A 144,179-nucleotide genomic window follows, 5' to 3' on the forward strand; every position below is an offset into this window, starting at 1 on the left:
GGTCCATTCCTGGGGTGCCCAATGCCACAATATTTGTAGATAGTACTCAAGAACTGCTTTGTTTGCGGAGATAAAGTCAGTGTACTATTATAAACTGCTTAGCAAAACCATCTAGAGAAGGAGGGGGAGATGTATCCTGTTCTTTTCTTTTTATTCTCATTATAATAATAAAAATATTATTATTTATTGAAGACTTGCCATTTACCAGAGTAAAAAGAACTTTACTAAAACTGAGTTGCCTGAGTGATAAAGTCATGTTGATAAAGTTGTGGGCACAGCCTGTTTGTCAGGAAAAGATTAGAGATGGTTGTTAACAAACACTGAGTTATTAAGGCAGAAACATGGGGGACCTTGTGGAAAAATGAATTGTGAAAGCTTGGTGGCTGTTTTCTTTGGAGGGTTTGTGTGTGTGTACATGTTGATTTATCTTTCTCAGTAGAGTGTGTACTTACAACTCTAAAGATGTTTCAGGATATGTGATGCCTGTACTTTCTCACAATTCGCTATTGCAAGCTGCATGCTGTGTGGGTGGCCCTCAAGACATGGATCATTGTGCTTAGCAGTGCCCCAAAGGCCCCAAACAGAGCTGAAACTCCAGTAAGGCCCCATATCCACCACCACTAGCTTCTTGCTCAGAAGTTTAGTCCCAGAAGTTTACATCAGCTCTACCCCTTGGGCATGAACTTCATCTGTACAGAGCTTCCAGTCTTCTCAGCAATGGTAGTGACAAGTTGTGTGTGTCCCTTTCTCCACAGTGAGGCTTGTGCAGTGATTCCTTTGAGCTATGGCTGGTAAAAGGTGGAATTAATATATAAACTGTAGTCTTTTGACTCCAAAAACCACACCTTCCACTAAAATACATTAGCCATAATTTAAGTAGTACTGAGTATGTAAGTAGGGTAGAGTTGAGAGCCAGCCTTCTCTTCCTTGGGGACACTCCTTTAGGCAGAAATTAAATGACCTAAAATAAAATGTTGTTCTTGCCATGGAATCTTCACAGATGAAAGGCATCCTCTGACTTTGACTCATGAATTTGACCCTGACAGACCAAGCTGCCTGTCCTTAGGCGAGGGCTGGGCTGCAAATTACTCTCTAAATTCCCTCACAGCCACAGCCCTTGATCAGATTCAGAAGCACACTGCTTACCCAGAAATGAGGTCCAGCTGTGTGTCCTGCGTCTGGACTAATTAGCTCAATCATGTAACCTCATTGCTAAAAGAATCCCAGTGTAGAGATTCAATACCTGGGAAGGCCAATAATAGCCAAAAACTTTGGCCCTTCAACTTTAAAGCAGTGGTTCTCAAAGGGTGGTCCCTGGACCAGCAGCATCAACATTACCTGGGAATTTGTGAGAAATGTAGGCCCTGCACTCCAACTCAGAGCTGCTAACCATATGTTCTGGGGAATGGGGCTCAGCCAGGAATATGAGTGAGCCTGACATATTCCCAAGTTTGAGAACTGCTGGCTTTGAATATTTGTGATAGTATTTGATTACTCAACAGAGACAAGGAAGTGATATTGGTTATGTTCAGTCTTTATCATAGGCAAAATAGCCCACTGATGTCCCAAATATCCAGACTGCTCATGTAGTCTCATCCTTGAACACAAGTCAACACACTTCTTTCTGTTTTTAATGTTTACTTATTCAAAGGGAGACAAATCAACTTACACTGATTAGGAGGTCATTTAACCCAATGTGGGTTTCCTGAGAGAAGTTATATACTGATGTAAAGTCACCCCAAAATGGAGAGCAACTGACCCATCTTATTTCAGGAATTGCTGGAGGGTGCTGAGAGCTTGTCACCCATTGCTTTCTGGACCATAGATATAGACATAAGAATATGTGGTCGGAGGGAGCCTGGGGTCCATTTCAATAGGGATCGTGACCACATAAAACTAGCAAATTCAGCACTTTGTCCCCTATCTGGTTCATCATTTCCAGAGAGCCAGCCTCCGGGACACCCACACATTTCCCCCAAGGAAGACAAAACAAGAGCAGCCTGCCTGGCTCTTGTCAATAGTGGAGCTGACAGTTTTATATCTGCTGTGGAGGGGAGAATTGAAAGGAGGTGCCTTAAGAGTACATCTCTGTGTCAGGGAGGGAAGATGGATATTTTTATAGAGGAAGAAATACACTGAATAAGGGAAATTACATGGAAGAACCATAAAGGTCTCAGCTTGGCAAAACCAATTAGTAGATGTTTACAGAAGATAACCGCTGAGGTCAGAGAGGACTCGCTTTGATGTCAATATTTGTGAGTTTAAAAAATGGATTAGCATCCTCCACAGCATTGTGTAGTGGAAGGAGATTCGTGTCTCTCTGCTGGAGCCTCTAACCAGCTGTGCACCCTCAGGCAGGTGACTTAAAGTCTTGCACATCCCTTTCCTCACCCATTAAAGGAGCCGATTATGTGGCGTCGCCCTAAAGTTTTCTTCCAGCTCTGACACGCCAGATGATCCTCTTTGACTACTGGAAATTTGGGGGGAGGGCATTTCAGGGTTCTATCACCCATAATTTGGCTCCTTGGGATGTTCTGGGAGTCTATGACTTTACCAAATTTGAAGGGAAAGAGTTTTTCAGTTTTTCATCTCTTCTACCCCAATCACTTTGAAATAGGAATCATTTAAATCTAATTGAGACTAAATTACCCTCAGGGGTGTTACCAGATGCCTGATGCAGTTTGCCTTAAAGTGAGCCATTGGTTCAAAAGCCCAGCTCCAGAAGCTGTGGTGTCAGGTTCAGATAGGCCAAGTAAAGTTATAAGATGGCGTAGGGTAAGTGAATTGGTCAGGTTTTTATACCAATAATCTCTGTGGCTATCACTTGCGGCCTTGAATGCAGGAGGCACTTGGGAGTGTGGCCGCAGGGCACACTGGCCTGATGGTGGACACCGGGAGTCAGGTGTGAGCATGCGTATGTGGGCACACCTGAGCCTGGAGGCTGGGCTATAAGGGCGGCGTCACTCAGACAAGAGAACGGCTCTGGGGGAACAGAGACTACAGAGTGGCAAGACCACGAGATGACTCCAGAGCAAGCCCAGAGGAAAGAGCATATAGTCTAGAGATTCGCAGGGGGCCCATGTGGCTGTCTCCCTGCTGGCTGTTTCCCCCTTGAACTATTAAAAATCCTGTGGGGATGATGCCAAGGACTCCAAGCTTCCCTTTTAAGCTGCCTGAACCTTGGAGAAGTTTTGTGTGCATTCTCATGGAGACTCATGTTCAGAGTACAGTAAGGAGAGATTTCAGGATATCTGAAGAGACATACGGGATTCTGAATGAGACAGAGGACAAAGAATTGGTATCTCACATCCCTCCACAAAGTGGAGTCCAGGTAAATCAATATAGTAAGAAGTAGAGAGAGAAGTAAATGTACTTAAAATGACACAGAAGTGGAAGCAGGATCTGGCCCTAATTCTGTGTCAGAAGAAAGGAAGGAATGATTAATATTCTATTATTATTAAAGCCAGAAGCTCCCATTAATTGAATTCCTTCCATGTCTCAGCCACTATGGCAGTTAGTGATATAAAATTTTAATTAACATTGCCAACAATTATGGAAGGATTTATAGTGATTGTAAATATTTAAGAGTCAGCATCCCATATATATTTGTATATAAACATGTAAACTGAAAAAATCCCCACTCTAGCCTTGTAGGTTTTTCCAATTTCCGTAGTATAAATATTCTCCCACAGGGTCAGCTTCCAGCTACCAATATTATATCACTGAATGTTGAGTTGGGAAAAGATTGTCACGGGCAGTATAAGCTGATTCCAGCACATTCCTGGTTCTTATCCCCATTTCAAAGATAAAGACCAAGAGAGTAAGTTAGCCAAGACTCACAGCATCTAATGGTTAGGGTCAGACTTGCACCCCTCAGCCTTCCTCCAGAGCTTGTGCTCCTGCTCCAGAAACTTCACTGTCTATCTCTAAGGAGCTGCTGTCTGACATTCGGCCGGGAAAGTGCCTTAATGTAAATATGCCCCTCCACTGACTGAGTCTGAACACCCATTACAAGTTTGTTTGGCCCATTCACTATCATGTTTCTACAGACTCTGAGTACTTAGAAAGAACTCTCTCTCCCAGGACACCCCCTGCTGCTCTCGAAGTTCCACCAATACCTAATTACTCCATTGAACTAGGATTCTTCCTTCATCTTCCTTGAATCCCAAGAGTAATTAGGAAATATTCTCAACACTTTAAAACCATATCTGGCAAATTTTATAACAGGCATCTCCATAGAAAGGGGAGATTCCAGTTCTCTACCCCACATAAGGAGGAGCAGAGCTGGGCAGCTAAGTGAGATTGTAGCAGACTTGGAGAAGACACCAGAAGGGAGACATGTGGGACAGAGAGGCATGAGAAGGAGGGTGCACTTGCTTCTCAGCTTTGGACTAACACCAGGTACTTGGGGGGCATGGGAGAGACACCTGGAGTCCAGACTGGAAGAGATACATGGGTGAGACGTGGGGAGGCAGACAATGGCGGCTGTTACCTTGTACTTTGATTTTGTTTCTTTGGGCCCAGACTTTCCTGGTCCCTTCTTCCCCTTGCCTATGATTCCCCACCGAAGGTGCCTTAGACTTGGGGCAAACTTTGGGGTCTCAGTGCCCCTGCTTTGGGCCAAGCCTATTTGGCTGGGCATTTACCCACAAGGAGATGAGTAATTTTGGGTGTTTTATTGGGAAAATATCCCCCTCATACACTAATCCTATTAAATTTCTTTGACACTAAGTCTGCTTTGTCTTCGTATGCACAGATGGCCAGACCCCTTTAGAGCATGCAAGTTTGCAAACGCTGGAGTGCCACTCAGTCAGCCCACTAACACTTTCACCAAATTCCCAAGAAATAATTTTATTTAGTATTTTTTTTAACAGTGAGTCGAAAACCATTGGATTAATGTCCATCCATAATGGGGACAGTTACATCAAGCAAGCTGTGTAGCGAGGAAGTCGGTACTGCATTTCTATTCCTCACTCTTGACTGTTAAGAGCTGCTGAGCATCCTCAGCTGTCCCACGAGGTTGTGTTTCATGGAGTGTCAGGGAACTCTAGTGAGAACTGAGGAAGTGACAGTCCCAGTTCTAAAGATGGGAGTCAACTTTTTTAATTTTTTTTAATTCTCACATAACAAAAGGAACAGTGATACCATCACTGCTTATCTCCCAAGAGAGCTCAGCAGGTCTACATGAAAGAGTTTGAAGACAATGAGACACCAGACAAATACAAAGTGGTTTCAGCATCACAGAGGAATACTGAGCAAAGGGCACTACACTTACCCCAGAATTCAAAATCCTTTGGGAACAATCAAAGTAAGCTATTTATATACATAAAATTCTTCTCAGATCTCCAAAGAGATCAATCTCTTGATGCTTGGGAAGCATATCTCATACTTAAATATCTAGTGTACACTGAAGAGCTACAAAGAACACCATGTTGCTGGAAACCACAGAACATAACGTTTTAAACTTATGTCAATCTGGATATTATTTATATAAAATTTCAAACCATCTCATATTTTTTTTAAAAGAGGTACTTTTATTTAAATATCAGAATTTTTGAGGAGAATGACATCACCAAGATGGCGACAGGAGGTTCCTGGCTTTGCTCGTGAGAGGAACACCTAACAGTTAACCAGATGTGCCAGGCATCATCCAAAATGTTTGGCTCTGAATAAGAAAATCTCATTGAATTTTCGCAGTAGCTCTGTGAAGAGACCACTCTTCTTTCCCCGTTGACGAAGTGAAGAAACCACGGCAGAGAGAAGCTCAGCAAATAGCCAAGTTTACGCAGTGGAAAAGCAGCAACCTGGGGATTTGAATCCAGCTACTGAGTCCAACACTTATGCTCTTAACCACCACCCTCTGAGCCTTGTGTATTAGGTTAAACAACCTTGTCTACTTAAAATCCTGCTGCACACTAGATTTGCCTGGGACTGTAGTGTGCAGCCAAGACTGAGAGTAACTGTGCACATTGTCAAATGACCCACCATACTTGCTTTTCTGTGGAGGCAGTGGAGAGGACAATATCATGGAAGGTTGCACTATATACTCTGAGGAGGGGAGTACTAAAGATGGATGATGCTTTTTTACAGGGACGTTGCTCCAAGAAAAGCAGCATCAAGAAAGAAGCAGGAAGCAGGTGAATTCTATCAAAACATTGGCTTAACCTATGTGTGGCTTTGGGCTGTGGCTGACTACACTTTGTACCTGACAGCTGTACTCTTCTGAAGCTTTATTTGGTACTCTTGTGTCATTCACAAAGATCTAATTTATCACACACCCCTTGATTTTTGTTACCGCGGGACTTCTGACCTAAACCCTCCTGCCTAAACTCTGGGACCATGTATGTTACTTAGCCATTGAATGTGCAGGCAGTGGATTTCAGGGGAAACATCAGACATCAATGGCATGACCAGCCAAGCCTGGTAAGGTCTTGGGACTCACCTCCAGGACGAACTGTGGTTGATGCTCTCATGAGGAAATGCCTGGCCTCAGGGTTATATAATTTCCCTTTGGAAATCCTTTCCGTTTCTTGTCAGCGTGCAGTGGCACCAGATCAGCATTAAAACAAATGTAACCACAAGGCTTTAATACCAATTAAATGAGATTAAAGAGGAAATGATTACTAAGAATTAAGTAGCCAAGAAAAGATAGTAATACTAATAGTGTAGTCAAAGGAATATGGAAGCTAAGGAACTTTCTCTAGTACATGGCACTAGTGAGACATAGAGTGGGGATTTAAACTCAATTTGAAACATTTTAAATATAAAAGTTTAAATTTAAACTTAGTTTTGTTGCTGAGTCAGGACGAGATATCTAACTTTTAGCCCCCAATGAAAATGTGGGGCCTCTTGTTCAAAAAATGATATTTTGAAATTATTTTTTTACAGCACATGCACGTTCTTTCTGAGTAGAGCGTCAGTGTGACTGCACCAATCACAGGCTGGGAAAGCTCTTGCTACTCAAGGGCCGGTCAGCAAACTCTGGGAGCAGATGAGAAATACAGAATCTGGAGCTTCACCCCAAACCTGCTACCTCAGAGTCTGCATCTTGACAAGTCTCCCGGGGGGTGGGGGTTATTTGTGTATCCATTATGTTTGGAGAGACACATCTCTGAGGCCTGCATCCTGACATGCCATGCTTGCCCTCACCAGGTGGATGCTCAGAGCCAGGGATCTGGACTGTCATCACCCCCATCACCACCCTGGGCTGCAAATAGGGCTCAGATGTATCATCTGCACATATAAGCAGAGGGTCATATTGTAGCAGGGTAATCCCCAGGGAAAGGGGAGTTTCCAGGTTGCCTGTCCCACCCTAAGGAAGGATGGAGCTGGGCAGGGAGGAAAATCTAGAGACAATGAAAAGGAAGAAAGGAGATCAAGGAGAGGACACCTGGAGCAGGGACATGAGCAGAGAGACATGTGAAGAAGCTGTACTTGCTTCCTGGCCTTGAACTTGCACCAGGGACTTTGGAGACATGGACGGAGACACTTGAAATAGACGAGGGTGAGAGACCCATGGGGAGGCTGACAATGGCAGCCTTTATCTTGATTTTGCTCTTTTCCTTCCAGACTTACATGGCTCCTTCTTCCCCTTTCCTGTGGGTCCCCACCAGAAGGTGCCTTAGACTTGTAGCAATATTTTGGGCCTTAGCAGTCCTACTTTGGGCCAAGCCTGTTTGGCTGAGCATTTACCCATGAGGGGATGGGTAACACTGGGAACTTGATTTGGAAACTTTATTATTTCTTTTTCTCTTTCCCTATTGCACACTGATTGCATGAAAGTTCTTTTCTATTGAAGGTCTTATGTACTAGTGTTTTTGTCTTGATGTGGCAGATGGAGTATAAGGAACCCATATAAAGCAGGCAGGATTGGGGGGCCCAGGGTACCCCTCATCCTGCCAATACAATGTCTTTCTTCACCAGTCCTTCCTTCTCCCCTGTCGGAAAAACTTGACCAACCCTTGCAGAGACTCTTGGGCAGAAGGATCGTAAATCTGCTGGTAGATGCAGGTCCACAGCTGCAGGGAAGCTCTTGTTGGCATAGATCCCTAACAAACCCAGAGCTGGGCTCCACTAAATTGTTCTTTTTGTTCCTACTCATATCCCAGGACAGCCATTGTTCCCAAAGCATGACTGTGCCTGAGTGGTCAGGACTGCTGGCTCCCAACCCAGCTTCTGCCTAAGGAGAAGCACCAGGCCACCCACGCAGATGCCTCACTCTCCATGGGCGGTGCTCTGGGCAGAGCTCTTAAGCACCCAGGCTTCATTCATTGGCAGTGGGATTATATGGGGCATCACAATCCACTAGTGGGACTCGGGTAACATTAATATCAGACTGTGAAGTGTCTTGCTCAGCTTCCTCCCAGTAATTTCCCATGCTAGCAGAGCAATGCCTCCTCAAGACATCCTCATCCCACTCCCTAAAGCCATGACTGTGCTACCTCACACAGGAAAAATGACTTTTCACATGTGATTGAGGATCTCTAGACAGGGAGATCATCCAGGGAGATTATCCAGGCAAGTCTCGTGTCATCACAAGGGTCCTTGTAAGAGAGTGGCGGGGGGTGGGGTCAGAATCAGAGAAGGAGAGGTGACAATACAAGTAGAGGTTGGAATGATGTGCGGCTACAAACCAAGGAGCTTTGGCAGATTCTAGACGTTGAGAAAGACAAGGAAACAGATTCTTCCCTGGAGCCTCCAGAAGGAACGTGGAGCTGCCAACTCATTTTAGACTTCTGACCTAAGAAGAAAATTAATCTGTGTTGCTTAAAGTCACTGAGTTCATTGTAATTTAGAGCATTGGGCAATGAATACAGTTCCTAAGTAAATTGTTGCTCCTCCTGAAGTAACCAGCTTAGTGTACGAAGGGATCCTGGCAAGTATGGCCCTCAGTAGGCTGCCAGGTGCCCACCACCCACTCTCTGTACAACAGGTGCTCAGTACATACCCAAGAGAGGCTTCTTGTGGTTTTTCACCCCCTGATAATGGTTTCAAGGAGGGATTTATTGCCCTAGAACAATTTACTTCCAGTAACTCACATTCCTAGGAGCATTAGCAGAAAAGGCTGACATAATTTTAAATTTGTACCTCATCAGTCATGACATTACCCTACATGTTACAAAAGGAGTGGGGGGTCCCCATTCAATCACTCCTCAAATCACTCCAAGCTCTCTTCCCCTCCACTTCCCACCCATTCTACACCATGTGTCTTCTCATCCCACATATGCTCCCTGTCCATACAGCTTGTTCCATCCAGGGACACATGGAAGTTCCCACTTACTTCACAAATTTCCCTGAAACACTTTTTATTTTTTTATTTTTAATTTTTTAAAAGATGTATTTTATTTATACAAGAGCTGGGGTACAGTCCAGATGTGTGGGAGGGTGAGAGGATTCACCAGAGACAGAGTGGGGAACAGAACAGTCAGACTGACGAAATACACTGCTGAGGGGAGCAGCAGGCGCAACAGGAGAGGTCTGTTTACCATGTGGGTTGCTCTGAGGCCAGCAGGGATCAAACCAGCACTGCAGAGGCTGCGGACAACTTCACAGGTTGCGGACAGCTTCGCAGTTCTGAGCCTGCACCACCAGGGAGGCCCAGTAACTTTTTAGAAAAGATTTATTTATTTATGCATGTAAGTGGGGAGCAGAACAGGCAGATTGACTGAAATACACTGCTGAGGGGAGCAGCAGGAGAGACAGGAGAGGTCTGCCACGCCATTTGGGTAACTCCCTGTCCAGCCTGGGAGCTATGTGGGGAGCTATGTGGGGAGCTATGTTGGGAGCTATTTGGGGAGCTAAATGGGGAGCTATGTGGGGAGCTAAATGGGGAGCTATGTGGGTAGCCTGGGAGCCATGTGGGTAGCTCCCTGGCCAGTTGCTGTGGCTGTGGATTGCTTCATAGCACTGAGACTTAACACCTTATGCCACCAGGGAGGCCCCCTCTTTAGAGACTTATTTCTGGTCAAAGGGGTGCCGTGCACAGGTGGCAGGAAAGAGTGTAGGGTGACAGACGTGCCACCTGATGAGGGGGTGTGCTGCCAAACAAACAAGAAGCACTGAGATGCTAGCTGCATATTTGGATCCCCCAGAGGACTTAAAAAAAAAACAGTCTACCTTGAACCAATTCAGTGAGATTCTCTTGTGTGACCTGGACATCTGTATTTTAAATTAATCTTTCAAAGTGTAGTCAATTTCTGACTCAGATGATGATCCACTCAGATCACTGGTGAATCCTTCTGGTAAGCAATCCTCCATTACAGGTGATGGGCTAACCCTGCAGAATCCACCACAAACATTTCACACCAGAGACATATATAAAATTGAGGGTAACTCACCCATAGGACTTGTGACTTAGTAGATACTTAAAACCTGCAAGTGGGTACCTTTGATAGTCCTCCTCAGACTTTTTTTTTTTTTAATAAATGACAATGGTCAGGTTTTTGTTTGTTTGTTTGTTTGTTTAAAAAGATTTATTTATTTATTTATACAAGCACTGGGTACAGTCAGAACCGCAGGAGGGTGAGAGAATTCACCAGAGCCAGAGCTGAGAGCAGAACAGGCAGACTGACGAAATACACTGCTGAGGGGAGCAGGGGGCGGCAGGAGAGGTCTGCGCGCCATGTGGGACCCTTGCCCGGTGGCCGGGAATCGAACCGGCGCTGCAGAGGCTGCGGGCGCTTCGCAACCCAGCGCTCAACCACTGTGCCACTGGGGAGGCCCCTCCTCAGACTTTTATTAGATAAGTCATCTCACCTCACTTAGCCTCACTTTCCTCATCTGCAGAATGGAACAAGAGTCCTCCTTTGGGTGCGTGGAAGAGTCAAATCATATACTGGGGCCTATTGTGTGATTATACTAAGCAGCCAGTAATGAACTGATATGCCTCTGTGATTTGGGGGGAGCTTGGGGCTCAGGGACTATGTAGGAAAGCAGCACCCCACATCTCCACTGCTTGGCCATCCTGCCAGGGGCAGGGTGTCTGCTCAGTAGAACAAGAAGTGCTTCCCCTTATCTGCTCTGTCCCACTCTTGATACTATACCCCTGTGGTCCCTGGACATTGATGGGGTTCCTGGAGGCAGTGCAATAACCAGGTTTGAAGGCGCCAGGACCTAGTCTTTCATGGTGTGTGTGCTTAAGCTCTTTGCAGGGGCATCTGTTGCTCTGGGGTCTGTCTGCAGAGAAGACCAGTCACTCACACCTTCCGTACAAGGACAGTTGGAAATGCACCACGCTGTACCTGGATTTCATATTCGGTGGTTGAAATGGCTCTGGCATTTGGCTTCAGATCCAGTTCCAAAGACAGTAAAACTTACCTGGCAGGCAAGCAGCTTGTTATAAAACAGCCGTGGATAGCACCTCTTCACAACCACCTTCCCCAGTGGCTTAGGGCCATTTGTGAGTGGATAGGCACGTGGGCGTGTGAAAGGGCAGAGCACACATAAACGTCTGCTCTCCTCAGAGCCTAGCCTCCTCTCTCAGGTCTCCCAGCCTGCTCCTGTATCCACTCTGCTCTGAAAAAATGGCAAGTCACAGGGCAGTGTGAGTCCAGTGGCACTGGTCACCTTTGCACTCACAGCACCTCTGCAAGGATAGACCAGCTCCTGCACAGTCAGGCTCACACGAGGCAGGGGTGGGAGTCGGCAGCCTCCTCAGGACCCCAGCAGGGGGACCGCACCCTGTGGACCTCCTGTCCAGGAGACTCAGTGAGGAGATAGATTTAGGAGTGGAGTCAAGAGAGAGACTGGGGGCCAGACAGGAAGGGCAGGAGCATGTCATCTAGCTGCCAGTCTCCGCAAAGCTCAGCGAGATCCCACGGGACAGGTCATGACAGGCTGCCGGGAGCTCTGCTATTATTTCATTTCTCAGGCTTGTGTGCTGGGGGCAGGAAAAATGCCCAGAGAACAGCGAGCCGGCGTGAGCCTCTCCTGCAGGGGATGGTATTAAAATCTTCAGAGGCTGGAGAGCTCAGTAAGGAGTAGCCAAAAAAGAAAAGACAGAGCAGGGAACAGAACAGGCAGGCTAACTGAAATACACTGCTGAGGGAGCAGCCAGCGAGTCAGGAGAGGCCTGCTGTGCCATGTGGGTAGTTCCCTGGCCAAGGATCGAACTCGTGCTGCAGTGGCTGCAGAAAGCGTCATAGTGCTGCATCTTAACCTTATGCCACCAGTAGAAAACTTCTGCAAAAGTCTGGGAATTGAGACTGGGGAGTCTTGTGGCAGGACATGACTCCCTCATCATAAACAACTATGTGTGTATGGTGGGAAAAGCCCAGCTTTTAAAAAACACATGTTAATACAGGTGCTAGAAATTAGCAGAATCTGATTGTCCATACCTAAAGTCTTTTTCCTTTTTTTCAGATGATTTTGTCTTTAAAAAAAAAATTAATCTCCTATCTTGTTTAGTCTGCATGAAACTCAGATACTTCCTAATTTCACTAGTGTTCATTTTAGGGCTAAAAGGATGACTGCTTACATGGAGAGCTGAAGGAATGTTCTGAGAGACTCTTATTTCCTGGAGGAAATTTATTTTTTTTCATGCCTTGCTGGATCCTTTCTCTCTCTTTGCAGGAAAGATCACATTAGCAACCTATCAGTGACCATGCAATGCTCAGGGCAACAGGGTTAAAGACTTTGGAATGAAATACTTTGAGGATATTCTAGAATTGTTGAGAAATTAGGTCTTCACCACTTTGTTCATCTTCCTCCCTCCCCCTTCTCCCTGGACCCTTCCCGCTTTTCATGCCACAGGCAACACCCTCTTCTTATTATTGGGTATTGAGTACCAAGCAGAAAAACAGTCTAGTTATTATTTAGCTCATGCCTTGAATCTAATACACTGACCCTGCTTCCTTCCAAAAAGTGGTCACGCTTTCTGTGATAAACCTGGGATCCTTCCTCAAATTGGATGTGTCCCTGGTGCCTGGTCATTTTGTTTTAAAAAAAAATGTATCTTAAATTACTGTTTAAATGAACAGTTATTGTGTTTGCTAAACCACTCCTCTTCATTTTCTGGTATAATCCCATTTTTCCATCAGAAGTAAGTTACTCAATCAGTTCTTCCAGTGTCACCAGCCAATGTTCCCTGTGACAGGACGAAGGAGGCTGTTCCACACTCAGCAGCATCAATTGTCAGGAAAGGACAGGAGACCTTACAACTGATACCCAATGGTACTCTAATTTATTAACAATGTAAAGTCTATTTTTCATAGTTTTGACATCCTAATAAGGATAAACAAGTAATATATGATCGAAGCCTAGATATGTTTCTAGAAGTTGAGAACAAACTGCTAAGAAAGGCCTTTGTATTTTATTTATTTATTTATGTTTGCTTTTTTTCCTGATAACATGTTGTCCTGAATTTTTGTCTTCTCCCAGGAGATTCCAAAATAGAGATTCAGGGTAAGTCAGAAAGAAGCAGCATTCAGATCAACTCTAGATTTAAACATCAAGATTAGATGAAGTGTTGATAAATGTCAAATATGTAAATGATAAGAAGGTGCCTAACTCATTCCCCAGCATAACCATAAAGTGCATCTCTAATTAAAATTGACATTTACCAGTTGCTTTAAAAAAAAAAAAATCCCTAAGGAACCATGTGGAAAAGCTCATGGTTGTTGAGACTGGCACATGTTGACATGACTTCCTCAAATTTGAGGGGGGGGCAAGGCCTCAGAATAAAAAAAGGTCTTAAAAAGGGAACAAATAAGATTCAAAGTGACTAGATTGTCAGAGCTTTTGGTGGCTGTGTCAATAACCTGCACCATTCTTGACTTCTCTCTCCTGGAATTCCTGTCTTCTTGGTCCTTTGTCATCTGAGAGTATCCATTTCCCTGATTCCTATTGGCTTTCACCTTGATTCCCACACTTCAGATATTCTCAAAGTCTCAAGCCTTTGCTCACCTTTGTGCAGGTTTTCCTTGGGAAAACTCTTTTAATCCTTCAGCCATTTCCTTAATTTCCTTGGCTTAGAAATCCATCTTTCACCAAAATCTCATTTCTGTTTTCTATTCCAGATATCTTTAAGATGGTTCTCATTGGATATGGTCTGCTCTACCATCAGACATTACCCCCAACACGAACTTGGAAATTAGATTGGTTTCAATTAATGTTGTGAAATTGATACATAATGAATCCAATCGGTCAGAGAGCTGCTAAGAAAGAGAAGCAGAAGGACCCCAGGCATTTTCCTTTAACCCATTTGTCTAGGGCAAAATGTGTCACTCTGAAAGAGATGTGTGGTGGTTCCAGTGAAGTACAGAGAGGACTGGTGTCCCTAAAGACCTTTGGCACAGGCTCAGAGGGAGACAGGGTGGTAGCATGTGACTTCCATGCCCATTGGAAACCCATGTTATCATGGAGACATCTTGCATCAGGCATTCTTAGCCTGCTCATTAAAGAGTAACTTTAGCTACATCTTCTTTTGATTTCCTTCCCAAAGAGAAGATTTGTGATTATGAATTGGCTTCATGTGGAGGTTTGCCTATAAGGAAGGAATGTGTTGGTCCTGCTGAGAGGCGTATTCCAGGCAGGTGACATCTCTCATAAATTATTGTTAGACACTGGTTTTATAAGTTAGTCTTTTGAACTTGATTAATGCATTTGCTCCACAGTCCCAATGCTGAAAGAACATGTTTCTGAACCTGCAAGGCTGGAAGCCAAACTTTGAACATAGTAAAGTCACCAGGTAATGCCACCTGACAAAGCTTCATTGGAGATTGCCACTCTGCATGCCACAGACAATGCTTTGACCTCAACAAATATTTTCCCTTTGAACATCTATAGATGTCTTATGTTTGCTATGTGTCAGATGTCTTTCATTAGAGAAACACTCAGTAAATTCAGATTGACTTGAACTTGACTCAACCTGTTAGTGATGGAAGGTTTTTCCTATACCAGTTTCCCAATTTTCCCATTTCTATCAAGAGTACCAAGGACTTTTACCATAAACTGAGCTCAGAGGTTCAGCAACATTAATCTCAACTGCATCATTCCTTTTAGGTCAGAAAATGTGTCCTGCAGATTTTTTTAACTCCTTGACTATTCCATTTCTCTCTTTCCACCATCCTGTACCTAATGCTGGATCTCACTAGTTTCTGCTGGAGTAAATGCAGTGGCCTCCTAACCACCACTTTTGCCTCTAATGTCATTTCTTATCTCCTTCATCTGGCATATCTTTTATAGTTAACATTGCCAATTAGCTCACAATCCCCTCATAAGCATAGTCCAACATCACTTATACATTTTATCTTCATTGCTCAAATACTTACCTAACACTTACTGTCGTGTAGTCTATCAGTTATCTGTTGCTGAGTAACAAGCCATCCCAAATTTTCATGCTTAAAACAATAGTCATTTGTTTTACTTACGAAACTACAATTTGGGAAGAGCTATGTGGAGACAACTAGTACATCCTAAAAGTAGCATCCACTGGAAAAAGTTAACTAGGGGGTAGAGAATCTGAGTTCAAGATGGTGCAATCACATAATTGACAAGATGGTCTGGCCCAGGATTGTGGGATGAGGGTCTCTTTGGATCTACACACTGTTTGGACCACTTCAGAGCATGGCAGTTGGGTTGGGTTCTGCATCCCATGAGAACTGAGAGGAAAATGTATCGTATTGGATGACCTAACTTCAAAAGTCAAATAGTGTCACTTCTACTGTAGTCACAAGGTCACCTAGATTCAAGTAGCAGGAACATAGACACCATCAGTCAATGATGATACCAAGATGTGTTAAATCACACTGCAGAAAAATCATGTGGGACGGGAAATATTGCAGTCATATCTTTGCTTTTGAAAGTGCAATCCTGCCCATGTAGGGGTGACTGGGTTAGGAGAAGAGCCAAATGACACTTTAAGCAAGATACCATGTAATCACATTCTCAGATCTTGGACTTTTCCATCTCATCTTAGAGCTGAAAAAAAAAAAAAAACCAAGACAAAAGTAGTGACTTTCCCAAGTCATGGTTACTGGCAGAGCTGGGACTAACTGGCAGAATTTTATCCAGTAGGTGTTGATGAGGGCTAGTAAATGTATATGTTTAATAAGTAGCCAAGATAATGCTTACATACAGGCCACTTTAGGAAATAGCTTACTGCTCACCGGACTTGAAGTTACAGAACGACACATGGATGTTTGTTACCAGAAATTTAGAAGGGTGTGGTTGCATAGCCTGACTAGTTAAGGCCCTCTCCAAATGCAAGCCATTATTATTAGTCCATAGCCTGGGTGCACAAACTAATCTCCCTGGATAATTAGGAGAATGAGGAGTCAAGTTCCCCATCCTGCCCTCGAGAAACAAGAATCAGGCACTGACTTGTTGGGGATAATTTAATCCATGCTGGTGTACTGGCTTGCTGCCTTCCCCCTCAAATAATGCAAGATGAAACTAACCTGTTGCCACAAGCAGAAGGTGTTCAGGTACCAGCTGCAACTGTGAACTGGCAGAGGCAAGAGCGCCCTTCATTATGCAATTATCCATAATTAGGTGCTCATTACTACTTTATCATCGGGGAGCCAGCGCCCACCTGTGCAGGGCTGTCGTGGGGACTGGCAAACAAGTGGAACAGAGCCTTGCTTGTTCTCTAGGAACGTGACAGCTAAAATCGGTGGTTCCAACCTGCTCATGGGTGAGGCCACACTGACATGCAGACAGATGCAGACACACAGAAGCCAACTATGCAAATTATACAGATGTCACAATCCTGTGTTCCTTTCAGGCTTGGTTTGTGATAGAGGGATGATACCGAATGAGGCTGGAAGAGGGAATGGCTACTTTATCCTTATCCTCAGAGGGTGGAAAATAGTCTCTATTCAGAGCAAGTGTCCTTAAGTTAGAAGTGAAGATTGCAAGGATTTATAGGCAGAGATTCCATCCAGTAAATCAAGTGCCTTGAAAGTGCTTTTACCAAAGTAAAAATATTTTGGTTACTTGTGTCCCCCCAAATGATTAATGGTATGCAGAATAACCCATTCTTCCCTTCCAGAAAGAAAGATGTTTAAGAGTAAAAGTATTGACTTATCTATTAAAATATATTGGCAAATGCTAGTAGTTAAAGGACTCTGGTGCCAACACAAATAAACACAAGTACTTTTAATTGACAAGTTCAGAACTAGCCTCAAAATAAGCAGGGTTTCTGGAATTAGTGGTAATGGTTACACAACTCTGACTATACTAAAAGCCACTCAATTTTATGCTAGCTACACATATATAAATATGAATTAAGGCTATCATGAAAGTGTCACTTTTGAATAATTTCATTGATGATGTTGGTTGAAATAGATTGATACTGAGGGAAAAAATGTAACATACTTTACTTATTACACCAAATTGACTGAAAATCTAAATGCTGAAAAGAATCAACCCTTAAGTATGGAGACAACTTGAGCAAACAATTTTTTGATTGTCTTGCTGTGGAAGGGCCTTTTAAAACATGGAAATCCTCCAAACCAAAATTGACAAGTTTAACCACATATTTTAAAACTCACAGTGCATAGCAAAAACTTTTTGCAATGTCATGTACATCAAGACATATAGGAGAGAAAAAGTTGCAACATGTGAAGGACGCATTTTTGTGATACTCAGAATTCACAAAAATCAATTTTAAAATAATGCAATAGAAAAACAAAAAGGGGCATGAATGAGCTGTGTACAGAAATAAGTATCAATAGTGAGTGAATATATGTCTTCTCATTCATAATTAAAGAAATGCATATTAAATCAAAATTCAACACCAGTATTTACCTTACAGATGGGCAAATGTTAAGATTTATAGTGGATAAATACCATAGTCTCCCAATTCAGAATACCTGGGTTGAAATCCTGGTTTCACCACTACAGCAGCTGAACTTCAGGTAAATTACTCAATTTCTCTGTGTTTTTCCTCCTCTGTGAAACAGAAATAATAGTGCCCAACTCAAAAACTTACAAGAAAGATACCATGAGAACATATAAAAACTTCTAGAACAGAGTCTGGCATGTAAGATTGTAGGGTAAAGAAAATATCAGGCTTTTCTGCCCTTCTGCCATCAGGATAGATGATGGATCCTTGTCCTGAATGCATGCCTGATGGCGGGCACCTGGAATAGGATGTGGGCATAGGTAGATGGGATTCAGCTGAGCTAAGACTGTGCTTTTTTTAAAGGCGGCGTCACGGGGACCCCAGAAGCAGCAGCAGAAGCCGAAGCAGAAGCCGAAAGAGAAGCTGAGAAACAGCAGAACGAACGCCAGAGAGCCCAGATAGAGTAAAGACTTGCTGGGGGCTGGGAGGCCTGCCAGGCTCCCAGCCCCCCAGCCAGCACCCCTGCCTGCCATATGCCTGGTGAACCTCAATATAAGACCTGCAAAAAACCACTGAGGACTCTGACTCCTCCTTTATCTGGTCTGAATGGGATCAGAAAACCTGCTCTGTGTCCAGTCCTGCCTTTACAAAGATGCACTCTATAAATGTTAGACTTACCAATGGCTGTGGAGAAACAGATGCAATCTTGATGTGTTGGGAACACAAACCAGAACAATTTTTTTGGAGGTCAGTTTTAGAAATCTACCCATATTTAAAATTACATACCCTGAGCAATGACTCAGCCATTCCACTAGCAGCATTCAGATACATGGGTCTGTCACATGTGAGCCTCATTCACTGCAGCTTAGTCAGTAACCAGTCACAAAATGGGAAGCTATCATGTCTGTCAATCTGGAAGTGTTTATGGGACTATGATGTCTCTCTCAAAGAGAACAAGATGGTTATGCAAGAGCTGATAGAAAAAAGGTTTCAGATGGAGTTTGAGTGAGACCAAACAATGTGTAGGATTCACATATAGGATGAGGATGAAGCTGTTGATGAAATTTTAAAAGATGTATCTACCTAGATAAACCTTTTCTTTCTTCTTAAAATATTTCAATATGTTTCCCTTCATAATATATACATATGTAAATAACATATACATATTTATTACTAAAGAAAATGAGCCAAACGATATTTCCCTCCTTTCCCTCCCTCACCCAAATGCAAAGAATTAAAACTGTGTGTCTAAAGGTCTGTGCTTTCCTCATATTCTCCTCTGCAAGACAGTATATAACCTGTTTGATTGTCAGACTCATAGAGGATGATTTTACTAGGGAGTCCAAATGGATGGGAAAGAAACCCAGTGCAGAAATTTGAGGGCAGAAGTGGCCAGTCCTAGACATTGGGAAGTTTGCAGGACCCTCCACAGACAGAAACCTAGGCCGGTGAGGGTTTGCAGTTTTTGTGAGCAGTGAAGGGTCACTACTGCTCTCTTGTGCAGAATTCCTAGGGAAGGGCCCTTCTTGGGTGGGATTGGCTGTCACAGTGCCAGGAGCAGATGAGCCGAGGACCAGGGAGGCTACCAGGCTTGTATGGGGCCCGGGAGCCTGCAGTGAGACCAGTCCTCTTGCTTACAATATAAAACAAGGAAACTTGAGTTATGACAACATCAGAGTAAACACGGTGAACTGAAGACCAGAATCTTTTCTCAAAGATTCTGTCCTGTAGAGGGCTCTGAAGACTCCAACAAAGAAGGGGAGCAGGAAGGGCCCCCAAAACATGACTGAAATGTAATGTCCCTGCCACCAAGAAGATGGCTTCAGTTTACAAAAATCCAAGTTTTATAACCAAAGGTAAAGGTTATACTGGTAAACAAACGTGGTCACTGAGGTTTGAGTTTATTTCTGTTTTACATATCTTAAATGCAACATTGCAGAGGAACCGTCATGAGTTCATTCATGTGTGTAACTTTTCTGGAAAGATATACAATGTATAGTGCTTACTTCTGGAGAGACGAACCAAGTGTTAGGAAATGGGAATTTTATTTTATAGTCCCCTGTTCTTTAGGGCATTGATAAATCATCATCATCATAACAATGTGGAATATATCTAATCTGCATAAGTGCGTAGATGAATATATAGAATTTTTAAAGAGACAATCTTAGTTTGGAAAGAAGTGTTACAGGGCTATAAAGTGAAATCCTTGGGGCAGGTGATTTCTCTTCCATGAATTTTGGTGTCATGCGTGGTTGTGAGGTTAAATGAGATGTCTATTCCTGGCATGTGGAAGATGATAAAATGCTGCTAGTCATATTCTGTGAAGCCACAAACAATTGCTAATAGGGTGAGGTCCTACTAGAAGGAGTGGTGAATACTTCATGTGTCTTTTTTCTACTTTTCGGAAAATTGAACACATGGTCTTATCACTATGAGGAGGACAGAGGCAGTTGCATTTTAAGGAAAATTTTTATTATGTCAACATTTGCCCTGACTATTTATTCTGTTTGGGAAACTTGTCCCCTAAATATTCATTCAGGTAATTCCTTCACTTTTAAATATTTGCTATAATGTCGGTTCAACCCACCCTGATCACCTGAATCAAAACTGTAGTGCCTTTGGGATTCCTGATTCCTACCATCCTGTCTAACTTTCATGTCCCTCCAAATGTTTGCATTTCCTTATCACAAATTATCCAAGTTATATTCTATGCTAATTTTTTGTCTTGTCCTCTCTATACACACACACACACACACACACACACACACACACAAATGCTCCCATTGGTCTACAAGCTTCACACAGAAAGGGGATTTTCCTCTGCTCATTAATGAATTCTAAGCACTTATAAATGTATTTAAAATGGCTCATGCTCAAAAATTTGTGGAATAAAGAAAATGATTATTGCTCCCTATACACTCCTATCTGATATTTTTTAATGTTAGAATTTTTCTGCCTGTGTTGCCATTATACAAGAACAATTAGTGATTTCAAACTTATTGTGGCAAAGAGTTCAGATTGACCATAGTGATGGATAGAGCCTAATGTTTTGTCCACACTCCTGTGGACCATAAGTAGTCTGTGTGACTTTGGAAGTCAAAGTCACTTCACCCTGTGGGGTTGCAAGAGAAAACTAAGACCTTTATCTTTATTTTTTTTAAAGATTTTTTTATTTATGCTTACAAGAACAGGGGTACAGGCCAGAGGTGGGGAGGGGGGTGAGAGGACTCACCAGAGACAGAGTGGGAAACAGAACAGGCAGACTGAAATACACTGCTGAGGGGAGCAGCAGGCAAGTCAAGAGAGGTCTGCTGCACCATGTGGGTCACCTCCCTGGAGGGGATCGAACTCGTGCTGCAGTGGCTGCAGATTGCTTTGTAGTGCTGAGACTCAACCCCTTGCACCACCAGGGAGACCCAGACCTTTATCTTTAATATCTCCCACTCAATAGTTCATTATCGAAGTAGAGCTGTCAGGTGCTGGCTATGTTGTTTAGGTGTGTTTATTGAATGAATAAATTGAGATGAGTAGAACAATCATCTTTCCTTGGGAAAGAGAGACACTGGACACCAAAGAATTGATGAGAAGCAATATATGTGGACAGTGGGAACAAAGAGAATGGAGACAGTGAGAATGGGAAAGAGCAAACAATCACTGAAATGGTCAGGCCTTAAAACTCCAGGGTGTTCCATTTGCCCTTTGCCATAAAAATGACAGAGTTGGGTTAAGGATTCTGCACCCTTATTAACCATTAGCATTAACAACAAAGATGAAAGACCTCAAAGGCAATTTTTGTCACTGAGATCTGAATTTATTTCCCTTTGCTGAATCTTAAATTAGTAGTTAACTGATGGCAAGACCAGTATCAAGGAGGTCATGTTTCCAGCCCACATTTCCTAAAGTCATTAGATATCAGCATTTCCCCCCATAAATTTGGAAGTTGAAGTCTGACAAGACTAAGGAGGGAAATCTACACTCAATCACACTATCTTAAGTTTATCTTTTAGAAACAGATGTAGGCTCCTAGCTCATCTCTTGTAACTACCCAACAGAATGCAATATAAGAAGAGAACATATATGGGCGTTTTAGTGGAGACAATCCTTTTAGTTTTTGATCTTTTCCTTTTCCAGAAATACTGACAGTTACTGGAAACCATTATCTACTTACCAGGGTTTAAATGTTGCTTAGATCTCCCAGATTACTTTAAACTTAAGATCCAGTTGAAAAGAGAGAACAAAGGAAGTTTGTTTGTTTGTTCCAAAGAAATTGGGTGAAGTAGTCTTACAAGACCCTGTATTCCATTTCGGTCAAGGAAAGCCCTTTGATTCTACCTCCTGCTTCTAACAGTCTCAGTATAGATAATACTTTTCTAAACAGTCTGTTTATTTTTCTGTCTTTGATAGCATAGCAGTAGTTTCTGGAGGGCAATAGAGATGGGAGATGAATACTAACATTTGTTGAGTGCCAACTGTTTATGGGTACCCTGCTTTTTCATGTATTGCTGCACTTTAATTCTCTCACAACCCTGTTTGGCAGAAATTATTCCCATTTTACCGATTAAACTCTTGCCTACAAGCAGTGCAGTAAACTGATCTGGAGACTCTAATTTCAGAGTCACTGATTTAGACCTTGCCCAAGTCTTTGATATTTCTGCTTGGTATGCCATTATATCTGGCATGGTTTAGTCACTCAACAAATACTTGTTAAGTTTCAACTATATTTTAAGCATAAGCTGGGTTCCAACTGCAGAGGTCATCAACAAGTCCTTCCCTTGATGTGATAAGAGCATTTACTCTATCGAGTAAGACATGTATTAAACATATTTATATGAAAATGTAGGATTTTAAAGTTATGCTAAGTGCTATGAGGAATATTCCAGGGTGTAATGAGACTAAATTAAAAAGAAATTTAATTCAGACCCTCAAAATTAAGAAGTGGGTGTGAAGAGGGATGGCAGGGAGACAAAAGATCTGGCCCAAAGTACAGCTTCTATCGAGGCCCCGAGCAGAAAGGGCATGTGTGAGGAAAGAGAGGCTAGGGTGGCTGGAGACTATTATTAGATTGTTTGGGAGAAAAGGCTATAAAGGAGCAGAAGCCAAATCATGGAAATAATTTTGGACTTTTTCATTAAGTCATTGCAGAGTTATTGGGCAAGTTTAAGCAGAGGAGTATGATTTAACTGATTTGCATTATTTTAGATCATGTGGTTGTTAGAAAATACAGTGGAGAGGGCCTAGGGAGGGTGTGGGGAAACTAGTTATCCAGGTGAGAGATGAATTAAGTTTGGAGAGAACTAACTGTCTCTCCATCTCCCTGTGTGTGTGTGTAAGCATGTTTTGTGTGTACATGTATTCCCAGGCTTTGGATAAATGATGATGGAAAATGTCATCAATGAATCCAGGTTCGAGTGGAAGGATGGGGTGTTACCTGCTGAGATGAATAAGTCAAGGCTGAAGCAGATTTACAAGAGGTTTAAGGGATGATACAGCTCAGAGTTCAGCTCGCAACTTGTGAGGCAGACATGTTTCAGTGAAGCAGTTGGCATATTGGTAGTTGATTGTGTGATTTCTGAAATTCAGAGGAGGGACTGGGCCTGGAGATTTTAATTCGAATTTGACATGTGAACTTGGGAGCCTAGTAATACAGTGTAATGAAGAAAAGTAAGGTTTTGGAGTCAGGGAGACTGGGTTTGGACCCTAGATCCACACGTTGTTGTACAACCTTGAGCAAATTACCTTATTATCTGTGTCTTTCCTCTTTAACATAATGAAGAGTGTGTCAGTATAGGATTTTTACAAAAGGAGACGGATGAACTAATATGTACAAAGAGCTTGATTAGTCTTATTATTAGTTTTATTGTTGCTAGTAATATGAATAATAGTATTTTTTAAATAGAGTATATTTAAATGCAAAATACTGGTAAATTTGTGTACAGAGGGTCTGAAACAAGAAGTAAGACAAGGCCCAGTTTCTAAGGATTGAATAGAATCAAATGAGTCAGAAATATCCAGTAGACACCTAAAAATTTGAAGAAAATTAGGAGGTTGTGATGTCATGAAAACCAAGAGAGTAGAATGTTCTAAAAGTCACTAAGAGCACTAACAGAGATTGAAAAATATCTCCAGTATCAGACACAATACGTTGCTTACAGTGTCCAAGGCAACTTCAGTGGAATGGTGGGGTGCAGGGCTGAATGGAGGGGAAGTGGAGATGGTGTGAATATGTGACTCTAAGAAAAGTCAGGGAGCAGGTCACAATGAGTCATCCAAGTGGGAGAAATGGAAACACATTCGTTGAATGCAATAATTTAGAGGGCGAGAAAAAAGACAGCAGCCAGAAAGGAAGGCTCCACAAGCATGAGAATGAGAGAAATCGAGAGTCACTGAGCAGGGGAAGCAGCTAAAGCAGGTCTCAAATCAAAGGTGAGGAAGGGTTCCACTTTAACTGGAGAGAGAAAATGAGCAGGAGGCGGTTCTATCACGCAGTTCTGGTGATAGAAACTGGTGTTTGGTTGGGATGGAAGTTAAAAGTGTGAATAGCAAAGTTATGAAAACACAAATTGCCAAGAAATGTATAGTGATTCCTGGTCGATTTGTTACTTATGGATGTCAGGAATATCCTGAGCAGGTTTTATTAGGCTCTCTGGGGTCTGGGAATTTCCTGGTTAGGTGAGATGGAAGAACAAAGGCACAGGGATGCATGGAATTTGTAAGATTTCAAGGCCTCCTGGCCCATGTAACTCCTGTGCTGCCGCCAGGTAGGGAAGGCTAAGGAGCTATTCTATAAAAAGATAAGGAGTTTGTTTACTACGGGACAAAGGAGCATAGGGCACAGCACATATAAGTGGGAGGAAATGAAGCTGTGGGGGTTAAGAAGAGGTAACAGCCCAGAGCTGTTGGGAGAGAACAAATAAATGAGTGGGCATCTCACTTTTAGCAACGGGGCTGTGAGGGGTGCGGCATTAATCTCCTTCAGAGTTTCAAATGGATTTGGCTACAAAGTGTCATTTGTTTGGGGGCACTGAGGCCAGGGAAATTCAGAGTATGTGGGTGAAGTCGGAAGCCTAATTTGTAGCTACAGAGGCAGATGTAGAAAGAAGCCCTTGGTGATATGGACTCATACACTCAATTCAAAATATTTAGTACACGGGGTGGGGGGGCCTCTCTGGTGGCACAAGGGGTTAAGACTCAATTTATGAAGCTGTCCACAACCACTGCAGCACAAATTCAATCCCGGGCCAGGGAGCTGACCCACATGGCACAGCAGACCTCTCCTGACTCGCCCACTGCTCCCCTCAGCAGTGTATTTCAGTGGATCTGCCTGTTCTGTTCCCCACTGTGTCTCTGGTGAAACCTCTCACTGCCCCCCAGCTCTTGTATAAATAAATAAAATCTTTTTAAAAAAATTTAAAAAAGGGCCTCCCTGGTGGCGCAGCGGTTGAGCGCTGGGTTGCGAAGCTGCCCGCAGCCTCTGCAGCGCTGGTTCGATCCCCGGCTGCTCCCCAGCCACCAGAGGAGGGTCCCACATGGCGCGCAGACCTCTCCTGCCGCCCGCTGCTCCCCTCAGCATTGTCCTTCGGTCCTTCTGCCTGCTCTGCTCCCCACTCTGGCTCTGGTGAATTCTCTCCCCCTCCCGTGCTTCTGACTGTACCCAGTGCTTGTATTAATAAATAAATAAATCTTAAAAAAAAAAAAAAATTTAAAAAAAAGTTAGAATATTCTTCCATGAGAACAGGACCTCATTTGTACGACTCTTTCCCCAGAGTAAGCCCATTGCCTGCCACCAATAAGTACTCAGTTTTTAGGAAGAAGTGAGCTGCATCTCTACTTACCCATAGTCCCTCATCGCTGGTGCCTTCCTACTGCTGCAGATCCCATAGTCATGGCGCAGAGCCTGAGAGAATTTGTGGGGAATGTCTGTGGTAGCTATGACCCTTCCTGAAACACAGGCATCTTTTCTGACATGCATCCTCTGCAGGGAGGCTTGTAATGTGTTGAATACAAAACAGAAGAGCAGGGCATGAAAAACATTGCCCCCCATCCTAAGATGCCAGCCAGAGTCTCTTTTTCTGGAGAACAGACAGTTCTGATTCCAGTCATTGTGCTCCTCCTCATATACACCTGTCTGATTAACACCCTCGCTCCCAAACCCCCTCTCCTTTCTGCTCATCTACCTGGCCATAACTTAACAGTCAGGTGAGACTCATATCCCATTAATGGAGGTTTTCACATCATCCCTTACATGTAGGTCTCCACAGAAAGAACTTACAATCGCCCAGTGTTTGGAGAAATCAAATGAGCCTTTGATGGTTAAACATTCCTGCATCCTACAGCAGCTGCCCCCCTACCAGGAGCTGCCTGCACACCCAGCAAGTCCTGTGGTAACTGCCCTCACTGACTGAACACCTCCTGGTAGGTCACTGCATCTAGCACTTTGTGATGTGGTTTTTGGAATTAGTGTGGGGTCCTTGGGTTCACTCTGGGAAAGGTTTCACCAGAGCTTCCCTTTCAGCGCCACACGGCGAGTTTCCTGGCAAGTTCCTCCACGAGACAGACTTTGGTTATATTAAAAGGGCAGGTTTACTAGGAAAAGGGTCAGAAAAGTAAAGGACACTTGCATAGACACAAGCAGGCAGAAAGAGCTGCCCCAAAGGGACAGGGTTGCTGAGAGAGGCCTGCATGGTTGCAGGCGGGCGGCCTTGAGGAGAGCAGCCTCCGCTGAGAGATCAGCGAAGAGAAGCCCCGCCATGGGGCAGGTCAAGGGCAGGCAGGAAGCTGCTGCCTTGCAGAGGGAGGGAGTTGGTGAAAAGAAGCACCTGCACAGGCACAGGTGGGCAGTGGGAGTGCTGCCCTGAGCCTGTGCAGAGACTGCCCTGATACAGTCTTCTTCTGTATGGGAGGGGGCACTCCTTGTGAGCCTTCAGGTTAGTTGCTGATTTTGGATAACTAGGTAGAATCTGAAAGGGACCAGAGATTCCACAGTGGACTCAATCTCCATATCTTTCCCTTTGGATGAGCCCTGGGGTACCTGCTTGGATGTTATGCTTTGTAATCAAGGCCTCGGCACCTAAGGATCATAGTCTGCACCTAAGGAGTCTAGTTTCCGCAACTGTGACAACTGTGTGGTCTGTGCTTAAGGATCTTAGTTTAAGGATCTTAGCTTTAGGATCTCTTAGTATCCATAACTGTGTCATGTGCGCCTAAGGATCTTGGTTTCAATAGCGGTGTCAATGGCTATGCTAATCTCTTCTACCCCACCTCCTTGTATGAGCCAGGTTTCTGGTCTTCTGGCGCACCTCCTTTTCAGTTTTTTTCCTATTCTTGTCCTCCATCACTTTGCATATATTGTTTTTTTTTAATATTCACAATCTTGTAAGGAATGTATTATTGTTGTCCTAGATTTTTAAAATTTACAGAGCTTAAGACTTTGCCCAAGTCCACAAGAGGGGAAGTGGCACAACATGATTCTGAGCCAAGAAGTCTGACTTCAGTATCCACTCTCCTTTCCACTGTGTTGGGACAGTCCCTTGTCACAGAGTCACTGCCCATATAAATGGAGGCAGGTACCTGCTGCAGGGGAATGTTTGGGAATAAAAGTCCTTAATACTATTTCCAGGACAGCTTTATGCATAGCCCCATAGATGTGCTTTATTTTGAACACAGACCTAGTATACTATTTCACAGAAATTCTATATTTTATTTCAACTATCCCTTATTTATGTACATCTAGATATCCCTCTCCTTTTTTCCTATTAATTTGTGTTTCTAGTACCCCTTCTGGCTCATATATTTGAGGTGTGCACAGAGTTCTCTCAGCAAGATTACCCTGACGGGAGTCGCTGAGTCAAAAGATACATGCATTTTCCATTTGAGAAGTAGCCACAGTGCTGTCCAAAAATATGTACTCCTGCCGGAATTATAAGAACATATCCATTTCCTCATGGGAGCTTATAAATTTCTACCAGTCAGGCAGGAAAATGTGATCACTCATTGTTTAATATCATATTTAATTACCTGAGTGGCACCATTTCATTTCATTGACCACCTTTTTTTTTTTCTGTAAGCTGCTGCTTTAGACATCTTGCCCTTTTTCCCACAAGGTAATTATTCATCTTCTTACTGGACTCAAAGAATATTTTATGTATTGAGGAAATTCATTTTTTATGGTGTCTATTTCCCAGTTTGCTATTTGTCTAGCATAAAGAAACCCACAAACCAGTAGGTATGTGTTCCTTTGTAAAAGTTGACTCTATGCTGTATATGCCGAGAAATTTTCTTGAAGCACCTAGAGAAATTTAACAGTAGTTATCAACATATAAGAAGAGATGATAATTAACTTTCACTTCTCATCATTCTGTACTGCCATTTTTAAACATTATAACTGTATTGCTCTCGTAATTAAAAAGGCCAGGCCCCTCTCTCCCTCTCTTTGGATATTTTAAGCCAGTGAATGGAAAATACACAATTTTTAAACAGAAATATTCACTCTTGTTGCTTTAAGCTCCCAATTTGCGGGTTGAGAGCTCTTTTGAGGCTGGAGAACCATAGGCAAATTCTTCTGTGGGCCTTGCTGATGTTAATGGGTAACATTTGGGGCAAAGGTCTCCTCCAATTCCACATCTGCAGCTTTGTACAAGCCTCACCTCTGAGATGCCTGAAAGTGTGAAGCCAGCCAAGGCATAATGTGTATTAGCAAGACAAAGAGCGCACGAGGGGAGAAGCGGGGGATGAGCTTTAATTTACTGAAGATTTATTAGACCTCATGAAATCTGCCCGAACCACCCATTTTCTATCTCATCTGCCCGCGTCTAAATAGGATGGCTTTGTTAGTCGGCGATGGTCATTTAGAATTATCCAGCAACAAATCTCACTGGTTAAAAAGGCGTCTGGATGGGAGCAGAACATTTGAGAGAGTTCATGCTCTGAACACAGAACCCCAAATCTGGAAATATGGAAATGTGGGAACACTTCATCCTCTCTGGGGGCCTCCCCCTTGACTTTTGTTTGTGGCCTAAATCCTTTGGCGTGGCTTGTTTACTTGAGCATGTGAGTAGGGCTTGTGAGAAGGCAATGCTAAAGCACTTTCACAGGACAGCCTAGAGCTGGCAAGGGGAATTTTTGGAGAAATGTGTTAAATGTTCTGCCTTTCAGAAAAACACTGCCCAAACCTTCAGACTCAATGGAGCATGTCCAATAATAGTTTAAAGCTCAGCTCATGAGCACAAGATCTCTCCAGGGCTATACAAATGTCAAAATAGCTTCTCCCTAATTTGAATGAAAGGTGAAAGTTATTGGGCTTTGATTTTCCATTTGGCGTTAGGCTAGCAGCTCGTGAGTAGGTGTTGGAAAATTCTCCCGGACTTTATTACTGGAACGTCCCTTTGGGTTGCCTTGTGTTGCTGTTCTTACAAGTCTCTGTTTGCCCATCTATGCAATGGGCAGATGTTGAAAATTTCTTGACAGTGTAAGGCGCTGGGAAAATGACTGATTTCTCCCAGTGGAAAATGATCTCAACTCACGCAACTCAATTTCGGAACTTTAAGGAAGGAAAGGGAGGGCTTTGTCCACCCTCATAAAGTCCTCATCGTGCTATTGCTGACATAATGTGAAAAAAAAAAGTATGTTTCTAAAATTAACAAGAAGAAGGGTGAATTATTCCCTGTGCTGGTCATAAAAGTAGTAAGCAGGACGAATGGATTGCCGTCAAACGAGGGAGAACACAGAAAGAATATCCATAATTGTGCCCTTAAAATATATAACCAGGCAGTGGCTGAAGAGAAATATAGAGATATGGGGTAAGACCCTGGGGCCGACAGCGCCTCATGTCAAGGGTTCTGCATTCTTGGCCTTTGATAAAGGTTTAGAGAAAGCGGGAAGTCAGTGAGGCACTCTGCCTTAAGCCACGCTTGGTGATTCTGGTGACTATCTAGAGCCAAAAATGAATAACTACAAATCAACATTTAAGCTATTTGTTTTCCCATCGATGTAATAATCATCTGTTTGACTGTGGGTTATAGATGTACATCAGTCTTAATCTGTCATTGCTGAAATCTCCTTCTACACAATGGGATAGTCCTCAATTAATGCAAATTAAACCACAGTTGTCTTGTCTGTAATTGTCTAAACTAGCAAAGCGCCTTTCTTTGGTGAAAAGAGCCATCCAAAACTCCTTGCGCTGTCTACCCCTAAGGGCCCACTACATGCTCCATGCTTTATCTCTTTCTTGTGGCTTTTATCCACACAACATTAAAGAGACTCTCTTTCCTTTATGCAGGCAAATAAAAAGTAGATTTAGAGAACAAAGATGAAAAGAACACATTCCACTGATGGCGTATTTCAGAATCCAGTGGCCTGGCTTTCAGACATAGGCCAAGTTAAAAGTTGCACTGGGTTCCTTTACATCAGAAATTCAGAAGAAAAAATGAAATCAAGCATGTGCCCGTAAGGACTTGTAGCACATTAAAATGAAGTTGTGTCATTGGCAGCTCTTGAAAAAGGATTTCCAGGGCTGCCTTTCAGCCTTGGTTAATGCGGAAGAGGAGCCCAAGAGCTACAGGTTTGCCTCTCGCCCGCTCCATCTGTTCCCGTTTAAAGAGTATTTTTTCTAAAGCTCAAAGCAGGTAACAGGGCCTCCACTGCACCATTACTGCTAAAGGATCCGCTTCCCTACCAGCTCAGCAGCTCTCAGCAGGGATGTTCCATGGGAAACTTCAGGGGCCGGTGCTACTTTTCCCAAGCAGATAATCATCAAACAAATCACAATTAAAATTCACTTAGCTCTGCAAATGAGAAACATCAGAAGAGAGGAATTGAGTTATTTCCAGAACAAACCTAACTTCAGAAGAGGACAGACACAGAAAAGAGGTCATGGGTTTGTTTCAAGGTTGGCTCATGCGACAGGCTTTGGGTCTTCTGATGCACAGTCACTGTGTCCATCACACTCTGGACAGCATTGGCACTGCACCTTTAACTGTTATCGGGTACACAAACATGCCTGGGATCAGGTGATAACCCTACCCTAGTCCCACTTTAATCTTATTTTTTTTAAGATTTATTTATTTATTTATTTATTTATTTATTTATACAAGTACTGGGTACAGTCAGAAGCACCGGAGGGTGAGAGTCAGGGCAGAGAGCAGAACAGGCAGACTGATGAAGTACACTGTTGAGGGGAGCAGCGGGAGGCAGGAGAGGTCTGCATGACATGTGGGACCCTCACCCTGTGGCCGGGGATCGAACCGGCGTTGTGGAGGCTGCAGGCAGTTTCGCAACCCAATGCTCAATCGCTGCGCCACGGGGGAGGCCCCCCACTTTAATCTTAAACACAATCAGATTGAAACTACTTTCCTCATGACTGCCATCTATCCACCTATAGCCCTGTAACCACAGGTCCTACCTTCTAGTACAGTTACCCTAGACTGGCCAAGTGGACCATCTGGCTCTTTGCTCCAACACGTTTAATCATTTCTGCTTTACTCCCAGTCACTCTTTCCTGCCCACCAACACACAGCTCATTCCAAGTCATCTGCTCAGACAGCTCCTCTTCCTCCCTTCCTCTATGGTCTCAAGCCATAAACAGAAACTGACTAGCTTTGGTAGTAGACCCATTTATTAACCCTGAGAAGACAAAGTACATTGAACACTTTCTGTCTCATGCCATTTCTCCAAAGTCCCAGCTGATGTCGAGCAGCCACTTTCCCCAAAGCTCACTCTGTCATGGGCATGGCTTGGACTTTGATGCAGCTGTTCCTGAGTCTAAATCCTGACTCTGTTACTGGGCTTTATTTTTCCCACATATCCCCAGCTTCTGGACTTTGTTTTTCCCACTTATCCCCAGAAGGTAGGTGGCAATAAAAAGAAATACTGCAAAGGACGTGACTTGGTCTAGCCACAGGCTCCAAGATGGGATCCAATATTCTTTACCTAGAATTCAAGTTCTTGTATAATATCCTCCAACAATGAAGGATGTGATGGTCCATGACTTCTAAGGGTAGGTATTTGCATTGTCTGTCGTTTTCTCAGGAACTAACACTATGTCAAGAGTATACTCAAGTATCCTTGTGAGTATTCTTCCTAAGTAACCATAAGGAAAACAGAGCAGACCATGCAGACTTCCTATGTCCTTCCCAAAGGTCCAGCCATGTGAGTGAGTTAGCTTTGGAAAGGATTAATCCTCTGGCTCCATTAAAGTCATCACATGATGCAGCCCCAACTGATAACAAACTGTAATTTCAGGAGAGCTCCCAAGCCAGGACCACCCAGCCAAGCTGTTCCTGAACTCGTGATCCACGGAAACTGTGTGAGATGATAAATATTTATTGATGTGCTAAGCCTCAAGTTTTGGGGCCATTCATTATGCACTAATATATGACTAATCCACAACACAAGCAGTTGGAGCTCAGATGTTTGTGCTTCATTCCTCTTCTATTATGAGGCTGAAAGCTGTCCTTTACCACCCCAGGAGGCCTGTCTTACCCACCTCAGTGGCACAGCAATTATTCTGGGCTCTGTGTCCCATAAGCTCCCTTATATAACGAACCCTTCGAAGGGTTTCACCCTTGCAGCACTTTTTTTTTCTCTTCCTTCTCTGAGTTGTGCTTGGTTCAGAGGGACATAATATATTCTACTTCTCATTGTGAGACTATTCTAGAAAAGTGAAGCATTCTACAAGGAGTGGAAGGAAAGACCCAGGGCCTAGTTGTGCATCTAAGATGCATGCCAGCTCTTGCTAAACTTCAACTCTTCCTTAATTTTTGTCAAAAAAAAAAAAAAAAAAACCCAAACACAAAACAAACTATGAAGAACATCAAATTCTCCACAAAGGAGTCCTGAAGTTTCAACTGGTATTAATGACAGGACACAAAGATAGATTAAGAAAAGTCCCACTCAGCCTTCAGCTCCGGGTTCCAATCAGAGAAAAGAGTGAGGTGGATTTCTGCACAAGTAATCCAATAACACTAGATCATTTCAACAAGGTCTCTGAGTGTTCCTTTCATGCCCACACAAGCCCTCATTCATGCTAGATGTCCATCTATGTAAAGAATAGACTTGTCTACATTTCTATTATAAATGCTAATCAAATGGCATCATCAGAATGCAAGGTAAGTTCCAATGTGAGGAAATGATTATGACAATCGCTGCTATAGCCACAACGCAAGCCTCCATAGGACGGTCCTTCTGGACACTTCGCTGTTAACAATTGAGTAGCCCCCTGAGTGATTGCTAAGGGTCTCTGCCAATGGGTTCCATATTTGGCCGTCCAGAAAACTGTCACATAAACATTCATGAATCCTAGTGAGCAGTAAATCATACGAGATACGTTACTGCACCTACACTATCTGTCTGAAATTCTTTATAATTTACAATACAAAGTGAAAACTTCTCTTAGTAGAAATGTCTCCAGTCAGTAATGCCTTTCAATTTATCTTTAGAAATAAGATGGTTTGTGTTTAAAACCTACATCTGGATTAGGAAGAATGCTTTTAGCAATGATAGGAAAACACCACCATTTCACATTATTGAAATGGAATGTTTTGAGACAATTTTGAAAGCCATTCTGTCTCCCAGACATGCATGTATGTGCACAACCGCAAGCTCCTGATCAATTTCTGGCACATAATAAGGGGTCAATACATGTTGAATTGAGGGACTAGAGTGAAGCAGCAGCAGCTAACACTGCAAATTTATTTCACCCCCAAATCGAATACAGCATCTTCCCAAATCATTCTCCTTCCATGTCCACTTCCTTCCTCAAACATCCATAGCTCTCCACACAACTGTCCTCTTCCTGTTAACAAGTGAGTTGAAAAGATGGAAACAACCTTTTGTAGGATTTTAGAAAACATCTTTCTCACACACAGATGACCTAGACTAAGTCATTTACATTTGAAGCCTCAGGTGCGGTATCTGAAATAAAGAGAAAAGAAATCTGCCCTTTTATCTATACTATTGTGAAGATTTAAGAGAACACAAGTGAAATGCTTCGTGTTATAAATCCCAGAGAAGTCTGATGTTCTTGTTTACCCAATGAGATCTGTAGCCAACCCTGCCAATGTTTCTGTCTATAAAACTTCTGTCATCCTATTGCACAAAGCAAGGTTAGTCGTGACTGGTGGTGATACTCAATCTGCAAGGATTTTATATTTCACGTTTTATCAGGGTCTCCACCCAGTCTCCCTTAAACTCTTCCACCCCTTCCCTCCCTGCCTTTCCTTCGCAGCTGTCCTAGCTGTCGTTCAGAGGCAGACAATGACCCATCCATCATTCAGGAAGCCTCTCCCCATCTAGAGCTGGCACCTCCTCATTTTTGTTGGTTTAGATGCATTGTTCAGCGTTGATTCGGTTGCAGTCCAAACAATGGGCACCACAGTATAAAGCAACAGACTGAAGTCACTAAGCATTTGAGCAAGCAGAGAATTATCCAGTAGACTGCCTTTCCTATTTTCTGTTTGAGCTTGAAGGGCCACTCAGGAAGAGAATAAATAGTTCTCTTGACACAGTGAATAAAGTCCAAACCAAACAAATTCCTCCCTCAGTCAGGTCTGGCAACTGACACTTTCTTTTTTTTTTTTGGACTCGGATAGATTGTAGTGGATCCTTGGGATTGGCCCCTCAAAACCAGCTGCTTACTCTTCACCTGGTCCACCTTTGCCTAAATGACATTTCGTCCATTTTTATCTAATTTACAAATTTTTATTTTTTTGCATTTAAAAATAAACAGGAAAAAGGGCCTCCCTGGTGGCACAAGGAGTTAAATCTCAGCACTGTGAAGCTATCCACAGCCTCTGCAGCATGAGTTCAATCCCCTGCCAGGGAGCTACCCACATGGCCCAGCAGACCTCTCCTGTCTTGCCCACTGCTCCCCTCAGCAGTGTATTTCAGTAGATCCGCCTATTCTGCTCCCCACTCTGTCTTTGGTGAATCTTCTCATCCCCCCACACCTCTGGCCTGTACCCCAGCTCTTGTATGCATAAATAAATAAAGCTTTTTAAAAAATAAACAGGAAAAATATGTCACCAATGCTATGTTAACATTGCTGGGCATTCATATGCATGTGTGTATAAAGCAATGTTTTAAGATGGATTTTGAATTTATCACGGAACTCCTCTTTGAACAGCAAATATTCACCTGCCATCTCATAATGACTCCTTGATACTTATATGGGTGTTCCCTAACCTCTTAAGTCAGTTCATATTATTGGGAATGTAAATGGTTTCCAAATTTTCACTGCGCAAATCACACTACACTTGAGTGAGTGGACGTTGCTGTAACCAAACCTGCACTACATAGTGATGATTCCATTTACCAAAGTGGAATTACTGGGTGAGGGTAAGGGCATTTTAAAGACTTCTGGGATATAGCTCTCCTTCCCACCTGAGACTATGCAGGTGCCTCTTTTTCTTTCTCCTTTTCCTAATAACCCTGTCCTTTTAAAATGTAAAAAAAAAGAAAGAAAGAAAGACTTCTGAGATATTTGTCAAACTGCCCTCCAAGTAAGTTGTTTAAATTTTTCCTTCACCTGCCACATATATATATATATATATATATATATATATTTTTTTTTTTTTTTTTTAAATTACTTTTACAACTGGGTTGAAAGCCAGAGGCAAAGGTGTGTGTGGGGGGGGTAAGAGGACACAACAGAGACAGAGTGGGGAGCAGAACAGGCAGATCTACTGAAATACACTGCTGAGGAAAGCAGTGGGCGACACAGGAGAGGTCTGCTTCACCATGTGGGTAGCTCCCTGCCCAGGGATGGAACTCAGGCTGTAGGGGTGATAGCGCTAAGACTTAACCCCTAGGCTACCAGGGAGGCCCTGTCACATGTATGCTGTTTACAGTATTTTAATATTTAAATTATGTGCCAAATGACAGGCTAAAAGAATTTCCATGTTTACACTTAAATATCTTTGCTTACAAGTGAAGGACACTCTTTTCACATAGTGGTCCTTGTGTATATTGAATGTGTGTGTGTGTGTGTGTTTACTGCATAAAGATGTAGATAGCAATCTGCTTATATAAACCAACCCATTTTTTAAAAAGATTTATTTATTTATGCATACAAGAGCTGGGGTACAGGCCAGAGATGTGGGAGGTGAGAGGATTCACCAGAGACAGAGCAGGGAACAGAACAGGCAGACTGAATGGAATACAGTGCTGAGGGGAGCAGCGGGCGAGACAGGAGAGGTCTTCTGCGCTATGTGGGTTGTTCCCTTATTGGCCGGAGATCAAACTTGTGTGCAGAGGCTGCAGATTGCTTCATAGTGCAGTGCTTAACCCCTTGTGCCACCAGGGAGGCCCCTAAACCAACCCATTTTATAGAGATCTGCTTATGTAAACAGATACATTTTTACTGGATGATCTTTTAATTCATTTGCAAGGAGTCGTTGCCTATTAATATTGATAATATCAGCTCTACTTTAAATTGTGTTGTAAATATATTCAGCATGTCATTTATCATTTTGCTTATGGTTACTTTTTTATGTCTTCACATAAATGTCCTTTTCACTGTGAGTTCCATCTATGGAGGACCAAAACCTCTGTTTTAGAGAAAGTGCCAAATGCTCAAGGGAGTGATGGGTCACTTGGGGAGAGACCCACAGGGACATGTGGCCCCATCATCTTTGCTCTCAGGTCTGTGGGACAGCTGCTATCCCTGAAAATATTTATCTGCAGAGAAAATGGGGCTCTCTAGACAGAGGGGCCCCACTCTCTATTTGCTGCCAGGACTAGCATCTCCAAGTTAGAAGTTGTTAGTGGCCTTCCAGGATCTCCTCAGCTTATTTCCCAAACTATCATATACACTTCTCTCTAGAAAAGAAGACTTGTAACTCAGCTTTTGTAAATTCTCAAAATGTAGTCTGATCTGCTCTGTTGTATGGAAAATTCTGCCAAGACTGAGGCCTGTGTTTGACGTGTCTCTCAGCTTCGGTGCTGATAAAGGTTTTGTGTTATTTAACTTAGCTTGGACCATTTAGACAGGTATTAGTACCGGTACTCACATCTCCCTCTTTCACAGAATATTATTTTGTTTGTCATGTCACCCATTATAAATGCATTTGGTCATTGTTTTCTCCCTTTTTTATATGGTTAACATATGGAAGAAGTATTCTATTTTGTATTTGAAGAGGAGCTCTTACTCTGGCAGTTTCCCAGTTGACCCTTGGCTTATAGGGATAGATAATTAACATGTGAAAATTATACTTTTGTTTCCTTTTCCAATATTTACACATTCCTTTCATGTGTAATTGCATGTTTTGAGATTTTTCAGAACAATATTTAATAAGGGCTAGTGAAAATGATTTTAATAAAATGACTCTAGTGCTTTAGTGCTAAGTAAAATACTTAGATGTTTTCAGTATTGTAATGTGTATAATTATTATAAATGTAAATTTGACCAAATATCTCTTTATCATATATATTAAGATCTTTTTCCTTTTACTCATACAAATAAAAGATAATATTAGTAAAAAAAAAAAAGACAAAGCTAGTAAGTTTTCTTACTATTCTAGCATCCTGAGTCCTAGTGTATTATGCTTTTGAAACACTATTGTATCTGATTTTCTAGTGTAGGATATTGCTTATAATGTGGCTCATGTAAATTAGGTGGTTGTATTTTTTTTTTATTCATCCTCAAATATTCACCCTGTCAGTATCAGGCATGAGTCTGGATTGAGTTCATGCCATTTAAACTAATCTCAAAGAAACCCAATGGAACGACTGAGTTAAAAATTTCACAACACGTCTCAATAGACATAGAAAAAGCATTGACATAATGCTTCTTCTTGATAAAAATACTAAATGAACTAGGAATAGCAGGTAACTTCTTGAACTTAAGGTGAATATATGAAAAACTTACAGGTAACATCACACTTAAGGATGGAAGGCTGAGTCCTTCCCCCGAAATTAGGAATGTGTGACAATTTATACTCACCAATTTTATTTAACATTGTACCAGATATGCTAACCAAGACAATTTCATTCAAAAATGAAATAAAAAGCATCTAGATTGTCAAGAAGTAAGTAAAACATTATTCTCAGAGGAAATGATTTTGTAAATAGGAAGCCCTAAGCAATCCACTAAAAATCTATTATAAATTATAAAAAAAAACTTAACAAGGTTGCAGAATACAAGATGTATATATAATACAAGATATATATGTATATTTATATACTTTACTTAATTATATGCATACTTTTATTCATATGTAGATACCAAAGCAATCTATATAGTAGCAATGAATAAACTGAAAATAAAATTAAGAAAAACATTTCTATTTATAGTAAGCATTAAAATAAATAAAATACTTTGGAGTAAATTTAACAGAAAAAATACAAAAAAGTATCTTGCTAACTGCAAACTACAAAAGCATGGTTAAAAAAATGAAAGACCTCAATAAATAGAAAACCACCCATGTTTAGAAATCAGAGACTTGAAGTAGCATTACTTCCCAACTTGAACTATAAATTGATTGGATGCAATCCCTATCAAATTCCCATCTGACAGTGTTATAGAAATGGATAAACTAATCCTAAAATTCATTCATAAATTCAAAAAATGAAGAGGAGTAAGGTTGGAGTGCTCATATTTCTCAATTCTGAGTTTTACTTAAAAGCTAGTCAGGACACTGTTACTGCTGTAAGCACATAGATCAATGGAGTAAAATTGTAAGTCTATAAACTAACCCTCATACTTATGGTCAATTGATTTTTTTCAAGATTTGTTTATTTATGCATACAAGAACTGGGTATAGGCCAGAGGTGTTGGGGGTGGGGGTGGGGTGGAGGTGAGAGGATTCACCAGAGACAAAGTAGGGAGCAGAACAGGTGGATTTACTGAAATACACTGCTGAGGGGAGGAGCAGGAGAAACAGGAGAGGTCTGCTGCACCATGTGGGTAGCTCCCTGGCCAGGGATCGAACTCATGCTGCAGCTTCATAGGTTGCATCTTGACCCCTTGTGCCACCAGGGAGGCCCTCAATTGATTTTTGACAAGAGTGCCACAGCAATTAAATGGGAAGGGGGGAGTGGAAGAAGCAATTTCTGTTGGGACAGAGAGCCACTTCAAAAGTATGGAGTTGGGCCTTCACAAAACAGGACATATAAAAATGAATGCATAGTGGGCCAAAGACCTGTATATTAGAGCTAAAACTATAAAACTGTCAGAAGAGAGAGTCCAGCAACACTGGGCAAGAGTGAAGACACTGGACCTGCCTTCTTCATACACTCATGATTAAATTGCAGCAGAACAAAGTCAATGACTCCTGAGAGATAAGAGGACAACTAGAGCACACATCAGGAGCAAAGGCCCAACAAAAACAGGGAGGAAAAACTCTAAGTGAACTGTGTCTAAGTGGGGCTGGGCTGATCCAGGAGCAGGAGGAAAAGCTTCTATGTGGAGCACAACTACCAGTTGTGGGTGCGGGGGCACATACTCACATCGGGGACTTTGAAAATCCAGCACTGTGCTAGATAAGGGGTGCACAGACTTGAAGTTTAGGACTGAGAGTGTATTATTGGAGAATTATGAAAGCAGGGGTCAGAGTGATGATTAGTAGCCTGTACCAAAAGCTCTCAATATGGAACACTGGAGCCCAAATTAGTGGGGAAGAGCTGAGTTGAATCACCTGCATCTCCTCCCACAAGAGGTGACTACTTGCATCCTAAGACTGGGATAACCAAAGTACCTGGTACCACCCCACACCCAAGAGCACAATTGAACATCTTCACTAACTAGAGTTTTGGCAAACACCACAAAATAAAGACTCTATACTGGAAAACAAAAAGAAAAACTTTTTCCTCCACTTCTCCCTTTTTTTTTTCTTTCATTGTAGCTAACTACAATGAATTTAAACAGACTTTGGTCTAGATTCTAGATTCTTCACAATTTGGGTCACAGGCTACAATAATTCCCCAAACTTACCATATTCTATGCAGGTTTGCAACTATTCCTAAAGAATTGGGATCATTTTGCAGCAACATGGATGGAATTGGAAGGGATCAGTCTCAGTAAAATAAGCCAGAAAGAAAAAGAAAAATACTGGATGGTCTCACTCATAGCAGGAATCTAGAAAATATAAATAAAGGATCAGGAAAAAGACTAATTATAAAAAAGTAAAAATCAAAATCAACAGGCAACCAGAGACATACTACCGGGGCAAGAAGGGATTAGAATCAAAACAAGGGGAGGGGGGGGAATTTTACAGGGAATATAACCAAGATGAAAATACATACATTGCACAAAAAGGAAAAATGATGTAAAGGTATATAAAATTAAAAAAGTAAAATAAAAGAATGAACACCTGAAAAAAATTGACTATAAAAAAAAAGAATTGGCATCATTCCAGATAAATCTACAATGTAGATGATGAAATGGTTTATCCATTGGGGGGAGAATGAGTCATAGCTTACACAATGTCCTTTTAAATACGTTTCCCCTCTCCACCTTACCAACTGGCTTTCATAAAACTTAGAATAGAATTAATAAATAGGATTAAGTCCTATGCTTCTTTGCATGTAGGAAAATTAAAGTTAAATTTATAGCTGGAAAGTTTTTCTCATTAAACCTCTGTAAACATGTGTTTCCTAGGCATTAGATGAAAGCAAAAGATCTTAATGTAGTTCATAGAGCCTTACTCGACTGAAAACACCTTTCTTGTTTCATCTTGATCTTCCCTCCACTCTCACTCTGCAAGCCACTCATTTATTTCATTTGTCACCCCAACATGACATTTTCCTTCTAAACTCAGAATGTGCATGTGCCAGTCCCTCTGCCTGGACTTCTCCATGCTCCCCTCCTCAGCAACCCTCACCCTAGTAACCCGACTCCCTTAAGATCCCTATTTAAGTGGCACATCGCTTTAGACCAAATGTTTAAATGTTTATGTCCCAACTGAAGTCATTTGTCAAATCCTAACACCCAACGTGATGGTATTAGGTGGTAGGGTTTTTGAGAGGTGATAGGTCATGAGGCTGGAATCTTCCTGAATGGGGCTAGTGCTTAGCAAGAGACAGGAGGCTCCCTTCCCCCTCCTGCCATGTGAGGACACCATAAGAAGGCTGGGAAGACAGTAGGTTCTTACGAGGCACTGAATCTGCTGGCAATTTGATCTTGGGCCTCCCCGCCTCCAGAACTGTAAGAAACAAATGTCTGTTGTGCATAAGCCTCTCAGTTTATGGTGCTCTTTAAAGCAGCTTGCAAGAACTTGCATTTCTATGCAGGTCTTCTCTGACCTGCCTTCTAGGTTCCACTCCCCGCAAGCCCCCAGACCTCCATAATGCTTGTGCTGCTCTCACAGCTTGCTCATCACAACTATGACTATTTGTTCCTGTTTATTTGTGTGATTGGTTACTATCAAGATCATACCTGATTCTAGATCCCCAATATTTAGAAATTTCCTTGTCATAGAGATAATCAAATATTTTTTGAAAGAGAGAAAAACAAGTCATTTGACAATATTAGAAACAATCAATTCTTTGCATTTAGAATTTTGGGGTCTCTGGAATTGTGGAAAAACACAAATTTGACTATTTTCCAATAATAATTCAGCTGCTAGGGTTTTATTATTGCTTTTAATGTATATAAAGATAAATATCTGGCATGAATAATATTTCTTTGAATTTTCAAACACCTTTATGAGTTTTTAGTCCATGTTTTTTTTTTCACTCACCAGTTACTTTGATGTCTCAGTGACCTAAATCATTTATTTCCAAAGATTTATATCTTTTAAAGAGTTTCAGAAAGTAGTAAAACTTCCGATTTTTCATTTTGACTCTTGGAATTCTCAGAAATTTTTAGCCCTGTTCTAAATTTTGCATCTTTACAAATGCACATTTATCTATCAAGAAGAGATACACTCCCTTCAGAAACCAAACTACCTGTTTGTGGAACCCAAATGAAAAAGAAAGGAAAGGAAAATATTGCTGGAAAGGTCAGATGTTGTTGTAATATCTGTAAGTTAGAAACCAAAATTCTTACAGCTGATTCCTTAAAGTCTGATTCAACAGATCCCACTTAAAATGATGACATGAAGCATTTTTTTTTGTTGCTGTTTTTAAGCAGCCTATGGACACCTATAGTAGATACTTGTCATAGATTTTTATCAAGAGATAGATAAAGAAGGCCTGATCCTTCTTGAAAGCTCTACAGTACATGATAACATGCCAGCCAGAGCCAGCAGATGGGAGAAAACTCTGAGCCACCACTCTGGGTCCATAGACTGTAAGTGAGAAAGTGTAGCGTGGCTTGTGTCTGGTGTTGGCACAAGGGGTTATTCATTCACTTCTTCTTAAACATATTCACCCCCTTACATTGAGCTATAAATGAACTCCCTCTCAGGATGTATGTCTGCACACCCTCACCTCCCCTGTGTTCTGACCCATGCCTCATGCCTACATTCACATCACTGCCTGCTTTGCTTCCTCGTAATAACCACTGGATACATTCTGGTATAGTACTACCCTTGCATCCATCATCCCTAAGTCAGATATTAACCTTTCCCTTCAAGGGATGCATTGCCCAAAGGTAAACCTCTGAGAGAAGTGCTTTTCAAGAACTGTGTGTGCTCAATTGTCAGCATAAACCTTGACCTGGGTCACTAACTGTTCTGGCCAAATGGCAGGCAGGTCCTGAGATCTGACTATTTCAGTCCTCCCATAAAAAGGATAATAAAATGAATGTTTGGTGAGAAAAATGCTTTTATGGAAACTTGTGTAATTCAAACTTTTTGGTGGTGGTTTAACGTCAGATTTTACAACAAGGTAGTTAAAAGTTGGCTGAATTTTTTAAAGGTCTCAGGAATTTAAAGGCAGAAAGTATATCCTTTGTAGTTTTGTCAGTGCGGGGAACAAGATTGGAAGATATGATACTTGAGGTTCGGGTTGCCCACTGCAGAGCTTCTGGGTTTTTGTTTCTCTGGACAATGTCCTACTCTAATCAGTTGTGCCTTAAACAAAAGAGGAGGAAAGTAGCTCATGGTTGGGAGGTGCTGTTTGCTTTCCAAAGGAGAAACAAGTTAGTCCTGAGTCCTCCAAACCCTGGCAGTGTCAATTATAGTAATAAACTTGAGACAAAGCCTGAGCTATGGGTTGTGAACAAAATTGTTTACAGAGCAAAACTCATCCTTAAGGCTCAAATTCACAGTCCTCATTGTTCAATGTCAGAAACCACTGATCTTGCCAATGACCATTCCTTCATGAATGAGTAGTTCAGGCCACTTCCTTATTAAGAGCTACTCCATTAGGACACTCTGGACTATAGAAAAGAGAGAAGTGAGGGATGTTTACTGTTCTACTGTCTGAAACGGATGGGCATAAAGCATGTCAGATAAAAGTATCCATGAGAAAAATGGTCACATCTCTACCCCACACCATAGGGGAATGATGAGTTATCATTACCCAGAAAATCAATTCTGGATCAAACAAAAAAAATTAAGAAATGAAGCAATGGTCCTTAAAATAGAAGATATTTTTTGTTTCTGCTGTAGTATTCTACCTGACATTTTTCACTGTACTGTATTTCTGTGTTAGCTCTTGCTTGGTAAATTGTTACAACTCTAGGATTATTATTTGCAGCTCCATGGACTATATAATTCCAGTTTAGAACACACAAAAAATGGCACAACATCATTTCAGAGGTAATACCACTGTCCACTTTCAGAAAAACAAAGGATTTATGCTTTAAGTTAATCTTCTGGAAGTGGAAGGATAGATCCTTTCACATGGATGAGGTATGTGTTGGTGATATGCTTGGTTTGAGATGGGAGTAAAGCAGGAGCCTAGGGCCAGAGAAAAGTCGAGAGAAAGGGAAATGAAACATGGACCTCCCCCTGCCTGACCAAGTAAATAGCACATCCTAATCCGTCAAACACAAACTTGTCATCAATTGTGTGTTTAAGATAGAAATCTCTGGATGAAGAGAAAACTAAGAGTAGCATTCTATTATTCTTTTTACTAAACAACATGTGTTCTTTTCCATTTGTAGCAGTTATGTGGCCAAATCATAAAATTGTAATTGCGAGATCAAAGCATATGTAAATTTGTAAACTTTGTATTTCCAAAACAGCTGTACAGTGGGTTGTTCAGTTTATACTTTCCCCTGGCCAAATACAAAGTGCACTTGCTTCTCTAGCCTTCTACCTACACACACACACACACACACACACTTTTAAGAAACATATATATGTAATAAATTCACAAAGATTTCCAGTTAAGCAAATTCATCCATAGCTTCTATCACATTATCCAAATCTCTCCTCAGAAGATATATATATATATATATATATATATATATATATATATATATAGTTATACTCATGTATATTTTGATTTTCATGTCTTTGATAAGTAGTGAGAAATACCTTTATATTTTTCATAGTTTGGACCATTACAAATTGTCATTTTTCTAATGGAGAGTACATATTTTCTTATTTTTTCAATTGTACCCTTTTAAAAGAAAATTAATACTTTATATATCATAAGTAAAATCTATTTTCCCCAATTTGTGATTTAGTGCTTTTAACCAGGAAGAGATGTCTATGTTTTAATTAAAAATTTAGAGTGAAAAGAGTGTTGAGGAGCTGGGAATATGGCAGGGGCAGGATCATAATTTTTTTTTAAAGATTTATTTATTTGTTTATACAAGCACTGGGTACAGTCAGAAGCGCGGGAGGGGGAGAGAATTCACCAGAGCCAGAGCGGGGAGCAGAGCAGGCAGAAGGACCGAAGTACACTGCTGAGGGGAGCAGCGGGCGGCAGGAGAGGTCTGCGCGCCATGTGGGACCCTCCTCTGGTGGCCAGGGCGCGGCCAGGGATTGAACTGGCGCTGCAGAGGCTGCGGGCAGCTTCACAACCCAGCGCTCAACTGCTGCGCCACCAGGGGGGCCCCAGGATCATAATTTTGAATGTCTCTGAATACCTACATAAAAATTACTGAGCTGCCAAAGCAAAAACCTACGGACAACATTTTCATAAAACTAAGTGGCAAGGATTCCCCTCGGAGTCCCAAATACAAAGATCTGAGTACAAACAATAAGCAAATGCAAGATCTTTCCAGAATGGTGTATGTGCCCAAAGAAAGGGGCAGCAACAGACTTGGGTATGAAGGACTTGGGCTCAGAAGGACCTCAAGAACCCAGCAGAGACTGGACACATCCCAGGCTTCCACAACAGAGTACCATAGAGTATGACTTGAACAGTTGTATCTATCTCTTCTTAGAGCCAAAAAAAAAAAAAAAAAAAACCAAAAACAGAGCGTAATGCCTAGCAGACCTCTGGAGGCAATGTATTCCTCACGTGGGTGTGTTACTCTGGGTCACATAAGCTGCTAGTTCAGCTCACTGAAGACTGCTAGTTTTGAGTCACCCAGATCAAAAGAACACTCTGTAGTAAGTCTAGCAGGTGCCCAAGCTACTTTTCCATATGGTCCATGTGGTCCAACTGATCCTCTGTTGCTTGAAGTGTTAGTGACAGCTAGGAATACTGTTTGAGCCTTTGACAGGGCTCTAGAGGTGAATCCCAGTGTAGAACCTTAGGATTTTGGAGCAATCATATTGCACCAGCTTTATTAGATTGACAGATTTCACAGCATATCTTCTGTCTGCTTTTTCCTCTTATCTTACCCTTGTTTTTATATTTAAAATTTGCCTTTTGAGACATTCTAGTTAGGTTTTCCTTTTTCATTCATTTGTTCAATATCTGTCTTTTAATTGGGGAAATTTAATACATTTACACTTAATGTAGTTATTGGTGTGTGAATTTAAGTCTACCATCTTGCTATTTCCCTTCCACTTGTACTTTCTTCTTTTAATTCTTTTTGTTGTTTTTGTTTATTTGGTGTTTTCTTTTGCTTTTTTTCTTTTGGGTTAATTAAATAAATTTTAATGTTAAATTGTACTTCCTTTACTGCTATCTTTGGTACACTTCTTTTTGTATTTATTACTCTAGTGCTAACTATAGGCATTATCATCTTAGCTTCTATTTAGAATGACTATTGTACCTCTTCACACTTTATTCTTGACACTTCATGCCTCCTCCTTAATTCTTTTGTTTGTTCAGTTAACCTAAGACACTTCTGACTTTATGCTTTCAATTGTCACTTCACAAATGTAATATATTCATACAGCACAATTCCTTTACATTCCCCCATTTTGGTAAAATCATATAAATTTTATTTATATATAACCGTTAATATATGCACATAGTATATATGTGTATATATATATAATCACTTTATAGAATATTTTAATTTAACCAGTTATTTAAGGAAATTAAGAGGAAAATGGTATTTTATATTGCTATACTCATGTAATTTTCCAGTACTTTCCATCATTTTTTGTATAGTTTCCAATTTCAGTATATTTCCCTTCAGTTTGAAAGACATAGTTTAGCTTCTCATGAAGCATATTTACTTTAAGTAATGCTCTCAGATTTCACTTATCTAAAAATGTGTCCATTTTACTCATTTTAAAGAGTTTTTTTCTGGATATCTAATTCTAGGTTGATAATTACTTTTCTTCAGTGTGAAATATATGCTATACCATTGTCTTCCAATCTCCTTGCATTTGGTCAGAAGTCAATGGTTATATTTATCATTATTCCTTTGTGTGTAGAATGTTCCACACCTCCATTATCACTCTACTACTTCCAAAGTATTTCCTTTACCTTTGGTTTTTTGTAGAATAACCAAGATAAGGTATGTGCCAATACTTTTACATTTCTTGGACTTTGCTGAATTTCTTAGATCTATAAATTGGTGTTTTTCATCAATTTTTTAAAGTGTTTGTCCATTGTTTCTTAAAATTTTTCAATATTTTCCAGTACATTTGAAAGTATTTTTCAAACCCTACTCTCACTTTTTTTTTCCAGATGGCCCATTACTCTTGCATCAAATCATCCTATGTTCTCTAATTTGCTCAGGTTTGCCCATCGCTCGTAATTTTTTTTTCTTCAGATTGAATAATTTCTGTTGCTCTGCCTTCAGGTTTACTGTTTATTTTTCCATCTTTAATGTACTATTAAGTCCATCCAGTACGTTTAAAATTTCTTTTGTACTTTTCAATTCTAGAATTTCCAAGTGGTTTTTATGGTTTTTGTATTTTCCACCTTTTTTTTCTAGAATGCCCTATCTTTTCCATTCTTTGATACCATGTTTTCCTTTAATTCTTTGAACATATTTGACTCTATTATTTTAACAATATTTTCCTTTTGTAAAAAAATAATCAAAAATTTTTAATGAAATACTGGCTATCATGGATGATAAAGTACTCTGAAAAAAGTACTCTAAAAGATGTAACTTGGTAAGATCACTCATCAGATTCTGTTTGGATTTGATGGTAGGTTTTGTTAGGGTGGATCCAGAATAACTTTTGTTTTAAAACTTAATTTTTATGCTTGAAGCATAGTGTTTTTTGGCATTTCAGCTCCATGCCAAGATATTCATGAATTATTAAAGAAATCACTCTACTTTGTTAGAGCCACAACTCTCACATACGCTGGCACTGCTCTTCCCCCAGTATTACTTAACCTCCAGAATCTGTTCTAGCTCAGCCCCAAAGGATCCATTGAGCCCTGGAAGGACTCACTATCGTAAGTGTAGGATGACATTCAGCCACAAATTCAAGGGAAAGTCCTCTGCACAGACTTCTGGGACTGCTTCTCTATGAAGCTTCTTCCCTCTGTTGTCCTATCCCACAGACTCCAACCACTTCATCTGTTCTAAATGCTAATATCTTCCTGTTCAGCTCAGAATAATACTAGGTTCTGTTCAGAATCCAGCTCTCTGTGCTTTAGTCAGGAAATTGTCCAAAAGAAAAAAGTCAGGCAATTATAGGGTACATCCTACTGGTTTCCCTTTTCTTAGCAATTGCCTCTTTTCACTGCCTCAAAACAGTTGCCTCATGTATTTTGTAACAATTTTATAGTTGTTTAATTGTAGGGAGACTAGTCCAGTACTAGTTACTAAATTGTGTCTGGAAGCAGAAACCATCCCACAAAAATTTATTACAAGATGAAAGATAATAAGGACTCAAATAATATCCCTACAGACAATGAAATTGTGCCAAAAGACATGCCTTAAAACATATCAAAACTGTAATAGCTCCATTTCAAAAGAAAAAATGAAAGGTATTAAGCACATTGTATAAGACCATGAAAGAATAAGATAAACCAGAAATAGATGTATTCAGAATTGAGGTGCCAAAACTCAGACTAGATGTATAAACTTTAAAAAAATCAAAATTTAAGATAATAGGAACCCAGAGAGAACAAACGGATAAACAAAACATAGTGTTCAGATGATGAAACAGAAGGGGAAAGAAGGAGGTTTTTAAAAATCAAAAACTCAGTGAAAGAACAGAAAGAGTAAATATTTGTGCAAATATAATAGAGGATTTTTCTCTTCTTGTGTTCTTTAAAATATGTTTGACAGTTAAAAGCAAAAATCAAAGTATCACCTGATGGGGTTTTCAATGAATGGTGTAATGATGATGCAGAATGAATGATGTAGCAGATAGGTACACCATAAAGACGGGCAGAGAAAGAGACCTATGTAGTGATAAAATTTCTATATTATACTTGAAGTGATAAGATATTGATTTGAAATAGACTGTAAAATGCCCATTTAACTCATTTCTGACACTATATATCTAGAGGTGGCAGCATCACATTAACAGGTGAAGAGCTCACTCTCCCAAGCCCATGCTTCACTTCAGACACCAACCACAAGTCCAGGCTACCACCTGGGCTTTTAACCAACTAGATGCAGACTGGGTTTTCCCATGACATCCCCTCAGAATTCACGTGTCAGTCACAAGCCCAGGTTGTTACTTGTGCTTCTGACCGACTGGCTATTTATCAATGTTTCCCAGGAACCCTCCTCAAGTATGGTAAATTTACTAGAGAGGCTCACAGAACTCAGGGAACCCATTTACTTACCAGATCACTTATTTATTACAAAGGAACAACTTATTTATTACCTTCAGGAACAGCTAGATAGAAGAGATATACGAGGAAAGGTATGGGAGAAGGCGTGGCACTTCCATGTCCTCTCCAGGCACACCATTCTCCCCAAATCTCCACACATTCACCAACTCAGAAGCTTTCTGAAGCCCTCTTCTCTTGGGTTTTTATACAGACTTCATTGCACAGGCATAGTGATTAACTGATTGCCCGTTGGCTATTGATCTCAACCTCCAGCACCTCTCCCATCCCTCCAGGTCAAGGATGGGAGTGGGCAGTGGAACTGGAAATTCCAAACCTCTAATCACAAAGCTGGTTCCCCTGACAACCAGCCTCTATTCTTAGGTGCTTCCCAAAAAGTTGCCTCATTACATAACAAAAGGCACATTTAACACTCTTCACTCTTAGGAAATTCCAAGACTTTTGGGAGCTATGAGTCAGAAACTATGGATGAAGACCAAATATGTATGGGAAACATATTTTGGTCATCTGAATGACAATATATATAGTCATATACATCACAAGATTGCACAGAGCACTCTGGGAAGGTGAGTTTCAGTGGCCTGGAGATTTTAACAAGTGAATGATAAGGGAAAGAAAGGGATGAAAGGAAACCTCAAAAGGAGATTTAAGACATATCTTTTTTAATGGGAAAAATTAAGCTATTGTGTTTAAGATGCATACTTGGGTGATAAAACTATAAATTTACTCAAAGAAGGAACTTACATAAAAATCAGGAGAGCAGCTATATTATGTAGGAAGGAGGGACTTGGAGTGAATGGCAAAGTTCTGTTTCTATACCTAAATATGGTGGTTGTAAGTATGTTCACCTTATAGTAACTCAACAAGCTGTATATTTATTGGGTTTGAGTATTTATGGGTTTTTTGCAGAAAAAGAGAGGAAAATCTCTGTTACTTATTTCCCTTTGTGAACTTTGTCAAAAGTGGCTCATGGTGAAAGATCTTCCTGAGCACAAGATTGTATATATAAATATATACGTAATATATCATATATTATATATATATCTCTTCTTCTACACACTTTACAAGGTTCATTTTATACTTAAATTATTAATCTATCGAGGATTTCTGTTTAGTATATGGTGTGATACAGGGATTTCATTTACCATTCTTTCATTCTCCACAAATATTTTCAAACTTTTTTATTATGAAAAAGTAATGGAAAACAAAACTATAAATGGGATGTAAATAATAGTTTTAAGTTATTGTTATTTTGTATCTGCAGTGGACAATTATGTTTGCTACTCAACTTCTGTAATAATTTTGCTTTGCATAATATACTTTGATATTGACTTTGCATTTCTTTTATGTGAATTTAACTTCAGCCCTGAGCTGATGTATTTGCCTAGTCACATAAATTGCATCAGAAGGCTCAAGTGAGTCACACCCTATACACACACTCCAGTTTGCTCTGCTTTTTCCTTCCTTGCAAGGTGACATAGACCTGAACTGAGCTCATCAGTCATGGAAGGCTTGTTGAAATACCAGGGAAAGTCCATTCTCTTTCCAACTTAAACTGGCAACATTTAATTCAAAACTGCCCATGATCACCTTTGTGGATGCCCTGAAAGAATTTTAACAATGAAGACAACACAGAGCAGGATAGAGAAAGATGTGGTTCTATCATCACAATTGGAGCCTGGACACAGCCTCACCTAAAGCTCAATGCTCCTCTACATTTCCATTTTCCCAACCCAAAAAATTTCCTAATTACTTAAACCAACTTTGTCTGAAATTTCCCGTCAGCCCAGGAAATCTTAATTAAAATAGAAAACAACTTTGGTCTCTGCAAAAATGAATACTGGTCAAATATATACTCAGCCAAGTAGCTTAATGCTGATTACTTTGCTAAAAATACATGTAGCAGAGACAGAAGAAAAATTCACCACTGGAGTATTTTCTCTCTTAGTCGTTGAGGTTTTGTGGTCTGAACAGAGAAAATCTTGCAGATTTTTCTAATATGGCATAGGGTATTGCTAGAGGATACATTTTGACAAGACACATTGCAACATGAACCCAATTCACAGAAAAATCAATGGTGCCAAGGTTATCATTGTCCCAATATCACTGGATCTCAAAAATTTCACAGAGGCCCCAGTGCTTTCAGAGTAAAAACATCAATCATCCATGCAGTAATGCAAGATTAATTCACATGTTCAAAAGCATCTGGTCATGACAAAGTCTTTGCCTTCTGAGTACGACTGCTTGTTTGAAGCTCATCCTCCAGCAAGGCTTATTGACATCAGTAAATGTTCCAAAGCACCAAGGACTCACAAGTTTCTTTCATGTGTTCCTTTGCATAATGACAAAAACAAATCTGGGGACATTTGGAGCAGTTGTCTCTACATAAAAATAGCCTTTTGGGGGTCATATCAGTAAATGCTTTTAATAGGTCTGTTTTAAATGTCCAGAAGAGGAAATAACTTTCATTTTAAGGATCATATACTGAAAGTGTGAGCCAGAGAGAGAAAAATTCATTCATTTAAAGATAATTGAAAGAAAACCTTTGGAGGAAAAAAAATCTCAGACAATGGAAACACTATGCTTTTAGCAATTCAGCTTGAGTAGATCTTATTTTTCTCAAAATAATGCATCTAAACATTTTCATTAGCCAGTCAAAATACAAAATCAATCAAGTTTTTGTTTGAAATGATTTATTCTCTAAGTAAATTGATCAGATATGTACACACTCTATGGGTGTTTGTGTGTGTGTGTGTGTGTGTTCATGCAACAATGCTATGAAGGTAGTTTGTAAACCTTGCGTGGTTAACAAAATTTCTTTGAAACATCAAGTAAATATACAACTTTGGAATCATTTAGAGACATATTTCACTTCATCCACATCATAATTTTGCATTAGTAAATATAGATGGAGATTTTTATACCAAGAGAAATAGATTTTTTTTTAATGTTTGCTTTGTTGCTCACAGTGAATCACCAGAACCAAAAACAGAAAAGTGTGTTCCTAGAAGTAACTCTGTGCACAAGGCTTTAGAGAAACATTTCCTCTGTAACCTTCAGTCCTATGAGGTAAAATAAACTTTTTATAATGAGGTTAAAGGCTGAACACTTCATGGAAGTCCACAATAAAAGCCTACAGCTTCATGAAAGACTGAGTTGAACTGAGCCAAACCTTGGAATAGATGTATTCCTGCACCCACACTTCAGTTCTGCTAAAATTCCAGAGCCTTGCTATGATAATCTACAGTGTACGACTTCAGACAGTCCATATATATATAAAACATATGCCAAGGAAGAGGGAAAAAGTAGTTGATTCAGAAAGACAACAATGTTGAGAATGAATTAGTAATTGTACTTAATCTTTTGTGGATTTTATGTTTTCAAGCCAGTTTGAACTCATTCCTTTAAATTCTTCAAGGATTGTCTTTCTCACTCAAACTCATCTAATGTCATGCCTTTCATTATAGAGAATAAAGTATCTGAATTCTTACATAAGACACCTTACATTCTGTATGAGAACTAGAGACTTTGCAACTTTCTCTAAATTACAATAAAACTGGGAATATAGAAGAGAGTATGTTTTGGGATTATTATTTTAGTTTTGCTAGGTGTTGTTGTTTAGGTGTCTGAGTTTTGGGGAATTCCAACCCTGTGGCTGACCCGTGACTGGCAGTGGGCTCAGAGATTTGCTCATTACGCACCATGAATAACAACGTCCCTGGTTATTGCAATCAGTGTCCATCAGTTGGAGAACCAAGCAGATGTAATGGCTGATGAATTACATTTTATGATGCAAATGGCCCTGGGAGGAATTGTGCTCCATGTATCCCAGATTCTTTCTCCTTTTAAAAATCTCATTTTCAATGTCTTGCATGTAACATTTTAAAAGTTATTTTTATTGTTTTTTGTTTCTTTAGAGAAAAGCCTTATTGTAGGAGTAAAGAAGCTTGCATGACCAAACCACAAAAGAAATTTAGTTCTAAAAAGTAACAAAAGAAAATGAGGGAATCTTTCTTTTTTTTCAAATTTACCATTGGTTTGGAGGAGAAAGAAATACAAAAGATTTCATTAGGCTACATGATCCAAAAGGTCTTCAAAAAGGAAAAAAGTTCTTTGAACACTGTTCAAGAAACTAATTTAATATTTCAAAAACTTATAGTGCTTATAATTTATGAGAAGCAACTAATTATGAGACTGCAGATGTGAAGAGAAATTGACAAACTGACAACTTAGGGGAGGAAGACATAGTAGATTGACTTTTATTTTCACTTAAAATAATAGGGAAAAATTTCTTTTTTATTTTGTCTAATTATCCTGATGCTATTGATTTTTTGATAAGCTCTCTGGTTTGTTTATTTCATGAGAAAAATTCACAGAATAAAATGCAAGACTAGCTATATTGTCTTGATTAGGATTATCTCCTTACATTCTCCTATAACCTGTATATTTCAGTGCATGATATAGAGTGAGCATCATTGGGCACCAAGCATTTTACATTGTCCCCAAGTGCTGAGATACTCAACAGGTCCTTCAAGAATACTCTCATTTCTATATCTCTATCTCCATCTCTATTTTCCATCTCTATGACCCCAGTGGATGCGAAATTGTGTATAGAAGGTTTACTTCTCTATCTCCCCATTTTCCTGTCTTTAGGATCATTGTTATTAAGCTTCTCCATCATAGCCTCACTTTATTGTTTGAGAAACTACCCTCTCACCATTTTTAAGTACCTCTCTCTGTCATAAAATAAGCTACTATAAAACTGAAGAACTCGGTCATGGGTGTCCTGATTTTGAGCAGCAAAATCTCACTATCTGGCTCCTTCGCCTTTCCAGAATTTTTTTATACTATAGCTATTCCTGGCAATTCTTTCTTTAGCCCATAGCTAACAGAAATTAGTCAGCTTTGCACCATCTGAAATTTTCTGTGTAATTTACAGATATGCTGTTTGCCCCATACACTCTCCTGCCCCTTACCTCATGTAGATCTTCAATATTCAGCACCTTCCAGGAATAGCTGTGTATTTTCAGAAATTCTAACAACATAGTCAAAGTAGCAAGGAACTGGGCTTGGTAATGTCCATCACTTTAATAACTAAAACCTTCTTTCTCTGATTTCAATGTCAATACTATGAGCTCATCCAAGCCCAGATTCTCCATAATTTTGAGTGCTCATAGTCTAACCAGGAGTGAATTTTACCATTCCTCCTCCATTTATTAGGGAATGGAGGAGCAAATGCATGATAGCTAAGAACTGTGAAGATATTTGATGCAGTTATATCTTGGCATCATGAGTTTGAGGCTTAGCATGCATGTTTGGTTTCCCAATTGAAGCTGACTCCAGCTGCCCTCACTAGCTGCATTCATGAGCTCAGAGCCTGTGTCTCTTCTGTCTTGATTCCTAATCACTCTGCATCCAAGTTATCGATGTTTTATTTTATTTTTGTGTTTAAGGATTTAACAATTTACATTTTCCTGGGGCTACTTCCATTATTCCAAAAAGCAGACTATACCTTTTTAGTCCTACAAATTCCAAACACGAGATAAACATAATCCGGGATTGAATGTCTGAAATTTTATTCCATAAATAATTCCTAATTTACACATTCTTATCCTAAAGAGAGATATTAGGCTCTTCCTAGGTTTTTATATGCCTTTAGTCCCTAGCACAGTGTTTTATACAGAGTAGACAATAATATGTTGGACTTATTTTTAACTGGGGGCCCTGGTTTCCCTTCATTACTGGTTTCTTCTATATGCAGTCCAAAAATCTAGGGCTTATTTTATATGAACAAAAGTAGCCACCATCATTTCCTGAAGGCCGAGTCAGAACAGTTCTGCATATAAGAGATGGAGAATGCCTCTTACATCATATAATGAGACAAGTTTTTGAAGTCCACTCCTCCATTCTTCACTCTGCTTTCCTCCTCCACTCTACTTTTCACCATTATCCTTCTGTTGTTTGGTTTCCTACAAGATCTACTTTCATGGATCCCTCTAGAAATGCATGTGTGAACTGGAAAGGGGAGGAAAGGCTGGCTACCAGCCTTCTACCATTTACATTCCAACCATCATCAAAACCTGCATAGTCTGGGCACTATTGTGGGTTAACAGAGAAAGTTACATTGTTTGAAATATAAATTTATATTAGCTAATGCTATAGTTGGAAAAGTAACATGTTAAGTAGGAATGGATACTCTATATTAGCACCAGGGCAAAAGTAGATGGGGGATAATAGAGAAGAAACAGGCAATAGTAGCACATGGTGGGAAACGAAGACCAATGAGGAGAGATAAGTCTGTAGAACGGTGGAAAAGGAGGACCCAGTGAATGAGATGGGTTTGTAAAATCAAAGTCTGGAAGGAAGAAGACAGAAAAAGAAAAGAGCTCAAGACAAGAAGTGATATGGTCTGTATAGAAAAGCTCAATGGGGACACAGATATTCAAGGGCCCAGATAGTCAAAATGAGAAAACCTGGAAGGATGAACAGTCACTTTGGCTACTGAGATGGCTTCAGGGAAACCATTTTCAAATAAAACCCTGTCTACATGAGTCCAGTCACACAGTTTCTCTTATTCCCTTTCAAGGACCAAGAGCTAGCAGAAAAGAACAGACCGGCCAGGGATAAAGTTATGAATCAAATGCTGACTGAGAAAAAAATCGTAGGTATTTAGTTGAGCAAATAAAAAATTTTTAAAAGATTATCACGTGGCATAGTATCTATAATTTTCCACCTGGATATGAATTATAACCTGATTTGAGACATAATAGGTGTAATAAAATAGTCTGTGCACTCTAAATGGTGAATGAATTGTGAAAAGCATGAATAAACAGATTTTCTAAGAGTGTGAAAAGCTAGGCCATTATGTCATCATCTTAAAAATTCTCCTTTTTATGACCTGGGTTGACAACAAAAACTGGAGATCTTGTGAGACAACATGGACTCACTAGTCAGGTTAGGAATTTATTGCTTGAAAAACCTATAACAAGTCACAGGTGTATCTTGATGAGTTGGGATGGGGATATAAATGTGAGACACATAAATGAGCTCAAGCAAGTAGACCATACAGGGCCCCTTTGGGCAGTAGACCGAAGACTTGGGGTTAATGTGAGGACAGAGTTCAGAGGAAGATGACCCCATGAGGAAGTTTCCTGAAGTCACTGTCACAAGAACTATGTGAAATTCTGGTCATGAATATATAGACTCACTCACTGACTTTATTTTATAAGGACAAATGCTTTTCATCTGTGGCACATTTTTAAGAAGACAAATTCTAATTTCTGCCAAACACAGAGCAAAAGGAAAGTAGGAAGAGATTCACCAAAGGCATTTCTTTAACAAATAGCATATCTATTGTATGTGATTTCTTAAATTGGCTATGAACTGAATTTCACCTTTGGCATTAAATAGAAATATTTATTTTCACTATCCCCATTGCTTTAATGTGTGCAGAAAATATAAATAATGAGGCAATATCTATTACAAAACCAGTAAAACAACAACTTAGATTGATCCAGAGAAACCAATTACAGATTGGTGGGAGTTACAAGTTTCAGGAGTTCACTACATATATGAATCTAAGGATCTAATTATTGATGGATGAGAATATGTAAGTAGGTGCTTCCTTGGAAAGCTGATATAATTTAGTTGATCTGACATCTTCAATGCTGCCCTCACTTAAGGATTGTTCATGTAGATTGTTTCAACTTCTGTCACCAGAAATAAGAAAGAAAAAAAAAACTACACAGGTGGCTATATATATATATATATATACATCCTGTCCAAACAGAAGCTACCATGACAGAGAACCTTGGAAGAAAGTCTACCTTGAGAGATGGGAGGATTAATTAATAAAAGCAAAAATGATTCAGTGATCCTTATGAGAACAGAACAGTCACAAGTGATATAAATCAGCCCCCTTGAAATTTATTACTGATCAACTTTTATAGTTAAAACAAACAGGAAGCCTATTAAGAGTCAACGAGTCATGGAACAGACTTTTGGAAAATATGCTAGCTGAGTATACATATTTAATTCCTCTCCATACCAACCTCTTGTTTAAATGACCAAATGGAATATTATACTGCCATGAAAATGATTGTGGAAGATCTATACATAGCAACATGGAAAAAATGTACAAAATATAGCTAAATTAATAAAGCAAGTTATAGATTGACATCCCATTTTTTATAAAATAAATGCAATTATGGAATTGTAATAAACATGAAAGTTAATAAGTATATGAACATTTTATATAGTTAATGCATCAGTTAATAAATAAGTAATTTAATATATAGAAGACATAACTATAGAAGTCACACTGAAATTTGACACTTTAATTAAAAATTCTTTTATGTATATTTATTTTCAGTTTCAAAAGTAAATTTGGAGAAATTTTTATAAAACTTAGGCACTGTAAGTTCATAAAAGGAAACATATTTGTCTTTCTACCTACCTTTCCATACTAACATTCACTTTCTAGATCACACTTTAGGAAATGTTTGCATTATTTGCACTTTACTCTTTAAACCAAAGAAAATAGAAGTTAAAAACAGTAAACAAAAATATATAATTAAAGTTCTATCAGAATCAGGAACTATGGAAAAGTTCTATCCAAAAGCAGAAATCTAAAGGAGTGTGGCCAAATGAAAATTCACTGCATGTTAAGACAAAACTATAAAACTATCCTGGAAACTAAGTGGGAAAAAACTGGACAAGTCCCACTACAATCCCTAAGGCAACAGTAGTGGGTAGTGGGGAGGTCCTGTGGAGCAGGCTGCCGTGAGTGATGCATGGTTATGTAGGCTACATCCTGCTGGGTGAACTTCCTTCTGATTTTCAGTTCAAACAGTCCAGCTGGACAAAATATCCAGTCAGAGGGAAGGAATCACTTTGATGACAGTAAGGTGAAAAGATTTTTTGATCTGATTATTGATCATTTGCATTTCTTTTGTGAATTGTCTGGAGAGAATTAAATATCCCTGTGGCAATTAGCTTGGATATTGGCATCATCCCTATTTGGGCCAGCTATTTCCCCACTCCTTGAAAACTGTGGATCTCTGAGTTAGTTGAAAGAAACTGTAATCAACCTAAATGGTTCACTTGTCACCTCATCAAGTCCTGAAAAACTCAAAAGGGATCCATCCATATGATGATCCACAGTAGAATCCACCTCAATTTCCAATATTGAACAAGTAAAGATTTCTCTCTCCAAATCTCAGGAGATAGCATTAAACTTCTAGACACTGGAACCAAGTGAAACGAGCACAAATCTGATATATCAGATTCCTGTTGAGAGAAATCTTTAATTTATCAAAGTGATATTCTGTCTCCAAACTAAAACAAATCATCTCGATGTGGGGAATGCCTCACATGGTGCTAATCAAATATTCTGCATGCTTTCCAGGTTGAAACAAATAATTGGTTTGGGCCAGTGAGCAGAAGTGATGTGTAAAAGATTGATATAATCTTTGTATTCTCACTTTACCCTCTATAGTCATTCCAGAAATAACAATTGTGGCGGAACCACAAAATGAAAGCTGCTTGGAATATCTGAATATTTGCTGTGAAGCAACCATCCTGGAGAAGCTCCCGAAGATACCAGGCTTCATGTGAGCAACAAGTAAATCTTAAGTCATTGAAATTTTGAAGTTTATATAGTTGTAGCATAGCTTGGCTATGACTATATAACAGACCTCAGACTTTTAAAATATTTTTATAATATATTTTTTATAATTGTATATATATACACATAGAATTACTAAACTAAAGAATACAATAGGAGTAATTGGGGAAACAAATGGAGAAAATTTATTTGCAGTCAGAGCAGTCACTAATTCTCAGGTAGGAGTAACAGATCCAAATTTAGTCATATTTGCACTCAAGTTTTTTTCTAATTTTGAGATAAAACAAACAAGGTTAAGGATGGCAACAATAAAACTTAACTATAAACACAGTGCCCAGAGGAAAAATCAGTTTGGCATAAGAGTTCTCTTCTGTAATACTAAGTAGTACGATGTACAAGGTTTTGAAGAAAAGAAGAAAGTATGAGAACAATATCTGTAATTAGTGTAAGAGGAACAGAAACATAGTCTTAGACACATAACATAGAACATATAACTCATAGCTCTAATCTTTCTTGAAATTTTTGACATATAAGAATGTTAAGTTTCATCAAATATTATACACTTTTCCAAACCCATAGAATGTATAACACCAAGAGTGAACTATAAACTATGAATGTTGGGTAATTGTGATGTGTTGATGGAGTTTCATTTGTTTTAACAAAGATATCACACTGGCAGGAAGTACTGACTTTGGGGGAGAATATTCATATATGGAGGCAGGGGTTATATAGAAAATCTTTATACCTTTTCTTCAATTTTACTGTGAACCCAAAAGTTCTCTGAAAAAAAAATCAAGTATAGAAATACTAATATCAGATAAAATAGAAAATATTCTCATTGAGTGGTTAACAGTTATGGTGTCCCAGGGAGAGAAGAGAGTTATGAAAGGGAGGGCAAAGAGTGATGGTCAAAAGCACTGCAAATTTGATGAAATATATGAACCTATACAACAAAAGTTATAATAAACTTCAAGTTGGATAAATCAAAAAGATCTACACCAAGACACATTATAATCAAACTGTCAAAGTCATCTATAGAGGTTGCTCAATAAGATCAGCAGCCAATATCACATCAGGAATCACTTCCAGAAGGTGGTAAGATGCCATATTGAAAGTATTAAAAGAAAATATCAACCAAGAATCTATATCCAACAAAACTATCTTTTTTAAAAAATGAAGGAGAAATTAAGACATTCTCAGATAAATAAAAGCTAAAGGAGTTTATCACTGGTTGGCCTGCCTTACAAAAAAATGCCTCAGGCTGAAAGGAAGAGGACATTTAAAGTTATTTGAAATCATATGAAGAAATAAAGAACTCCAGTTCTAGTTTGCAATTAAAAGGTTTATATACCATGACCAAGAGGGATTTATGCCAGGAATTCAAGGATATTTCAACACAATTTCCACTGAAGATTAATCAGTGTGACATACCACATAAGTAGAACAAAAAAAAAGAAAACACAAACGAGTGTCTCAATTGACATAACAAGAGCATTTAATAAAATGCCTTTCATGATAAAACACTCAGAAAACCAAGAATAAAAGATAATGTCCTCAATACAATTAGAATAATTTATCTTAAAAAATACAAACTCAGAGTTAACATACTCGATGATGAAAGGATGAAAGCTCTTCTCTAAGATCAGAAACAAGACAGGAATGCCTAAAAGGTTTCCCGTTTTAACTAGTGCTATTCAACTTTGTACTAGAAGTTCTAGCCGCAACAATTAAGCCAGAGAAAAAAGTAACAGTATCCAAATTAGCAAGTAAGAAGTGAAACTATTTCTATTTTCAGAAGACATGGTCATGTATAAGCAGGTTCCAAAAAATACATGCACACACATTTAAATAACTGCAGAAACTAATGAAGAAATTCAGCAAAGTTTCAGGGTACCAGATTAATACACAAAAGTATATTTGAAAGGAATATACTTCAACAAAAAGAAAGTAAAATAACGTATAAAAGAATAAAATTCCTATGAAGAAATTCAACCACAGATAAAAGACTTAAACAGCAAAAACTGCAAATGTTGCTGATGGAAATTAAAGAAATAGAATGTCATTCCAAGTCCATAGGTTGGAAGACCATGAACCCATGATCAAAAGCAGTCTACATGCAGATTTGATCTAATCTCTTTCAAAATGTCAATTGTCTTCTTTTGCATGAATGGAAAAACCAATCCTTAAATTCATTTGTCTTCGTTTGCATGAATGGAAAAACCAATCCTTGAATTCATTTGTAATTTGCAAAGAAGACTGATAGCTAAGACAGTACTGAAAGAAAACGAACAAAGCTGGAAAATTCATACTTGCTGAATTTAAAACTTAATACAAAGTTATGACAATTAAAACAGTTGGCACTAACATAAGGATAGACATGTAAAACAATAGAATGGAATCAAAGGTGCAGAAATATTTATCTATGGTTCACTGATTTTCAGCAAAGGTGCCAAGACAGAGCAACAAAAGAAAAAATAGGTAAATTGTACTTTATCAAAGTTAAAAACTTTTTGTGCACAAGAAAAAATTTTTATCAAAAATGTGAAAAAAAAACCCTGCAGAATGAAATACTTCAAAATAAGACAAAAGATGCCTGAAAGAGTCTAATATCCAGAACTCATAAAGAATTCTTAGAACTCAACAGCAAAATGACAAATAACTCTATGAAAAAATGAACAATGACATAAATAGACATGTCTTAAAAAAAGACATACAAATGGTCAATGAACACATGAAAAGATTCTCAACACTGCTGCTCACTAGGAAGATGTACATCAAAATTACGAGTTACTCCTTACCGCCACAAGGATGTCATTTGGGGGAAAAAAAAAAGGAAAATGAGGAAAATGACAATGGAAGATGCAGGAAAATAGGATTCCCCTACATTGTTAGTGGGAATATACAGTAGTTCAACCTTGTGGACGCCAGTTTGGCAGGTCTTCAAAAAGTTAAACATAGAATCACACTATGATGCAGCAATTCCACTCTTAGGTATGTATCCTACATCCCAAAATAGATACTCGAACAAATGTTCATACAGAAATGTTCATAGTATCACAATATATGCTATTCACAATTGTGTAAAACAAAAGTCAAAGGGAGAAACAACCCAAACGTCTATTAATAGATGAATAAATACACAAATTATGGAATATTATTTGGCTATAAAAAGGAATAAAATATAGATATATTCTCCAATATGAATACATCTCAAAAACATGATGTTAACTGAAAGAAACCAGACACAAAAGGTCATACATTTTATAAATGATCATATATATATATATGAAATATTCAGATTTGATGAAGCCATAGAAATAGTAATCAGATTCATGATTGCCAGAATCTCAGGGGGCTTTTGTGAGATTTTATTTTGGCATGATGATAATATTTTGGAACTAGATAGAAGTGGTGAGTGTACACTAACGGAAATGTGCTATATGTCACTGAATGGTTGTTTTTAAAATGGTTAAGTTTGTCATGTGAATTTACACTGGATTAAACATACAAACAAAACATCTCTGTTAACCAAGCAGTCTTCAACCTATAACTCATATCTTCTGCAAATGCACCAGAATGTCACAAATCCTCACTATTGCAGTAACTGTTAGGGGGAAAAGGCTGTCCTAAAGCTAATTCCATACAGGCTTTGTGGACTCCACCCCCACCCCAGGCCAAAGCCAAAGACACTGGGAACTCCAAATCCCATCACCACCAAAGGGAAGGTGGCTGGGACCCGAGGGTGGGGTTAAGCAGCCAAGTTGGTATAAAGGCAGACACGTGGGCTTTGGGGGGTCCCCCATTTTGTCTCTCCACCAGCTCACAGCGTCTGGCCAGCTCTGAGAGGGACTTTGGGTTTCCAGGTCGGCGGATCGGGTAGGACGCATTAAAGACTTTATTTCCCTATTTTCTCTCTGAGTTGTACATTTTCCTTATTTCCCTTTCCCTTGTAAATAAACCTTTTATTAACCTTTTATGTGAGTCTGTAGTGGAGTATTAATAAGTCCCTTTTAAGCGTGCGGGTGAGGACCCACAGCCAGGCAGCCCATTTTCTCCATTAATGTCCGTCCCTCGTCTGGCGCGGCTTAGGCCCGGCCCAGGAGAGCACGACATCACCACATCGATCAGCAGTAGGCAGCCCATTTTATATCGGGGCTGCTCCGTAACATTACTATGATGGCTCCAGAAGTGATCAGTAGGTTGAAGGACTATTGAGATTAATGCATGATGGGAGATTAAAGTGAACCCACCTAGGTTCACTTATGAATGTTAATGAGGTAAAGCATTTATTGAGCTAATTTTTTTCCTCACTGAAACATGTGGAAACACACAAATGTGCCTTCAGAGGTCTTTATTTGCTTTTTCTCTACTCAGGGGAGAGTTCTTGTTACATCAGATTTGAGGAGATAAAGCTAATAACAGAAAGGAAAATAAGAGGCTGACTAGAGTAAACTTTTTTTTTTTTTTTTGCAATAAGTCAATTCATCCCAAACTCGTAGGCATTTCCATTTCTGTTGGGCGAACAGCGGAGAACGTAAAAGATGAGGAAAAACATATATTTGTTTCATAGCCAGTGATCCCATTCTGGCTTGCAATGTTGCCTCAGCGGATCAAAGATAAACAACCAGGGAAGGAGAAGGAACGTGGAGAGACAGAATAAAACACGCTCTTCAAAGCTAGAGGCATCCTTCCCCCACCCTCTGAAGGCCAGGGTCTTCCATTTGGAATATCAATGTTTTTAAAACTTTTGATAATTACGAATGTAAAGAAGAGAAAAGAACTTTCTTCACAGTAGGATTTCTTATCTATGCTGACCTATCAGCTCCTTCATGTGGGGATGTGGGCCCCAATTCTCAGGATTTTAGAAAAGAATGTGTTAAAATGGGGCTGGGGTGGATGAGAGGAAGCTGAGATGTGTGCGGATGGTTTAACATGCAAATGTCTCCATTTCTTTTAGGTGGAGGATCAAGGTTTGGCTATTTTCAACTTTTTTCCACCCCCCCTCCCTTCCCATCCCAGTTTAGTTTCAAGAGGACTGTAGATGTGACAAGGGCTTTGTGTAGGGAATTCAGCCGAATGAAAGGGCCAAGGAGACCCAGTTGAGGGAACAAACTTTTGGGGGTCAGTGGGGTCAGCACAGAATAAATGTGTGGTATTGTTGTTATTAAGGACATGCTCTCAGCAGGGTGTCCTGAGCCGGGCACACAACGTGCAGGCCTGTTTATTCAACACTGAAATACCTATAGAGGGGTGTTGGGGAGAAAAGGGAAACTTCAGCAGCAAAGGCCTGCACCTTCCAGTATCAGAACATTCTCCCAGAGCACAAAGACCTGCTTTTTTCTAATTACAGAGATGCAAGTCCTTGTGCATAACCCAAAATTAATTGATTAATTAACCAATGGATTAAAAGAAGAGCTTCTCTTGGCATTTTTTTCCCTTCCTTTTTTACTCCCTCGCTCTCTCGTTCTCTCACTTTCTTTTTCCCCCTTCCACACATTGGCAATCCAGGTTATTGAAAGCCTAAGATAGAAACAGTTTCTTAACAGTGTTTGAAAACAGCTTTTGTTTTCATAGAAGTGGCTCAGGCCCTCTGTGGTTTCCTTCCAGAAAACATTTACCTACCTCAGAGGGGTATTTTTGTGAGGATTAAATGAGAGAAAGTGCTTAACACTGTCTGAGCACACAGTGAGAGCTAAATAAATATTAGTAGTTGTTATATGTTTGTTGTTATGTTACTCAGTCATCAAGAGGTCAAGGAGAAAGATCAGAGGGTGCAAACAGAGGCCATCCCAGCCCAAGTAGAAATCAGGGGTTAGGTTGGCTGAGATCACCTGTGAGAATACAATCCTTCAGGTAATAGAAACACAGAGAGGCAGCATTTCCAAAACCAGAGTTAGAGAGTATCTTCAAAGATTAAAATAAGGAATGAATTTACCCATAAGGTCCTCTGTTCTGAATTTTTAAAAAGTCATATGAATTTGCCTAGATCTGTCTCAAAGCAATAAAACTAAGATATGTGAAATATTGACAAACTCCAATGTTAGATTATGTTTTACAAACTGCTGGAATATTAGGGCACCAGGCAGGTGATGGGCAAGATGAACATGTGAACACCGTACCCAAACCAGTAAGAGCAAGATAGAGACATAATGTCAATAGGATTTCAATGAAAGGAGCAGTTACCAATGGCACCCTGGTCTTGAAATAGAACCACAAGGAGGAGGTTCTTGATAGAGGCAATCAGGTAGGCAAGAAAGAATTGGGTAATACCTTAGGAGATTTAGTGCTGAATATAAATTTAAGAAAGCAAGGTTTGGGGAAATTAAATTTGGGGGGTAGAATACATAATGGTTTGGCACATTAAGAATGTTATGGCCATACAGGCAGATGCCCACATGGCACAGCACAACTCTCCTGTCTCGCCCACTGCTCCCCTCAGCAATGTATTTCGTCAGTCTGCCTGTTCTGCTCCCTGCTCTGTTTCTGGTAAATCCTCTCACCCTCCTGCGACTCTGGCCTGTAATATTGTATAAATAAAAAAATAAATTAAAAAAAAAAAGAATGTTATGGCCATAGCGGAGGTATAAGGCTGTTGTTATGGAGTGATGGCAGTGGTGTGATGTGTGGATATGTGTGTTTATGAGGTAGAGAGATTAGTGTTGGAGAAAGAAGTCAAACCCAGTGAAATATGTGACAGAGGAAATATATGACAGAGAAGGTGAATGGTTGGAACTGGGGGGTGGAGGAAAAGAAAGATTAGACAACTCTAAGTTTACTATCAAAAGAAACTGTAGAGTATTAGTATTGGAAAAAAAGTGGAATTTGGGGACATTTCCCATATTGAAGATGAAGAAAAAATTAATTTAACTCATGGAATTAAATGTTAAATGGTTGATATTGTGTAGAAGAGAATTGTATATTAGAGGAAGGAAAACTATCAAGATTTGGGTAATGGAAGTAAAATAACTGTTGGTAAATTAGGAGGAACAGTATAGGTTATTAATTACCTTCATAGACTTGTCAAAATAGAGGAGAAATCTGCCAAAAAAAATTCCATTCTTGTGATGTTGAGTGCAAGAATATTGGAAACAATTGGAGTACAAACATTTGACCCTGTGCTTCTTGCAACAGCCCCTCCTCTTGTGCCACTCTGGGGTACCCTTTCAATATGGCGCCACTATCTGTGATGAGAAGAGCCACAGCAAACGCAGTAAATGTGATGAGACCCGTGACAGTCCAACTTGTTCTACCGGAGGGGGAGCGGGGTAGTGATAGAAAAAAATTGCACCACATACTAAAGATGAGATTGTTAGGAGGAAGATTTGAATTTTCTAACCAGAAAGGGAAAAGTGGGTCTAACTTATCAGACTTAAGATAGATTTATATTGAGTTGCTATATTTCCTGTTAACTTTAATTATGGCTACTCTAGACAATAAACTCATATAATTTTGTATCTGTTAGGCCTCATTTGATGCTATCTCTTCATGGGAAAAAACCCTAGAATGGGGGGTGAACAGATTAAGTTGAAGGGCCATGTTTGGAGGAACTATAGGGGAGCTAAGTCAGAAGCTCAGTTTGATGCCCTTGATGACCGAAAGCAAGTCCATCATTATATCTCTAGAGACAAGCAAAGAACACTGCACATAGAAGGAGGTGAACAAGTAAGGGCTGGAAATTCAAAATTGGGCCATTGGCTCCAAAATGAGCTCTACCAAGGGGAAGCATTTGCCAGGCTGCCTTTTCTAGGACAACATGTGCAGTCAGTTGCGCAAAGGAATGATTTTAGCATATTCATATGGCTGAATCAGAACCCAGAGTTCTCTACAAACTGTTTCCAGGCCATAGGAAGCCTGCTCCTATGTTCTTCCCTTGGCTAGTGGGGGTTGAATAGGTGAGCAGGGTGGAGGAAGTATAAGAGTACAAGATAGATGGTGAGTTAGGATCAGAGGAGGTATTCATTGCAACCACCATCTCTGTCCAGAATACTGGGTCAAACAAACAAGGAACCAGCATCAATTAAAAAAAAAAAAAAAAAAAAAACGCACACTGTGACTTAAGTTGCTTACCCTCATGTATTCCCCTATAATTCCCTTACCTTGCATCAATTTGTTCATTTATTTAGCAAAAATGAGTTGCACTCCTATGTGCTAGGAATATGGTGTTAGTGTTGCAATACAAGTTAAATGTGGAATGTTGCTGATTAAGAGACACCAACAATTAGACAGGCTATGTGGCAAAGGCTCTGACTAAAAATTATAAGGTGCTATGAGAGCTCATCGTACAGGCAGACATCAGTCACTCACTCTTGTGTTCTTCCCATTTTTATCGCTGCATCTTAAAAACGCTGCTGCGAGGTGGTGATGTCTGTTCGCCTGTCAGTGGGATAGGAGAACCAGGGAATGACAGATCTGCTATCGGTCCTCTTCTGAGAAAAAGTGAAGGCAAAGGATCGTGGCATGAAAAATTCCTCATTCTGAATGATCTCCCTTGGCTAAAAACCCAGAAAGAAAAGCAGCATCACTATTTGCAGGGTAACCTTCTGCTAACAATACAGCTGCTGGGCTTCCGCCAAGTCCTGGCAAGACTGTCCAGCCAAGTCCATGATTAATGATGTCATTGCAAGCAAGATGAGACCTCTATTGAATGAGCCTTGGCTTTAACAAAAGCCTCAACTGAGTATAAACTGACCAGAGGGATGACCAACTGCAGAGTGTCCCAAATATCACTCACATGAAGTATGAACAGAGAATCCAAAAAGAACACTACTGCAGAGTAGCAGGAGGGAGCAGAATCTGGTGGAAGAGAAGCAGCACTATCATGCGGCGAAGTTTAAGGGTATTTCTTCACTGTACACAGAAAGCCTATAGCTGAGGGGAAAGGGGAGGCATTTTTCTGCATCATTTTTCAGATGCATAAAGTAAGACCCAGACATGAAGCAACTCACTCTTGGACACAAGTAAATTAAGGCTAGGACCAGAATGGGATCCAAGGCACTCTCCCGCCATTATGCGGAACAATTTTCATAAAACTCAGATGGTCTCATATCCAGGCAACGACAATCATTTCCTAAATCTGGAAACTCGGCAGAGACATGGTAGCGTTCAGCATCTCCATTTGTCATCAGTTGCTGAACTTCATCAAGAAAGATTTGTTTTTTCAAGGGGAACTCATGGGCACAACTAGCCTAAGTTCTCTCATTCGGAGAAAGACTGCTTGATGACTTTTGTTTTACTTATATATATATATTTTTAAGATTTATTTAAGCATACAAGAACTGGGGTACAGGCCAGAGGTGTGGGGGGGATGTGAGAGGATTCACCAGAGACAGAGTGGGGAACAGAACAGGCAGACTGACGAAATACACTGCTGAGGGGAGCAGCAGGCAAGACAGGAGAGGTCTGCTGCACCATGTGGGTATCTCCCTGGTTGGGAATCAAACTTGCGCTGCAGTAGCTGTGGATAGCTTCATAGGTTACATCTTAACCCCTTGTGCCACCAGGGAGGCCCTTATTTATCTTTTCCTGCTCATCATTGGTTACATCATCACTACCTTTACTCTTAACAACTTAGTAAGATAGAGTATAGCTGGATGACACCCTTCTCATAGACTTGTAGAACACTTCTTTTCTTACACTGTCAAATGTTATTTGTGGAGATCCTTGAGGCCAGCAAGATAATAAGCTGCTTTACAGATGGTACAATATTTTTCCTAGATACATTTTACTTCTAGATAGTTTTATTTTTCCTTTAGCATTAGTTTCATTAGCATAACCTGAGCATATAGTGTTGACTGTTTATGTCCATTTTGTCCTTACAGTGATTTCCACAACAGCAGACTAAATTATTTAGGTAACTGTCCATCCTCTACTCGCACTCCAGTCTTTCTCCCTGACCTCTTCTTAACTGAGGATTTGCATATATTTTTGCTTCTGTTGCTCGGGCTGTGTCCTTCAGGAGCAGTAGTGATCCCCTTTCAATCCATGTGAGAGAGAGAGGTACTTCACAATTTTCAAGTTTTTGCAGATATCAAGGACCTCACTCACAGCAAGTCAATAATTAGAAGGATCTCTCTTAAGAACTCTTACAGAATCTTACAGAAAGTGCAGGGGGTGATTAACTCTGTCTTGAGGAGCTCAGGGGGCTGACTTGTGCTCTATAGAAAGTGCATTTAGCATTATCTAGTAATGGAAGAAACAACATTATGAAGGAGCAAATTTTTATCAGTGGGAATATTCGAGAATAGACAGGCTTACTACCGTCCTGTGACCTTACAATTGAACTAAGTGGTCACAAGGTTCCCCTCCAGTTTTGAAGCCCTAAGAGGAATTGCATATTGGGAGGGAAGGGAGGGGAAAGCCATGATTGTCTTTGTAAAGTGTGGACGGCAGGGCTGGTGTGTAAGTAATCCATTTGCCTTCCTCTCTGTCAGAGGCTGCCCCACAGTGGAACATTTTATTCTGAATCTGGATCTCATGATTGATACCAGAAACAAGTCAAAGAACAGAAGGGCCATGGCCAGTCTGACAGCAAAAGCCATTTTTTTTAGTTGTTTTTGCTAAGGATGAGATCGTTTTCCAGCAACTCAAAAAAAAAAAAAAAATGCAGGCGATGGAAATTATGGAATACTTTCTCTTTATTTCTTTTTCTCCAGTGAGGATTCTAAGCTGTAAATTCCCTAAAAGAACAAAGCAGTACTGATCTTATCTATTACTTATCACCAGCATCCAGCATTTGATTTGGCTCCCAATCTCAACAGCTGTTATTTGCTAAATAACTAAACAAATAAAAGGAGTGAAAAAGTTGAACTGATGAGTTTTCAAGCTAGATTTTTCTTTTTTACATGTCTCCTATCACCACGAAGCCTGTGTCACCAAACTTCTGAGCAGCATGGAAACTTTAGTCTGGATGACTTAAGTGTTTTTGTTTGTTTTGCACTAGTAGCCCTCTAAGATGAGATTCCTTGGCTTTATGGAAACCCCTAAAGACACAGTGTGTAGAAAGTCTGGTGGCCACAATGGTGCAACATGGGAAGAGACTGGACTATTGGATGGAGTGCGCACATCAGGTCCAAGTTTGAATTGTGGCTTTACCATCTAAGTGGAGTGTAATATGTACCTTAAATTTCTCTGAGGTTTAGTGTTACCTGCAAAATGGTAAACTAATATTTCATAGCATTGTTGGGACAGTTAGGTAAAATCAGATATTGGAAGCATTTAGGATGGCATAAAACTGAACAGGTTATTGGGGAACTTGACCTGCCCATTGCCCTTATCCTCCTCTTACCTAGAACCTCCAGTTCTATCTCCCCTAAGTGAGGGATGGGGTGGGAGAGGGCAGTGATCTTGACAACTAGAGATGTGCAATAGAATTTCTTCTTCCAAAACTGCTCCCTGACACCTAGTTTAGCCATGATTTATTAAAGCTTCTCTCCCAAAGAAGCTAATTTATTTTTTTTAATAGAGGCATGTTTTATTTATTTATTTATTTGTTTGTTTGTTTGTCTTGTTTATACATGCACTGGGTACAGTCAGAAGCATGGGAGGGTGAGAGAATTCACCAGAGCCAGAGCGGGGAGCAGAGCAGGCAGAAGGACCGGAGTACACTGCTGAGGGGAGCAGCGGGCGGCAGGAGAGGTCTGCGCACCATGTGGGACCCTCCTCCGGTGGCTGGGGAGCAGCCGGGGATCGAACCGGCGCCGCAGAGGCTGCGGGCAGCTTCTCAACCCAGCGCTCAACCTCTGCGCCCCCGGGGAGGCCCAAAGAAGCTAATTTAGATCCTGGTTGCCTGGGTCTTAACGAAGCGGCAGACCTCCTCACATACCTTGGGTGTCCCATTAGACTAATGTTTAAGTTGCTTTTGCTTAAAATCAATTTCCAGAATCCAAAGTCTCTGAAGTCCAGTATCCAGCACATTACCCACAACTTGTCTGTGCCCTCAGTGTGATTTCCTGATCAATGTATTAATGGGTGGGCTCGGGGTATGGTTAGCAGGCGGATTTTGATACTTGTTCCTCTCTTAGCTAATTGAAGCAACTCAGTCAAAGCCTTTGCATCTTCAAGCATTGATCTTCTCATCTGTACGCTAACCACCATATACTAAATGATCTCCAAATTCCCTGCTAATAGTCTGAGGGTGTATGATTCCATGACATCTGGTGTAAGCTCATATGGACAAGTTAAAGAAAATGAAATACATTTGATCTCTTCATATACAAGGCCTTATAAATAGCTGAGAAAGCCACATGACAGTGGCTTAATTGTTAGAGATGAATGAGCTAAACACCATGTCAGGATTAACAACATCCTGCGTATAATTCATTCCAATACTTGATGTACAGGGAAAGCCCTGTTTTCTTCTGTCATACATCACCCCCCCCTAAGTTCCACCACCACCCCTAAGTCTTACAGGGAGGCATTCTCATTTCCACAATATAAGACACATGTAAAATAAAGAGAAAATGGGTTTGCACATTCTGCTACTAATTGACAACTCAAAAGTGAAGGATAATAAAATGCCTGGACCCGTTAGAGAAGTTTCTGAGACTATTGGTGATGGTTAGGCGCCCTCTACTGGTAGATGCAACTGGAACAGGACAGTAACATTTTTTATTCTGGGACGCTACTTCCTTAGAGGACCAAGAAGGCAGGTGTTTGTCTTCAGGGATTTCCAAATGGAAAATGAGTTTAAACCAGGCCATACCTCATTCAAGAGAAATCCTTTATTGCCTTTACAGATCCTAGAGGTTGTCTTACAAAATTTCTAATTGCAAGTGAACACAGACCACCCTAGGTTCAGAGACTGGAAATACCGTTTATAGAAGTGTTTTCAGATGGAATGTGAATATCTATTAAAAACTAATGCCTATTACAATTTAATAATGTTCATTTTTAAGTTATGGACTTTGGGGTTGTATGGAAGAACAGAGGGCTGGCATTCTATGATAGAAATGGAAAGCATCCTTGACTTAAGGAACAGTTAAGCAATTACTACCTGATTTATGGTTTTGAACTGAGCCTGAAATGTGGTACTGCATGGTAGATATGGGCACAGAATTCAGTCACACCTAGATTTACACCCCATTTTCTGACCCTTTTTGGAGAAGTGACTTAAAACCCCTGACTTTTTTTTATATGATACTCTCAAGTGTTTGAACACAGTATTCAGATCCACTAAATTCAGTCTCACTCTATCAGAATCATGGTACCCATTCAACAGAGACAAAGGTGAAATGTCAAGACTACGATGTGGATTAGTTAATTTATTCATTCCATTATTTGTATTTATTGGTGGTCTCTCACTAGGCACTATACTGAGTACCTAGACAAGACAAAAAAGATGTATTTACAAATAACTATGATAAGGTAGAAATGTGTGAGTAATATATAAAATCATGGGGCTTCTAAAAAGAGAAAGCACTTCCAATTCTGAGGAATCAGAAAAGGCTTTTTATTCAGTACCCAAGCACCAATCCTAGATTGTGTGGAAAAATAAGATGCAGAGTATTTTAGTAATCCTGTTAGAGAGTTTGGGAAGTATTAGTAGTAACTATATATTTAAAAATACAAGGACAAATAAGACAATGATGAACTCGTACTACAAAAAAAATCCTATTGTACAAGAAGGAAAATATATTCATTGTATACTACTTGGCTCAGCAATGTCTAATAATTACATTTTTATATTAACATAAATTCAAAATAGTGCATTAACCAAAAAGTATGATTTATCTATACTGGGGATAGAAGAAAGCCATAAGAGAATTGGGTACATAAGAGAACTGAATGTTCATTTTCAACAAAAAAGATTAATCGAAAGTGTCTACAACTATGATATGAAGATATCGAGCAGTATAAATTCAATATTTGGTAACTAGAGGTACAGGTGAGAAGCAATTAGGAATTTAAGGTGGTTTTCTTGATTATAAGGCCAAGGAAAGGGTGGGAATGAGGACTGCTGATTTTTATTATGACCTCTGCTACAATTTACCTCTTTAAACCGTGTATGTATATGTAATTGAATGAATTTTTAATTTAGGAGAGATCATTTGGGGGGTGCACACTTGCTTGGTTTTTGGTGTTTTGTCTGTCCATCTTTGCACACTTATTCTGGGAATGCAGTCTTTGTTTTTTCAAAGTGTTTTTACTCAGCTAATTTTGAACCATGGTTCCTATGGAAGATTACATTTTCTCACATATCACATTTTACACATCTCCTGGCTGCAAATGATTGGTTCAGATTTGGGAGAAGATTTGGGAGAAGATTTGGGAGAAGAAAGAGGTGAAGAGAGAAAGAGAGAGTGAGAGAAACAAAATGGCACACGGGACAGAGAATGAAGGAAGTTAGAGCAGTGCTGGTCCATTGATTCCTGAGGACTGACTCCATTCTTGCCTTTCTAGAAATTTGGTTATAAATTTTATTGCAAATTAATAAAATGTATACATTTTTCTGCATAATGTGAGGTTGCTTTCTTTTCTGCAAGAGACAGTGACTGTATGCCTCATCTAACATGACGTGTGAGTGACAGTGCCTGTGAGGTGTCTCCACAGTTTTCAGAGGACGCCTCTGGTAGCACAGTGGGGCTTTCCTGTGACTGGCAGCAACCTCATGTGCCAGACTGGGAGCAATCCTTGAATTACAAGGCAGGTGAAGATGAGCTGAGAAAAAGCTTCCTATGGTGAGAAGGAAACACTGGAAGGCAGAGAACAATGCCGTTAGCGGGCCCGGATCATTGTAAACCAGACCTGCTCTGCTGTGTGGCTTACCTGAGAGGTAATTTTTGCAGCAATGAGTACTGCTATCCATACCTCCTCTCCACCTGACCAACGGTCTTTCTGAAGTCTAGTTGGAGATTACATCACCACAAGTGTTGGGCTAAAGTGATAGGGATGACTGGTTATGGTGTGAAGTATTCAAAAAGAAAGAATCTGGCTAAGAAAAGGAGTGGTTGGCAGGGCATAGAGATGGTAAGAGCCAGGTATTATTATTGCAAATTCTATTACTTTGTGAGGCTCCAATATTGTGGCAGAGGGAAAAGATGTCAAATTTGTAGAATAAAACTCCAGTGGATGAGAACTTGCTAGAAATGACATTTTGAGGAACAAAAGCCAAATAAAGAAGAGATACATAATTAATGCTGCCAAAGAAATTAAACCCATGGATAGAATGCAGAGGGCAAGTTCCAAATGGAAATGATGAGAAAACAAATCATAGATATGGAATATCATGAGTGAAGAGCAAAGGAAGAGAAGCATAAGCAATTCTCAAAGTACAAATCAACACACAATTCTCTAGTGTTACAAAATCATCTCTAGAAAGATTACAAATTCACATGTTACCCTAGACAAAACAACATGAGTGTCTTCATTTAATTGTGGAAGAATACTTAAATTTAAAGGATTAATAGGCCTTAACTTCAGCAAAAGAAAACATGATATATGAAAGAGAAAAAAATTTAGTGTAGCCTGTAACTTCTCATCTACAGCATTAATGCAACAAGACCTGGGCAAAACCTACAGAGCCTGAGGAAAAGCTATTGAGATACAAGTCGTCTTTTTATAAATGGAGGCAATAGAAAGATGTTTTTATTACACAAATGCATGAATAAAGATCATTGCAAAACAATTATTGGGAAGTTATCTCCAACCAACTGGGAATACTAAAGTATCACAAGTTCAGAAATGGAAACACAACTCAGTAAATGTGATGGAGGTCAGCATTAAAAATAAGGAAACATGGCCCATATTTACCCAGTTCTCTCCAGGATAAACATAAATGTAGTTGTAAAAATTAATCTAAAATCAAAACATCTGTTCCCCTTAAAATAATGTAAAATTCATGATTTCATGAAAAAAGATCTGAATTTAACCTGTCAGCTTGTCTTAACAAAGACTGAGAAATGTGAGGGGAAGGGAACATTGAGAATTGTGTACTCAAAAGATTGTTTCCTTTTGACTCTGAGAATTAGTTCATGTAAAGCAAAAGAGGGTTTTTGAAATATTAAAAGATAAACATCAAAGAAAGTAAAAGCAAAGAAAACATGGTCTGCAGAGCAAATAGTGGTAACAAGTGAAACAGCATAAAACAATATTTAAAAAGTATAAAACACTATGTCAGAACATGAAATAGGCCTTTTGTACCAGCGAAGGTTGATATGAAACACTGCTCTTAAAAGGCAAAGACTCTCAACGTGTTCTCAAATCCAACCAATTTTTGTCTATAAGAGAACACTCAAAACAAAGCTATGCAGAATGTTAAGAGAAAATATTGGACAAAGATACACTGGGCAAAATCAAAGAAAAGGGAGGAAACATCTTTATGTGTGAACATAAATATCAGACATTAACTTTCAGCCCAAAATGCTGGAGGTAGCGAAAGTTCACTTCTTTTGATGAATGGTACAAACATTTACACGATTAATAAAATAGCAAGACAAATTCAACAAAACCTCTAAGAAATGGTTACACAGGTATTGGAAATATTAATATATTTCTCTATTTATGACAAATCAAATGAGCAGAAATGAACAGAGACAAGATTCATTCACTAAGATACCACAACCACCTCTTCCAAATGAACAATTAAACTGAATATTCAACATCCATAGGCTACTTTTTTAATCAAACATTTTAGGTCACAAAAAGAATCTCAAATTCTAAAATGTGTATCTTCTATAGGAAAAATTATTGGTAGGAAAGATACCTTTGCGGTAAGATACACATCAAAGTTGCCATAACTTTAGAGTCAGCAGCAACAGAATGAAGCTAAATGGTGGCAGGAGAAGGAGGATGGAGACAATCACAAGTGTGAACCACTAGCCACAAGAACTTGCAGCAGCTGAGAGATGGGTTCACATGAAAGAAAAGGGAACTGTGCTATGAGTAAGACCATCTGGTATTTTTCTTTTTCTTTCTGGCTTATTTTGCTGAGCATGATCCCTTCCAACTCCATGCAAATTGCATGAGTTTATCTTTTTTGATTGCTGAGTAAGATTCCATTGTGTATATGGACCACACCTTCTTGATCCAGTCATCTATTTTTGGGCTTTTCGGTTGTTTCCATAGCTTAGCTATTGTAAATAGTGCTGCTATAAACTTAGGGGTGCAGGTGCCCTTTTGAATTAATGTTTCTGTGTCCTTTGGGTAAATACCTAGCAGTGGAATTGCTGGATCCTATGGAAGCTCCATCTTTAGCAGGTTGAGCAATCTCCACACAGTGCAAAAATGAAAATGATGTAAAAACATACAAAAATTTAAAAAATAAATAAATAAAATGGATGAAATGTGGAAGACTTTACCAAAAAAAAAAAAAAAAAGTAAAGGGAACCTAGACTAGCACCAATAGCAACCCCTACAGTCCACCCCTTTCAACTCTCAACTCCATTTGTTTCTGACTCTAACTTCTCTCCATCTGGATACAGCTTCTCCAGGACCGTGGTGAGTCTGGGTAATGTTTAAGAATAGCATGAATTATACCCTCTGCTCCTGTACTGGATCTCAAGGCCTCAGCTGATATTATCCTCTTTTCTACTTCCAATGTATAGGTATAAATAAGAATAGGGGATAATTCATCTCCCTGATCACCTCCTTGATTGTCTTATTTAGTAGCAATTTTGTCTCCTCATGGTGATTAGTACACATCAATATGCATGACAGCTACAGGTCTACTGGCATGTGGAATCCCAAGTGACTTTGTGGCAGCTGTAGCTTTAAACTTAGTGGGACTTGTAGTGTATTCTTTGATGGAAGTGCAAGGCTTCCAGGAGCCAGGAACTTGAGACTCACAGACTCAGGAGCAAGAAGCAAAAATTCTCCCAAAAGGTCACTGGGAATGATAATGACAGATATTGCTCCTCCTTCCACTACTTGTTTCCTGGACCCACATCTTATATCTATTGGAGACCCAGCACCAACAGCAATATCCTGCCCTTAAAGGGTGTGATCCCAAATCTGAAGCCTCAGCTATAATTTCAAAAAGCCATACTACTATTGTCAGGCTGACAGCTTCTGAATAGTATAGCATATGTTAAACCCAGAATATCTCATGCTATATGCCCACTGGCATGCCTCCTCTGACTATCTTTGTACTGAAGAGATGTTACACAAGATTCCACACTAGAAGATCAAGCCTTCTGTGAGCCAATAAAGTAATCATATTGACTGAGGGACTATAGACAAGAAATGTAGATTGTTAGCTAGAATACATGCCATTCCTGGTTAAGATGAATTGCTCAGAGTATAAAGACTTCAATATAATTGAATGGCCAATAATAGCTTGCTGTTTTTAATCAATGGGGCAGGACCATACAGATACTTAGCTTTGGTGTCTTCTCCTGGCAGGTTGCAGTTAGCAATAGAAGTCCAACGTGATATGTCTTAATAATAGTGAGAGGGCCGGTGTTGTGTCCATGCATAGCCTCCACTTACATTATCATGGCAACCCCAATCTAGGCTGATGATTATCTAAACAATGACCATCATTAACTGGCTGAGTCAACATATCCAGTTAGGTGTCCACTGCCTCTTCTTCAGTGGGTGTTCTGTGATGGGAATGAAATACAATATAAAATCATCACACTTGATACTCACACATATCCTTCCACATGCCTCTTCCCCAGATTTCCTTATCTCCTCTTCCAACTTTGCTTCTTCCCAGGCCATTGACCAACTGCTATACCACTAGTCATTGACCATGAGTCTGTGTCTGTTCTAACCTCAGAACAATGATCTTTCCATACAAAGTGAATGGCCATGAGTACTACCTGAAACTCTGCCCACTGGGAAATTTCTTCTCATTTCCATTTTCCAGGGACATCCCTGATCAAGGTTATAGTGCAGAACTTCATTTCCAATTCACACAAACCTACTGAGGTGATCTCATTTATATATCAAGCATAGAAGTTGATCTCCTCTGCCAATAAACATAGAGATTGATCCATGAGACTAAAGGTGCAAGCTGAGAGAGGTATCATTATAACGGAGGAAGATTACATGAGATTCTGGTTCCTAGGTCACCTGCGCTCTCTGAACCACCTCAATTTAGAATGCATCATTTCTATCTTGCAATAACCTCCTAAACCTTAGGACTTGAGGGATCTGACAAGACTTAGCTCAGAGTTTGAAGCCCTGGCTTTGTGGTCATTTGATGTACCATGGTTAGATGTTCTGTTTCAATATCAGATGTTCCTGGATCATGGGTATACATGTGTGTACATCCATGTGTGTGTGCGTGTGTGTACATGTATGTGTGTGTTCAATGGTATATAGTTCTATGTTGCAGAAGCCATGACTTCACTCCAGTGCTCACAGGAAGTCCTATGAGTTTATTCATGGAGCTTGTTAAAAATTTCACAAATCATCCCAAGTGGAAGGACTGCTTACACGGCTGCTTAAATTTTTTTCAGAGCCTCTTCTTGCTCTGGACCCTCTTGAGACTGTCAGTGTTGAGCATTACCAAATAAATGGGTCAGGGAAGTCTTCCCAAGTTTGCAATTTGAGTCTTCTAAAACCTGAAGATGCCAACTGAGCTCTGTGTTGCTTTCTTAGACATAGAGGGGCAATGACTTGTCCTTTACTTCAGAAGAGATAACTCCTTTGCCCCAGCACACTGAACTTCTAAATATTTAACTAATGTATCATGCTTTAAAACTTGGTAGAATATAACTCCCTCTTTCTAGAGGCCTTCCCACTTCTTACTGACCAGGTCCAGCTTATGTAATGTCAGCAGTATGGGTGATTATGGTGTTCTACAGAATGTCCAGATGGCCCAGATCCTTTAAACAATATAGTGACAGAGAGAAAGAGAATTAACATATCTCTGGGGCAAGACCATGAATGTATACTGCTATTCATCCCATATGAATGCAAATTGCTTCTGTCTTCCTAGTTGATGGGTATTGAAAAGAATGCATTTGCCAAATCAATAGCTTCATGCCACTTACCAGGGTCTCTAATAAAGATACCACTTCTAGCACAGCAGCTGCAGTTGGTTGTACTATTGGTACAGTTGATACTATTAGTTAAGTTTAAAGTGCTAAACCATTTCCATGAGCCCTCTGGTTTTAGTAGAGCCACCACTCCTGCATTATTTAAATCATTGAGGATAACACAATTTGCCATTTTCCCCAATGATATGACAACTATCTTCCAGGTACCATGGTGGCTGTGGTGGGAGTGGTGCAGGGACATCTATCTGGCCTGTTTCAGTATAATAATTCTGAGTTTACAGGACAAGAAACAAAGGTAAGGATTTTGCCAACATCTTAATATGTCAATTTCTATTACATGTTCAAGAACAGGGAAAATGACCATTGGATCTACCTGAATCCAGCAATCATCAGGAAATGCCCGTTTATTACACAAGTCATTTATTCCCTTGTTCTTTGAGGCAGCGGGATGGTACCTTGGTTTTCATGCCAACTTGGAAATTGTATCCAGCCACCCTCAAACAGTGTGGGTATTCCTTTTTCCCCAGTATGTTATAACTTGAGCAATGCCAATGATCCCTTTCGTGAAGAACTAGGGGAATCAATACCATGTATTATTTTTACAATGATATTAGACAGTTTTAGCTTATTGGAGTTTGACTTCTTCATTCAATGGATCCTGTTACTGAGAACTAACTTAGTTCTGGAAACCAGGGAAGAGAGAATGACTTTCCTTTGGGGCAACTGACACAAGTATTCTGTTTATTTATTCTTGATGTCTTTTGCTTATATTTATTACATGATACCCTTATCTTGCTTATCTTTCTTGCCCTTAGGAATACCATGATCTGTGAACTATCTCCTGAATTGATGTTCTTTCCTGGCTGCCTTTTTGGTGATTGGGTCCTAGTTGATTCTGATGATTAAGAGCTCATTTCTGGTCTTTGCTATTTTTGAAGCCTGTCATCTCCACAGCTACAGGGAGCCAGAAGACAGCCACTGAGCTCTTCAACAATCCCAGTTCTGTGGAGCAGGGCATTCCTTATTACCTCAATAAGTAGATTGTTCTCCAGGCCTTCTTAAGTAGCATAGTCAGAGCTGCCAATGTATTTTCTGGGCTAATTTAGCAGGCCCATTCTAACATACCCACTTCTCTAAGCCTTTGATCCCTTCCTCTACAGTCAGCTGTGGCAGACTATTTTATTTAAAGTAAGCCATCATTTTTTCCAAGCTTACAAGAGTCATCCATCCAAGCAGTATATTAAAACTTGCCCCCAGTGCCTGACAAATTCTCCTTTATTTAGCTTTATATCCTACCTCTCTTAATCCAACACTCTCAAGATTTACTACCAGGCGTATCTCCCAGTTCCTGCCAGTAACGCATAGCTAGGTCCCAAAGCAACTTTGGCATCTATGCCCTTTACTACTTTAGAAGGCTAGCACTTCCTCAATTAGGTCATAGTGAGATTACATCTTAGTTATTGGTCTGGTTGGCAGAATGGGCTATAGAGGCACATTCTGAGGTGCCAGCATTATCTATTGTCTCACTGAAGTGAGGTGTCTGCTGAGTCTTCAGGAAAAGGGGCTGGGGGCTGGGGAAGGGGGCACAGTCTTTTAACATGAAGGAGAAACCCCTTCCACAAGCCCGAGGATGCTAGACTCTCCAGTGCCTCCACCCAGAGATGCCCTCTCAACCTCAGTGTGCCACTCCATTACCATCAAAAGCAAAGGCTTACTGGGGCTGAGACTTCCAACATTTTCCTCAGTTCTGCCACCCTGATAAATACACCCTGGATGTGATTCTCAGGATAAGCCTCCAAACACAGGAAGCCAGAGTCTCTTTAGATGATGTCATAAAGTACACTGCTTTGAATTGGTGACTTAACACCTCAGGTCTCTCATTTTCTCTCTTCAAAGTATCAGTGACACCAGTATTATATCAAATCTCCCCCAGGTGATTTGGCCCAGGTAATCCAGATGCTTGGGGAAGGTTAAAAACCACTGACTGGATAATCTCTATGTATGGACATTTTGTACTCCAACATGGCAGATATCTGGGGACTTTGACATATATACTGTGGGCCTCATCCCCAAATTAAGGACAAAAAAATTCACCATCTAAAGTTGTCTTATCCTTTCAATGGTAAGTTTACAGCTTGAGTGCACAGCTGAGTGAAAGAACAAAATCTAATCTGTGCAATCAGTTGAAAAATAAAACTACTTTGTTCTGAGCTGGAGGCTGGTGGGACCAATGGAATGTCTTATATTCTTAGCCATGTGGTACTTTATTCAAAGGTGCTCTGTTAACATCAAGGCTGAAATGTGATGTTGAAATCCTATTTCAGAATGATGAAATGCTTGTTCCCTGGGATGATGGAATTTATGATTATTTTTTAGTTCTCTGATAAAATTCTCCTCAAAAAATACTGTGATTTGTCGATAGAAATTAGAGCCATGTGCTCTTTAGACATCACCCTGATTACCCACCAGTCCAGAGTTTGAGTGTTTCTTGGGTGAGAAGGGAATCTTCATCCCTACACACCTCCTGACTTCCTGTGCAATAGCTTTCCTATCTGGGTTAGCTGAAGAGATTGGGTTTTTAAGCTAACAACATGAGTTGTCACGGTCATTTAAGGCAAAGCACTACTAATAACAACAGAATTAGAAATCTTAACTGATTCATTTTCTGGTAACATCTACTTTATGGCAAAATCATGTGAGTACCAAGGCTATTTTCATTAACAAAATTATTTCAAACTGTTCTCTTTTATTTTTATCAAAATATAGAGATATAGGTTTAAAACTCTATTGTCAGCAGTCATCATTTGTATAGATGTGCCAAGTGTTTGTATAGAAGTTTGTATAGAATTACTTCGATAATTCTATTATTTTTCTTTGGACCAATCAAGTTGCATAAATACCATGGTTTTGTATCCAGGTAGCTCAGTCTGTACTGACTTGGCCTCTATCTGGGGAAAAAAAAAAGTCTTATAAAGGACCAGAGAGCAGACAAAGAGCTTTAGGAAGAGAAAGCATAAGCAGAACACAAAACTAAAGATAACCCAATTTAATTAATATTTAACACTTGGGCATTTTCATGCAGTGGGTTAAAAATTTAAAATCCATCAGTGGTCAAGAACGTCAACAATATTTCTTTACTATTTTAGAACTTGAAACCACTTAGCAGTAAATGAAAGTTCACCTGTTATGAAATGCTTCTCACTGAGGAGAATAAGGCCAAATTTCCCCTGTAGGAAAACAGGAATCCTTTGGCTATAAACAGGTCAAAATAGCAGACTCAGAGTAAAGCTTGAAGGAATAATGAGTCTCTTTACCTCTACTTTCCTGGTCTTATTTTCATCCTAGGAGCTTCTTAATTCTTGAAGACTGAACTTATGTAGTTAAAATATCACTTCTGGGGCCACAATCACTGCTAATAGATATTCAGGATTTGTACGAGGGGCCCTCCTCTCCCTGTATAAGTGGGTTCCCATCTGCTGTCCCCTCTGCTCCATCACAACCCACCTTTCTGGCACCTGTTCTGCTCCCTCCCAAACTGCTACCTAACCCTAAATTCCATGTCTAGCTATACTTAGATCCTTGATGGATCTGAATTATTTAACTCTTAACCCCTCCAAAATGGTTAAGACTAACAAGACTGTAGAACTCCATATCCATTCTACATTGTGCTTCATCCTGTTTTTCCCTGAGTTTTTAACACTTGAACCATAGCAAACAGATAGATAGATAGACAGAATGGATGGATGGCTAGATAGATGGATAGATAGATAGATAGATAGATAGATAGATAGATAGATAGACAGATAGACAGATAGATAGAATCTTTTAGAATGTTCCTGGCACAGGTCACCTAGAACTCTTGAAACTTCCTGAGTGATAGCAGCATCTTTTACTATTCATAACAAACCCCTTTTGACCATACCTAAGTTTATATTAATGGGGTGAGTCAAGGTGGCCCCCTAGATAGCTTCAGAATGGAGACTGGTCTCTCCAGAGAGACCAATCATGTGATTAGAGGATTAGAATTATGAGTCCCTACATCAAGGGTAGGGTAATGATCAGCGATGGGTAATTATCTTATCAATCATGTCAATGTAATGAAAGTGCCATGAAAAGTTCAGAATGACAAGGTTTTGATAGCTTCCAGGTTGGTAAACATAGGTGTCATGGGGAGGGGGGGGGAATGGCATGTCTAGAGAAGGCTTGGAAGCTCTGTAGCACCAATCTGCCTGTACCATGCCTTTTGTATCTCTTCCATCTGTCTGCTCTTGAGTTGTATGCTTTATAATCAACGGGTAATCCTAAATAAAGCACTTTTCTGATTCTGTGAGTCATTCTAGTAAATTGTCAAACCTAGGGACAGTCATAGAATCCCTGAGCTGTAATCATCTGGACAGAGTATAGGTAACCTGGAGATCCCTTTTATGGAGGGCATCTGAACTAGGGGGCAGTTTTGTGGCATTACACCCTTAATCTTGAGAGTCTGTGTTATTTCAGTGTCTGCATTGAATTGAACTCTAGGATACCCAGTTGGTGTGGGGATTGGAGAACTGGTAGTGGAATAAAGTATTTGAATCATTGGAAAACACCACACATCAGTTGAGAAAAGACCCTTGTCCTTGTCTAAGAAGTAGGAGAATCGGAAGATTTCCCCTGCCTAGAATAGTTGTCATTTCAGAAAACAAGAAAAGAGGATGGGGAACAAGGGAGGAGAGGTTGGTGGCACTGCTGAGTTAGAGGAGGGAACTTGAGCTCTTTAGCCATCTAAGGAAAAGCGCACATACCATGTGCTACTTGACCAAGTCTTTACCTTAATATATCTGTTTTGTGGGAAACCAACATAAGTACCAAGTCACTGCCACAATGCCCACATTCTTGGCTTTGTTACAAAGAAAAATTATGCCTTAGAACAATGTCTGGCATGTTCAGGCTGAGGTTAAGGGAGACTTGGTTATGCCTCGAGGGCCTTGTCACTGCTTTGATGCTGATTCATTCATTGATCTTAGTCAGTTCAACTATTTATATGCTAGTGTCAAAGTCTCACCCAGAATAACCACAAGAGGCTTCTGGCCTCCATCTATAAAACAGACATTGAAGGATCAAGCTGCGCTTTGGGGGGAGAAAGATAGAGACATGAAGAGAACTTCTTGGTATGGTCCCTACTGATAGGCCCCTATCCTGCAGACAGAGGGTGTGTTCAGCTTGGAGTGCTGCAGTCTGTGGTTTACAAAAACTACAATGCTTTCCATTTTCTCTAGTTCCCAAAGTCTTACATATTCACTTACATATTTGTGATGCTCTTGGCTTCTAGCTCCTAACACATTCTTTATTTTATTCTGCCCTTCTAGACCCAGAACTCTGCCTTAGCCGAGAGAGAGAGAAAGAGAGAGAGAGAGAGAGAAGTTTGTATTGTTAATGCTGAAAATGATATGTTATGGGATACAGCCACTGCATAATTTTGGGTGTCATTGAGGATTGAGAGTATCAGTGTGGTTGAAAGAATATGCTTATGGAAGATGAACAAGGTTTAAAAATCCTGTAGTTTTTAATTTAGATTGGAAATATTACTCTGAACTTGGGATATGTTTTAAAGAATTCATATTTTCTGCCTCTGTCCATAACAAGGCCTAGAAACAATGGCCAATCCTTTAACTATGAACACCCAGCATGAGAGCTTTGCACACCATTGCCCACTAACAGATACTTAGAGAAATGGCTGATTTCAGGACTGAGACAGAAAAAAAATACAAGACCAGCAAGAGCAGCCTGGAGTAGTTGTCATTTCAGAAAGCAAAGAAGTTACCAAAGTCAACTCAGCTTGTGTCAGAAGGTCTTAGTCTAGAGCCTCGGTTCCCAATGGCTAAAGAAGATCAGCTTGCACGACTATAAGGACAGTCACAAGTATGATGTTTTGAAACACACCAAGTTTATTTAAGTTCATGAGTTTATAATAATTTTCAAACAAAACAAAAATAAACAAAAGACAGCCTTACTGGGCACCTTGGAGGAAGCTAGGAAACAACATTATTTTTTTAAAAAACAAGAAAAGGGAAAGAATCAAATGTAATATATCCTGTCTTTCCTACATAATCTGTCATAGCCAACAGAACTTCTTTTATACAAGCATTGAAACTAATAAGTGAAAAATATCAAAATTTGAATGTCACTATTTTATATTTCTTAATAATATAAGCGAACGAAATCAGGGGTTAGCAAACATTTTCTGTAAAGATTTTAGGCTTTGTGGGACATATGGTCTCTGTCACAACAGCTCAGCTTTGCTGTTTTAGTGCAAAAGCAGCCAAAGACAATAAGTCAACTGATGGGTGTGGCCGTGTTCCAATAAAACTTGACTTGCAAAAACCCGCAGCAGATTGAATTTGCCCCTTGGATTTGCCAAGACTTGATCTGTGTAATGATTATCACTGACTGTTAGCATCACCCATAGAGGGACAGTACTGCATGCACCTCCTGATGGAAGCAGGCACCACCACCTTCCAGGTAGGCTTGAAAGGGAGGAAATCAAACCTGAATCTTACGAAGCCTCCGTATCTAACTACTAAGCTTCAAGGAATTCAGGAGCTATCATCCAACATCAGAAAGAGGTGAAGAGAGAAATCTAGACTGTGGGAAGTCCTATAGGACAAAGAACACAGTGTCCTCGACCTCTAACTGCAAGGGAAAAAGGCATGGAATGATAATTTATAGATTAAGAGAGATTTAAGGGACAGAGCAGCCAATCAAAATACAAATAAAAAAGAACTGCCCTCAAACACTCCAAATCCTTTCCAAACTCATGTAGAGCAGTTTAACTCACATAAATCTTCTCCTGGTCTTGAATTCCCAAGCCCATCAAGGGAAACAGGCTTCCATGTTCTGTAGAGGCAACCGAAAGCAATATTTTATTTAGTTTCTACAAGAAATAAAAATTACCCGGGAGATAGCAAAGAGGTAATCCAATGAGATAGGGTCAGACTCTGACCCCGTTTTCTAAGTAACATTCTACTGTTTGTCTTATATAACACACAGGTCTCTACTAGAACACATACCAAAAAATAACTTTAGAGGAAAGACGCACGTTTGAACAAACTCTCACTTAACTATTGAGAACACTGAAAATCATCTGAAGAGGCCTTATGTTGTGTATAGCATTTGGTAAATTGACTACTTAACTATAATTTTCTCTTTGGCTCTATTTTCCCATAAAACAATCATTGCCATCTAGAATTCACAATCATTTTTATGTAGGATGCACAATTCGGAGAGCTGTTAACTCCTTGGGGAAAAAAATGGCTACTAATATACACTTTTTTTCTTGTTTAGATTTATTTCCCACCAGAGAACCATAAAATATCCCAATTAACTATGAATCTTAGTCTGTGGTAAAAGGAATATCCACAGTCCCCTTCAAGCTTGAAACATATTTTAGTCCTCTGCCAGTTAGAACTAAATTACTGTGTCAGTAATGAAAATAAATTTGCTAATTAGTTCACTTAATCAAATTTGACTGAACTCTGTTCCTAGCAGCTTCCACCTGAGAGCTCTTACACATCTGTTTCTTAGAGCTCATCACCTACAGACGACTTTTTCCATTTTTTGTCAGAAAACAATTATTGAGCTTCCTCCTGAAAACTTCAAAGTGAGTCTCTATGTAGTTAATAGTAACAAATAGTTTATGGTGCTAGAAATTAAGAATAATCACTGTAAATCCCAATTGGATGGAGGCTAGGTTAGGTCAGCAACTAGTTAAGTTTGAAAAATAAAAATCAGGGAGAAGAAATAGATTGACATGAACTTACATTCCTCAGTCTCAATCAATGAAAATTAGAAAGACGAAGAGTTGTTTGACTTTGGCCAAAATGTGATGACTTGATTCAGTCATTTTTCCCAGTAATGCTTTCTATTGTAAATTAAGCCTCAGAAACTAATACATTGGAGTTCTGGTGCTAAATTGGTACCTGCTAAAGATATGTAGATTTTATTATAATGCACAAAAGTTGCAAGGACCATGTAGATATTCCCTGCTGACTCTCTTCAGGACAACTCTTTGACAATAATTCCAGCAAAAGGATTATGGTAAAGTGGATAAACAGATGAGCGATTGAATCCAACAGATGAGTATTAAAAGTCTGCCTTTTATGCTTTGCAATGTATCAGCTTAACTACTGGGTTAGGTTCCATAACCTCTCTGATCCTTAGTTTCTTTATCTGTAAAATGAAAATAGAATTAGTACCATCAGTGGTATCATAGTGGTTGCTGACAGAGCTCCTAAAACCCTTGGTACTTGCTGAGTGAGAAGAGTGATAGGAAGATATTTGCTCTAATGAAGTGACTTTTGTTGGACCTTTAGTAAGCTTCAGGATTGGGAACGGTCTCTAGAAAGACCAAGGCTTGTTTAGAAACTTGGAACTTTAAGCCCCACTCCCCAACCTCCCAGGAGGCGAGAGGGTCAGGAGATTGAGTCATTCACCCATGCTCAGTGTTTGGATCCATCATGCCTATGTGGTAAAACTTCCATGCAAATCCCCAAACAGTGGGGTGTGGAGAGTTTCTGGGTTGGTGACTATGTGGAAGGGCTGGGAGAGTGCTCAATAAGGGCATGGAAGCTGCATGACCCTTCCCCACAGTTCTTGTCCTCGGTATCTCTTCCATTTGCTTGTTCCTATGTTGTATCCTTTACAATAAACTAGTAACAGTAAGGCACTTTCCTTAGTTCTGCGTGTTTTTCTGGAGAATTATTAAACCTCAGGAGAGGATTGTGAATGTATGACTCATTGATCAGAAGTGCCCGTGACAACTTGGACTTGGGGCTGGCATCCGAAGTGGGGGCAGTCTTGAGGCCTGAGCCATTTACTTGTGGTTACTGATACGAACGCCAGGTAGTGTCAGAATTAAATGAACCATAGGACTCCCAGCTGGTGTCAGAGAGGTGAAGAAGCGGTGTTGGAAAGTCACTGTCTGATGTCAGAAGTGTTGTGAATCCTACAGTTCATTTCCACCTCATAGAATTACTATGGAAATGCAATTAATTAATGTACATAAAATGCTTAGAGCAGTACCTAGGACTTGGTAATTATTCTATAAATGGAAATAATTGTTTATTATGATTATTATGATGATGATTATTACTGTTTTTATTATTATTGTTTAAGGTTGACATTGTTTTGTATAGATCAGAGAACCTGACCTGATACAGATGTGAATGTTTAGTCACCCTTACCACTAAGATTTTTTGTAGAATTTTGGGTTCTGTTTGGTCATTTGTTCATATATTAAAATTAGATTATTTCTAAATCATATGCTTGCTATTTATTAAAAATACAAGTAAGTTTAAGGCAATAGTAAATAAAAGTAAAATTTTTTTAAGCTGGAACCCTGAGAAAATATATTTTTGTTTACAGATTACGTATATGTACCATGTCAATCACAAGAGCAAATAGTAGCAATTCCTGTATAAATTATTTAGTTGCAAAATTCAAAAGTTCTACTAGCTTCTTCTTTCATCAAAATGGATTGTCTATTCCCTTGAGAGGGAGTACATCCCATTTGGAGACCACTACTAGAAGGGCTCTCCAGTCGGTGCTGTCGGGGATGTCCCAGATGAGCCTGAACTGGGCTCAGAGGCCAACACTGTTCAATGGCCTGGGCCACTGACAATTATCAGTTGTTTGATTAAATTAGAGTTTACTTACATAAGCAGTGGCCCACAAGGAGGAAATGTATGTCTGGTTCCTTGGAGAGTAGATAGGAAAATAGAGAAGATAGTGTGAATTCTATTGACTGATATGACCCCACAAAGTAGATCTCATGCCCAAGATAGAGGGGTACAGGGGGAAACTAAGGGGGATTTCCATGAGAGCTTGGAAGGCAGAAGACACTGCTAAATGTTGGGACCTTCTTTCTGTTTGGGCAGCATGGAAGACTACGGGGAATTCTTTATTTCCTCAAAGGTTGGAGGTTTTCGGAAACTTGGGGGACAATCCCCAAACAGACTTGGGATTATTGCAAAGAGTGCCAGGGGGCCCACCAAGTGGCTCCAGGGGAAATTTACTTCTATAAGTGGACTGGATTGGGAGGACTGCTGGTGAATAAATTCCCCAGGTGTACCTAGAGCATTCTTAAACTAACTTGGTTGGGGATTTAGAATTCCCATCTTGGGTAAATGGAGCACAGTAAGCCAGTTAGATTTACACAGTCACTGGGGACCCCACACCTTCTTCACTAAATGTCTCTCTTCCCTCACATGGACCCTAGGGCAGGGTTCTCAGGAAATATGGCACATCTATGTCCTTGATGAACATGAAAGGAAGCATCTGGAGACATAATGTCATGGAGATATTAACTGCTCTCAAAGCCTCTGGTTTCCAAAGGGCAAGGTCAAGTGATAAAAGGTACAGACTCTGTAAAAGCACCATTTCCTTTACTAAGAAAATCAACACTGAGTTTCTGATGTGATCATACCACAGCTCACACACTGGCCATATGTGCCCTGCCTGGATGTTTTGTGTGAAACATAATGTTTCAAAACTTTGAATGGGAATATCTTTATTTATTTTTTTTAAATAATAAATTTTATTTTTATATTCCCCATACAATTGCAACCCCCCCATTCTGACCCCAATCCCTCCCCTCCCACCCCCCAAAAAGTGTCTCTGGTTCATAGTTTTTTGTTGATTTTGATTTTCACTTTCTTATAGTTATCATTTTCCTGGTCCCTAATTTAAGTTTTCTAGATTCCTGCTATGAGTGAGACCATCCGGTATTTTTCTTTTTCTTTCTGGCTTATTTCGCTGAGCATGATCCCTTCCAGCACCATCCATGTTGCTGCAAATTGCATGTGTTTATCTTTTTTGAATGCTGAGTAATATTCCATGGTATATATGTACCACATCTTCTTGATCCAGTCATCTATTTTTGGGCATTTGGGCTGTTTCCATAGCTTAGCTATTGTAAATAGTGCTGCTATAAACATAGGGGTGCAGGTGTTCTTTGGAATTGATGTTTCTGTGTCCTTTGGGTAAATACCTAGGAGTGGAATTGCTGGATCATATGGAAGCTCTATGTTTGGATCATATGGAAGCTCTAGTAGGTCAAGAAATCTTCACACAGCTCTCCATAGTGGTTGGACCAGTTTGCACTCCCACCAACAGTGCAGAAGAGTTCCTTTTTCTCCACACCCTCGCCAACATTTGTTGTTGCTAGTTTTTTTAATATGTGCCATTCTCACTGGTGTAAGATGGTATCTCATGGTAGTTTTGATTTGCATTTCCCTGATGACAAGTGATGTTGAACATTTTTTCATATGCCTGTTGGCCATTTGCATTTCCTCTTCAGAGAAGTTTCTTTTTAGCTCTTCTGCCCATTTTTTGACTGGATTATTTTCTTTGTTGTTGTTGAGTCTCATCAGCTCTTTGTAGATTTTTGTGATCAGTCCTTTATCATTAGTGTTGTGTGCAAAAATGTTCTCCTAGTCGGTGGGGTTTCTCTTTGTTTTTGTTATTGTCTCTTTTGCTGTGCAGAAGCTCTTTAATTTGATGTAGTCCCAGCTGTTTATCTTTGCCTTCACTATCACTGCTTTGGGTAATGTGTCTGTAAAGATGTCTTTGATGTGAATATCACATAGTGTTTTGCCTATATTTCCTTCTATGTATTTTATGGTTTCAGGTCTTATGTCTAGTTCTTTAATCCATTTTGAGTTGATTTTTTTTGTATGGTGTGAGGTAATGGTCAAGCTTCATTCTTTTGCATGTAGCGATGCAGTTTTCCAGCACCATTTATTGAACACACTTTCTTTGCTCCAATGCATAGTCTTTGCTCCTTTGTCAAAGATTAGTTGATCATAAATCTGTGGGTTTATTTCTGGATTTTCTATTCAATTCCATTGGTCTGTATGTCTGTTCTTGTTCCAATACCATGCAGTTTTGATGATTATGGCTTTGTAGTAGAGTTTGAAGTCTGGGAGTGTGATGCCTCCATTCCCTTCTTTTTTTTTCAGGAGAGCTTTGGCTATTCGGGGTTTTTTGTGATTCCATATGAACTTCATCAATAATTGTTCTATTTCTTTGAAGAATGACATTGAAATTTTGATTGGAATAGCATTGAATCTGTATATTGCTTTTGGAAGGATTGCCATTTTAATAATGTTTATTCTTCCAATCCATGAGCAGGGGATGTCTTTCCATTTCTTTGTGTCTTCTTCTATTTCTTTTAACAGTGTTTTATAGTTTTCTTTGTATAGGTCCTTTACCTCTTTTGTTAGATTTATTTGAATGGGAATATCTTTAGATGAGGCACGGGACTTGTTCTCCACCAAAACCCAAACTACACCTCTTAAATTCAATTTGTCTCCCTTCAGTGGTTTACCTGGTTCCTAAAGTCATTGGAACTTTCAGAACTGCTTCTTTCTTGTCCCCATTTCACCATCATAGGAATGCAAACTGGTTGGTCAAGAAGGACAGTTCAATGGCCGGTGAAGAGAGAGAATACCAGACTGTGGCTGTGAAAATGTCCAAGTGTTAGTTCTCTTACCTGAAACAAGTTGTTCTGAATCTTTGTGTCCAGGTTTATGGAAGTGTGTGGTGGGAGAATCAGACCAACTGTTCTTCCGACCTCCCCGCCCCACCAACCTTTTATCCCTACTGTGCTGAAACCTCAGAGTTCTTCAATCAGTGGACTGATGGGCAAAATGAGACTATATTGGAGCAGGAGTGAGGACCCCTCGCTCCATTTTATACTTTATAAATAGTTCACATTATTACCCTGGATGCAACGCTTTCCCTCTTCAAATCATAAAGAAAGTGAGAGGGGTTGTGTTGAATGATCTTCAAAGACCCTTCCAGTTCTTTCCTTCAGTGATTCCATTTCCCTACATATGAAGGAGAACACATTTTGCTAGTGAAGACAGTAGCATCTGAGGAGAATTACTCTACCATGACCCTGGTCTGGAATTTATTCTGCTTACAGATTTTGAAATTCTTCAGCTGGACTTATGCTCTTTTTCTGTCCTGAGATTGTCTATGAAAAGCGATCACCTGGTGGGATCTTACACAATCTACCCAGCATGTCTGGAGAAACTTTGGAATCTGGGATCCTCCACAAAGTTAGCTTCCTTGAACCAGGAGCCATAATAGATCAATAAAATCAGGACAGCAGCAACTTGTATGCCCTCTAGAAGGACCACGGCAGGAAGCTTGTGGCGGGGCAAGCTATCAGTTTTCTCAATGAGCTACCGCCAGAAAAACTCTGCTGCCAGGTGGTTAGCAGGCAGGATGCTGACCACCACCCCTCTGCAGATGGCGTCTCAGCCTGAACACAGAAAATATTGATCTTTCTCTCCCATCAAAATATCTGGTCCCAAAGGAAGCACAATGCAATTTATAAAGCCCTATTATGACAACACGATGTATAAAAAGTATGTGATACCATGAGCCCGGAATCCTGATTCCATAGTGAAAGTAATAAAAGAAAATAGATTTCCCCATCACATGGGAAATGAAGGTTGGATTAGAGGTTTATTGTAAGGACAAAGAGTAGCTATTACCGAGGTTACAGCTCACACACTCACACGCAGGCCTCCAGCTCTGCTCTCATAAAAGGATGCTGAATCCCCAAGAGCACACTTCTCTGTGTTTTAGGAGGGGGGAGAGCCAGAATGTCTGGGGTCCTCTCCCTGGGGGTCCTAATGCAGTAGGACATGTCACCCCTTCTGACTTACAAAAGCTGTGTGGAAAAAGTTGAGCCATCCAGTAAATAAAGCAACATATGTAAATAAAGCAACATATGTAAATGAAGCTTAAAGGACACTGTGTGTGTGTGTGTGTGTGTGTCTATAAATACTAAACCTTTTTCAACAGGTTTTTCTAAAAGAAGATAGTGGGAGTGGGGACATTTAATTTTCTGTTAGCCAGGAAATTCCATTGCCAACACTAAATAGTTCAACTGGCTCATTCAAGCGTCCCTGGGTGAGGAAGGAAGGCTTGGTTTCAAAGACTTCTTGGGACATAAGCACCGCTATTGCTTCAACTTGATAATCACATGGGAGATGGACTCAGAATAGGAGACAGAGAAAGAAAGGAGAAAAAGAAAACAGAGATGGATTCTGAATTTTGAATTCTGAACGATCACTGTTAGGTTTGGGGAAAGCCACTTGTCATCCCACGGGATTTAATATAACATATCCTCAGTAAAGCAAAGTCACACCAGTGAAGCTGGAAACTTGACATAGAGGGAAATGCGACTTCCTAGGCAAGGGTAAGCAACTGAAAGTCACACACAGAAAGGTTTAGGATGTGAAAAGGGACTTGCCCAAGAGTCAGAGGCCAGGCATAACCTTGGGAAAGGTAGGGCAGCTTCCAAGGTCAGGAGTTGTCACAGGAGGGACCCCCCTCCATCCTATGCCACCTGACAGTCGTTCTATTGGTCAAAATGGAGAACAGACACAACCTGTGTGTTTCATTTAATAATTATTTACTGAATACGTGCACTATATGACTCTGTTCTAGATTTTAGGAAATCAAGATTTTAAACAAGATGAGTAATGTCTCTATTCTCAAGGATTTTGCTTTCTACCAGAAAACAGAGACAAATGTCTCCAAAGACAAACGTCAAAGACTGTTTGGAACATCAGCAAGTGCTATGATGATGTCAAAATGCAGTCATGTGATGGAGAGAGACTAAGGGAGGGAAGAGGCCACCATCTTGACCAATGACACCATTTACCAGCTACACGGCATTGATAAGCTCCATAACTCTGTGACTCCACATCCCTGCCTAAAATCATATTAGCAAATAGTGTATATCTCAAAGAAATGATATGAGATTAACTGAGCTCATTTGTATGCATGGCATGTTACCTTCAGTTCTGTGTTACGAGGCTCCAGCAAGCCTGACAGTGACTATGTCATCTGAGGCCAGGACTTCCCATCTGAATCCTGCTTGGCTTCCTGACCCACAAAAACCACAGGATATTAAATAAGCATTGTTGTTTTAATACCCTAGTACTTAGGGTAATTTTATCTGGGCCAATAGATAACTAGAATAAATTCATTCTTATAGAAAGAGCTTTCCTTTAATTGTTTTTCCCTGGGAGAAAAAACTCCACCAGACGGGTTTGTTGCCCACAGAACCTGTTCTAAAATATTGTGTATTCATAGGAAATTTGAGGTTCAGGAAAGCTAACATGTCAGGAAACATTTGCATTGAAAAAAATGATTTGTTGCTCACAATTTCCAAGAGGAAGCGGGCACCATGCAGGGAGGGCCGCGGGGGTGCACCAGGGGCCAGGGGGAGATGAGGGAGCTATGGGCAGGAGTCCTGATTGTGGTTTCTGTGGGAAGAACAGATAAGGCAGGGCAAGCAACTTTTGGGATTGGCTAATTTGAAATATTTCATACTCTGGAGTACAGAGTCCGTCCCAAACTGTCTGGGATCTGGCCTTAGGTGATTAGGGCAGGGAAATAGTGGCGAGAGTGTGAAAGTTTCATCAAAGATATGGCTGCTATGGGGGGGTCTGGATTGGTTGGCTGGCAGTGGAAAGGTAAGTGAATTGTTTGGTGTTTCTAGGAGTTGGTTAACCTGGAAGGGCTGTTCTTCCAGGGTCAGTTAGATCCCAGATGTCAGAATTCAGAAAATAAAACACATAGCTAAGACAGAGCATACCCCTGATACAGAAGAAGACAATATCTGAATTTCTCATTTATGAGCTCCTTTGTGGCTGGGGTGTGGATTTATGATTCCAATTGTGGCTTCTGAAGGCCGAGAGGTCTGCGAGGAGAAAGAGGGGGCTTCGGTTCTAAGAAAGATTTTCTGCCTTCATAAAAGAGAGAGACTTGCACAAAGAGAAGCCCCTCCCCCTTCCCACTCTGAACATTGTCAGATGAGGATTCCAAGCTTGGAGCTGCCACCTCATTTTGTGATGACCGACAGAGAAGCCCAAGGAATCCCAGAGAAAGGGACCCAGCGCTCAGAGTTGTAAACCCCCAAGCAACCCTGATTGTTTAAGCACCATTTCTCCTGGTGTTTTGTTACCTGTAATCAGAGCATAACTGACAAGCTCTGTTGTACCAACAATGCTGGGCATCACAACAAAATCACTTGCTTCTAATTCCTAGACTCGACTATCCACCATGCTTGGAAGATAGAAATTTCTTTACCTTGCTCTCATAGTCAAAAACTACTTACAATGTCATGGTTGAGAATTGCCAATTTGCAAAGTATGAGGTAGAGCTTGCTTAAGTGGGGGTTTATTGAAGTGGGGAGAAGACAGATGGGGAACAAAAGTAAGTGCCAGGAATCCTGAAGATAGGATACCACTTCAGCATGCTGCCTCGGGCCGGGCGGCTGGTGCTCAGGCCTGGTGTTCTCTGTATTCAGACATATGGAAGCCGTGAGGAGGTGTTTCATGTGGTCCATGATGCATTTCACACAGCCCAGAGGGAGCATATAAGATGCATGGGGGCATGCTTCTGACGGGCCCAACTGCATCCGCCGGAAAAATGGGGAGGAGTCGGAATAACATGAAATAAGAACAAAAAGAAATAAGATGATTAATGTGTCCTTTTAATTGGTGAAATAAGGATGTGCAATGCTTGATTTCAGTCTACTGAAAAAAGGTGGGATATGTGTTGTCTAAACTCTCTAGACTTTGCTGAGTGCTGTTGTTTTTCTTTTTAAATACATCTCTAATCTCATGGATTTATTTAAAGCTGGTGTTTTATGTTAAGTGAAATGCCTTTATCTTGAAGCTGCTGTGTGTTGGCTAGTGGGAAAAATTGTTATAAAAGGAAAAATAAAATCAGAATTGGTAAGGATCCTGGATCATTAGGACTCTCAAGTCTAGACCATGGTCAGAATTCTTCCTGAATCAAGGTAAAATTACCTAACATGGAGGCAGTTGGGATGGTGGGTTTGTCTAACCCTCACGCTGGAGGACTTCCTTCCCTTCCCTTCCCTTGTAATGTTACGACTGTTTTGTTATTACACTCATTCCTGTATCTGTCCTGTGCTTTCTCTTTCTCCATGTTAGCCTCATTCATGCCTATACTCCACGCATGTATGGCTAATATGTGCCAGGCACAGGTACTAGGGATATAGCAGTGACTAAAACAGGTATTATGCCAATATGAAAGTGTTTTTTTGGTCCCAAGTGTCCTGTTGTTCATTGATGCTGCGAAGATAAACACAAACTCCAAAAGACTCCCCCAGTCACTATTTCCATTTCCAGCTGCTTTGGAGGTGGCCCTGCAGCCCCAGGCCCCTGGTGGGCTATTTGGTTGTTATTCTATTTGGTAGTTACTCTTGGGAGGAAGAGGAAATGTCCCCCCACTCCTCTGGGTTAGCTGGTTGAATGATCAAATTAATACCAGACTGATTAGTAGCAGAAAATGACCATGTTTAATGGCACACATCATGGGTGTGGATTTTGCTTGCAGCGGGGGAAATGAAGACGTATACATATATTTGAGCTAAGGAAAGGGAGGGGCTTGGGGGTTCAAGGAGGGAGGAGGAGACTCACATGATGAGGAGAGGCCGACCCCTACAATGAATTACAGATGTTCTGTTTGCTCTGCTATAAAGATATATTTTTCCAAAAGAAATGTTATTTTGGATAAAACCTAGTCCTGGGTGATACCCTCATTTTCATTCTTCTAGGCAATTGAAGGAGTGGTCAAAGTTTATCCTGAGCCTGCAAGGTCTTGATTGACATCAACGTAGAGTTATCCACCTGCCAGGAGACATGTCTTGGGAAGGCCTGTCTGAGCATCTTGGAGAGGCCACATCTTCGGTACCATATCATTCATTTCCACTTTGACAAGGAAGTCCTGGGAGCAGGGACGCTCAGAGAAACTGGAACCTCAACATACCCTGCACCTGTAAGCAAATACCATCAAGATTTTGAATTCTTTTCAGTACCCTCATCCCACCATACCTTTTGTCCCCCTACATTCATTTTGCCCCGTGGCCTAGGAATTTAGTTGGATAACAGCTAGCTCAAGAATGTGTCACAGGCCTCCCACAGGAGAGGTGAAGGAAGTCCTTGGTAAGGGGTAGGGGCATGGGTCACAGTGAGAGGGATGAAGACATAAAATGCCAGTGCTCTTGCTATCCTTCCTAAGAGGGTGGGCAGGTAATGTGGAGGAAATATCTAGATAAGCAGTGTAAGTATTTTGGCATAGCCGGGGCACTGTCACAGGTCCCCAGGGGACCACATGGGCTCCTCCTGCCAGCAGAGCATGGCCATGACAGTCACAAAGACAAGGCTGAACATGTGTGCTGGAAGAGAAAGGTGGGAGCAGAAAATCTGGGGTGGAGCTGTCACAAGACCAGAAACTGGGAGTGTACCTTGTTTCGTTGTGATTTCACTTACTGTGGTGGTCTAGAGCCAAACCTGCAATATCTCTGAGGTACCTGTATTTCTGAGTGTATTTATGAGAGTGTTTCCAGAAGTAATTAGAACATGAGTCAGTATATCAAGTAAACATTGAGCTCACCAATGTGATATTATTCAATTCCTTGAGAGCCTGAATAGAACAAAAATGTACAAGGAGGGTGAATTTGCTCTCTGTTTGGAATGGAACGTCCTTGTTCTTCTTCCTTGAAATACTGGTTTTCAAGCCTTCAGACTCAGAGTAAATTGTATCTTCAGCTTTCATGGTTCTCCAGCATGCAGACGGCAGATAGCGGGACTTCCCTATCTTCATAATTTCATGAGCCATTTCCTAGAATAAATTTCCTTTTAAATCTTTCCACTTCTCTGTTTGTCTATCTATCTATCTATGTATCTATCTATGTATCTATCTATCTATCTATCTATCTAGCCATCCATCCATTCATCTGTCCATCCATTCTTTTGGTTTTGTTCCTCTGGAGAACCTGGCTAATACAAAAAGTGTCTTGAGGGTTTTTTCACTAACAACTTCCCAAGCACACATATTAAACTTGAGGTGGGGGTAGAGGGTAATGGTGAAGAATCACACATTACATTTGTCTGGACCTTAAATTGGCCATATCTCTACTTAAATTGAAGAATAACTAAGTCATTTAACAGAATTAATGAGGAGATAAGACCTTTGGGAATCAGATGATAAAGATGCACCTCACTTTCTGTATACAAAGATGGTGTGATTTACTCTGGAAGGATCAAATAATTGGAAAAGGCTGTGCTAATTTCAGGCTTCCTTAGAAACACTAGGGGGTGAATTGCCTCAGTAGGTAGAATCTGTAGAATATGAACACTTTGGTGAAGGGAATGAGTGATACAGGGAAATTTAGTTGATATTATCTACAGGCAGGTGGGAAGGGGAACGTTTTAAATATGAGGCAATTAGTCAGAAAGTGAAGCTGACCATGATGGATGATTTTTTCTCTCTTATAAGTAAACTATTGTTTAAGACAAACACTATTTTCCCCTGGAGATACAAATTGAGGTGGGATTCACTTTAAAGATGATATACTGATGGTTTAAAAAATATGCAAAGCATCAAGAGCTGCACTGGATCTGTCAAAGTGGATCTAGCATCCAAATAAATAAAAATAGGTTGTACATATACAATGGGAAGAGTGAATTGGCCATTCACATAACTTTGATTATTTGTTTTGCTTTAAATGATATTGTAGTTAAATTTGAAGGTAATGGAGCAAATCGTTGATCAGTTGACTTGGTCTCATCAATTAGGATATTTGAAATAACAAATTGGTCATTAGCTATTTAGTATGCTCATCAACTTAATATCCAATTGGATCAATGTTCATTAACCCAATTCATTGTTCAGAACTCTAAAAATAAATAGCTAAATGGGTACCCCATCTTCCATTACGCTCCAATTTTTCCATTTCCACAAGGAAATGTGGGTCTAATGAAATCCATAGAGTTGTACAATGTGTGTGAGGACTATTTGGTAGAGATGTTTACCTCATTTACCAGGATTATAGTGTCAAATATCTAGTCATAATTGTTATCATTAGCCCACAAAATTAATTTCAAGGTTAAGCTCATCCATTAGACTAAGAAATAATTTATCTAATGAGCCCTTACTTACAAGAAAGAGAAAAAGACAGTCCCTGGTATCCAGGAGTAGCCTGGACTCCTTAGGTCTTGAGGGAGTTAGAAACTTGCCTGGCAACCAGAAATAACCCAACCTATTCATCTGTAGATGTGTGTCTAGTGCTCAATGTTATAGAAAATGGTCAGATAGAAAATAAGGAAAAAATGCATCCCAAGTGCCAAATATTTCTAAATAAGTGCTTAAGACCTTAGAAGAAAAAAGTCTGACTTTGTAGGAGGATGTTTACTGTGGTATTAATGAGGAATGATTGTCCTAGCTCACTCTTTCAGACTTTATAGTCATCTTTATAGCAGTCTCTACTTTTGATTAGATTTTCATGGCCATTCCAAATGGAATTTTTGTATGACTATTCAAAAGCACTCTAAAGGTCAAGATAGATGTGTGGCTCTATCCTAAAGTTGACTCAGGTCACATCCTACTGAAGTAATTTATTAATCTGTTCATCTGTCTGTCTGTCTGTCTGTCTGTCTGTCTGTCTATCTATCCATCCATACATACATACATTCACCATCCATCTGTCCTATCAGTTTTGTTCCTCTGGAGAACCTTACTAATACAAAAAGTATATTAGCAAATTCTTAAAGTTCTTTAAGGAAACTCAAATGTCATTTCATCCAACCAACTTATTCTATTCAAGATAGAAGGTCAAATATATCATCTGAAGTTGCCCACCTAGTTAATAGCATATCAGGATCTAAACCCATTTCTCTTGAGCTATTAATTCTCTCCGCTGAAATAGTCATTCAGCTGGTCAAATTTAGGTTACAAAGTAGCACTTTTTATGGAACAAGTCCTTAGAGCAGCATTATTTGATACATGACACTAATTTTCATAAAGCCATATGTTGAGAAATTTCATTCATTAATATTCTAATCAGGGCCTCCCTGGTGGTGCAAGGGGTTAAGACGCAACCTATGAGTCTATACGCAGCCACTGCAGCACAAGTTCAATCCCTAGCCAGGGAGCTAACCACATGGTGCAGCAGACCTCTCCTGCCTCACCTGCTGCTCCCCTCAGCAGTGTATTTCAGTCAGTCTGCCTGTTCTGTTCTCCATTCTGTCGCTGGTGAATCCTCTCACCCCCCACACACACACCTCTGGCCTGTACCTCTGTTCTTACATGCATAAATAAATAAATAAATCTTTTTTTTTTTTTAAAAAAAGGATTCCAGAATCTTGTTTAAAAAATATATATTTTAATGACATTATTTGTGTGGTCAACAGATTTTTTTTTAAATTTTCTTCTACATTTTTATGTCTTCCTAAGGTTTTTGACTTCCTATATATTTTTCAATATATAATCCTCTTTTAAAGAGATAACAGTCTAGAAGGAAACTCAGATGTACATAAATAATGATTCTAAATAAGAATGTTAAGAAATACCTTTAAATGGTACAGAACAAGCAGGGTGGGAGTCAGGGCAGTTGGGAAAGGAAAGGTCATCTCTACCTGTGAAGATAAGAGACCCCTCAAATGACAGAGAGGACATTTGCCCTGAAGTGACAGGGATTTTGATACTAAAAGGACGAAAGAGCTATTATTGAGCTGGAGAAAAGAGTGCCAGTAGAGGCAAATCACTCTAAAAGTATATTAGCTGCACTATAAACACTGGGAGCTGGAAAGTTCAGGCCTCACCCCCATCTTTTTACTACTTTGCTCAGCGAACTTTGCAGGATTTTAGTTTTGCAAATATTCCTAGTCGACACCTTGCCCTTTCTTAAACTCTTGGGAATCATTGAAATACCGCAGGATTGTTATGAATTTAAATTTACATAAAGTGTCAAAATACTTGGGCGATTCAGTTACAGAAATGCTGAGACTTCAATTACAGAATTCTGGTCAACCTCAAGCCCAAGAAAAAATGAAAGGAAAGGAACCCCGTTCACCTCACTTAGGACCACTGGTACGTTATCACTTCCCTTGAAAGGGCTGGCTGAGGGGCCCTGAGAACAAGAGGCACCCTAGTTCTTTGTTCAAACATGAATCTTTTACAGGCTGCTGACAGGATACTTTCGGGGCTTCCTCTAGTTCCAGATACCTCTGCCCACCTCCCGACAGCTGACCCACCCCAGGGAGCACCAAGGCAAGAAAGAATCAAGCGTTGATTACCTGAACTGTCCCCAGCATGCATATCTCAGATGTCTATCTGGCCCCTGTCTTCGGGGTTTGTTTCCTTACCCTACTACATGTTGCTGGAGCCCTCTCCAGTCTCACTGGCAGAGAAACAAGACTAGCAATTGCCATCTTGTTTCTCCTGCACCCTTGACTTGTTTTCTCTCTGAATCACATCTGCTGTGGGTCACCATCATCTTCTTTGGTTGACCTTAGTCTTTCCCAGGCTGGAGGCTTTCTCATCAGTGGGCCCTCTATTTTGTTGCCACTGCAATGGTCTGATTCCCTCTGCTGACCTGCTATGATTATCAGTATGTAGTAGCTTCCTTTTCTAATTCTTCTCAGTTTGCCTCTCCTTCTCCAAGCCTCTTCCCACCTTGGAAGGTGAATGTAAAGGGTGGGCATTTCATATATAAATAGAAATGTTCAGGAAGCATTGTGCTAGGCCTGCCCAGTGGTCTTATCTGGGATCTGTGAATGTTCTATGATCATCAAAAAAAGGACCCTGCCCTGAGCTTCTCTTTCTGTAGGTTCATTCCACTTTTCTGAACTAGCTTAACAGTTACAAATGAATCCTCTTACTTTTTCAGTTTTGACCATATTATTAAATCAAAAGAAATTTGTGATCCTTTACAGAGATGTAGGACTGCACAAATCCAGCATGGGGATGGAGGGGGAAAGATTTTACAAACTTTGAAGATTCAAAAAAACAATTCTCCCCCTTCACTGGAGTTCCTTGCCCAGTGGCACAGAGATTGAGGAAACAGCTGAGGAAAGGACTGAGATGATTTCTCTTAAACCATTTCTGTGTTAGCATTTAAACTCTGCAGTCATGTCGAGATTTTTGCATCTTATGCCTTCTTTCCCTTTTTGGTTTTATAAGATAAAGCATAAAAGCATCTAAAATAGTTGGAGGAAGCAATACATGCAATACATGTTAGCTGCTAATGAATTCTGCACTGCTGTTTAGATGGAGATGCAAGACTTAGAAATGGTTCCCTTCTTGTGTTGACATTATTCCTGGAAGAAATTAAACATCATCTACACAAGGATAAGGAAGTGTCATAGGGAGAGCGGTGCTCATTGGTTTTTATTTTTCAGCAGCTTCATGTTCAGGCAGCAAGATGAGTGAGAGGAGTCCTCTCCCCTGGCTTGGTGTCTTCTCTCAGAAATATGAAAGACCCCATGATTCAGATCTACTACCCTCCAAGGTCACCGAACAAGAACTGGGACAAAGGTCAGAAATATCAACACCAGCATTTAAGGAGCTTTTCAAATCAATGCTTGTCACTTGAATCCCTGCCCAGCAGTCTTCTAGTTATAAGAGAAGTCCCTCAAAGGGACCACTTTTTTGGATCTGTGTAAGGGCAGAACTGCCCACAATGCAGGTTTTCTGATCCAGTAGACTGGGTAAAGGAGGAGTCAGAGTCCTCAGTGGTTTTTTGCAGGTCTTTTATTGGGGTTCAGTGGGAACATGGCAGGCAGGGGTGCTGGAGGACTGCCAGCCTCCCAGCCCCCAGCAAATCTTCACTCTATCTGGGCTCTCTGGCCTTCTCTGGTTCTGCTTCGGGCTTCTTTTCTTTCGGCTTCTGCTGCTGCTGGCGTCCCCGTGATACCGCCCCCAAAAGGACAGTCTTAACCCAGGTGAATCCCATCTACCTAGGCCCACACCCTATTCCAGGTGCCCACCATCAGGCATGCATTCAGGACTGCAAGGATCCATCATCTATCCTGATGGCGGGAGGGCAGAAAAGCCTGACATTTTTCCTTACCCTACAATCTGACACTGCCCACCCGTTCAACGGTGAGTATGTGCCTCATGGACTAAGTCAGACTAAACAGTAACTTAATTTGGGGTCTAATTTTTGGTCAATGGGGCCTAATTTTCGGTCAATGGGGCTGTTTGCACCTGGATGTTGCAAAGGAATTGGCCACTTGATTTCATTTCTTTTTTTTTTAAAGATTTATTTATTTATGCACACAAGAGCTGGGGTACAGGCCAGACGTGCGGGAGGGTGAGAGGATTCACTAGAGACAGAGTGGGAAACAGAACAGGCAGACTGAGTGAAACACACTGCTGAGGGGAGCAGCGGGCGAGACAGGAGCGGTCTACTGTGCCATGTGGGTTGCTCTCTGGCCAGCCAGGAATCAAACCCATGCTGCAGAGGCTGTGGATTGCTTCGTAGTGCTGTGCTTAACCCCTTGCACCACCAGGGATGCCCTTGATTGCATTTCTTAACTTAAAACACCTGTTGTTCCCACTGCCCCTTATGCTCCCTGCCCTTAGTAAAAGGGCGGGCAATGAACATGTGACCTAGAGGTGGATGAGAGGCACCTCATACAGGCAGAGGCCATGTGGAAGCATTCAGTCAGTTTGCATGGTTTAAATATATTAAACCAGTGGTAATATACTAGATATTTAGTATCACACCAGTTTCCATTTTCTGTGTGATTATAACAATGGAGTACTATGCACTGAAGACTGAGGAGGCACAGTTCTTTAATTGCTCTAGTGCAGAATGGCATGACTCTGGACAGTGCCAGGGGCCCAGGTGCCAACCTCGGTCCTCCCCTGAGTACCTCATCACCCTAGACCACAGAGCATGCAGCTCCCTCCCCCCCACACACACACAATGACAAGTATTTCCCTAAGTATTGGTGTTACAGGAGATGCCACCAGAAGCAGGCAGGAGTTTTCCATTCACACCTAAGGGGTCTCCAGAAATAAGGTTCAGGCAGCCAGTGTTCCCTGAAATTCTAGCAACAGCAAACGACACAATCAAGGGGGAGGATTGCCAGTCACCTCTGCTTTTTGTCCAGCTGTTTTGGTGCTTTGCCACCATCCCTTTTGCAAAAGCTACATTTCAAACCAGGGCCCAGAGCATTTTTAGCTCAGTTTCACAATTTCTTTAAAAAAAAAAAAAAAAAAAAACATTATTATTATACCCCCACTCCCTCTTCCCTTTAGACTCAAGACTCTTTCCCCACCCACCCCACCCCCTTGGCTGCTGCTGCACTGAGATAAGGCAGTGGTATTTTCCCATCATCCCCCAATCATACATTATCATAAGAAAGTGCCAGGCATCCATCAGTCCACAGCCCCTGATTTATGCTCAAAGTTCGGATTATCTATTCTGCTCCAAATCCCTTCAAACGGCCAACCTGATCAAAGAGAATCACATCCACCAGATAAAATTCGAATATCGCTCCCTGCAATAGAATGACAGGAAGGGCTTTTTACTTCTTCTCTCTCTCTCTTTTTTTTTTTTTTTTTTTTTTTGTTAATCTCCAAACTGCTTCAACCTCCTCATTTTGTCAGGAATTGTTCTTTCTCCATAGCTCAGGACCTGCCAAGTAACCTTATTGTCATTCTTGCATCTTTCCTGCTGGGTTCTGCATGGGGAGCCATTTGTGGAGTTTGCTCCTGGGTAAGGTGTCTTTGTCCCACAGCAATTCTCTGTTCGCACATGCAGTAGTAACCAGGCCTAGTTCAGCCTTGAGTCAGGAAGATGTGAAGCATTACAGGACATAAATTAGTCTTACTTAACAACCAGTTTCTAACTTTGTGAGTAACCAGGAGAAAGCCAAGATTGAAAAGCTGTGTCTTCAATGTGGGGGCCATCTCTGTGTTGACAGTCAATTAAATACTCTTTAAATCCAATCATTCAGTTCATTCCCTCAGCAAATATTTATCAACTGCCTTACGTGCAAGACTCTGATGAATCAGAGAAGTATATAATCAAGGAACGTAATATTTAAAAAGAACAGATGCACCTGGGAATTAAAAATGTAGCAGAGAGCTCAATCCATGAGGGGAATCTGAGTCCACTAATTTCACTGGAGTGCACTCTCCTCCCACCTCTTATTCCAAATTCCAAGTGAATTGACCAAAGATTCTAGCACAGATTCTAAGGGGAAATCCACATCTCTGCTGGAAACTAAGAAAGGATTCTATCTACTGCTAGAAACTGGGGCTCTGGAAAATATGAAGCAGGTAGGGTTAAATGGAAATAAGACCTTCTTAACCAGCGGGACGCCACCCTTGATGAGTATCTGGAGAGAGTAAAGAGAAAAGGAAACCCAAAATGTTGAAGCAGCAGGGACATTGGCAAACATAAGCCACAATAACTTGACTGGAGGTAGAGAGGAATGCAAATGCAGAAGGCTGAGGACACCACTGCCAACATGCTGAGATCAGATATCTGTGTGCAACTGGGACCCACCTCAGAGACCTTGGCTGCCGTGGGCGTGGTGACATAATAAGTAAAGACAATACAGTGAGTCTGGCTCCCTTTCCACAGGCTACAGCTCATGAAGACTAGGTCTCCCCAAGATGCTCAGACAGGCCTTCCCAAGACAAGTCACTTTGGCAGGTGGATTATCTTGAGCTTTGGTCAACTGAGACCCTGCAGTATAGGCCAGAGGTGTGGAGGAACTTTTGCCACTCCCTTAACTACCTAAAAGAAGGGAAACTAGAGTTATCATCCAGACTTAGGATTTTTACCAGAAATAAGCTTCCTATTGGTAGGAGAGTGGATGCTCGTGGGTCCGGATGTTTACACCAGTTGAACGATAACAGGCGCCATGCTTAATGTGAGAGTAAGCAAGTGTGGATTTATTGAAGCAAGATGAACAAACTCCATCCTCCAAGCGGGGTCCAAGGGAGGATGCCCATTTACTCCTGCCTGTCTATAACTATATACTGTCAGACTTCCTGTTGCCCAATGTGCCAGACCATCGATTAGGCACTAGGGGATTTTCCTGGTGGTGGTTTTACTGTTCCCTAATTATTCTGTAACCTGATCTTATCTAGGTGGTGGCTAGCTCAGCAACATTTCAGTAAAACACTTCTATTTTCCTGGGAGCTGTTTTGTTCCTTCTGTTCCTGTATTGTTTAAAATCACTGTCTTGGGGCCTCCCCGGTGGCGCAGCGGTTGATCGCTGGGCTGCAAAGCTGCCCGCAGCCTCTGCAGCGCTGGTTCGATCCCCAGCTGCTCCCCAGCCACTGGAGGAGGGTCCCACATGGCGCGCAGACCTCTCCTGCCGCCTGCTGCTCCCCTCAGCAGTGTCCTTCGGTCCTTCTGCCTGCTCTGCTCCCCGCTCTGGCTCTGGTGAATTCTCTCACCTCCTGCACTTCTGACTGCACCCAGTGCATGTATAAATCAATAAATAAATCTTTAAAAAAAATAAAATAAAATAAAATTTTAAAAAATAAAATAAATAAAATAAAATCACTGTCTTGTGTCTCAGCCTTTCCTGTTCCCCAAGTTCTCCTGGTCTCAGTTCCTCTCACCATCAGAGAAATTTATCTATATGCAGGACAAGCATCTAACTTCGGAGCATTTGATGCTTGTCATGTGAGTCAGCCTCTCTGACCATGCAAGTCCCCTCCTCTCTCCTTGAAACCTCAGGTCTCTGGCCCATCCCTTAGCTCAGGATATACGCATATTTTTTTTACACCATTGGCTTTAGAATCCACTTCCAGGACCTCCCTGATGGCGCAAGGGGTTAAGTCTCCGCACTACAAAGCAATCTGCAGCCACTGCAGCATGAGTTGTATCCCCCGCCAGGAAGCTACCCACATGGAGCAGCAGACCTCTCCTGTCTCGCCCGCTGCTCCCCTCAGCAGTGTATTTCAGTCAATCTGCCTTTTCTGCTCCCCAGTCTGTCTCTGGTGACTCCTCTCACCCCCCCCCCCCAAAACACACCTCTGGCCTATACGCCAGTGTTTGCATGCATAAAATAAATCTTTGGAGAAAAAAAAAAAAAAGAATCCACATCTATATGGATTCTCTGTACATATGTAACTAAATTTGGCTTTCCTCCTATTAATCCATCTGATGTCAGGTGATTGCTTGAACACCCCAAGAAGAATCCAAAGGGATGGGGAACACTTTCCTCTTCACCCTTACAGTAATAATGATGAGGTAGCATTTCCTACTATTTCTGGCCATTTCTAGCTGCAGCTTCCTCACTGATCACCTCTATCTCCATCCGCAGCCTGACAAAGTAAACCTGGAGAAAATCCATTTGTCCCTTCCTCCAGTTTCTGGAGATTTAGACACAACCCAATACACAGAGCCCATTTTCCGGTAGCAGAGAAGACCTATAATGCCTGGATAAAAACTTCTAGGCAGCAAGAAGGATGCAGGAGTATTTGAAAGCTAGTGAGCAAGCAGAGGTTTCAGTCTAGGGTTTCCTTTGAAACACATTTCCTGAAAAATACAGCAAAACTCCACATTTTCAAAGCTGTATGCTTCTAATAGCACTTTAGCAGAAAGTATGTCTGACTCAGAGGCACGCATATAAATTCTTTCACCTCCCAGATGTCTATATTGTAGATGCTGACACAGAAAGATAAATGCAATTATTTTTGTTCTTTGTATTTGAAGGTCACCCATTCAAGAATGAAAACATTTCCTAATCATTTGTCGGCTTAAATTAAATTTTCATACGCTGTGTCCCACTCACCAGCATCACCCAGAATGACCATCAGAGTCTGTATACTGGACTATCCATCCTCTCTCACAGTTTCCACTGATGTTGACCAAATAGATGGCATAAGGGAAACTGGATGTTACCACTACTGCATAAGAAACAATTTGCTCCTTTGCTAGAATTCCATAGTGTTTCAGCAACAAAAGTAAAGGTGGGCGATCATGGAGTAGAAAAACCAAACCAACCACTCTTCAGAAAAAGTGGAAGAGAAGCCCACTGAGGGGGAGAGTGAGACTCCACTGGGCACCCACTGACCACATCTGAGGCTGACGAGCAGCCATTAGAGGTCTAGTTCATGGGATCACAATTGTGCTGAGGGACCACAACTCACAATGACACACACTGAGGGGGCTGACTGTAGACGGGTCATTGCGCAGTGATCATAGTCCTCATGGGGCCAAAGCTCAGTCCCGACTGGTTTGGGACTGCCTTTGGGCTAAGTTGCTCCTGGACAAAGAATTATGGACAGTGTCATAATTCAATGTTGGTGAAAGGAAGTTGAAAATGAATTAAAGGGCTGCCTTTCAAAAAAAAATAAGCTCATAGGGATTCGTGGGTACGTTTTTTTCCAAAGCTTCAAGCACCAGATAATTCACATCGTATTTAAATTGTACCCGAACATATCTTATGAAAGGAAGCTTCATGATTCCTTTCTAAATCTAATATAACTCTGACTTGACAATTTATCAAGGCAGAGAGAGAGAGAGAAGCTTTCCATCAGTCTCAATTTTGAGTACATATATAAGCATTCTAAATTAAACAAACTGACTCTAGGGGTGTACTAATAGAAATATACATCACAATCAGGCAAAAATAACTCCAGGATTATAAGGATATTAGGGATTCTGGTAATTGAATCATCCCATCATTAGAAGGAGAAAGGCATATTCCATCTCCTCAGAGGCTGAGGCACATGTGATAAAATGCAAAATCCATTTGCAATAGAATAAAACAAAGCTCCTAATAAATTTATATGATTGAGAATAAATGAAAATATATACTATCATCAAGATCACACTTGGAGGTAAAACATTGACCACATTTCCACAAACAGAGGCACAACATGTGCCTGGAATCATCTCTATTTCATTACTTTGGCAGCAATAGAAAACACCAGACAAGAAAGGAAATAAAATGAGGAATTAGGAGTCAAAAAATCACACCAGATAATGTTTATTCTTATATGCACATAATTGAATGTCCCTCTTAAGAGATTTGTCTCAGGGTCTCAAATCTTATGAGCATTAGCTTGTAGCATGTTTCATTTCCTCCAGTTTTCAGCAATTTGAGAGAAATTGGGAAATACACATGAGAGGAAGACTAGGTAAGTATAGAAAAGTCCAGGATGGTTAAATGCATTCACTGAATCTTTACTCAAGACTTTGTAAAACAGAAGCTATTTCCCACTTCCTTCAGGCTGTCATCCACGTGTCGCTTTACCAGCTAGCCCTTCGCAGATCACCCCGTCCCCAATAGCATCACCCTGCCCCCTAGCATTCTCAAGCCCCTTGCCCTATATTATATTTTTCTGCTCAGCAATATCCTTACCTGACACAAATTATATTTCTTTTTATTTGTTGACTGTATTGCCCAGCAAGCCTTATACATGCCACCACCAGTTCCCAGCACTTTAGAAGCTGAGCTTTCTAAGGACAGTGAGTGAGACCTGCAGACATCTAAGAGAAGATGGCCACATTTTCTTACAGGAAACAGAACAGGCCAGTGCCCACAGAGATGGAGAGACCCTCTCAGGGGCAGGAAGAACAGAGCCAGAGAGAGATTTCGGGGACTTGAGGTCACAGAGGGTGCCAGCACCAAGTGTCGGTAGGACTTAGGAACCATTTATAAGAGACTTAGAATTTAACATAAATAAGATGGGAAGCCTTTCTTCACACAAAAGAGTGATGTTATCTGGCAGGCACTGATGCTAGAGGAAAGGGAAGAGGAACAGTTGCAGAAGAAATGCTGCTAAGCAGCCTAGAAATACTGAGATTCAATATTCAGATGGGAAGGGAAACCTCTGATCAAAAGCAGAGTTGGTGGGCCTCCCTGGTGGCGCAGGCAGTTGATCACAGCGCAGCCTCTGCAGCATGGGTTCGATTCCCGGCTGGCCAGGGAGCTACACACATGGCACAGCAGACCTCTCCTGTCTCGCCTGCTGCTCCCCTCAGCAGTGTATTTAGTCAGTCTGCCTGTTCTGTTCCCCACTCTGTCTCTGGTGAATCTTCTCACCCCCCCACACATCTGGCCTGTACCCCTGTTCTTATATGAATAAATAAATCTTAAGAAAAAAAAGCAGAGTTGGTAGGAGCTGCCTTGTACATAGTGATGAGGAGAGAGGAACACAAATCAATGTGCTGATCTCCGTTTTGTTGGTTTTGGCATAAAATAGTTTTGAACTAAAGGAAGGCTTTTTTCAATTGTTTTGAAAATAGTTAAATAGTTAAAAAAAAAAAAAAAAACCACATCATACACTTTCAAAATAAGCTGAGGAACTTCCGGGAGGAGGCTTTCAGGAATAGACTTGATACCCCAAGGGTAGAATCATCTCAAATGATGTGAACTGGGGGTGGTCTCGCCACTAAGTGGTATAGAGAAATTCACATTTCACTCTTTTGTGAAATACCTGACTTGTGCAGCTATGCAGAAGAGTAAATCAAAGATGTGCGAGGAAACTGTCATTCCAATCTGAAGTTCTCCAGGAAAATAAAGACGTAGGCAAGATTCATGAGAAAAAGTTCATAAATAAATAAAATTGTTTTTTTTAAAAAGATGGGACTTTAAGGAAATGTTCTTGAGTGCATTTGATTGAACTGATAATGCCCAGGGCTCCAGGGAGTAGATAGCCAGAACCAGGCGCTCATCTTATCCTAACACAATAATTCTGCATGGACAGAACCTCAGAGCTTGGGTCTGTGAGTCATCATTGGATGGACGTGCGCCAACGCTAGTGCTGGGAACACCAGAGGTGTCAATGACACCAGCCAATTCTGCACGTGTGCTAGAGGGCCAGTCCCCTGACCAGGGAAGCTAGCCTCCCACTCATATCACGACATCAGTCACCAAACCTGTTTGGTTTTTGCATGGTTCTTGACAGAAACACTTGTTCATGCATTCACTCATTCTGTTGTTCATTCCTTAGTTATGCTTTGTGTCTGCATAGTTCTAGGCACTTAGGATACAGAAGTGAACCAAACAGAAAAATCCCTGTCCTCATAGAAGAAGACAGACAACCAAACAAATGAAAAATACAGCTTGTCATATGGAGATAAGTACCAGGGAGAAAAATAAAGCAGAGACAGGGGTTAGGGGTGCTGAGAGGGTGCTCGGGGAAGGCTGGAAGATGAATAGAGGAGGCTGGTACTTCATCAAGCTGGAATCTATTTAACTTGGCAAATTACCCCCATCTGGCTGCCTCTAAGAAAACCAATAAACAAGTTTATAGAAAAGTATAACTCTTTCTGTGTTGTCTCATTTAAAGATATTGGCTTATATTCAGGCAGATTCTGCCCACAGGAATTGACTCAACCCACAGTGTGAATCTAAGGTGCAGATTCTCCAGAGTCAAGGGGTCCAGCGCAGCTCACATTCAGCCATCCAAGCCTTTTCTGCATTTTTCAAACTAAGGATTTCAGCTTTGTGTACAATATTCTGATGTCAAAGGCCATCCTGCAAAAAGTAAAGATCTCAACCCATTGATCAATGCTTGGTAAGCCCTGCATTTTCACTCGATGCTTAGGAGGACCCTGATCCTTGCTCTCATACAGTCACTCTTGTGACAATAAGAACAACAGTTGGGGCCTCTCTGATGGTGCAGGGATTAAATATCAGCACTATGAAGCTATCACTAGCCAGTGCAGCTTGAGTTCAATCCCTGGCCAGAGAGCTGGCCCACATGGCGCAGCAGACCTCTCCTGTCTTGCCTGCTGCTCCCCTCAGCAGTGTATTTCAGTCGATCTGTCTGTTCTGTTCCTCACCCTCCTCCCCCGCCCCACACTTCTGGCCTACACCCCAGCTCTTGTATACATAAATAAATAAAATAAATCTTAAAAAAAAAGAACAACGCTCAAAAAAATATTAAATGACATGAGAGAGAGCTTTGTGCTTTTTATTTGACATCCATTATGTGCTAAGTGATTTGAAAGGGAGCTTATATAACGAAGATTTCACAATACTGTTGGATTAGGAAGAGGCTCTTTAGGATTCTGCTATGTATCTGCCTATTTTGTTGTGTGTGGCAATGAATCGGGTTGGCACAGATGGAGACAGGGAGGCAGGCCACCCAGTTAAGATGGTTTCTACTGGAGAAAGTTGCATAAATTGGGTTATGTTTTGATGACTCTTGAGAAGCCACTCAACATTCATTCAACAAACCACGGTGGAGCACCTGGCATACAGCCAGCTCCATGCTGGGATATGGGGAAACATAAGGCCAGGAGGAGGGCCTGCTCCAGGTGGGAGTGGAGGAGAGATGCAGGAGTGGATGTGGGGTTGAGAGAACAGGGAGTCTGAGGTGAGTCTGAGGTGAGACTGGGGTGAGATGGAAGCTCAAAGTGTAGCAGTAAGAATAGGGAAAAAATATTCATTGTTTTATGTAAAAAAGAAATCAACAGGATTGGGGAGCCAGATAGTGTGTGGGAGTTGAAGGAGAGATAGACTGACGAGAGTTAGTGTTTCCTCAAGCCGGGGCAAACATTTGCGCATAGTAGAAAAGTGAAGGGCATAATAAACGGTGCATGTTTTTTTGGAGGTCACCAAACCTGTTTGTTTCAGAAACAAAATCACTTCTGGAATAACTCAGAACAAAATGAACATGCATTCCTTTGAAGTTACACCTTCTGGAGATAACATTTGTAGCAGACACTTAGGTGAGCACTTCAGGTAAATTATAAAATAATCTCACACCCAAGAGAAGTTTGCTGTTGTTATCTCCATTTTACAGATGTGGAAACTTGCAATTTAGGAAGTATTGGTCAGCTCCCTGGGCCAGGCAAAGTGGATTCTACAATAATTTCTCTCTCTCTCTCTCTCTCTCTCTCTCTCTCTCTCTCTCTCTCTCTCTCTCTCTCATACATACACACACACACACACACACACACACACACACAGAGAGAGCAGATTTACAGACTTTTCTCTTTGTCCTTGGCCTTATTCCACTTACATAGGTGAAACTTACTCTTAAAATTTGAAGATATGCTTATTTTTAATTTGGGAAAATTATTGCCCCCTGATGCTTAAAAGTTTCTTTCTCTGCCGTTTTGATAGTCCCTCCATCTGAAATTATTAGAAGGACCTTCTGGACCTATCTTTTATGTTTTCAGTAAACATTTTACCCTTTTGGACTTGTATCTGATCTGTTTGAATTATTTGACTATTCTCCATTTGCACTAATTCTGCTTTCCAGGTCATCTATGCTATGGAGGAATCTTGTTTTGTTTTTTCAGTTTTGACAACCAAACTTTCAGCACCAAGATCGTCAGTGAACAGAATATCCTCTTGCATTTCTCTGGGGCCAAGGTCCTCTTCGCCTTCAATTATCTTTGTTTTCTCAGGGCAGTTGTACTAGGTAGCTGTCTTTTGGGGTGCTAGCTTTCCTTAGTGTGTAGTGCTCCCTGAGACCATGTGCAGATGCCAGATTTCTGCTTTCTCAGTGGAAGAAAATGGGGAGGGGAGTGCTCTGCCCAGTGGGAGCTACCAGGACCATTCTTCACACGAAAGGGCTGTTTGTTGTGGGTGTTACTGTTACGGAGCAGCCCCGATATAAAAAAGGGTTGCCGGGCTGTGGGTCTTCACCCATGAGCTTAAAAGGGACTTATTAATACTCCACTACAGGCACACACAAAAGGTTAATAAAAGGTTTATTTACAAGGGAAAGGGAAATGAGGAAATGTACAACTCAGGGAGAAAATAGGGAAATAAAGTCTTTAATGCGTCCTACCCGATCCGACGACCTGGAAACCCAAAGGCACTCCTAGAGCTGGCCGAGCTGCTGCAAGCTGGTGGAGAGCCTAAAAAGGGACCCCCCTCCATAGCCCACGTGTCTGGTTTTATACCAAACCTGGCTGCTTAACCACCCCCTCAGGTCCCAGCCACCTTCCCTATGGTGGTGATGGGATTTGTCTTTCCCAATGTTTTTTGGCTTTGGCCTGGGGTGGGGGTGGAGTCCACAAAGCCTGTATGGAATTAGCTTTAGGACATCCTTTCCCCCTAACATTACCACCACCTGGGCACAGTGTGCCCCTCTCCTAGACAGTCCTGGGGTACACTGTACTCACTGCATGACCCAAAACTCTGTGTGTTAGGGGTGGGGTGTCTGCAGGATACTGAAGAGCCACCCACCTGGCTGTTCCAAGACCCCTCACACTTCTGATGTCCACACCCCCAGATTGGTCCTTTTACATATAGCTGCTTCACTATGTTTTGATGTGTGGCTTCTTACCCAAACCAAACTCATCTAATTTTTTCCCATTTTTCAGGGATTAACCTGGTTTATGGTAAAAAGGACTTTGCTTTTAGGTTTGCTTTCCAAACTCTAAGAACTTGTTTGGTGCCCTTCTCCCCAATTTTTTCAATGTCTGGGGATTGGGACAGAAAGGGGAGAACCAAAGCATGTGCTTATCTGTCTTTTTGAGGTTTTTCTTATTTTTTAAAATTCTTTTTAATAATAAAGTACCCTTGTTTTACATCTTTGTTAACATTTTGACAATATAGGATTTCTCTCCTTAGGTGTGGTCATATTAGCTCCCCACCACCAGAGCACCCATAGTCCTTACCTGTCATTTTGAAACATAATTATACACATCGATTTTATAAATGGCCCATTAACAAATCAACATTTTAGAGTTAATATGCTTTTTACTGAATTATTTTAGCATTCCCAAGTGATGAATGTCTATACGTGCATGTACCTGTGTATACATTTGAATCTTTCACATTTCCCAGTTAGCATTCCCAGAACTATTTCAAATAGCATCGGTCATAGTGGGGGACCTGTCCAGTTCCCCCCTTTCTAACATCATCTCCCCTTTACCATCTACAAGAAAACAGGGAGGCTCCCACAGCCATAGGATTCCCTGCAGGTGTCTTTGCCTCTGAAAACAGCTGGTTAGATGAGGGAGATGACACAGGGTACATGAATCATAGCCTCTTTTCCAGAAATATGAAAAAACAAACAATCACACAATACATTTTTTTTTAAAGCTGCAGTTGGTAAAATGAAGATCACTGCTGAGGTGCTGTAAAAGAATGAATTCTTAAGGACGTCACCTAAATGAAGATTGGAGACATGTTCTAGGCTGGAAGGAGAAAAGTGAGGACCCCTGAGTGGGAGGGGCTGCAAGAAGCACAGTGGTCTAGAGGGTAGAACTGTGACTCATTTAGGAGAGGAGGAGAGAGGTGAGGGCCACACTCTAAGGACTTTGAAGTCATTGTAAAGATTTTGATTCTCTTCCCAAGAACCAAAGGCAGTAATTAAGTTATAAAGAACAATGGCATGGCTAGATTTATAGATTTAAGGAAGAGTCTGACCCTACAGCAGAGAATGGGAAGAAATTGGGTGAGATTGGAAGCAGGGAGACTAGATGGGCGGGGCTCTTCCAGGGCACATATCTTTTTTTTCCAAATAGTGTTTTTTAAAAAATATTTATTTATTATTTATGATAGAAGAACTGGGGTGCAGGCCAGAGGTGCAGAGGGTGAGAGGATTCACCAGAGACAGAGTGAGGAGCAGAACAGGAAGATCCACTGAAATTCACTTCAAAAGGGAGCAGGTGGTGAGACAGGAGAGGTCTGCTGTGCCATTTGTGGGGGTGCTGTAAGAGAGGTCAGCTCCCTGGCTGGGGATCTAACTCAGACCTTCAAGGTGGTAGGGCTGAGACTTAATCCCTAAGCCAACAGGGAGGTCCAGGGCACATGTCTTAATCTTATTTCCAACTTCACTGGGAATACTGTAGTGTTGTTCAGTGTGATGGTGGTTGGTCACTTCAGATAATTCTGTTAATTCTCTGAATAAAGGGCACATAGTACTAGATGAATTAACGTTCTTTGTTGTTTTTTTTTATTTTTATTTATTTATTTATATAAGCACTGGGTACAGTCAGAAGCGCGGGAGAGTAAGAGAATTCACCAGAGCCAGAGCGGGGAATAGAACAGGCAGACTGACGAAGTACACTGCTGAGGGGAGCAGCAGATGGCAGGAGAGGTCTGCGCACCATCTGGGACCCTCGCGGGCGGCCAGGGATTGAACCAGCGCTGCAGAGGCAGCTTTGCAGCCCAGAGCTCAACCGCTGCGTCACCGGGGAGGCCCAACTTTCTTTGTTTTTGTCATTAATTTCTATTAAAATGTCTTATGGAAATTTATTGACATGAATTTTTTTCTCTTTTGGTAATTAATATGTTAAAATATGTTAATATGTAAAACTCAGGCAACACCTACTTTGTCCTGTGATGTATATCACTTACTGATATGAGTGGACTTTTTTCTATTTATGTGGATAAGAGATGATATGCTTTCTTTTTTTAAAAAAAAAGATTTATTTATTTATTATTTATACAAGTACTGGGTACAGTCAGATGTGCGGGAGCGTGAAAGAATTCACCAGAGCCAGAGTGGGGAACAGAACAGGCAGACTGACTGAAATACACTGCTGAGGGGAACAGTGGGCACAGCAGGAGAGGTCTGCGCGCCATGTGGGACCCTCTCCGGCAGCCGGAGATCAAACCAGCGCTGCAGAGGCTGCGGGCAGCTTTGCAGCCCAGCGCTCAACCGCTATGCCAACAGGTGAGGCCCAGAGATGATATGCTTTCTTTTGAAAGATACTGTCTCTCCAGTTTCTCATTTAAGGTAATCCTAACCTTTTAAAACAGATTAGGCAGTTTTCCTTCTTTCTTTCTGCCCAAAGTGATTAAATAATAAAGATGTTTTGTAGAGCCCTGAAAAGAATTTATCCATGAATCTGCCTAGGCGTAGAGGCTTTGGAGTATAGGGGTGATTCCTTGACAACTTTGCTAATTTTTCTTTTCATTATTTATCTAATTTTTCTTTGGTAAGGCTTGTAGTATTTATAAGTTGTCCAATTCCATATTCTAAAGATTATTAATATAAACTGAAAAAGGACTCATCACAAAGATCTACAAAGAGCTGACTCCACTCAACAAAAACAAAGTAAACAATTCACTCAAAAAAAGGGCAGAAGGCTGAAAGATAGCCTCCCATTTCTTAATCTGCTCTGTAAATGTGAATTCCCTCCCTCCTGCTTAATTTGCATTTGTCCTTTTCCTCTTGACTAATTTTTCCAGACTAATGTCTTATTAATGGCTTCGAAGAAACCAGTTCTTGTAAGTACTAGTCAACAATGAAGATTTTTGACTTGAATATAGTAATTTCTACCTGCCCTCCTCTAATTTCCTTATTGAATTTTCTGTCATCCTGAGTTGAATATCTATCAATATTCTTTATCTTTCAAGTTAATTCATTTAAACCTCTACATTTTTCCCATGATTACAGCCTTGACCATGTCTCATATTTTAATGCACACTATATTTGATAGCTTTTAAAAACCCCATGTGCTTGTTGCTTTTTTTAATATGGTGGACAACATCAATGCTATTACTCTGACTTATTTCTTGATTTCTAGTAGAGTTTTGATACAGGCTGAAAATGCCATGTACACAAGGCCCTCAGAAATTTTCTTTTGAGAATGAAGCAGAATGTTTTTCTTGTCTTCATTGTCTTCCCTTCTTTATTTTCATTACATTAGGCAGATCGCATCTTGGTGTCCACTTCACAATGTATCAGTTAGGAATCATCATGCCCTCATCTTACAGCTCAGAGGTAAAACATGCCCTGTAGAGGAATACTGAGAAACACACCTTTTTCTCATCAGTTGCTTTTAAAGTGTGCTGAAACCCATGATTAAAATAGGTACTCTCTTTTTTTTTAGGTTCAATACTCAATATTCTAAGAATGAAGTGACATCAGAAAAGTAATTGCTATAATGCAAGATGTTGAAAAGGTGAATAATAAAAATCAGATGGATTTCTTGGACGAGAAATCGGTTTACAGTTAAAACACAGGACCTGGGTGGAGACAATTTCTTCCAAGAGGAAGAAATTAAAACAAAGGTAATGGTTCAGAACAACTTCAGAAAATGAGTCTGAAGGAGCAGGCAAGCATAAGAGTCCAGCAAGATGGAATGACCAAAAGGACAGTTTCACACTGGGCTTGGTCCATTGAAAGTCTTTATTTTGCCTGATGCTAGGAGAAGATTTGAGAGTTCTTGATGTATCCAGTTCAACCTATTGGGGTTTTATCATTTTTAAAATATTATTCCTTGGTAGTTTTTGGTTTCTATATGCATCCATTGCTGCTGAATAAACTTAAAATCATGAAAGTTGTGACTACAAATTCCCCAAAGGAACAAGAGCATAGTCTTCAGCCCACAGAATAGGTCGCCATGTCCCTAGCCAGAAAATGTTCTTCCTTGAATGGACTCTGCAAAGTTGATTATTTCACTTTCCACTTTTGTAATAGCTCTGTCAAGGAGAGTCTCCACCAATGCACCCCATTCTTATACATGCATACTGCTTCTCCCATGAAGAGGTAGATTCTAACTCTCCTTGAATCATGGTTGACTTTAGTGACTCTTACCCAAGAAAATGCAACACAAGTGGCACAACTCTTAAGACTTTCTAGGCTAAGCTACAAGTCTTGCAGTTTCCACTTTGGTCTCTTGGATAGCTCACTCTTAGAACCCATCTACCGTGCTGTAAGAAAGCCATGTCACTTGGAAAAACCACACATATGTGATAGTCATCAACCTCAGCTGTGTTCCTAGTAGGCATCAACTGTCAGCCTTTAAATGAGGCTTCTTGGCCTTTCAGTGCAATTACCTTTAATTGACCACAGCCTCATCCAATATCTATCTACAACTATCTAAGAGACCTCAAATGAGAAACCAGCTGAGCCCAGTAAACCCACAGAACAATAAGAAATAACAATAATTTTTTTCATGCCACAAAGTTCTACAATTTTTTTAATACAGATACCAGCATAGATACCAGAATAATATTCTGTTTCATTGACCCAAATAAATGCCCTTTTGTGGAATGCATGCTTTGCTTACATTTTTTAGACATATAAAGCCTTCTTTCAAGTTAAAGTCAAGTCATGCTTATTAGAAGAAAACATACCTTGAATATGTCTGCTTTGATCCAATATTGCTCTATTTATTGGTCAAAGAGCAATATCATGTCCATGTTTTTAACTGAAGATAGAGACACCAACTTTTGTCCCCATAATCACCTAATAGTAATAATGGTGAATTTCAGACTGATTTCAGTACACCGCTGAGTACTCTTCAGTTGAGTTGCTTTTCAACTCAGCAGATATTTATCAACTGTCATTTTTATGTGATAGAGGTCATGGGGCTACAAAATAAGTGGGTTCCTGACCGTAAGAATCCTCTTGTTCAAGAACTAAGAAAACCACAACATAAAAGTATTGTAATTTAAGGAAGAATGTGGTGGGAGTCAAAGATAAAAGGCACACAAAAGTCCTGTTAGGGCCTCAAAAGAAGGAGAAGGTGAGATAATTCAAGAGTCAACACGGGGCAGGAGAGAGTAGAAGCAGACATACCTTGAATACTAGATCTGCCACTAACATAGGCAAGTTAACCTGCCTTCTGCATTTTTAATATAAATATAAACTCACTTCATTAAGCAACATTCTTTTAATAAGTTTTTTATCAATTACTTTATAGGGTTATAAATATTAGATAAAATGAGAAAAAGGATCTAGTGCTTCTCATAGGAGGTGCTTTATTGATACCTGGTGTTATTATCATCATCATTATTACTGTCATCATCATTGAGTTAATGGAATTAGAAATGACTGGATGGAAATACAGCATTTGAGCTGGGACTTGAAAAAATAATGTTCTTGGGCCTCCCTGGTGGCGCAGCAGTTGAGCGCTGGGTTGCGAAGCTGCACGCGGCCTCTGCGGCGCCGGTTCGATCCCTGGCTGCTCCCCGGCCACTGGAGGAGGGTCCCACATGGTGCGCAGCCGCCCGCTGCTCCCCTCAGCAATGTACTTCGGTCCTTCTGCCTGCTCTGCTCCCCGCTCTGGCTCTGGTGAATTCTCTCACCCTCCTGCGCTTCTGACTGTACCCAGTGTATGTATAAACAAAAACAAACAAATAAACAAATAAATAAATAACATGCCTCCATTAAAAAAAAAATAATGCTCTTATCATCTACAATTTATAAAAATTAACTCAAAATTGATCAAAGACATAAATTTAAGAACAAAAGTATAAATCTCTGAGCAAAAAAAAAAGGCATAAATCTGTGGCTTTTGATTTTGCACAAATTCTTAGATATAATGCTAAAACATAAACAACAGAAGAAAATATAGATATATTGAGCTTCACAAAAATTAAAAACTTTTGTGCTTCTGTGGATATTATCAAGAAAGTAAAAAAAAAACACTCAGAGAATACAAGACATATTTGCAGGTTGTAAGTTTGACAAGGAACTTATATATGGACTATAAGAAATAATTCTTACTACTCAATAAAAAAAAGGTAAATAAGTTTATAATAAAAAACAAAGTATCCAAATAGATTTTATTCCAAAGAAGCTATAAAAAATAATCAACAAGTAGATGAAAAGATGTTCATCATCATTAGCTTCCAGGAAAATGCAAATCAAAACCACAAGGAGTTACTTCTTGACACCCACTAGGATAATTCTAATCAAAGTCAAATGATAACATGTGTTGGTGAGGATGTGAAGGAATTAGAAGCCTCAAACACTGCTGGTAGGGGTGTAAAACTGTGCAGACATTTTGGGGAAAAGTCTGGCTTGTTCTAAAATGCTTAAACAAAGTTACCACATGACTCAACAATTCTACTCTCATGGATATACCAAAAAAAATTGAAAACATGTATTCTAATAAATATTTGCATAGGCAGGGTCATGGAAACACTCTTCACATAGCAAGATGTTCATCAACTGATGAATGGATAAGCAAAACTGGCATATCCATACAATGGAATATTATTGAACTACAAAAGGGAACTAAATACTGATAATTGCTGCAATATGGATAAACTTTGAAAACATTATGCTAATAAGAGAAGCCAATCAAAAGACCAAAAATTACATAATTTGCTTATATGAAATGTCCAAAATAGACACCTCAGTAGAAACAGAAAGTAAGTTTGGTGGTTGCCTGGAGCTTGGGGATGGAGAAAGAGTTGGATGATAACAAAAATGGGCAGAGTTTCTTTCCGGAGTGATGGAAATGTTCTATCATTGATTATGGTGAAGGAGGCTTACCTCCGAATATTCCAAAGCCACAGAGTGAATCATAACTTTGTGGTCCATATCTCAATGTTTTAACCAAAACATGATGTTCAATATGTCAACATATGGATGTGAAGAGTAGCAGGGAGAGGAGGCACAGGGGAATTTTGGGAGGAAGACAGATGAGAAATTGTGCAGTGATGGGTGGGGCATCATCAAAGCATAAGCTCTCTGTAGGCAACACAGTTGGGAATTAGCCTTGGATGAAGCCAGATTGTGGTGGTGGTGAGAATCATTCAGTTCACACCTACAAATGGCCTGCCAAAAATATGTTGGGGATCGGAACTAAGGACATGAAGGACCGGGGTGAAGTGAAGAAACATTGTGCTTAGATTAGTTTTGTCTTTTAAATGGGGAGCTTGTGTATATGAAGGACTGAAGTATGATGGTTTTGAATATGAGAATAGAAAAAGATATGTTCAGCTGATAGAAATCAGTCATGAGCCAATATGGCCATGAAGGATGGTTGCTGAGGTTTGGATTTTTTTTTTTAAAGATTTATTTATTTATTTATACAAGCACTGGGTACAGTCAGAAGCGTGGGAGGGTGAGAGAATTCACCAGAGCCAGCGCGGGGAGCAGAACAGGCAGATTGACTGAAATACACTGCTGAGGGGAGCAGCGGGCAGCAGGAGAGGTCTGCGCACCATGTGGGACCCTTGCTGGCGGCCTGGGATTGAATGGGCACTTCAGAGGCTGCGGGCAGCTTCCCAACCAAGTGCTCAACCGCCGCACCGCCTGGGAGGCCCTGAGGTTTGGATTTAAGGGCCAGAGATGGAAAAAGGACAGAGAGCTGGGCAAAGGCAGAACCCTGGGGGAAAATTTCCGATCTGTGAAATGGGTCTAATGATACTTACCTCATTCTACTCGAATATTGGATTCGTTGTTATTTGGTTTCATGGGTAGATAAGGCTGTGAGAGGCTGATGTGTATTGAGTGTTTACTGTACATCAGGCACTTTTAAGTTTTTCTTAACATGCACTGTCTTGTTTTCCCCCCACAACTCCATGGAGTCCATATTCCTTCTACTATCCTCAGAATTTGAAATCAGATCTTTTTGACAAATGATTATGTATACTTCCCTTGTTGTAAAGTATAAATGAGGCAATGTCTCAAAGGGGCATCTCAGCCAGAGTCTGGCACTCATGCATACTTGGCAAACATTAATGTTCTTCCCCCACCTATAGCCACCTGCTCACTCTAGTGCTTACCTCGTCTCAAAGCCGGGATCTGAGGACTATCCAGCCTCTCTCCCGTCCTCACCCAACTTCTTTGGCCTGGTGCAATTGGTATTTTAAAGCTTCATTTCTCTGCCACAGGTGACCCCCATATATCTGATGACTCCATTCCTTCAACATTGCACCTCCCCCAGCTTCCCTCATTTGCTCCCACACAACCCCTATCCTGTTAGGCCTTTGCTGACCTAGTGGGGTTGAATAATGACAAATGTGCATTGGTTCTGAGGCTACAGTTAAATGCTCTTTGGGAATTTGGTGGAGGCCCACACGCATCTCATTTGTAACTTACGTCACTGGAATCAAGACAGCTAAAAACAGAAAGATTATGATCCACACCACCCTCTCCAACTAATCTCAAACACAAGAGATGAAAACTGCAGAAGGCTCATCTCTGTGAGTTTTTACAACACTAGATTGTAGCTCATCAGAGCCAATTCCTCAAGCCATTTGCTTTAATCTAAACCAGAATTTCTCATCTCCCCTTTTATGATCCCATTTCGGGCTCTATGAAGAGATGGAGCAGCTTGTCCATATGTTATCATTCTAATGAAAACAATAAGAGTCTGGTGATTATTAATCACCTGGCCTTATCAGCCATTAAAGGAAAGTCTTATTAACCAAAAGGCATATGTTTTGTTTCTGAATTCCAGAGATAAAAATCCAAAGGAGAGGAGAGAAGTGAACTAAGAACTCAGTTGCATTGGCATTTGGAAAAATGAATATCTTGACAGTAGTTTCTTTAATTAAGCACTTATACAGAGTTGGAAATAAAATAGTCAGCCCTCGATATGGTTCTCTGAATTTCCTTTTTATTATTGTAATTTTCATAGCTTAATATGAGTTTTGGGATCCTAGAAACATCAGAGTAGCTTTAATCAGCTTTGTAAATAGTGTTCAGAAATCATTACCCCCCTAAATGAGAATCAGTGTCCATATCTGAATTGTACACTGTGAGGAGCCCTGCATAGCACCATTTAAACACTTACCAGCACACAGTTGAAAGTTGTCCATTAAAGAAAAATGATGCATAAGCCATTTGAAGAATATAGCAGAAGACTGGTAGACTAGTTATGGAATCACTGTAAGCAGTTTTGCAATGGTCATTTCCAAAGGCAGGGAATTGAAAGGAAGGGAAATGGATCTCAGGGCAGGGAACCCCCCTACACACACCCCAAAAGGGACTGATCCTCAGGATAAAGCCAAGGTCATCAAGCACTTCTGCTACCTCTAGTTCTCCAGCAACAAAAATGGACAGATGGCTGGAGGGAAGTTACACAGAAACTAATTTGAGTATCCATGTCTTACTCTGTCTTGCTTATTTTAGTGGAGAGTATTATATTGGAATCAGCGTTTATTGAAGTGAGTTCTGCAGAGCCCCCAAAAGAGTGTGATAATCCCCAGGAAAATGCTGGGGACAATCTGTAGTAGAAAATGTTTGAGAAACTACTACATTCTTTCTCTCTCTTGACTTACCTCTCACACTCTCATGGTAGGGACTTTGAAAAATCTTTTAATACTGTGAACTCCCAAGTTTTGCTTTTAACCAAAACATTCCCACACTTATTTGACAGGGGAAATTGTTGTTCTTATAATATCTATTAAGATTGTCTGGAACTTGTGAGTGTTCCACACTCACGTGGAGCGGGGAGAGCGACACCAGCTGGGTGAGCCGGCCCAGGAAAGGCTCAGAAGTGGGTCCGGGTAGCTGGAGCATGGTCCCTGCTATACAGCACCTCTCCTCATGCCGCAGCAGTGACCTTTATTGTCAGGCAGAGTTCCTTAGGCTGTCCCCTTAGGTAAGCACATAATAAATACTTGTTTGATGGATTAAATACAAATTAACAAAAGTATCTAAATGAACCAGACTACTAACTGGTCCCAGCCAGGCTGTTGCATTCTCTGCAACATATGTAAACTGTTTGATAGATGGTCTGGCTACTGTACAATGAGAGAGGGCTTTGTCCCCAGATCCCTGGGACTAAAAGCAATCCCTCCCTTCTTACCTTCCTTCCTTCCTTTCTCCCTCAACAAATGTTTACAACCTCTAAGCACATGGCTAGGCTCTGTGTCTATATCACAAAAATGCATAAAATCCTTCCCCTTATAGAGCTTACAGCAGATGGGGAAAAAACAACAATAAACATAGTCAATATGCAAATGATATCTTATGATAGACACGTGTCATGAAGAATCCGCATGGCAAGGGAGATTGAGACATGCAGTCAGCGGGAGAGTAAGCAGAGTCCTCCCTGAAGGTGACAGCTGAGCAAAGATGTGGAATGATGAACGTAAGCCATGAAGGCAGCACGACAGAAACCCTGGCAGTTAGAGGGCATGCCAGTTATCTAGGATCCAGACTAAAGAGGGGTACAGCTCAGGTCAGACTAAAGAGGGGTACAACTCAAAGGAACAAGAAAGTCCATGCCATCAGTCCCAATGACATGTCTTATCTGACCACACTGTAACACCCCTCCCAGTGTAGGAGGACAGAGGGGTGAGGAAGGGAGCAGAAAAACACCAGGTCCTATAAATCCCAACAGCCAACAGATGTGGACAGCGGTGCCTCTGCAGACCAAGGAGACTCTCTGGGACATGGGCACTGAGTTTGGGGCTCGATGTGCCATGTGAAGCTGAAATCAGATGGGCCTCAGGGCAGCCCTGCGTTATGAAGGTCGCCAGCCTCAGACAGCAAACCCGCGCTTGTCGATGACTCTTTGCCATGCTTTGCTCTCCCTCCTGAACTAGGCACACCAAACCCCTGCTTACAATTTGGAAACATTTAAAGCCCCTGGCATGGAGATTAGATCATAATTCTGGGATAAGAAAAGTTCATTTTCTACAAAGCTCCACTAGGAAAGAAAACGTACTCCAGGTGGAGCTGTGTCCACACCCTGTGTTCACCCCCTGTGGGTTCCAGGCCTGGCCCTCACCCGCCACCTCCTCTCTGCTCCACTATTCACATTGCACCCTTCGCTGGAAGGCTTTTGACTTAAGTAGAGAGGAATTTAGTATATTATGGAAGAGCCAAAGACTTTATGTTTTAGTTTCTCTGGCTCTAAACAATTCCCATAACTGAGATATCCAAAATTACACTTTCTGTGGTTCTCTGGCTATGTTTGAATTCACAACATCGCTCAGCAGCCCTTGCTTAATATCTGGGTGACAATCCGTTTCTCAACACTTAGAAATAATCCTCCACGGCCCTTACGAGGATGAAATATGACTGTTCATAGTGAGCCATGCAGTTTTTCCAGGCTCTTGCAAAACATCAAAATTTGCCATTGCCAGAAACTGTTGGTAGAAAGAAATGTGCAAAAGAGCCTCGGATGCACTGCATAACTGAGGAATGGTGAGGGGGCCGGATTTATGAACTGTGAGCCATGGTCCCTGGTCGCCTGCATGCCAGGAGTGAGGTCAGCAGGAAGCAGGTGTGCAGCTCCCCAACAGGTGTGTCCAAAGGGCCCTTTCAGCTCTGGCTTTGCTGCTACCTGGAATTCAGGGGTGCGGCTGCCAGACAGAGGAATCCTGGGGAACAGTGTTAAATCAACCCAACTGTTCCCCTAAAGGAAATTGCTCAGGCCAAAAATAATCATTACAAGATCAGAAAAGTTACTTTAGAAAACTTACATAAAGTTCAGTGTGTGCAAAGTCTGAAGTCTATGAGGATGGGGTGGAAATTAGGAGAGTTATTCAAACTTCAAGGAACATACTCCTAATGATGGGGACCTTCGTTAATCTCACCTTCGCTCCACCTGGATGTGCATGTAGGGAATGCGAAAGCTAAAAGTACTGGGTGTGCCACCCAGAAAGAGAACTGGTTCATCTGCCTAGACCATCTCTGACTACCTGCACACTCCTGTTCTCAGTGTGTGGCAATTTGAAGGGCAGAGCTTGCCTCCCTGCTCCAGGCTTGGACATTAACCTGCTATCCCACCTGTGGTCTTTGTTTGGTCATTGGGAAAGGTGTGTGCTACCTATCAGGTTGGTGAGCCGCTCAGAAGTGAAATTCTTTGAAGTGGGCCCATCTTCGATACCATGTGAAGAAGGCCAAGCAGGACAAAGGCAGCACAAAGAACAGAGAAAATGACAAAGACAGAGCAGCACGGTCCTGAGAGCTCTGTTTGCACTGCTGATCCTGGCTATCACTACCGTCGCCCCTGGTTTAATTCATTCGAAACCCCCTGGATTTCCTTCTCTGCAAAAGGCACTGTTTGTGAACAGAAGATGCAGGTTACATCACGTCTATACCAAACAGAAATATATCCTAGTGATTCATTAAAAGTAATGCTACCATGTGCTATAGAAATAAGCCAGGAAGAACCTCCCTGGTGGCACAAGGGGTTAAGATGCAACCTATGAAGCTATCTGCAGCCACTGCAGCATGAGTTTGATCCCCGGCCAGGGAGGTGACCCACACGGCACAGCAGACCTCTCCTGACTTGCCCGCTGCTCCCCTCAGCAGTGTATTTCAGTCAATCTGCCTGTTCTGTTCTTTGCTCTGTCTCTGGTGAATCCTCTCAACCCCCACACCTCTGGCCTGTACCCCAGCTCTTGTATGCATAAATAAAATAAACTATTTTTAAAAGGAAAGAAAGAGAGAGAAAGAGAAAGAGAACGAGAAAGAGAGAAAGGGAAGGAAGGAAGGAAGAGAGAGAGAAAGAGAGAAAGAGAGAGAAAGAAAGAGAGAGAGAGAGAAAGAGAGAAAGAGAGAGAGAGAAAGAGAGAGAGAGAGAGAGAGAGAAAGAGAGAAAGAGAGAAAGAGAGAAAGAGAGAAAGAGAGAAAGAGAGAAAGAGAGAGAGAGAAAGAAAGAAAGAAAGAAAGAAAGAAAGAAAGAAAGAAAGAAAGAAAGAAAGAAAGAAAGAAAGAAAGAAAGAAAGAAAGAAAGAAAGAAAGAAAGAAAGAAAGAAAGAAAGAAAGAAAGAAAAGAAAAGAAAGAAAAGAAAGAAACCAGGAATCTAGAAATCCAGAAGCTGGGAAGTCTGGCTTTGGGGCTACCTATAGCACACCTGAAAAGCTACTTCGATTTGGAATGCATCAGGTTTTCTCATCTTATATCAGGAGGTGGACCAAGGTCAATTCTCAGTTCTTCAACTGTATTATCTTATGATAAACTTGACAATCTTATAACCTAACACCGTTGGTACATTAATTGCCCAATTCTATTGCCCACTTTAAATTTATCTTCAAGAAGGAATAAAATGTCTAACTTTTAGCAGGCATTGTTGTCGATGATTAATTGGGTTTCTGCGTGGTCAATAGGAGCAAAGCAAGTGTGAATGCGAAGACATTCCATCAGCGGAAAGAGACATATTGTCAGTATACCTCAAGTGCCCTTGGAGATGTTTCCCGGGACGCTTCTTCCGGTGCTACATTACAGCTTCTGTCTCATAACCCTGCCTTCAATCTTAGCCTTGTCTTTGAGCCAAGTCAGGACAAGAATTCTCTGCAGACAAGCCCAGTATTTCCAGGAGCTTTTCTGACTGCCTCTCACCCGGCTCCTGCATTCAGAGCAAAAAGATACCTTGTCTTTACAAAGGATTAATGTCTACACATTTCTCCAAACACTGTCTCAAACCCTCGAATCCTAGAAGCATTTCCTTATTGGATTAGTGGTAGCTAAATGTCTCATAACTAATACAGTTACCCTAATAAGAATTGTGGAGATGTAATTTGTGAAATAAAGATGCCCTGACATCGTAGCCCCTGTAATTAGACATCTAGAGAGACAGGTTCTGGTTTTTGTTTTATTAACAAATAAAGCTTGATTCTCCTTAACACCCTCAGAGGAGGAACCCATTCAGCCTGTGGGCCAGCGATCAATGTGGACTCCCTTTGTCCCAACTATAAATCAGAGATAACAAAATTCCCCTTGCTTTTGCTCTAAGCTCTAAATGGGGGTAGAGTCGTGGGTCAAGAAGTAAATTGCTGTATAAATGCAATTCAGTGATTCATAAGCCTTTCAGATTTAGTTGAGGGAGGGAAAAGAGGGTTAATTCAATTTTGTACTAAGTGTTTTCTTTCTGCTCCAAGTGGGTCATTGGAAATGCTGAACATTTCCAAGCAAAAATTTGGTTGCTCTGAAAGAAACACTGGGAACACAAGATAAGGAATCATGGGGTCCAGATGAAGTTATATCTGCTAACTGGAAGTAACAAACACTTGAGGTCAGCATATTTATCACACCCACCCCAGCTCTTCCCCCCAGGCTGTGGTTTGGCATTGACTGTGCAAACCTACCTGCACTCTCCATCCAGTCAGTGCACCCCTCCCACATCAGCCCCCTCCCTTGCTTTGCCCTTTTGTGTCCAGGGGGGCCTCTAATGACATTCTGCTGCTAGTGGTCCCTCGAGCCTTCCTCTCCTTTATTGGTTCACCCTGCTCACACAGGTCCTTTATCAAACCCTTTCTCGACATTTGGACCTCCACATCACACATATTAACAACACTGATAATCTTTCTGACAGACACTAAGATGTAAGATGTCAAAAGAGCTGTCAAATTGTATTTTCACCACTGCCAGAGCAAGGCAGAAATATATCTCTTCTTTAGTCTTCTGTATCTGTAGTCAATACTATCAATGATAGTTTTTCTTCATCCCATGTGGCTTTATTTCCATTATACCTGGCAGCACAGGAGCACATAATTGCATATTTCTTTTGCAAGCTGACTCCCAGCACCAGGATTTTCTGTGAGTCTGCCCACCTCGTCTGTTCCCCATAATCCCACTAACATGAAAGAGCAAAGACTATCTATTCCTAATCTTCCCAAACTTCAGGTATTCTGAGAACCTACCCAAGTTTCTCTATGCCCTTTCCTCTTCCTAGGAAGACCAAGCCGAGGGGTCTCAGGATCCAAAGGATCTGGGGCAGTGGACTATGGCACAGTTCACAATGCATCCAGGTGCATGAACAGTAAGTAAGTGAGGTAGGAGCCAAAGACAACTAACAGAGAGTAGTAGCCCCAAGAATGTGCTCTATGAGAATTACAAAGGATGAAGGTAATGTCACAAAATACAGCATCTAGGTAGAAGCACTATTGGAGGCCAGGGGATCAGATGTTGCCCATTTAAGTTGTGGGAGGAATAGGATGAGAAAGGCAAGGGAGGATGTCAGAGCTGTATCAGAATCAGGATACAGGACTTGGAAATAAGCTTTTTCTCCATCTCCTATAATTTTTAGGCTTATATTCCTATGCTTAAAATATCTTCCTGCTTTTACATTGGTGATGCTTTATTTGTTTCTATTGGCCTCATCAACCCATTCCTTCAAGAACCAATGCACGATGGAATCATTCCAATGGGCAGATTTTAAAACACGGATGCCTGGGTCTCAACCTGCCTACCTCAAATTTAAATTTAACTAATCTAGGATATATCTTTGGACTTTCAGTTTCAAAATTGAAAATTAGCCAAAGTTGAAAATCACCACTATAGAAAATGTCCACCAGACTTACCTGGACTAAAGGAATAAGGTTTCTTAGCAACCTTTGGTAGGTGAGAATGAAAATGGGCAATACAATAACCCTGGAGTTGGATATGATGACATGGGATCAAAATGAGGCTGTACCACAGAGGAAATAAAAAAGTAACTTCTGCAGAACTTCTGGTGATGCTTTTTCTCATCAGCCCAAACTGTGTTCCTTTATAGCAACAGTTCTCAAACGTTGGCAACATCAGAACCATCTGGAGGGTTAGACTTTATTAAAAAACACAGACTGCAGGGCCCACTCCGTTTCTGATTAGGTAGGTTGGGTGGAGCCCTAGAATTCACATTTCTGATGCATTCCCAGATGGTGGTGATCCTGCTGAGCCAGAGCTGTACTTTGAGAAGCATTGCTCTAAAGAAAGTTCTTCATCCATGCCTTGGTCTTCCTGGATTTTGTGTGATTAAAAGAGTGGTTTCTTTATAGCCCCATGGAGAGCCTCCCCATGCTGTGACCACACACAGGGAAACATCTATCACCCTGGGCCAGAAAGGGCAGCAAATGGTTATTTACTCTCCACAAGGTGTTTGCAGGCTCAGGCACCACTGCAAAAACTCCCTGGGAATGTGGGTTTTATGTGACTGTCTTTAAAAAGTTTGGACTATATACTACAAGGAACGCCCACTTGTCAGCAAGAATATTTCCTTATATGATCACAAATGTTTCCAGTCATGAAGAAAAGCATGAGACAGGTGAAAGAAAAATTCCTAAGTCCATGTCTACAGTCTCAGTTCATCCCAAAATCAAACTGAAGGGAGAACTAGAGAAATGGTTTGACTTCTCTCTGCCCATTCTGTACTGCTCTTTGGAGTAAATGGGTTTTTCTTATATTGCCCATTGGCAGTGTTTGCAAAGACGCTTGCCCTTTAGAAGCAAGTGGACTCTCTAGAGAGATTTCAAACATTTTATTACTATCTGAGTAGTCCATTTCTTTTTCCTTTCCTCATAAACACAAACATCTCATTGTTCATTTTTAATGACTGCCTTTTGCTGTTTTACTTTGAAACACATTTTGGAAATGGAAAAATCAGTGCTACTAATTTTCCCCAGTCTAAGCATAAGAAAGCGTAACAGCTGGCACAAAGATCCACTGGGAACAAAGATCCACAATCATCTCTTTTCAAAGGCTCAAGTTACACCAAAACCTCTGTCCAGGTAAGGACCCACCTCCTAATTTCAAGTAGAAGCTTTGAGACCACAGTGGCTTGAATTTGAAAATTCTGACTTTACATTGATGTGAGGTTGCTTCCCAGGCATATGCAGAACCCTGTTGCATATGCAGACACCCCTGGGATGCCTTGATCCGGGCTCAAGGGCAAAGGCCCATTAGTGACGGGCATCTTCCCTACTGCCACTTGACTTGACATCAGTGGGCATGATAGACTAGCCTCTAATATATTCTGAAATCTGTTGCACACTGCATCCCGGAATGTTAGCTGTTGCTGGATACAAATTTTGGGAAATATAGAAAGTCGATCATGTCAGTTTCATTATTTTAGGACTTCTCAGGACTTTTAATCTACTATAACATGATTTTTCCATAAGGGGGTTTATTGGACCATAGGAGACATATTTGATCACAGAGGTAAAATTCTGGGGAGTTTCTCTTGGGACATATGTGAAGAATTGCTTTGGGGAATAATAGTTAGACAACGTCTGGTTTCTTCTCACATAAATTCTGCATCCAGGTCTGAAATCTCTATCTGTGGAAATGAGTCTTAGCTAATCAACAAGACTCAGAGGTGAGGTTTGAGCCAAGCATAGCCATGTACCTCTGACATAAGAAGCAAAGCAGGGGAAGCCTTTTGAATGTCCCTCCTACTCCCTTTCCACCACCTCACTGGGATAAGAAAGTGATTCTGGTGAAAAAGAAAAACCAAGGGAGGACTTTAAAACACTAAGTTTCAACTTTTATAGGCATATTTTAAACATTTTCTTTCACTACCTTATATAGAAAATATTTGGATCAGAATATTCTTGCCAAGGGAGTGCTGCTTAGCCTAAATACATGGCCATGAGGACAAAGCATTTTTGGTAGAAAATGCTGTTTTTCTTAACCCCAGTCACTAAATATGTAAATGACATTCAAACAATTAGTCCAGAATCAGAGACTGTTCTTACCTCTCCTACTAACTCCCCTCACTTGCTTCTTATGCTGTGATAATACACGATTTAGTTTGACATCTAATCAGATGCATTAGTGGCAATGTGGTGGCTGTTAGTGAAGCACTGTTCTAATATTATAAATGTTTCAATGTTCAGAAGCTTATTATATTACGTTACATTAAATATATATTACTATGTATCATATGATTTAGTTAAATAATTGCATCATTTTATGTTCACAATAATGTTTTGTCAAAAGTTTCCCTTTTATAAGTGAGGAAACCAAGTCTGGATGATCCTAAGGAATTATCCTAGGTTACATAATAATGAAAGACCCCAGCCAAGACTAGAACCAAAATCCATCTGAAACCAAAGCCTTCAGTTGCCTTCCATAATTACCAGAATAAGTTTGAAAAGGGGGAAAATGGAATGTTTAAGATAATGTCTGAAAACCTCAAAATGCTTTTTAACTACCCATGATTCCAAACTGGAAAGAAATGGATTCTCACACTACCAATCACATGGTAAACACACCAGGAACAGCTTACAAAAATCCAGAGTTTTTGTGATCTGCAAATAATCACTTCTCACTGATAATAGATTTTACAGCAAATAAATAATCAGTTTCACAGATAAAATCTCACACAGTGGGGCTATAACTGTTCAAATGCATCCTTTTAAAGATGTATTCCAAACTCTCAGAATCAAGAGATTTGTTTAAAAAAAAAAAAGAACTGCAACAAATCTTTAACAATGTTTATTTCTAGGCCACCAAATTGATGAAAAAGAGAATTTTATGGTAAACAAAATGCAATTAATCTTTTTTTTTTTTGTATGTCCATAATTTATTAATTCATAAATTCATTTAGGTATTCAACAACTGTGTTCTGAACAAACAGAATCATAAAAATTGCATCATAAAACATTATGACTAGATAAATATTGTTGAATGTCAAGCTGGTTTATACATTATAATGAAATTTCCTTTTTTTTCTTACAGTATTTCCCATTTCATATGGTTTGATACCTCTTACTGAAACTTGTGACATTTGCTCCCTGTTTCTCCTGCTCCAACTGTGCTAACATTGACTTCATCTGGGGTGAGTTTTCTGGTAAACTCCAAGGAGAGCATCCCCCTCTTGCTCCAATATGGGCAGGTAGAGCTCTATGTCCATCACCAATGTTTGCCTAGGAATTCTCTTCTCTAATTTCTTGTGATGGAATCATGTAACCTTGGTTCTGCAGTCTCCCAATTTTTGTTTTATTATCATTTCACTGAAAAAGAGTGCATGAGAGAAACATTTCCTTAATATTTTTACTCAGTAAATTCACTTTTGTATTTGCTTTTTTTTTTTTTATTAGATAATAAATTTTATTGTTATATTCCCCATACAATTGCAGCGCCCCCATTCTGACCCCAATCCCTCCCCTCCCGCCCCTGTCCCCCTAAAAGTGTCTCTGGTTCATAGTTTTTTGTTGATTTTGATTTTCACTTTCTTATAGTTATTCATTTTCCTGGTCCCTTATTTAAGTTTTCTAGATTCCTGCTATGAGTGAGACCATCCGGTATTTTTCTTTTTCTTTTTGGCTTATTTCGCTGAGCATGATCCCTTCCAGCACCATCCATGTTGCTGCAAATTGCATGTGTTTATCTTTTTTGAATGCTGAGTAATATTCCATGGTATATATGTACCACATCTTCTTGATCCAGTCATCTATTTTTGGGCATTTGGGTTGTTTCCAAAGCTTAGCTATTGTAAACAGTGCTGCTATAAACATAGGGGTGCAGGTGTTCTTTGGAATGGATGTTTCTGTGTCCTTTGGGTAAATACCTAGGAGTGGGATTGCTGGATCATATGGAAGCTCTATGTTTAGTAGGTCCAGAAATCTCCACACAGCTTTCCACAGTGGTTGGACCAGTTTGCACTCCCACCAACAGTGCAGAAGAGTTCCTTTTTCTCCACACCCTCACCAACATTTGTTGTTGCTAGTTTTTTTAATATGTGCCATTCTCACTGGTGTAAGATGGTATCTCATGGTAGTTTTGATTTGCATTTCCCTGATGACAAGTGATGTTGAACATTTTTTCATATGCCTGTTGGCCATTTGCATTTCCTCTTCAGAGAAGTTTCTTTTTAGCTCTTCTGCCCATTTTTTGACTGGATTATTTTCTTTGTTGTTGTTGAGTCTCATCAGCTCTTTGCAGATTTTTGTGATCAGTCCTTTATCATTAGTGTTGGGTGCAAAGATGTTCTCCCAGTTGGTGGGGTTTCTCTTTGTTTTTGTTATTGTCTCTTAAAATGCAATTAATCTTTAAGTATCATTGTAAAGCATGCTCATTTGTACCAATTAACTTAATTATTCTATCTGGCAGATTTCTCTCCCTCTCTGTATCCCAACTTTCTTTTAAGTTTTAAGTCTGAGGAATCTTTACTGCTTGATTTCTACTTAAGATTGCAATAATTTGTCATTGGTGTGCAGACACTTTCTTAACTATTCCTATGTTACAAATAAAAGAACCGGTATTGCTCGGGAGGTTATCTCCAGGGCCCTGCAAAGCCAAGCACTATAAAATGGTTAGACATTAAAGATGCGAAGAAAACCCTATAAAACAACACATAAAAATGTGTCCCGCCTTGCCATTTATATGGAAAGATGGTGCAGTTCAATCTTTCAAGCCAAAGACTATTTTAGAATTAAAGTTTCAATCAGAACAGGAACGGAGAGAGGTTTCGTTCTTTCTCTTTGACCCTCTGTTTTTTTTTTCTTTTTGCTTGTAAAACTGCCAAAGTAAAATCATGTGCTATATTGCCTTTCCCATTGGCCTTTTGATCTCTCTCTCTCTCTCTCTCTCTCTCTCTCTCTCTCTCTCACACACACACACACACACTGAAAGCAAAAATCTGTTTTTTTTTTTTCCTAGCTCAGGTTATTTCAGGGGGGAAAAAAAACTTTGCTAACTCAGACCTTTCACTCATAAAGAAAGAAACAACCTCTGCTTGTTTAAGCAGACTTAAATTATTAGAAAACAAAATCTGACAAATGCAACTTTGTCCATTCTCCCTAGAAGAGCTGTTGATTTACCCATTCATAGAGTCTTTCCTTTTCTAAACAACTGCATTTCACTGAGGACATAACAGATGTTCATGAAATAATTTTGACCAGGAGGATGGCTTTAGTTCTGCCAGTGTCAGGAGGAACTTTGACCACTTGTTGCATCAGGCAACACCACACGGATAAAGAAATGGGAGTTGTAGAGCAGGCTATATAATGCAGGATGCTGCTGAAGAGCAAGATTCTGACCTTTTTATTGATAGAAGAATTAGACAGAATCATTTGTGAGAGGGAGGACAAAGAGAAAAAGGAGGGGTGAAACTAGAGAATGTGCTCTGGGGCTGTGAGTCTGCCCTCCAGGCACTTCTTATCTGCTTGATGACTTGGTATTGTAATTGGGATCAAGCTCAAGATCCCCAGCCATTGTTTCAATCTTATCAATAAGGCTTTCCACTGATCAGCTTCTGGGGTCCCTTATCATACATCAGTCCTCAGCACCCTGGGTGTTCCCGGTCATACCTTGTGATGTCATAGCCTTCCCATAGTGATCAACCTTTAAGCTCTTGGTTGAGTTAAAAGGCATCTTGTAAGGTTTGGCTCTGACCGATTAACCGGGCAGTTCTGACCTTGTATAGGAATGCAGAACTGCAGGTAACAAAATGGTGGCTGAGGGCCTCCCTGGTGGCTCAGGGGTTGAAGACAGCACTATCATGCTATCACCAGTCACTATAGCACAAGTCCGATTATTCGGCCGGCCAGGGAGCAACCCATGTCGTGCAGCAGACCTCTCCTGCCTCACCTGCTGCTCCCCTCAGCAGTGTATCTCAGTCAATTTGCCTGTTCTGTTCTCCACTCTGTCGCTGGTGAATCCTCTCAACGCCCCCCTCCCCCGCCCTGCCCCCCCCACACACACCTCTGGCCTGTACCCCAGCTCTTTTATGCATGAATAAATAAATCTTAAAAAAAATGGTGGCCGAACAGGCCGCTTAGAATTAGCAGACCCTCAACCACTCCCTTAACTACCAAGAATGAAGATCAGAATCCAGAATTAGGATTCTTACCAGAAATAATCCATTTAGCAGAGAAGCCTGTCTATACGGCAGGACAAACATGGCATTACAGAGCATCTGATTTTCCTCATGTGAGTCTCTTTCCTCCCTCCCTGAAGTCCCAGGCCCCATTCCTCAGCTCAGTGTGCAGATACATACACATTAGCCTCATCGACTGTAGAATCTATATCCATTTAGATTCTACATGTGTATGAAATTAAATTTGCTTTTTTCCTCATCTTTCTGTCGCTAATTTGATATCTTGACCAACCCAACCGACAGGAGTGGAAGGACATTTCCTCTCCCCACACCCTTGCAGTTCTCACAGTGTTTGGGGAGCAGGTTGGAAGGACAGAAGACATAGCCTGGAGCCAATGTAATTTGGGGGCCTAGAGTCTCTGGAATCTGAGTAAATCTCAGCTGGTACTAGGCTTTTGACTGAGATCTCAGCAGTGTCCGTGTAAACCTCCAAGTGATTCCTTAAGTGGACACTTGCCTGGACAAATCTTCATTGGTGCGTATATGAAGGATTAAAACGCTTCTTGGAACATCTGTTCCTGCTTCCTGAAGACTTACTTTTTCCACATCTATTATTGTGAGGGGATGTACCAACCCTGTCTTTAAATCTCTAGAAAAGTAGATTCACATGTTTTGCCTTATAGGACAGAGTCTTCATTTTATATTTATAGAAACTTTGCCATTACCCAGTGCCACCCAGAAATACGCAAACCCCAGCTCAAGCTCCAGCTTTCACAAATCCCTGCACATACCCTACCACATCATTCACTATCTTTATTTAATTATCTCAAATTTGTCAGGAGTTTTATTATCTGCAATGATCAACACAAATTGAGTCAGCTTCCTGGCTCCACTGAATCTCCCACTTGTGAGTTATGCTTCCTGCATATTCTCCCTTATGTAAAAAGTTCTGTTCCCTGGTCCCAGGTGATAAGACTGATACCTGAACTGAGCCATCAGTGTGTCCCACCCGTGGTCTCCTGCCACGGGTCAAGGGATGAATGAAGGATTCAATCCTGGCCAATCAGAGCTCGAGGATGTTTTCTAGTTAAACAGATGTTTAACTAGATGTTTTCCTTGGATGTTTTCCTAGTTAAACAGAAAGAAAGATGCCTTTTCCCGGCTCCAGACACAGAGGTGTTAAGATATGCATCTGTAGCTGCCGGAGGCATGTCACCCACCTTGCAATTGTGTGGCTTCCTGACAAGGTAGCTGCCAGCAGAGATGAGAAACTGACAGCTTCCTGATGGAATCTCAGCCCCCTCCTCCCAGTTCGTTCTTAGAAGTCACTAAATTTTTCTTGCTTCTTTAAACTGCTTTTAATCCTGACTAGATCCAATTTTTCCTGGAATATCAAAAAAAAAATAAATTAAAGGGAAAGTGGAAAGAAACATCTTCATGTGATGAGGCACCACAACCATAGACGTGACAATTTATAATCTGTCACCACGGGACATCACAGGAGAGAACAGAAGGGTGTATCCTCTACAGCACTGTGCTGGGTGTTTATAAAACCATCCTGAATCTTGGCCAAAATTTTAAGTTCAATAAACTCTGTTTAAGTAAGGGATAAAATAATATATTTTAGAAATATTTAAATAGAACTGATGATTTTTTTTTAAATCTCAAGTGTTTGAAGAACTTAATTTGGTTTTTAAGAACCATGAACTGAATTCCAGATAAAGTATTTTTAAAAAGATTTGCCATATCAAGTTTATTTCTTCCAGCTCTCTAAAATTATTTTCTTCTGCAGACACTCGCCTATTCCAAATGCAAACACTCGTATACAGATGGATTTCCACTCTTTCCTTTTCCTTTCTCTTCTGCCCCTGTCATGATTCTTTGCTCTTTCCATCTTTTGTGTTACCTGTCTCCCACTTACCCTCCCCTCAGCACTAGCATATCCTGGACTTTCAGAAAAGAGAGTTTTGTCAAAAGGGCTTTGGTTCAAAAAGCAGAGACTCTATCTTCTAACAGTTTATCTCTTGTGCTTTCTCTAAAGCCAAAACCCCAGCCTGCACCCTAGGAACTGGTATAGAGCAGCCCCGATATTGAACGGGTTGCCTGGCTGTGGGTCCTCACCCGCGCGCTTACAAGGGACTTATGAATACTCCACTACAGGCACACATAAAAGGTTAATAAAAGGTTTATTTACAAGGGAAAAGGAAATAAGGAAAATGTACAACTCAGGGAGAAAATAGGGAAATAAAGTCTTTAATGCGTCCTACCCGATCCAACGACCTGGAAACCCAAAGTCACTCTCAGAGCTGGCCAGACACTGCTAGCTGGTGGAGAGCCAAAATGGGGGAACCCCCCCAAGCCCACATGTCTGGCTTTATATCAACCTGGCTGCTTAACCCCACCCTCAGGTCCCAGCCACCTTCCCTTTGGTGGTGATGGGATTTGGATTTCCCAGTGTCTTTGGCTTTGGCCTGGGGTGGGGGTGGAGTCCACAAAGCCTGTATGGAATTAGCTTTAGGACATCCTTTTCTCCCTAACAGAACTATGAGTCAGTAGAGTCTCACATGAGTCTGGATCATAACCAACTCTTGGTGCTCCTAAATGAAGGTTCTACTGTAACAGGGTGGTCCCAGGAAAGGGGGAGGTTCCCTGCCCCACCCAAGGGAGGGTGGAGCTGAGCAGGAAGAGGAGAAGCTGCAGAAGAGACTGAGGAAGGAAGCAGGATGGAGCCAGGAGACCTGGAGGAGGCGCATGGAGCCTAGAGACACGTGAAGAAACTGCGCTTGTCTTTTGGTCGTAGACTGGGTGACACAGATGTGGGTGAGACCCGTGGGGAGGTGACAATGGCAGTTTTTATCTTGATGTTGATTTTGCTCTTTTCCTTCCGGGCTTGTCTGGTTATTTCTGACCCTTTGCTGTGGGTCCCCACTGGAAGATGCTTTAGACTTGTGGCAGGCTTTGGGGCTTTGCTCTGGGCCAATCCCATTTGGATGGACTTTTACCCACGAGGGGACGGGTAACTTTGGGTGCTTCATTTAGAAACTAGACTCTTTGCCTTACCTGTATTGTTTCCTAGTTTTATTAAAGTTCCTTCCCATTAAAGTCTTATATGTTTTGTGTTGATGTGGCGGATGGCAGAACCCATTTAGAATAGGCAGGTTTGCGGGGTTTGGGCTGACCCTTTCCCTGTCCTATAACACTACCATGATTTTCCACCCTCCTATAGGACAGGACTCTCTATGGTAAACTTCAGTTCAGCAGCTGGAACCTTGGTAGGAGACTCCCCTGTGCCAACTCCATAGGTCTCTGACTCTTGCCTTCTCCAGGTGGGTTCCCTTCCATAGCCACATCACCTTAGTGCATCTTCCCCACCTGTCCTCTCCCACCATGCCCTGAGATGTCTACTTACTCATGATCAGTGTCCTTACTTCTATGGCTCTCTGCTCTCTGCTAACTCCTGCCTGGCCCACCTGGGATCAGATCATGACTCCTGTGCACCTAGATTGCCCTGACTTTATCTGCCCTGTGCTCTCAATCCCATCCTCAGAGTTTTGCTAAACTGTGCATTTCTACCATTCCCAATCCAAAACTAGCAATATCCCTCGGGTATTCCTAATTTAGTATCTAGTTTCTTGTCTTCATTTATAATTGGTATTGTGGACTCCTTTTTTACTAGCCTAATTCCCTAAGTCAGCATGTGACTCTCCAAATTTTTTCAAAATTCTTCTAAATTTTACATTGAACTTTACCAATGACTTATAATTTATCTCACATTATATCTATCCATCCAATGCCATCGCTAGTTTAGGATCTTCTTGTAGTTTCCGTTCATCACTTGCATTTTTAAACATTTTTGAGTTGTACACATTCATAGGATAGAGACAAATTAAAAAGTTAATTAGTGGCTATCTCTGCATGGTCAGATTAGGAGAAATTTTATTTTCTCTTGTGTGCTTTTCTTTTTTTTTTTTTTTAAAGATTTATTTATTTATACAAGCACTGGGTACAGTCAGAAGCGCGGGAGGGTGAGAGAATTCACCAGAGCGGAGAGCAGAGCAGGCAGACTGATGAAGCACACTGCTGAGGGGGAGCAGCGGGCAGCAGGAGAGGTCTGCGCGCCATGTGGGACCCTCACCCCACGGCTGGGGATCAAACCGGTGCTGTAGAGGCTGCGGGCAGCTTCGCAGCCCAGCGCTCAACCACTGGGCCACTGGAGAGGCCCTTGTGTGCTTTTCTTGTTCAAATTATTTACTCTAAATAAACCTAACTCTTTAAAAAAGTAAACTTTTGGAATCATTTAAGATATCCCATAATCCACTACTGGTGCCTATTTCCACTCTTCCTTTAATCTATCTTATTTTACCCAAACAGCAATAACAATCGGTGGAGGTGAGGAAGAAATAACATCTACATTTTTTCCAAACCATGTTTTGTCATTAACATTCCACTATTATTGTTTTATGTTCAGTGAATGATGAGCCAATGGCTGAAATAGAATCAGTACCTCTTGCCAATCACTTAAACCAGTAATACTAACAGGAAACAATTACGTGGTGGTCACAGGGTTCGGAAGTATTCTAAGGGGACGTGTGTGTGATTCTCATACAACAACTCTATGAAATAGATGGTCACATTATCCCCTTTTATGGATTAGGTGACTTGCCCTAAGTCATACAGCTAGTGGATTCAATCAAGTGCAGCCAGTCTCTCCCAGATGCTGTGCCTAAAATCACCATGAGGTATGTCCTCGCTGAAGGGCACCAAGAGATAAGTGATGAGTACTGCATGGCCCTTGTTCTCTGCTCTTTGCACTCATAGTATTTCAGCCAATGTATGGTTAAGAATACGGGGGCCAGCCTGGGTCCTCAACTGCCACCTATAAATATTATTCCTGTGGAGAGAAATCCCTGTGCATTCCAAACAACTGACCTACAAATGAAATTTCTGAATAGTCTATTTGCAAGTAGGGGGTTGCCTGTATATCTCACAAGGAAATTATTGCCAAGGGAAACACATGTGTTTCCATCCAAAATAAATGTCTGGAAATTATTTGGCCTTTGAATAAACTCAGCCCATCCATCTTTAGCCAGGAGATTACTCTGAGGACTCTTCATCAAGTGCTTACAACATGAATAAAGACTTTTCAGAATGCTAACATCAATTCACAGACGTGGTTCTGGAAGCCTGAGGATTTTCACATGGGCACACACATGCTCCTGGAAGAGACTCCTTCTTGGCTGTCAGCCCTTCCAGAAGAGGCGGCAGAAAGTGCGAAAGCTGAGCATTTCCTAACCCTTTCAGAAATAAATATATGCTGTTCTCTACATGTCCATGAAAATAAGGTATCTCGGATGGAGAAAAGACTGAAGGTCTGGAGAGCTATACATTTGCATAATTGTTATTGTTTTAAAAACTTATTCTATTGTATGTTTGGATTTCCCTGTTAGAAGTACACCACATTATTAACCAGTCGCAACAATTGCTCAGCAACTCTCTCAATTCGAGTTTTAACAGGAATAGACAGAATCTGATTTTATTTCATTTTATTTTCCAAAAGGTAATGTTGCCATGGAATTTTATAACTTTGTAAAAGCAATAGTATATGATAGCCTTAGAAAGACACATATCTGAGTATATACATATCCACCTTCTTTAATAAGAGAATGTGGGACAGCTTAGATGTAATAGCAGAAATCTTCCTAGCTGAGAACAAAATGAGAAAATAAACTAAAGTTACAGTTTATAATTGTATTGTGAAAAAAACTATTTCATTTGGGATAGTCAAAATAAGCAACAAACTCTCCCAAACTGCAAGAACACCAAGCCACATTGTGGAAAAATGGAAATTTTACAAGATTAGGGAAAAAAATCAAAATCAAGATTTATATTATTGTCAACAAAGTTCCACAAAGAACACTGTCCAGCTTTATTACCATAAGGAAAACTTTTAAATTAGAAAGTGGAGACCTTTACAGTAATGACTTATAAACTCTAAGTAATCAACTCCATTATTTTGTTACCTCAAAATTCTTATTTTGTAATCTTAACCTTTAAAATCTGGGCATTAAAAGGTAAAGTCTTTGCACGTGATTAGGTCATGAGGGTGGAACCCTCTTGAATGGAATCAGTGCCCTTATAAAACAGTCCTTCTGTAAGGTAAAGACCCCTGGAGAAGATTATCATCTGTTATCCGCAAATCAGGAAGCAGGCACTGGACCTGGCAGCCTCTGATCTTGAACTTACCTGTCTTTAAAACTGTGAGAAGTAAGTATTTGTTAATTAAATCACCCAATCTATGGCACTTTTGTTATAGCAGCCTGAGGAACTGAGATATTCATTCTTTCCACACTACATACATTCAATACACATTTGGGGAACGGATCGGTCTAATAGGCACATAATCGTAATACATGTGTTTGTCACTAACTTTACTTTTTACACTTAACAGATTTGTAGTTACATCTGGTTCTTGAATTTAAGAGGTCCATGGATAATCTGCATGTCAAGTTATCTTAATAAATGGTAGCTGGTTCCTTTTGTTGTGCTTTCTGCAAAGGAGTGTCTTTTCTAAGAATGGAAAAAATTTTTTGGCCATTCATCAATTCTGTTAATAAGCACTCAAAGTCCCAGAACTAAGTTTTTTTGGACATCTTGAAGGCTCTGATGCATATCCTCATATAACTATTCTTCACTTGTGCACAATATTACTATATTTATGATTTTTTGTTTAAGTATTTAAGTTCAATGATACTGACATCAGGTTAGAACAACATTCTCTAATGTGATGCCACTGGCCACATGTGGCTATTCAGCCCCAGAAACAAACATGTCTGGTGCGAATTGAGATGTGCTGAGGATGAAATACACACTGGATTTGAAAATGTGGTGCCAAAAATAACTCAAAGTATCACAATAATTTTATCTCATTCGCATGTTGAAATGATAATGTTTTGGTTATTACTCATATTTTGAGTAATCCTCAGTAAAAATATATTTCATTGATTTCATTCATTCTCTGCTGTTCTGTGTTACCATGAGTCTCCAGTCTTCCATGCTGGCAGGTTTCTCTTTGCATCCATCCAGTGGGTGTCCCCAACAGAAGGTCTGAGGATGAGAGGAAGGAGATATTGGCATATTCTCTCCTTTTCTCCTCTACCTTATTGAGAGCTCAGTTTGCTGGAGAAGTTGGGTGTCTCCAAGACTGCAGCTCCCACTGCCCCTCCTTGGCTCCATCCTCCCTTGGGCTCTAGTAACACAATGCCCTCCCTATGTCACTTCAACCCAGGGAAGACAAGGGTTCCCACTGTTACTAGTCTCTGTATGCTTCATCATCCCTTGTAGGTCCTCTTTGTCCTATCCACACATTAGGTCATCCCCTCATTGATGCACATTCACCTGAAGCACCTGGGTAAATTCTGTTTCCTGCAGAGATCCTGTTAGTCCAATAGCCCATTCTTTTCCTCTACATGCCAATAGGAAGAGCCCAAATCCAGGGCCCACAGACAAATGTCCTATATTATGTTAAGATGAATTAGATGCATGAAATCAGTTTACTCTTCTTCCCAGTTATCCAAGTGCTCCTTGGCTACACCTCCGATTCAATACATTTAAAACTCTACAGACAGTGGCCAAGGCACTTGCTGAGCTCCCTAGTGACAATAAAGTTTCAAGTCCCAGTCTCATATCCAGTGTGCAAACAAAGGCTCACAGAAAACAAAAGTATGCATCTGAAGGTGTCAGTGCCCACAGAACTACAAATACAGCGTTTCAGAGTAGAGAGGAAGAACTGTGTATGTGGTCCACTCAGTCTTGCCGTTATTTCTCTAGCAAACAATAAGAAATGTAAAAATTGACGGGGTAAGAATAGGCCAGATCCTCAGATAATATTTTGTTCCATATATTTTGATTCTTACATTGATAAGGAAAAATATCAATTCCTGGCCAGGGCCATCGTCTTTGTGTAGTTGCATGTTCTCTCCATGTCTACATGGAATTTCTCTGGGCATGCTAGGTTCTTCCCCCATCCCAGAGGCATGTACATGAGGTTCATTGGTGGGTCTCAGTTGGCCCAATCTGAGTGACTGTGGGTGTGTGTGATATGTCCTCAATGGAAGGTCATCCTGTCCAGGCTTATGGTACAGGCAAAGATCCAGTCACCCATGACCCTGAACTGGAATAAGTGTATTGGAAAATGAATGAATGAATGCACAAATACATACATTGATGAATACAAATGACTGTTTAATATTAGAAGACTTTGAGGTCTTTATTTAAAAGTTTGTTGATGTTTTTGTGACCAGAAACTCACCATAGGAACTTAAATCTTATTTATATCAGCCTATTGGTAAATGGGTTCCTTTATATGTCATTTGGCTTAAAGTTAGTTTCTAAGAACGTATTGACGACATTAAGTGATGATTTACTCTTATAGGGTGCTGGAGCCAGCTCTCACGGACTTTAAAGAGTTGATTTCATGGACCTCTTCCCAACTCTGGTTTCAGTAACATCACGTTAATAGTTTGAAATCAGAGTGTTGATGTCATCATAAGTAAATGTGATGGCTTTTTCTCCTTTTTGTTTTCTTTCTCTTTTGCTTTCTTGAGAGAGAGCATATGCCAGTTGTTAAATACTCACCTGCACATTATGGAATTGGCATCACCTAATTCAGCTCCGTTTGACCTGAGGAAATCCTTAATCAGGCTTTTGGGAAACCATTGTTGAAGATTCTGTTCTTCTGAATAGAGACATGAGATCTCAGACTACCAAAGCTATTTTGGCCACCATGAGATGACCCAACCAGAGGATAAAGTCAATTCATAGAAAAGGATCCAAGAGATTAGGAGTAGAGCCCTAAGGCATGGCCTTCTGAATAAATGTCCCTGAAACCTGTTTGCCTCTTAACTCATCAGTTAAATCAGACACTTGAGTCTCTGTTCTAAGTC

General features: G+C 40.6%; 2 long non-coding RNA genes across 2 annotated transcripts; one reads left to right on the forward strand and one right to left on the reverse strand.

Moving 5' to 3' along the window:
- Positions 1–13,312: 13,312 nt before the first annotated feature.
- LOC129144825 (uncharacterized) lies at positions 13,313–49,008 on the reverse strand. The gene is made up of 3 exons (XR_008549525.1): positions 48,757–49,008; positions 17,814–17,892; positions 13,313–13,434 (listed from the first exon to the last, which is right to left on the reverse strand). It is a non-coding gene; the product is annotated as an uncharacterized LOC129144825 (long non-coding RNA).
- A 114-nt stretch (positions 49,009–49,122) lies between these two features.
- On the forward strand, positions 49,123–101,781 carry LOC119231114 (uncharacterized). The gene is made up of 4 exons (XR_008549677.1): positions 49,123–49,287; positions 58,218–58,332; positions 95,940–96,160; positions 101,566–101,781. It is a non-coding gene; the product is annotated as an uncharacterized LOC119231114 (long non-coding RNA).
- The last annotated feature ends 42,398 nt before the right edge of the window (positions 101,782–144,179 follow it).

The sequence above is a fragment of the Talpa occidentalis genome, unplaced genomic scaffold, assembly GCF_014898055.3.
Source record: "Talpa occidentalis isolate TD23 unplaced genomic scaffold, MPIMG_talOcc4v2.1 talOcc4.7, whole genome shotgun sequence".
NCBI classification, from domain to species: domain Eukaryota; kingdom Metazoa; phylum Chordata; class Mammalia; order Eulipotyphla; family Talpidae; genus Talpa; species Talpa occidentalis.